The following is a 144,179-nucleotide window of genomic DNA, read 5'->3' as shown; positions in this document are numbered from 1 at the left end:
GTCAAAAAAGGGCCGACAGTAAATTCGGAGTGATTACACCGATTAGTGTCACAGCTTTTCGCCGCTTTGGGACGCGGGAGGGATGGCCCAGCGATATCGTGGCGCTCATTTGTTTGAGAAGCCTTGCACATGTTTGGCTTAGATGAATAGTGGCGCAGTTGATGATAATAATAATGACAATTTAAATATGTGCTTGTGAGTTTCGGAATCGTTAAATTGGTCGTGGGTCACATGTATGAAAATTGTTCATTATAACCAAAGTTCTTGGTGTGCAACGTATAGTGTACCATCACCCGACTCTTTTAAGTATTTTTTTTTATCTTAACATAATTTAAGTAATTAAATGTTGTGATAATTTACGAAAAAAAACATCTAGCTTCACTATCATACGAGTTTTAAAGCTTTGTAGTTTTCAAAGTGGCAACAAAATATGCAATTTCTTAAAAAAATACAACTATTTATAAACGATTAGTATTTAAGTGGGGTGCTGTGGTGGTGAGATGTTATCTCCCTCACTTGCTATGCAGGAGGTTGTGGGTTCACTGCCGATGCTGATGCCTAAATGTTTGGAGTTCGCATGTTCTCTCTCTGTGGTCCTGCGGAGATTTCTTCCGGTCCTCCAGTTTATGCCCTCATTTAGAAATCGCTGCTTAGATTATTTAAGCTAATAGCTGAGTGGGCTTTTGCCTGCTTAAGTAAAATAGATTCGTTGTTTCGTTTTAAGTGGGGAAATTCGTGTTTTCTGATGATTTTGAAAAGGGTTTCAAAGAACGTGGTGAATATTAAACACTGCAACAGATCGAAATGGTAGATGTTTGCGAATGTTAAATTTTTATTTTGAGGCAAGTGTGAGAACGAGAGTGGCCACGAAATGGAGATCCTGTGATATATTGTTTAATATCAGATCCACGATAATTGTGCAGTGTGTGTTGCAAATAATCGTCATGTGTTATCGTTGGCCCTTTAATTAAAACAAATCTATTCTAAAATAAAAAAAACAAAGTTCACAATAATATGTAAACTTCTAGAATATGATAATGAAACAAATCCATAAAATTGGTGTTCATTCAAACGTCAATGAGAGTAATTGACACTGCGTGTTGCTTTTATAAGCGCAATAGATTGTGACGTTACAATGGTTATACGACTTGCGGCAGGCTCATGCCGAGTAAACTGCAGTTAATTCCATTTTGAGCAACGTTTATTTTAACTTTAAGTACATCAAAGCTCAACAAATTTACATGAGGAATATAATTGCAAAGTTATGGGAAGCTGATATATTGATAATTGTCATTTTGTGAAATTTAAGGTGTTTTTGTGAAATTGTGTGAAATTTAAGGTATCATATTTAACGCTGCAACCTTACCGAGGACACATGAAACTAAGCTTCAGGTGACTTAATACATTCAAAGGGTGTGCAATAGCGTATACGCTACCGAGTGATGCGCTTTGGGAGTTTAGTACGGTCTGAATTAATGAATAAAATCAAGTCGATGCAGCACCCTTTTAACATTCATTTAAAATAATGGCTTATCTTTCAAAGTGTGCATTCAAACAGAGCACGGGCAAATTTATATTCCGTGCTGCCCTTGGGGGTTCTTTATTGGCCTATTGTCATGAGGTGCCACCACAACATCTGACGCCAAAGGTTGTTTGGGTTTGCTTCAAATCAGAGTTTCATTTTAAGGGATTCTGTGACGCTGTAATGAGACCAGGTGGCTCGGCGGTAGAGTGGGGGGGGGGGTGCTCGCGTTCGGAAAGTTGCGAGTTTAAATCCTGCTTGGGGGATTGTTGGTTCAACCCATCGTCCCTCTGGGGTCGATAAAATGGGTGCCACTTGTTGGGGATGTCAACAGGGGCGATCCTCTACGTGGGCCCGACTCGCACCTTCCATAGGGATGTGGCGTGTCCACCACTGGCTCGGCTGTAACCGGAGATGACCGCCAATGTTGCAGTGCTCATTTGAGCAGAAAATAACACTTTGATTAGTAGAATTGTTGTTGTTTTTTTTGCTAGAAGAGTAAAGGAAGTTTGTTGTTAAGTAAGGCAAATGATTGAACTTTAACAATGTTTCATTACTTTGCTGCAAACTATTTATCCATGTAACCTTAAAGGTATTTTTTTTATTATTTTATTGTTTCCCTTCTACGTGACCTTACCGAAAGAACCAAGAATATGAAACCTTAAAGGTCGTTATATATTTTTTAATACGTCGTCTTTCACGACTCATTATATTATGATTCACAAGCAGTTTTTGTTGGGTTCGATCGTGTCGTGTAAATGTCATTTTTGTTTTTTGCTAAAAACCCTCCACCACCCGACAGAGCCAATTAAATTAAGTCGTCACTTGAGCAAATATGCAAATTGATTTGTTTTTTCTGAACATTTAGTGCGACGAGATGACACGTGACGATGCTGAATGTAATCTCTGGCGACAAAAAAATGCTGAAATGCCTCTTGCTTTTCAGCCTTCCGGTTTTGCTGCCAAACCGTTTCCGCTTTTGCCCATGACGTGATTTGTTTGGCTCTGTCGGGTGGTGGAGGGTTACATAAAAAAAACATTTGGCATCATACCCACGACACGATCTAACCCCAAAAGAAAGTACGCGTCAAAGTATGTACATAAAATAGGTTTCTGGCAGAGTTTCAGTGCTCTCTAATTGTATGCCCTAGCTTTTAGCGAATATCTGAATATTAATGTTTCTCTACACCTGTAAGTCAAAATACACAACCAAGGATTTGGTCAAATATGATCCCAATGTAGGAACCCCCCCTGGAAATCTTGAAACTTAGAGAATCTTCCCTAAGTAAAATAAAATAATAAATACATATTATTGTAAGATTTTTATAAATGTCATGATTGAAAATTAGTGTTGTTGCCATTGACTGTCGGTGACCTAACCTATTTATTATACAAGAAGTTCAGTTCCATAATTATAAAATTATTGTCACCATTCCCTATATTCATTCATTACCCGTTGCCTCAGGCACACAATATGAAGGTTAATTAATGGGTAATGAGAATGCTTTGTAGTTAAAAAAAAATACAAAATGCAGACCTTGCACTGCATGAGGGACCTCTAGGCCCAATTAACAGAGTAAGAATACTTAATACACCCTCGAGCTGTTCATATACTATGCAATGTTATTGATGCACTGGCTGTGAAAGCAACTAGCGACCTTACAGACTCATAGTGTATTTATTAGGCTCTCGAAAGACGGTCGCCCCAAAGGAATTAAAAGTTAAACAGGGCCTTATAGTAAGGCCTTTCATCTTTGACCTGCAGAGTTTATTTATTTATTTACAATCAGAAAACACTTTAGGCACAATTTGGATATTTACTGCAGTGGAAAGATAAACCACCAACCCCACGGAAGATACAATTATTGAGCATGCTAAAGTCATTTAAAAATATCCTTTGGGTATTTTTTTCTTGCAATGTCATCTATAGTATAATTTCGTTGTGAATTGTTAACAATCTCGTGTCACGGTTATATTGGAATTGTTTCTCGAGTGCCTTATGGGCTCCAGGGTGGGTGGGTGGCCTTGCTGACAATCGGTGAAAGGGGAGGTTGGTCCTCTAGGAGGAGGGCTGCAATGTGGGGGGGGGGGGGGGGGGGGGGGCGGCGGGGGGGGGGGCGGCTGGAGGGGCGGGGGGGGCAGTCACCAGCGGAGGGGAGATTGAGAGGGTGAGAGGCGGGGAACCATTTTGGCTTCACGTCCCAGTTACCGTTTTAATTAGTTGAAAAAAATATGAAATGATAAAAAGCAAAAAATTCATACCAAAACTGACTTTTGTGTTTGCCAAGACGGAAATTTGTTCTCATGTGGAGACATTCAAAAATGTTGTAAAAGTTTTATTCAAAATCTGCAGATGTCCACCAGCCCCTTCTAACCCTTCTCACCCTTCCCCCCCTCCCTTCCCCCATCGCAAACAGATTTCAAAAGACCCAGGTCACAAATTGCCTCTACAAACCCCAACGACGATGGGGATAATCGTTCTGCCATTCAATAGCCGCAGTAGAACCCCCCGCCCCCCCCATGCTTCTCGCTTCCCATTCTCTTTAGGTCTCCCCTCGCTCACCCGCCCCCCCTCTTCATTCTCTCTATCCCCAGATAAAACACAGAGCCACTGAGCTGACATCAAAATCAGTGACCCACTTGATTGTTCTGTGTACAATGTTTAGGGGAGAGAAAAAAATAAACTGGAGCACTCCTTATTTGCAGCGTTCCACCGAGCATTGGAAGGAGGCTGCTGAGGTTATATGGTTAAGGTGTTAGTGGTGTCTTAGCGTGTGAACTGACATTTAGTGAATGTAAAGCTAGGCATTAAATCAATACGAAGGCTAGAATAACTTTTATATTTTATACATAATATATAAACAAATAATTAGCTTTATTATTTTCTATTGATTCTCGTATGCTTTATTTTATACAAAGTATTTGTCTCGTAAGAGAGTGCCAAGTGCATTCATTTTGTGCTCCTGAGTCGTGGACAATTAATAAGAGGTCACGGTGAGACTGTAGTCGCCAATCTTAAAACAGGGACCACATGGTCACCCACGCTGCCCGCTCTCATGGTTCAGATAGTCACCACGAAGCTGCTCCTGAAGCTGTCCACCACGGGGCTCACTCTCACCAATCCAGACGTGAACAGGAACACATTGCTGATCAACGATGCACCACAAGCAAGGAGATATTTCGGCATTCCAAATGATGCCCCATAGTCTCAAAAGACCTGCCCTTTGGAGAGTTTAAGAATTACAGAAAAAGGTGACAGCAGTTGTTTTGTATTTGAAATGATAATTCCTTTAGATCGGAATGTATACATTTGTCAAAACTAAAATTTCCAGAGCACTCACGATTATAGTATGTCACATATCTGACCATTGTATATGATTTCTAACTGATTAACTGCCCACACCCAGTGCAGTATTTGTGCAAATTGTAACTGTGATTTCATACAGACGTTCACATATCTGACATTTTCTTAATCTCACGCTTGCTTCTAAAGCACAGCAAAGTATTTCAGCATGTTTAAAACGGTTTTCACGTCATTATTGTATTTTTGCCCAGGAAACCACAGTTTTTGCCCGGTGTAACTGTAATTTTCTACATGAGTTCACATTATTTTACTTTTTCACAAATTTGCCTCGGATTCCAGCGAGTCTGATATATGAGACTAGGTGCAGTGAACGACCCTGCTGCTGATGCTGCAAACCCAGGCTCTCTGAGATTGCGGCCTACCACGTCCTAAACATTTAAAATAAACCCAGCAGATTTCAATTTGATTTTGTTTTCAGCAGGTGAGAGCTCAAGACCAGGGTAGTCTCATTTGCAAGAGTGACCTGAGGCATTAGTCTGCCATGAGGTGGTATGACGTTTACGATGAATAGTCCCAAATGAGTAGCAACCTGCGGGTAATATTTGAAGTTTGGCACCTTTGGACTTTGACGCTGGCACACAAATGGCCTACCTCTTACGAATGAGGTCGGGGGGAGATCTTTAACATCCACTGTGCAGCGGACGGCGTGTGGTTGTATTATTACGGTCGTTACGCCCGCAGTAATAGTCAGGGAGGCCACTGGATTCACACCATGAACCTCTTACAACAAGCAGGGGACGTGCTACCACCGAGTCACACCACGGTCATAAGAGCTTGGAACTGGAGTGATGCAAGGTAATTGTGGCTGGTTGACTAGCTTCTTCCCAAGGGGGCTTCATTTATTCATTACGCCGATGTGCCCAAAGGGGACTGTCCAGGGGATTCTTAGCTCCCACCTTCGCCCTGATACATATTTTTGCGACCCAGAAAACTCTCGTATCAACACCAGAGTTTTAGCATAAAAACCTAATTAAAGAGGCACCGAAACTGAAGTTTACCTGCTTGTAGGCAGGGTATGGATTGTTCAGTAATAAAATATTAATGCTGCCACGGTCTGTGTGCTGACTTACCGCCGAACACTCGTGCACATAATTAGAAGGCTCCCATGTAATGGGACGTGAAAATCACAAGGAATAAGTGTGAGCACCGGTAAGGCACACACTCACACAGTTTGGTGTCCCGCGCACACAAGCCCTCCTGTCCATTCTCATCGCAGCACACGCAACCCACTCGTACGTACATGCGCCACGCCACTCTCTCAACAAACCCACTCGTGTGCCATGCACTCTGAAAGCCGCCCCACTCTGCACCACCCCCCCCACCTCCCGCTTCCCATAGGGCACTTCAAGCCCCACGAATCCAGACATTGTCACCGCTTGTGCGTCTAAAAACAAACAGCGGTTAGCTTTAGGGAACAAAAATATAAGTTGCAGGGGTCAACTGAAGGCATGTCACCTGCCCGTATTGTTCAACTATTGCCTCTCAGGACCTGTGCGTTCTACTCCGAGTGCACGCAACTCTGAGAGTGATGCCGGTCGGCTTGAGCCCGCGAGGCTAATTGCAGGTTGTTCCGACCACCGTCAGGATCGGTCTGAGGTGATCGGCTTATGATCTGGCCTGCCCCGTTCCTGTTGTTTGGACGCAATCAATTGCCCTTCAGGGTCCACTTTACGGCACGGTAGCGTTGTACGCCGCAAAATTGGCAGAACACATCAAACGGTCTTCGAGCAGCGATTGCATTGCAGGCGGAAGAAAGCGTGGCGAACGGGCCGTATTGCGCACTGCTTTTGGAAAGACGCTGGGCATGGTCCAAAAGTAGATCAATAACACCTCAAACATTGTCTAGGATAATAACAAGCGCAACAATTTGGATGTGTATCGTGTCTGAATGCAATAATTGGCTCAAGATGCTGTTATTGTTAAGAATACAAACACAAACAGCACAATTAGACATATTGCATAGGAACAGCATAAAAAAACAAAATAGTGTTTGTAAATGCACGTCGGTTAATGTTTGTGAATTCTCGCGCTATGTTATCAATTCCGTTAAAAGGATTGTATTGGCGGGGGGAGTGGTGGAAATTGTGCATTCCTATGGCAGGGATGAGTCTCGCATTCGAAACAAACACTGTCAACTTCCCTACAAAATGTGTACTCGTTTTATCAACCCCACAGGGATGATGATGATGATGATAATGATGATGATGATGGTCCAAGTCAACCTTCAATCAGGAGGAGTTGAGCTTGCAACATTTCTGAGCGTGAGCTCGCTCACTCTACCGCCGAGCCATCTGGCCGGATGCCCCCTCGTACAGCATGGTGTGTGTGTATATATATAGATTGTGTGAGCACTTTATGGGGCGCACAATGTGTCCTCCTAATTGTCATCATTGTCATTGAAATTCAAATTATCCTTGGGTTGACTGCACGTAAAATGCTAACCGTGAACACACCTGCGCATCGCCAGCTTGCGTCAGCCCATCACAGTGGCCGGCCAACAGTGGGAAGGAAGCCAAATTCTCGGCTGCAGGATACCAAAGTAGCTTTGATAAACATAAGGGGGAAAAAAAACAACCCACGAACGCAGCTTATATAAGATCGGCCGCTCGCATGTATTCTGAACAATTTTCTAACGATGCAATTCCGGGGCATCGCGTGGCATGGGGCATGTGTTGGCACATGCTCTCGTTCGCAAATTGACCATCCCTTTAAACCTATTTGAGATATTTCTATTTTAAACTGCAGCTGCTGGATGTATTTGCAACCGTTGTTCCGATTGGGAAAACATAGAGCACATTTTATGCGAGTCTTTATACTGCCCTACATTTTCTTTGATTCTTTCGGTAAAGTCACGTGACTTTACCGAAAGAACCAAAGAGTATGGATTCCTGCAGTCACGAAAGCTTCAAATCAAGATTGCCCTACAATCATCTGGCAGGCATTCAACGGAGGGCTTTTGTTTGTTTTCGAGAGTAACCACGTTGAAATGGTTACCCAACGTCGGGCAAGCTATTGCCACCACAAAATGTCTGCACCATATCCGATCGACTGGTGACAAAAACGAAGGTGCCGTGTGTCCTTTGTGTGAGCGCACGCACAGCTGGCGATGATAACCCCCCCCCCCCGTACCCTCCCCCCGCAACCCCCGGACTCCTGCCAGGTAGGCGCACACCTTTTGTGAAGCGTATCGAGACGCGCTGTTGCAGCCGCCGCCGCTGCCGCTGCCGCTGCTGTGCCCCATTGTGTGACCGGTAAAGCCGCTGTTAATATCCAGACCGCTGTTTTATTTCTGTTGATTGTCTAATCCCCGCCGACTTTTGAACAAGCGTCCGCTGAAGCCTTTTCATCAGATCCTCGCAATGCCGTTTTGTTGCGCTGCCGTGGTCGAGATTGGAATTGGCGCTCCAGTGTGCTCCAGTGGTTTGTTATTCTTTCACCCCACAGTTCGCTCGGCTCAATTATCCCTTCCCAAAAGCTGTCAAATCGATGACGTGATTCTTATTGATTCCTTTCGCGTTTTCTGCATGCTCTCCTATCGATCATACGTCACTGCAAAAAGGTGATAAAAATTACACCTGCAATGACGAATAATTATAATTGCTAATGCTCTTTGTTTCAAGGTCTTGCTTAAGGATCTGCTATAATTGCCTGCTAATGGTGTTCATGTGCGGTTACGTGCCAATATGATCTCAAAGTTTAGGCGATAATTTGAATTAAAATAAAAGAGGAAAACCCGTAAATGTTATTCTGACATTGGACCTCGATGCATTTCATTACAATGGAGGTATACAAAAATATATATACTTATTCATATTCTTAGCTCTTTCGGTAAAGTCACGTTGAAGGGAAACAATAAAATAATAAAATATATAAAACAATAAAATTTATATAGACTTTATTATTTTATTGTTTCCCTTCAACGTGACTTATATATTTTATTATTTTATTGTTTCCCTTCAACGTGACTTTACCGAAAGAGCTAAGAATATGAATTGCTGCAGTCACGAAAGCTTTAAATCAAAATATATACTTATCCAGGATTTGCCGGAAATTTTCATATAATTTCCAAATAGTTTCACGAATATCAATCCGGAAGGCTCGCCGAATGAATGAAAGAATCCTCAATGTGCCCAAATGAAACATGGATGAGTGGAGTGAGCTCCCCTGCCTGGAGTCCCTCACCTCCGATTCGAGTCACAGCCGCTTGGCCATCGCCCCACGCCGAGTGGGATTTACAACGTCTGCCTCTCCATGGTAACCCAGTGGGATTCGCTTAATAGGGAAGATTAAAGACGCATTGTGCGGCTACGCCAAGTGCCGAGGTGATCATAGCCATCACAAAAGCTACTTCGGTTTTCAATTTAATTGCGACTGAATGCAGCGCACACGTTTGCCCGCAAAAGGAAAGGAACTGCTTTCCACGCGGCTCTCGGCTTTTAAAAAATTCATGGATTTTCTCCGCGCGCGCGCTAAGTCCTGGCGGCTCCATGGTTCGTGACATCGCGTTCTAAACTACAGCGGCCATGGACCTCTGTTTAGCTTGAGTGCGAGGGCAAAATTGCGATTTCTGTTGTATTTTTTTCATGTTGAATGCTTAAACGTTAAGACTGATATTTTGTTCCACATTCGCTGGGTCGTGACATGGCGGGTATAGATGTACGGGCTGCCAATTTGCTTTCATTGTGTGCGGTTTGAGTGTGCACGCTGCTTTCCAAGTGTCATGGTTATCCATCGCGGTATAAAAAACGCATTCATTTTTACACACAAGGAACCTTGAAAACAAAAACAAAAAATCTGTACTGTCGTGTTCCTAATTTGGCTTTGGTATTTACGCAGTGTTTAGAATGAGCTCCACTCTCGGCCACATTTCATAATGGTATAAAACGTCGTCTTTGGTAAATTCTCATATTAAAAAAAAAAATTGGAAGTGGGAATCTTGTTTTGGCCTTGCTTAAATTTCTTGGTTGATGAAGGATTTGATAGGAGACTGCACGTCCAGCGTTTAGCAATTACTTTTCAGTTTGAAGCCCTAATATAATGAGAGCCGCACTTGTAAACTTATCGGACATCACATGAAATCACTGTTGTTCACCCCGTGGAAAGGATCTGACGTGGCATACGAGGGTCCACTCCAAGCCATTGTCTCCCGTTTGATGAAATTCGACATTAATATCATTAGCCATGAAATAATCACTTCCCCGACGGCAGATTTATAAATTGATTTAATTAGAAGGGCCATGAGGCTCCCATGCCTCCCTTCAGTGCAAGTAGCCAGTTTCCAGATTAAGAAAAATCGCCCTGTCCTCCTTACTTAGTATGAAGGATGATTTCAGTTTGAACGTCGTTTCACGAGCGCGGTGCTGCGAGCCCAACAGTGGAAGTGCAGCGGTGTTGTGCCGCTTGCATCGGGTGCTCCAGAAGGCGTGCAGACAGACGTCGCTATTGTTCAGTTCACAGTTTGAAGAATACAATAAATACGCGACGATACAAAGAGAAAGCACAAGCTGGCAAGCCAGTCCATTGAGCAAGCTGCCGGTTTTGCTTGGATAATCGACTGCGTAAGAATGACTATGCATGGACTCGCGCAAAAACTCGCAAACGTTGGGTGTGGTGTCACGCCAGTGTGTTCGCATCCTATTGCACGCGTGTCAGTCTCACTGCTGTGCAACGTGTTACATACCGTGTAGACACACACTCACACACAATTGTTGTGCTTTGTTGAAATGTTTTTGTTGCTACAAAAGAAACTAGGCATGCGCATCACGTATTAGTCTGACTTTTTATTTTATTGTGAAGTGCCAGGACATGTGGCTGCATACAGATGCTATAGAAATTGAAATTGTAAAGATCTGGGCATTGGTGTTGGCGAGCCATGAGGCACGGTTTCTCAGAGATCCGTTTAGGGATTTGTTGTTTAAAAACGTGTGACGTGTCCTCAAACGGAGGGGCGGACGGGTGAATGTGGATGTTTCCCGTAGAAAAAGCATGACATATCCTATCGGTTCCCCAACAAACTGCTGTCACCAGCAGAATGAGTCCCGAAGTCACAGAAACTTGTCGAGGATGACGTGGACTGCTGTTGTTGACGAATTCCATGCAGAGAATTCCAGGTGCACTGGTTTACAATAAATGCGCATTTGTATAATCAAGAGACCTTGAGCAAGATTACAAAACGATCAAATATAAGCAAAAACGAGGTGTTAAAATTTGTAAAAAATAAATAAATGAATTTATATAGGTTACAGATACATATATTGAAACTGTGGATCATGAAAAAAAAACTGATCACCTGGCCTGGCCACGTTGTGCTGTAATGGCGGTAAGTAAGTTGGATCACTCGATTTGAATGCTGTGTTTCCACAACCACCGGGTGAACCGGCTTTGTGTCCTGGGACTATTCCTGGGCAGCTCCAGGATCAGCAGCACGCTTCTAATCCTTGTGCTCCCGCACCCTATTTTTAACGCTGCCTCGTGGGCTCGGCCAGTTATCTTCCATTTTCGAATATTTTATAACGAAATCAGAGTGTTTTTATTGTTCATACATCCCAGAAATTGTCCTCCCCCCCCCGCAATAAATCCGAGCAGCACGGTTGGCTACGTACGGTGCGAAAGAAGTTCAACGTACATGCATTCATGCAAGTTGACTTGAGCGAGGGACTTCCATTGACCCACGAATTCCATTATTTACGCGCTGACCCCACGACATTGCAGCTGTTTCCGATGATGCCCCAGGTAAAAGCGTGCAACGTGATGATGCGAATGAGCAAACCAGCTTGCGCCATCCTGGCCATGCCTCATGCCCGCTGGCCCACTTAAACGGCCATATTGGTGCCAGGTGACCTAGTAAAGACACTGCGGGAATTTGGGCCAAGTTCACAAACCAAGCTGGCTACAGGCAAGCACTTGCTCCCAGTCCTTCCCCCGCAACTCCGATTTAGCACTGTTGACTACGTACGGTGTGAAATAAGTTCAGAATATGGTATGTTTGCACGTTGAACTTCTTTCGCACCGTACGTAGCCAACGGTAATCTCCTCGGCTGCTCCCGTATTTTGAATCTTCCCTCTGCCAGCTCTCCGTGCCGTTGACCACCACCTGCCCTGTTTCAAGTCCAGGCTCAATACCTTAATTTCCCCCTCTCTTTCTGATAACTCGCTATCTCGCAGTATAAAGTAAATACGCCCCACTGTTCCTATACAGCATCTTGAGATGCGGTCGCTTTTTTCCACGATATAAAACCCAAATTGTGTTAGGTCATTCGCTGGACAGATCGAGTCATGTCCAGCTCATTATTGATTTTTAGCCATAGTGAATCCACTGCTGGATGAGATTGTGACGGCTCCCCATGCCGTCACAATCTCATATGCTCCACTTAGCACTTGCACATGAGCTGAGTCTGAAACTCAACACATTTGTAAACAACACTGCCCTAAAAGGAAAACATATTCAGAAGAACCATTTTCTGAAACTTCTACTATACGTACATATGTTTTCCTTTAAGGCAGTATTATTGACAAATGTGAGTTTTTTGTGTGTGAAAATGTCCGAGGTTGATTCGTGCAGCTGTGTACTTGCGATGTTGTTGCGTCGTGTATCATACGTTGTTGGATACATAATTTGATTTCACATCGAGCACTTAACTACCGGTGTTAATGTCCCTTTAATGAAAAGTCATATTTTAAATTTCTCAAGATTGAATGGGGGAGCTGTATACTTTTTCCCCCCCTGCTTCTGATGTCTGTGCACTGCTGTCTTTAAAATGTGCCCTGTTAACATGCCCTTACGTTGGCTGTCAGAGCCTCAGGCATTTTCATTAAGGTTGAGGGATGGGAAAGCCGTTCATGCTGTGTTCGCTGCAGGTCACCCATGAGCCGCTCTCTGCTGGGCTTTAAACCATTATGTACACTCACGATCAAACATGCACATTGAAGTAAATGAATAAGCTGCTATAATGTACAATTAAAACCGCACGATTGTTTCTTTGCAGGGCAGTTGTGAAGTCTCCTATAACCGTGCCTCTTGCTTGTGGCTGCCAAAATCTAAAACTAAAACATGCAGTAAATTCCGTTGTGTGTTGATGGTTATTAGACAACCGAGCCCGTTGTTTGGTCACCGTTAACCGGGGCTGGCCCTGCACGCTTTGACGCTTGCCGAGAAATGAGCGCACGGCAATAGAAATCACGGCACAAGTTTCTTAAAATCCACCCCACCCTCCCCCCAGCAGTACAAATGGGGTCACCATGGTTGGTCGCGCGACAGGTCCGCGTGTGGTGGGGTCAAGTGTGGCGACTCCCTTGGAAGAGGGGAGCTCTCTCGAGTCACTTTTAGTGGATGCTCTTCTGCCAGTCGCGGTATGAACGAGATATTTTTAGGGCTGTAACTTACCTTCTATAGTTAATTTAAAGTTAAGCAATACAGAAACTACAGAAAGAGAATGCATATCTATACACAATGAGGGGGAATATACAGCAAGCTGTCAAGGCAGTATGTCCAGGTAGCCACCTCCCGAGGTATAAAAAATCACGACCTATCATTGGCAGAAGATCTGTCAATACTGACAATATTCAGGACTTAAAATTTCCCAGGAAGACTTCCAGATGTTCCAGGACAGCTTCCTGAAAAGAGGACAACTCTGGGAAACCCATAACAGGTTGCGATCCTACATGTACGTCCTCCACTGTTTACTGCCTCTATTGTGGTGGTGTGGGGGGGGGGGCAATCCATGGAATTTCTGCTGCTGCTGATTCATTACAGCCGTGTGAGAGTCTCTTTCTCCGCCTTGCCGCGACTACGCCTCAGCTTCGCGACGGCTCTCCCGGGGTCTTCGCTGCTGCTTCATGGCTGTGTGGGGACCTTTGCCGGGCCTTGCCACTCTTTCACCGCGGTGCCGGGGACTCTCGAGGGGACCATGCTGCCTTCTACATCACGCCCTGGTGACTGGCCCCGAGGACTTGCCGCTACTTCATCACGGAGTGTGGCCTCTCGCCGAGACTTGCCACTATTATACCGCAACGTTGGGTTTCTTTCTGTCTCAGTGGTGGTTGGCTGGTGGTGTGGGCTGGCGGTTGTTGGTGGTGTGCGCGTTGTTGATTGGGGTGGTGTCGTGGGTTGGTTGTTGGTGGAAATCGGTGGTGGTTGGGTGGGATTGTGTCGGATTGCCACATTTCCTGGATTTCACAGAACTGTCCTCTCTTGGAGGTACCTGTAAGTTCTTTGACGTTAAGAGACCTGGGTTTTGTACATCAGAGGTGGCAACCCTAGTTGGGTCACATGCCAGGAAGGTGTTACTTTTAGTCCTGTCGTGTGCTAAACTTTTCTTTGCATTTTGCTGATGCTGGAATTCTCAGTGGCTGTGTGTTGGCATCGTGTGTATCTGTGGTTCATTATCTCTGGGTCTGTGGTGCCCTTCCAACATTGTTATTTTGAGTATCATTGTTTGTATCTCCCTCCGACTGTTTCCTCTCCTTTGCACCACATGAAGTTGTGTTTTTCCTCGTTCCTATTTCCCCAAGGCGTTTGGAGATGCCATGGCATTTTGAGCGCTAAGTAAAATGCAAATATGTGTCCTTCCCTTCAGCTGAAAAAAAAATCACCGCACATTATATTTTTACGACGTCACTTCCCACCGATTTACATGCATTAAGTTGACGAGCGCATGGTAAGCTAAGGATATGCTATTTGATGAAAGCCTTCGGGGCTGCTCGAGTCATGGGTTTTTTCTGTATGTGTGGCACTTTTAATTACTCCTATCATATGATAAGGAGTTGGCGAAGTCTCCGAGTCTCATGGGCATCTCGGGGAATTTGAGAAAAATTTGCACAGCCGCACAAACTGCGTTGGGAGCACAATGGTAAAGAAAAGTGCGACGTTGCATTTTGCGCTCATGGTTGTGTGCTTGCGGATTCAACACATTTGTTATTTTGTTTTTTTTTACATATGCGTTTTCATTTTAATCACGACGATCGCACTCGTAAGGAGGTTCGCCGTTTGTCAATGGAGGACTCGACGAAAGCCCTCCCCACGAGACCACGATAACGTGGGGCCTGTTTTCCCATACTTCACCACGCCCCTCAGTGAAAGGTTGATGAATGGTGGGGAGTGATGGTGTAGCAGTTAGCGCTACGCTGCGCTACGAACACGGTGACCCGAGCTCGATTCCCCGCTCACGGCCAACGTCAGTGACAATTGTCTGAACCGGTCCGGTGCCTCCCCTAGGTCGACTCAGCCTCAAATGAGTACCTGGTGCGGTGTGTAAACGTCGCCACTTGGGAGACAAAGTAGACCGGGCGTGGTGCTGGCCACTCACCCTCTCGCGTGCCGTGCCGGCCTTCATAGGTGCTCGCTAACAGCACTTGCCCCAACAGTCTGTTTAGGTTATATGGGGGATCTTTGTCTTGGGGGGGGGGGGGGGGAATTGCAGACCTGGTTCAGATATTACTCAAAAGGTCAGCGCGTAATCATTGCCCCCACCCCTCCACCATTCCTTTTCTGGGGTAACTTATTATTGAATGAGTTTCGTGTGGATTTGTTGTGATTATTATAAAAAAAAGGCAAAGGCGCCGCCCTACTTGCTCACAACTCTGCTGGCAGAAGGAAAGGCCTCCTCCCCTAACGGGAGCTCGAGAGAAACCCACACGGAAGGTCGTGGCCTACTCTCCACACTGGCCAGATGTCTTGGAAGGCTTGGCAGTACCCAATACTTCACCTCGCCACATGTCTTTACAAAGACGGTTACTGCATTGTGCTCCTTCAGATGCGATTCTGCGGCTGTCTGGAGCGCTCTTCCTTCCACTTTTAGGAAGCCACTAGGGATTTGCATCTTTAAATCTAGATTGAAAACGAATTTCTTAAGAACTGCTTTTTGTGTTTAGTTTGTCCTTCCTCCACACCTCCGATTAGCACGGTTGGCTACGTACGGCGTGAACGAAGTTCATCATACATACACGCATGTGGTGGTAACCATTCGTACTGCATGGTGGACAGAGGTGGGGGAGGGAGGATTAAAAAAACTTGCACCAATGTTTCAAGTGCTACACTGGGAGATATTTACAGGCTGCCCTCTGGATTGATAACATCGGTAAATGACAAGAAAACTCTTCATAACAACAAAAAATAATAGTCTTCCAGCCGACCTCCGGATTGCAAGCCCAACGTGCTAACCATCACACTACGTCAGCATTGTTATTGTTGATAATGCCGGCACATCTCACGTGGCATATAATGGATGCTTTAATCTCCCATTCCTCGAGAGATGGTTGAGATTAAACGGTGAATCTGAGGGAGTGATTGATGGGTGTTTGAGGAAAATCACATTTCGGTATTTTTATTGTTCTGTTTTAAGCAATAAAATTGACTAAGGAAGTTTGTCGCCAATAGATTTATAACTGATATTAACATTTTGATTTCAAGCTTTCGTGACTGCATGGATTCATCTTCTTGGTTCTTTCGGTAAAGTCACGTAGAAGAACCAAGAAGATGATATTAACATCTTTTTGCTCCGAAATTCAAAATCAATTCTAAAAAAATATCTAAACAAAAATTTTCCGTGAATAGTGTCATATACTAAAACCAGTTCAACACGTAGGGTTTCACAACAACGTTAATCATAACATGTTTGTTGGGATTAGATCGCTTATTCTGTTTTAAGCAATAACGTTGTTTTGTAATGGTAACGAATTGGCATGTTTTGTTTACTTGACAAACCTTTCTAATTGGCTGTGTCGGGTGGTGGCGGGTTTAAAGATCGGTTTATATTTACGCGATCTAACCCAAAACACCTGTTATGATACTAAAGCCAATAATCTGCTGTTTACTTGTATGAACCATTCTCCAAAGTGTGTCGTACAATCGTACAAAGACACCCCTCCCCACAGCTATAATTTTGTATCAAATATAAACAATTGTTATTACAGTCATTCATAAATCCACTACTGGATGAAGGCCTGTCGATGGCCTTAGAATCATGGGGGATGTTTGATCATACATCAAATTGGACAGTGTTTTGGTGAAAGGGCGGTTGGCTAGGAATTAAACTCAGATGCCGGGGTTGATAGCACAGTGATGTGACCAATGCACTGCCGTTACATCTCCACGTTTTTATTAAACCTATAAAAAACATCACCATCATTTCGTTTTCCCTTGTTTTTTTCTTGAGAACCAATTATAGTGATACATAAAAGTTTAATTATCACATACAATGTATATTTTAACAAATAAGTTACATTTTCGGGCACTTCTTCACTCTGTGTTTTGCACTGGTTGCAAGATATCGGCCTTCGGTCATGGGAAGACCTGTTTTTTCCACGTGTATAGGAACTATGCGCCCTATATATATGAAAAGTAGAATAAAGGGATATAAAAGTCGCATCATATTCCATCATTATCATCCATCATCATCCATCATCCTTCATAATTGCCCATCAGTCAGTGCCCATCAGTCATCACCTCACGCAAGGGTGACCTTCAACATTGGTGCCAACAATTTATTCCCATTTTCCTCCATCTCGCACCCATCTCTGACTCGGTTTGGTGATTTTTTTTTTGGTGCCACTCAGCGCTCCGTCACTGCGCACGGCTCTCGAGTGCCCCCTTGTAGCATCCCTCCCCCCGGTGGGGGTTGGTGGCGGGGGGGGGAGAGATTTCTGCTAAGCCATGTCTTGGCCATTGCCGTGTTCCCAAATAGCGCGGGCCAGTCGCGCAATTTTTTCGCCCAGTGGTGCGCACGCCAGTGCCGTTCTCTTTCGGAACACGCGGTGCCTCGCGCCATTCTTCATTTGTTCACGTGTTTTTTTTTTCATACCAACTTTGAAGGACATTATTTTTAAGCCGCGTCGATTCCAAGTGCCGCGCTTTTGTCATCCTAGACGTGGCACGTTGTCATGGAAGCAGTTTAAGGTGTGTCATGCGTTAAAAGACGAACCTGTTTGTGGTATTGCCAGTAAAAAAAGAAGGATTTTGTTTGTGGGCCCGAGCATAGAGAACCTGGCAAGAATAAATAAAGGCGCATACAGGATATTGATTGCAGCTCCACAGGTCTATAATTTAATCCTAAAATTGCAATGGCTCTTTTATCTGGTAAAGAAATGGTGATCATGAAGGAAGAATTGTGGACATTTTAAACATCAAAATCAGGCGCGCTTAACTCATTCTTGAATTTTGAAACCGTCACATTAAAAAAAAATACAATCATCGAGACAAGAAATCTGCTATAAAATGAAACGGTGCAATTTACAAAATCATTGAGGATCCACAACGATTGTAGATGCATAATGGGGCCACCAGACAATGTGGAAGAACTGACCGGGTCTTGTTCATGCATTGAATAAGTAACCTTCTCGATCTCGGGTCCCATCTGAAACAAAACTCACAATCCGTGACACATGCCAGTTTATCCCACAAGTTGGATGTGAGTCCACACATGAACATCGTTGTTCTTAAACCACTTCACGTGCAGATGACGTTTCCGCCCGCCCAATGTGACCAACCCACCTGGAATGCGCCGAATCTCATCAGATCTCAGAAGGCAAGCAGGCTTGAGCCCCAGACAGTGTTTGTAATGGGTGTCCACCACGCATAGAACAAGTGTCTAATGCTGCTGGGCTACGTAACTGGCCAAGAGCAGTGCGGCAAAATCCATTGCTCCGGCACCTATATTCTGTACCAACCAGGGCGGGTGAAGTGTGGTCAAATTAGCCCGCTGCCCCATGACGCGTACGACTTCGGGAGGCCTTCCTCTAACCTAGCCGTGGATTTGACACAAGCGGCTGTGCGCAATGTGCGTTTCGTGTGTGACCTGACTTGAGAAAAATGCATTTTCAGCAACATTAAATTATGGGGGTGGGTGTGGTAAAGGTCCCACGAGCCGTCCCCGCGAGGTGCGTGGAAACCTTGAGAGAGACAACCGTGGCCGCCTGCCGGGCGGTCGCAAGAACAATCTCTTCTCCTGTGATTGTTTTTTTCCCTGCAGCGTTTCGGTGGCTTGCCCCCACCCCCCCCCCCCCTTGCCGCCACCGCCCCCCGCGACATTTATAGATATGCAACGTGGGCCCGGCGATACAGGTGGGAACGCGCCGCACACATCGCCTCGTCACCCGTTGCGTGGGCGCCTTCCTACCGAGCGTCCAAAAACGATTCGATAGGACACGCGGCCCACGGAAATAAAATCCCATGCAGAGCGAGCGGGAAGTCTCTAAGTGCCTATTGCACCCTGTCCTCCACCCACCCACTGAACCCAAAGAGGGACTACATCGGAGTGGTTCTCAAACGTTTTTGTATGGCGGCCCCCAAATCTAGATCACTTTGTCCCCCCAATCTAGATCACTTTGTCCCCCCAATCTAGATCACTTTGTCCCAACCTCCTTCCGCCACCCCCCTTACTCCCCCTCCATAACACAACTAAGGTCACGAAGGCCACAACGGAGAGAGGGAGATCACATGTCCACGCCTCTAGTCAATGCAGTGTTAATAAGCCATTTGTTCCATGTGGTGTCGTTCTGTGTTTTGTGTTCGTAAGGCAATTGCTTAATTTTTATGGGTTAAAATGTTTTGTGCTGGGTAGGAATTTGTTTCACATTGTATATCCAGGTATTTTGTGTTCGTAAGGCACGTGTTTCACATTGTCAATTAGTCTGCTTTTTGTTATGAAGGCATATGTCTGATATTGTGTATTAGTGTATTCTGTGTTAATAAGGCATGTCCTTCGTGTTGTGTTGGCGTATTTTATCTTGACACGAAGTTGCTTCGTGTTATGCTACTAGTAAGTGCATTTTGTCGCTGCTGCTGCTGCTGCATCGTTGCTCTGACGCTTTCTGCGCATATTGCTTAAATACTCCTATATGGTTACCCATGCCGCAGTCTGGAACCGCTGTGTAAGACTTGTTTTCTCCATGGCTTGAGGTTGTACGGACTTATTTTGCTCTGTTTTGTTAGCTATGTGCAGAAAGCACCAAGTCTAATTTAAGTAAGGCATCATTTGTAAACGCAAGTGTGTTCTGTACATTTTAAACAATCACCTTTACAATTGCCACGTGCATTTAATTTGACTGGCATTTCACTCTTAACTTTCAGTTGTGACTGGAAATGCTGGCTCGTTCATCAGTGATTACTTTCAGATTTCCCAAACAGAATCTAGATGACAAGCCAATTCCAGTATTGCCTGCATTCAGTTGCTTCAATTTGTGTTGGTTAGAGGAAAACTGCCACTGCTGTTTGAATGTTCCAAAGGCGTTGTCGCGAACTGAGTAAACGATTTACAACATTTCTGCATCTGACTGATGGTATTTCCATTTTTGGACTCTTGGTTAAGGCGTTTGTATACATTTATTTTTGCCTGCCACATTTTGCATAACTGACATTTCATACAAGACTGTCATCTCGGTTAAATCCAAGGAATCCCGAAGAAACACATTTTAAGCTTCCTCCAAAACGTATCATTCCTTATTACTCGGCTGTCAGAATTGTAGTAAAAAAATCCTTAATGCTATTCAGTTCATAGACACAATTTATTGTTTTTAAATATATAAACATATACTTATCACATATATGTCTCAAATTATGGTTTCAATTCATATAGGTTTTTTTTTTAAACAAAAATTGCATATCTCCCCAAGCTGCCAAGAGCGGATAATCGCAAATTGGCACGGCTGTCCGCGGGTGTGATAGATGTGGCTTTTATGCAGATTACGTGTGCCACCAATCCCCAGAGAGACAGAGTCACTTAATCTTAAAATCTACAGGAAAAATATTGAATCTGCATGAATGCAGCTCATTCCGCCGCTTTCATTTCTTGGCACAATGCCTCGCTCGGCCGGCCGCGGTTGCACAAAGTCGGGCTATCTCGGGCCTTGAGGGTACCCCATGAGCAAGAATGCGAGAAACTACTTCGAGTAGAGATTTCACGACAGTCGAGATTTTCCTTGACAGATCGATGATGGCGAATTACCACGTTTTTTGTCATTAAAAAATAAAAAAATCTTTGCCGCATTTTTTTTGTTGTTACAAAGGGTGTTGAGCTCCCCGCTCACGACGATTTCATTGCTGAGTCGGCAACGTCGTCGTCCAACGAGGCCCCGACGCGCCGGGGAGAGGTGTCTTTGCGTTTGTTTCACAGCAGCAACAAGAACAACAGCAAACGTTGAGCTGCAAGGCCAAATTACCTAATTATCATTTTCAATAGTCTCACATTATCATTGCTTTGTCACTAATGCGAGAATATTATTGTTATTACGATTGCACATGCATCTGCATATGCCAACATCATTCTGTGAACTGCGTAGAAACATTATTTTGCCGAGCACTCAATGTGCGAAGGAGATGTTTAATATATTTTTTTCAAGAATGTTAACTGATGTAATTAACGGGCCAATACGCAAATTAGCTTGAAATGACACAGTTGAATCTTGACTTAAAGCTTTCGTGACTTCAGGAATTAATATTCTTTGTGTCTTTCGGTAAAGTCACTACATTCGGTAAAGTCCCTACTTTCGGTAAAGTCACTACGACGTTTCGATCGCAACACAAGCGGCCGTCATCTTCCTGATGACGAACGCTTGTGTTGCGATCGAAACGACGTAGGTTTTTTTGTTATTTTCTTTGAGCTACCGAAAGACCCAAAGAATATTACACAGTTGGTTAATAAAACATAAAATAATAACCTTTTGCCAGATTTACGCGAGAAAGAAGTGCAATAAATCAATGACTGAGAACTAACGCACAATCTCAGAGAACAAATGAACATGGCGGGGATGTGAGCACCAGGAGGTGTAGTCACACAACAGGGGAAGGGGTATGGGCCGGCACAAGGGTGGGAGGGATGGGGTTAGGGTAGGTGGTGGTATGAGTCAAGGGAGGAGGCATCTCTGTAATGGGAGCCGCAGGACCACTCTGGGGTGGAATGCATTTTTACAGCCAAAGACAAAATTACCAGTAATTGGAAAAGCCAGCAGTCGGCCAATTTTGGGCACAAATTTGTCGAGATGAGAGAGGCACCAGGCTCATCGAAGTGGGGGGGGGGGGGGGGCTCAATGGAGGGGGATGTGGCGACCCGGGGTCCTGGGGAGCATGGTGTGCGAAGGTCTGCTCGCAGAATTGCCTGGTGCTTACGACGTCCGCATCAAGGGGATGCTGTTGCTGCTACTGCCGCCGTGATGTAATGGTTAGCAGCATGCTGCACTTATCATCCCGAGGTCGCCGGTTCAATTTTGATCTCGTGGTGCAGCAGCTGAAACAATTGGGAAAGTTTCTTAAATCACTCCCCACCCCCACACAGCCACCACCTCTGTTTACTCAACGGTATTAATGGGTACTCCACACTTAGTCAATCGGCAGGTCGCGTGTTGTGCGGTACACGGTACGTACTCCCAACTCTTCTAAGACGCCTGGCCACCGTGGAAGAGCTTGGTAAACATACTCTCTACGGGGGCTCTATTGCTGTCCGAAAGTTAATCGTGGGCTTCTTAATTTTGAGCGAGATTTATCTGCTTTACTCAAAACGGTTAACTTTGTCGAGCTACAAATGTAATATGTGCAATTATACGTTGCTTTTGTATTGCAATATTTCTCATTAACGCCGTCCAAATGCATTATTTATAAATGCATTTGTTGCTTCACAATTACACTTCACAATTACACTTCACAATTACACTTCAGAATTACACTTCACAATTACACTTCACAATTACACTTCAAAGCGATTCGTTGCGCGTGTGCCCCTACTTCTCACTCACAAGATGTCTACCCATTGTGGAAGAGAAGGCCAAATATTATTTTTAAAGATGTTCTCTAAAGGGCCCTCTCGTGCAGGCCCTTATACAGCCAGTCGTGTGATCAAGAACTTGCAGGGCTGCACCTTGACATGTTTTATTTGTCAGGTGGGTGAGGCAGAGCTGTGGGTGTTTCGGCACCTTTTTTTGTCGTGAGCAGAACTGTGTCGTGGTTGTTTTGGGGTCACGCACCTCGCACTTGGACTGACTCACTCTGTAGTTGTGTCGTGGTTGGTTTTGGGGTCACGCACCACCCGCTTGGACTGACTCACTCTGTAGTTGTGTCGTGGTTGTTCTTGGGGTCACGCACCTCGCACTTGGACTGACTCACTCTGTAGTTGTGTCGTGGTTGGTTTTGGGGTCACGCACCACCCGCTTGGACTGACTCACTCTGTAGTTGTGTCGTGGTTGTTCTTGGGGTCACGCACCTCGCACTTGGACTGACTCACTCTGTAGTTGTGTCGTGGTTGGTTTTGGGGTCACGCACCACCCGCTTGGACTGACTCACTCTGTAGTTGTGTCGTGGTTGTTTTTGGGGTCACGCACCACCCGCTTGGACTGACTCAATCTGTAGTTGTGTTGTGGTTGTTTTGAGGTCACGCACCACGCGCTTGGACTGACTCACTCTGTTGTTGTGTCGTGGTTGTTTTTGGGGTCACGCACCACCCGCTTGGACTGACTCAATCTGTAGTTGTGTTGTGGTTGTTTTGAGGTCACGCACCACGCGCTTGGACTGACTCACTCTGTAGTTGTGTCGTGGTTGTTTTGGGGTCACGCACCACCCGCTTGGACTGACTCACTCTGTAGTTGTGTCGTGGTTGTTTTTAGGGTCACGCACCACGCGCTTGGACTGACTCACTCTGTAGTTGTGTCGTGGTTGTTTTGGGGTCACGCACCACCCGCTTGGACTGACTCACTCTGTAGTTGTGTCGTGGTTGTTTTTGGGGTCACGCACCACCCCCTTGGACTGACTCACTCTGTAGTTGTGTCGTGGTTGTTTTTGGGGTCACGCACCACGCGCTTGGACTGACTCACTCTGTAGTTGTGTCGTGGTTGTTTTGGGGTCACGCACCACCCGCTTGGACTGACTCACTCTGTAGTTGTGTCGTGGTTGTTTTTGGGGTCACGCACCACCCCCTTGGACTGACTCACTCTGTAGTTGTGTCGTGGTTGTTTTGGGGTCACGCACCACCCGCTTGGACTGACTCACTCTGTAGTTGTGTCGTGGTTGTTTTTGGGGTCACGCACCTCGCACTTGGACTGACTTACTCTGTAATTGTGTCGTGGTTGTTTTTAGGGTCACGCACCACCCGCTTGGACTGACTCACTCTGTTGTTGTGTCGTGGCTGTTTTGGGGTCACGCACCACCCGCTTGGACTCACTCACTCTGTAGTTGTGTCGTGGTTGTTTTGGGGTCACGCACCACCCGCTTGGACTGACTCACTCTGTAGTTGTGTCGTGGTTGTTTTTGGGGTCACGCACCTCGCACTTGGACTGACTCACTCTGTAGTTGTGTCGTGGTTGTTTTGGGGTCACGCACCACCCGCTTGGACTGACTCTCTCTGTAGTTGTGTCGTGGTTGTTTTGGGGTCACGCACCACCCGCTTGGACTGACTCACTCTGTAGTTGTGTCGTGGTTGTTTTGGGGTCACGCACCACCCGCTTGGACTGACTCACTCTGTAGTTGTGTCGTGGTTGTTTTGGGGTCACGCCCCACCCGCTTGGACTGACTCACTCTGTAGTTGTGTTGTGGTTGTTTTGAGGTCACGCACCACCTGCTTGGACGGACTCACTCTGTAGTTGTGTCGTGGTTGTTTTGGGGTCACGCACCACCCGCACCCTCGCGGGTGCTTACGAGCGTGCGCGCCCTTCGGACTGCGCGAGCGGACCGGCTGCGACTTGTCGAGGACTCCCCATCGCCCATGCGTCAACGCCTCCCCCCGGCCCACGCATCCCTCTCCCCTCTCTCTCGGTCCCCCCCCCCCTCTCGCGGCCGATCCGATCTGTGGACTGTGTGCAGGTGTTTTTCTATTTGACGTCGTTGCGTTGCGCAGCCAAATGAAATTAAGCCCCCCCCCACCTTCTCCTCCCCCCCGTGCAAGCTGGCACCGGGGGTTGGGCGGTGAGTGCTGAGTAACGTCTGAGCGGATCAGCACCGTCCGCCTAGCGGTTTCCCACGCTCGCACAATGGCCACGGACCCGTTGCAGGGTGAAATATGGTATTGTTGCTCCCAGGATATTAATCTGCGCGGGGAGAGCTTCTCATGTTTACACAGAAGTTCCCGGTATAAAATATGTAACGGCTATCAGATTTGACTGAATGCGATTTCCTCCTTCTCTCTCTCTCTTCTCCAAGCGAACAAAGAGCTTTTATTAGAGCCTGTTGAATAATGATGATTGTTTAGCATCTCGGCGGTGATTTACCTGTGCTGTTTTATATTCTACAGCTGCGTCGTCTAACATCTTTCTATTTTGTGGTTAGACTCTTACAACATACGGCGATGCTTCACCTCCAGAATTTCTGGACCCCCTAGCAAGCCCGAGAATTGGAATGTAACTTACAGTATTTACAATAAAAAAGCACACATTTTTAGATATTCTATATGAAAATGTTACCCGTTTACAGTTAGAACACATTATTTGGTCATGCTGTTATTGGCAGTGGTACACAAGCACAATGCCATTCTTCAGAGGGTTTGTGTGCTATGAATGAGAACCATTTTCCCCAAAACGTTACTAGTTTTATATATTTACACATATATTTTTGAGGCCGTGCGGTTGATGAGCATGAGTTTTTTGTATTTCCGATTTGTTAGTGTAGAAGCATTGTTCGTATAAATGACTATGAATTGTGGGAGCATACTCTGCATTGTGAGGCGTGCTGGATCACAAGCTGCACCATGGGATCCGGTGGTGCAAGCTCGATTTGACAAATAACATCGCTGGTAAGTGATATCGATGGCCAGGTCTGGGTCAGGACCCCTTTACCATTCCGACCGTAGTTTGTTTGCTGGCAAAGGCTTACATCGGTGGCGAGTCTCATCTGGACCGTTTATGAGTGCCCACTGAACTTTTTTTCTTGTTGAAAGTATATATATACTTTTAAACGCGCCAACTGTACGTGGATTTCATCGACAAAATGAGACCATCCACTCACAGGAGATATATATCGGAGAACTACGTTAGTTCTCTATATATAGAGAAGACAACATTTTCATCGTAAGGCCTCCACACTTCTCCGCCAATTTAAACACGACGTATTAAATCGTTTTAACGCTCCTCTCGGTGCCCTTTGTCCCGACATAGGCGGTGCGATTTGCTTACAGCATTCACTTAATGCATAAAGCTGAGGTCATCGATACCCTCGCCATTTCGTCACATACAAAGATCCCTTGTATAGCCTGAACAGACCGATGGGGTGGGGTGGTCAACACCGCCTTTGTCTCCCCAGTAGCGATGTTTTTACACACCGCATAGGGGTACTCATTTGAGGCTGAGTCGACCTAGAGGAGGCCCAGGAACGGTTCAGACAATCGTCATACTGGTGTTGGCCATGACCGGGAATCGAACTCGGGTCGCCGGGTTCGTAGCGCAGCGCGTTAACCACTGCACCACCGCTCCCCGCGTACACCGACGCGCGCACACGCGCGGTCTCTGATGCAACCCCCAAAGGAAAAAGAATCCGGCCGGGGTCATGTCAGGTGAGCGCTGGGGCCATGCAACGGTCCCACCGTGGCCCAATCCAACACAGCCGCTTGCCTGTGACCAATCACGTGCCGAGTGAGACCGGGATCACTGTACGCCAATGGGGGGGGGGGGGTATCGTACTGTGTTATAACAATAAGTTTCGTTTCGTCATTTCTTATTACGCTCGTTTACACAGGCAAGCCTCGCCGAGTGTTGAGTGAGACTTGTGTCGCAGTGAGGGCGCGGAGTTGCGACGCACAATCCCAATTGAGTAATTTGCAGGTAAAGTTTCAGCGATAGGATATTTGGCCAATGCCGGTTCAATTGCGAGGTTTTTGTTGTTGTTGTTGTGGAAGGAAACTGGAGAACTCAGGGGAAACCCGATGCAAAACAGGGGGGAGAGCACACACCGAAAAGTTACCCGAGTTGACGAATACAACCTAGGCACTTCTGGCTGTGAGGCACAAGTGTTCCAAATGCGCCATCCCTACCTTTCTGAAGGTGAACTCGTGTTAAGCCGACACTTGGCTGGAGTAGCCAAGAGCTCCTACAGGCGTCCACGTCTCACGCGCCGCTTTTAACAAGGGGAGGGCGCTCACTTGATGCCCATGCTGAGAGACTGGTCGATTTCATTTTGTTCATCGGAAACCGACTTCTAACGATTTGTTACAGCTTCAAGCTGCAGTGGGAAATTCGCAATATAACCGACTGCTCTTGCAGTCTTGAACGCGCACGCGTAGCCCCCGCTTGCCAATAATTCAAGTAAATTATTTGTTCCGTTATAATTGTTATGACTGAATATGGTGGCCGCCAGTGACTGCAGAGGTCACGTGATTGACTGAACGATAGACTTTATTTTACCAGCTCAGAAACCACTGACACTTAAAGTGTCTCACTCAGGGTGACCTGGGTCGGCAAGTGGTAGCTGACACAGCTCGATACGGACCTTGCGTACTGCGCTGAAGCAAAATAAAAGAGAGAACAGTCAATTGTACAACAACAAAAGTTAAATATATTTGTGAAAAGAAACTCGCAATAACTTGAACAAATCAGACATTTTTATAACACACTTAAAAATTATTAGATTTAGCACAAAATGATAAATGGAATGAAAGACCAACAGACCAATATTAATCCATTCCATACAATGTATGTTTTTACATGTCAATCCACTGCTGGATGATGGACCTCCTTATGCTGTGTGGGTCATGGCAGTTTCTTTGACCATGTGTGGGTTGGTGAAGGTGGGAATTATAGATGTGATAGCATAGCAGTATAGTATAACAATGCATATTGTTGCACGATCCTCTACTGCTCTATGCATGTTGGTCACCTATCCAAGCACTATCCAGCGTCAAAACCTGCTGAGCTTCTGAGAACCGGTCTAAATCAGTTGCATTAGGGGTGATTTAGTCAAAGGTAAGGGTCTAGCCCTTCAATTTCTTTCTCACACTATTGCTGGCAGGTGTGTCTCCACTCACCCCTCTATAAAATCCCTTTAGCGGGTGGTATTGGCTTACTATTCCACCCCGTCACGACATGTTAGAGTGAAATGAGAGTATCCACACATTTACCCCACCACACACGATCTGTCAATCCCTCTTGTCATAGGCAGCTTTTAATAAACCAAGGCCAATTGAACCTCATGGCGGTACCCCGGGGTACCATAGTATCCCGGCTCTCGCACAATGTCCGTGATGCAGTCATTTTTAGTCTCCGTTGATGGTCGGCGATGCGGCAGTCGACTCATCTCGACGAGCTGTACTCACGATGATGCACCGCTACGGTGCGTGCGAGCGTTCAGGGTTTCGGCGCAATCGTCCCCGCTGGGTTTCGACATCGCGGAGTGGCACCCATGTCGGATTGATTGGTTACCCCAGTCACGGAGTTAAGTAACACCACTGTAAAAAATAGTGTCCCATAAATAACATATTTAATTGCCTCGGCCATTTTGTATTATTTGGTAACCCCTTGGTACCGCCATGAGGATCAATGAACTGCGTCTTGACCTAGATCGGGAGTGCAGCAGCATGCAACGTCGTTGCCGAACAGGACAAGAATACACAAACTCCACACACACACACAGAGGTGGCCCAGTTGGGAATTGAACCGAGGTCCTTCTTGCTCTGAGGCACTAATGTTTCTGTACACTGTGCCACCCTTTGCAGTACGCTTGTGGTGACATTGGAAGATGTAACATTTTAATGCAGCAATGCTATAGAAATGTAATAATTGAAAATAGCAAAGCATTATTCTGGGTTGAGGAGTGTGTAAGTGTATTTCAGGCCGAGAAACTGATTGCAGTGTTTTCATCAAGCTTGGCATTAATTATGCCACCAAAGTGTTCCTGTGTTTTAAAGCTTGAGAGTTTAGTTATTTTAATAATCCAACTGAAAACATTTAATGAGTTATTCCCATGACTCGTTTTTTCTATGCACGTAGAGATGCGTTTCTGAAGGAAATGCTAACGGATAGTGGCAGTGGTGACGACTGACCAAACATCCAGTCAACATTTCCTATTGCTTTATAACTTTTTGTTAGAATAATTGATCAATTAATTAAACGTGCGATTATAAAGTTGAAAAAAATGTAATTTGATTTTTGTGGAATTAATCCATTTTACCATTGTACTTGATTTTCACAGATACAAGTTGTAGGCAAATTTATCAAAGCGGCAACTGACACAGAATTCCTTTCATTACTTCTTCTTAACCAAAGCACAAAGCCGAGAGTGTGTATGATTTTTTAGGGCCCTTTCCGTTGTGGGCAAGACTTTCAATCTTAATGAAAATTATTTTTTAGGTCTTTTGTTTTCTTTCCCAGAGGAACTTGAGAAAGGACTTTCTGCCAACCAACTGTAAAAGTCGTCTTTTTATTTTAATTAGTGTTCGCTAAATGAGAATATAAACAGCTGCAGGTAGTGGCAGCTTTTTGGAACCGGAAAGAACAACGCGCAGCTTATTTCCCCGGAGATTTTAGGCAACCTGCCTCCAAGTTAATACCCACCTTAGAGGAAATAAGCTTCCGTAAGAAGGCAGGGCTGGTAATTAAGGCTCTTGAGTGCACTAAGTTGATGCAACTCCCCTAAGTCATTACGGAGACAAAGGACATGGCAAATCTTTCCATTTCATTAAACTGCAGTCTACCAACGTTTACACACTCCATTTCTAAATTTGAGCAATAACACCTCTGTATTGGAGGGGGCTGGGTGGGGGAACAAGAAAAACGGTTGCAGAACTACACTGTAAATGGCCAAAGAAGGAAAATATTTACGTGTAAAAGATAATAGTTTCTGCGATGGTTGCTGATATCGCAATGCAGATTTCACGAGTTAGCAATGCATTGAATAGCAATGCGTCCTGCTGAATGTTTAACATTACAGAGGACAAGAGGCGATGGTCAAAGCACCCCGACGGCCGACGCAGTATGGGGAGGCTTTTATCAAGCAGAGGATTGAGAAAGGGCCGCGCATTCTCGAACAAGGGTCTAGCCACTAACATGTACACTCGGTACAGAACAATGTATTCATTTATCTATTCATATCAATTCTTAGCTAATGCTTCGGATCGCATGTGCAAGAACTGATGTTTTTCAATGGGTATATTTTTCATATAATGGGTTCCCATCAGGCTTTGCAGCCATGAGAGGCATTACCATTCACGGGAAGGTAAAAATACAAAAAAACCACGGACCCTGAGACACAACAATTCATCCCTTATTACACACTTCACATTTAATGTGTAAGTTCATGGACTATGCCCAACAGCTCGGCCACCGATGAGATGGAGTAGGAAGGAGGTGGGAGTGGCTTCATTCAGCAGTGGATAAATCATGGCTGATGATGGCATGTGCCTACGCATTGATGCATTTTGTCAACTCTGCTTCCTTTTGCATAGGCCATTATTATAGGACGCGAGACTAATCGCATTTCAGGTCAAAATTCTGTTCATGTACTTAGTTATCAGTTAACTTGTCCTCACGCATCATTATAGAGCACAAATGCCTAAACATTCTACTTAGGCAATGTAGATTTAGATTATTTTAAGCTGAAAATTACGATCAATAAAGGATTTGACAGCCCGAGCTAAACATCTTAAATAACACATCCACTTATTTTTGAAAAATATAGGCCCCACGCAAATTAACGAGCAGTTTTGTATACACATCTGTGTGCATTATCTGCACTTTTAGAGTCCCACTGCGATAAGAATATTAATAAATGTGTCCCTCAGTATCGCATTATTGTGGTATATCATCTCTCACGTTGTATATCAATAACACTACCACACTGCTGTATATCACCATAGGATCCAGAGGCAATAACTACTCTAGTATAGCCAACAAAAACCTAAATAATTTAGCCTGGCCCCCTTTGGGATATGTATTAGTTTCTCGTATCATACTATAGATATATATTGTATTATTCGGGTGCCCCGGAGGGTAATGTCACGTCGTATGAGGAAACAGGGCACCTCCATTCCTCGGATGTCTGGGTCAAAAGCGTATTTGGGGAAGGTCATTTTTTTTCGCCGCTGGTGTGTGCAGAGGTGGATAGGGGGTTGGGGGGGGGCAAGAGCACGCAGCCCCAAGGCATTGGGCTCCGAGACGGTGATTTGAGCACCCGAAGCAGCCCGCCGCTCTTGACGAGCCCTCCCCTGACAGTGAGTGATGCATTGTGCAATAACCAGCGATCGGGCCTTGCAGGGGGCGCAGCAAACTTCCTCCTGCAAGCGCGCGAATGTTAACAGGGGTGCGAGCATCTCTCAAGAGAGAGAGAGAGTGCCGTGTGAACTAAAAAAGAAAGAAGGACACTTGAAAAAAAACACGTCGGTGCTACGTGATGACGATTTTTCAGTTATTGAGCTACTCTGGAAACCACAGCCGCAGATGTTTTTGTTCGCGGTTGCGCGGTGCAGCTGTCCGATGTGGTTTGTTGTTGTTGTGTTTGTACCGCGTTGCTGTTTGCCGGGATGTTTGACGTTTTTTGCTCCGCGTGCAGAGGCCTTCTTCAGGAGCTGAGAAAGTGATTGATCCAGTGAAGGATTAAGCTAGTGCGGGGCCTGTAGTATATGTTATAAAGGGGCCCTAGATTAAAAAAAAAAGTTAAATATTTAAACACATTTGTAACTTGCATAGTAAAGTAATTGTATTTTTTCATTTGATAGACAGCCAGATAATACCTTAAACACCCAGTCGTTCATAAACGTTGGAAGCAGTATAGTACTATAGTAATAGAGCAAGTGCAGAATCGCTGAACCGGAATTGAGAGCTTGAAAGCATTTAGCGTAGGGCCCTTGAAAGTGCGGGTCCCGTAGCATATGAAACTTTTGCTACTAGTTCTAGATTTGAAGCTTTCGTGACTGCAAGGATCCATACTCTTTGGTTCTATTCGGTAAAATCACGTAGGTAAAAATAAAATAACAAAAATCACGACGTTTCGGCCACAACACAAGTGGCCTTCATCAGGTGAAGGGACCGGACTGTCCAGAGGACAGCGTTGGAGTGAAGACAGCCAAGCCCAGGTCGCGTTTTTTGTTTCCTCCCACACAGCTTAAAGGACGCGACCTGGGCTTGGCTGTCTTCACTCCAACGCTGTCCTCTGGACAGTCCGGTCCCTTCACCTGATGAAGGCCACTTGTGTTGTGGCCGAAACGTCGTGATTTTGTTATTTTATTTTTGCTACTAGGTTAATCCGCCATTGGATGAATCTCTCCCTCGGGTGCGTGAAGCGAAACGTCAGATATCGTCCCAAGCAGCACATGGCACGACCTGGAGAGATATGCAGCCAAATACCCAGCTCATCTCTCACTAAATAGCATCTTCTACGAAGCCTATTAGTCCTTGCTATTGCGGCACAGCTGCTGTTTGACAAGGCCAATGCAAATAAGTTAGCCACGTACACTGGCCATAAAACTGTCACCCTTAATTAAAGAATTATGTTCGTGCTGCAGTTTGAATTTTGAAAAAAATTGAGAGCATGTCCCCAAAGTAATGACGTTAAAGAGTTCGTGAGAACTGAAAAGCTCGAGAGATTATTTAAACAGCGCACAACATTTGAAACGATTGTAAGCGGTGAACACCTGGTGGCCCATGACGCCAACGCTTTGGTGATTGAGTGTTTAGTTTTGCCGTTGCAATGGAAATGGCATTAAGAGCTTTTGAATTGAGTTATTCCTCGCATGCACTTAGTAGACTAAATTTATATTGAACCGAGCGCAGATATTCTCTTCATCCCAATTTCACGATCCACGGGTTACTTGGTTTACCCATAATAAAGGTGTTTGGGTTTAAATCGCGTGAATATATAAATGTGTCGTTAAAACTCGCCACCACCCGACACAGCCAACTAGTAAGGGTTGTCACGTAAACAGAACGATGCCAATTCGTCACTAGTACAGCACCACCGGTTGTGTGTCGGAGAGCCAAGCCACAACATTTACACTCTGAGTACGACGTTTCGCCAGTGATTACAACCAGCATCGTCAGTCGACAGCCAGATTTGTGGAGAAGTCCTCCACCCGTTTCGTTCCTTATATAGAGGCGTAGATGTGGTGACCACGCTTCTGCGCTCTTGCATAATGTGGGGGGTGGGGGGGGGCGGGATTGCTGAGGCAACGTACATTATGCATGTGCATGATGCGTGTGCATTATGTGAGCCTTTTGAACTTGTCCTTCCTGTCTATTGTGTTTATTAAAATAGCCCTACCAACGGTAATCCATATTGAAGTACGCTGCCCTTTGTAGGCATGCATTTAAATAATGTATTATTTGATGATGCGCTTCGTAGCAGCACTAAGGCTATCCGAACGGTTAAAGTTATTTTGATTTCTTTCAATTTCGATAGATTCTCTAATTCGTCTTGGCCAGTAGTAGCTAGTTTTGCACAAAACTTCAACATTATCAAAATCAATTGAGTGTCCTTGGTGGCACGCGTGTTCTGCTACTGCTGACAGTTGTGTTTGGGATAATTTAATATTTCTCTGATGTGCTTTTAGTCTCGTGCTGATCATTCGTCCTGTTTGCCCAACGTAACATTTTGGCTGCGTCAGGTGGTGGCGGGTTTAAACGACACATTTATATATTCACGTGATCTAAACTCCAAAACCTCTATTATGGATGATATTGGTCGCGAAAGCCTCCGTGTTATACTTGGTTTACATTGGATTACTTTTGAGAACCTTGAAGATTCCATCTTCTTTTTTCGTTAAGTCTATGGGAGCCTTTCCCAAAAGTATCTTTATGAGCAAAAGGATATGAAAGGGGGTTGACACCAACACAAACACATTACTCTGCGATGGAAACCTGCCTGTCTAAGCTGCATGTTTCAACAAGCTGTTTGAATAAACTCTACATCCTCCTGGTGTCTTCCTATACTCTGATACCCCTGTAGGAGAAGGGGGGGGGGGAAAGGGTGGGGAAGGGGGAAGGAGTGTTCAAGATTGCATCTTAACTTTGACCTTTGCCGAAATGATTCAAATTATTATTATCGGGCACCCACCCAATATCCGGTGAGAAGTTAACTTGATGTCATGTGAAGACACACTGACCCCAGCATCGCTTAGATCGTAGTTTCGATCCAGGTTTCAGACGAGCCGTGATTAAACTCAGTTCTCATGTGTGGTGAGTGAGTGGATGAGCTCAGCCTGCTTAAAAAAATACATTCAAATTATGTTTCCTCTTTTAACACTATAATCACTGATCTGTAGTTTTTTTTTACATATGTAAAACAAACAATCTTTGCATTGCATATAACGTCCTCCTGGTGTGGATGAAGAGACGTGTCCAAGTGACTTGAAAAAATCTCTGTGACGACGTATTCCAGGGCAATTCTATCACACAAGCTTATTACTGCGAGCGTTCCACGTGGGCATTTCCTTTATCTCGTAACATTGCAGCCCATGGTTATATGCTGTACCCCCGCACAAACCTTGCTGTGATACGGCCATTGCACTTTCAGTTTTTCTCCGGCCTGAAGACACAGAACCAGTTGCCCGCAGATGTTCGGGATCCGTTCAAAAGTCTGAGCCCGTTTTTACAACAGACTTTAAAACAGCGTTATTCTGGAGCGCTTACTACGTGTTGATCAGCCACACATTTGTGATAGGCTGCGATAACAAGTGTTCAGGCTTAACTGACTTACGCTGGTAGCACAATTGAATTATAATATGGAAAAAGCTAAACATTTAACAAATTTTGTCAGATACCAATTCGACAAGATTGATGTGAATAGACATTTATGCATTTGAGTACAGTATAGCCGTTGTGAGTGTTTTTAAGGGATTAACATTGGCAAATGTTCGCCCAAAAGAGAGAATATACCAAAGTGCCATACCAAACATTTCAAAACTAATTAGAGAATTGGTACATAAATGAACATATTTTTTCATTACTCATATCATTTGTCTGTGTGGATGTACCTTACTCTGTTTTATCACTATGCTGCATTGTGGGTAATTGGTTGCGTTTGCTGTTGGTGTATAACGTGTCTCAGTATTTTCCATGTTGAACACTCAATTTTGATTTATACTGAGTAACAGGACACGTCCGACATGCCAAGCACAAGTATTTTGGTTGAGTAGCGTTACACAAATAGAAACAATATATTTTTTTCCTGTCGTAGAAAAAAAATCACGTCTAAAGCGAGTGAGTGTAATGCATCCCATTAGCATTGATTATCTAGTCAGAGAAAAGTCATAGCGGTTATTTGTAAAAAAAAAAATGCAATGAGAAAAAAACTTCACATAGCTTAATGAACAATTCCGTAAACAAATATTAAATATTTACTCTCCTGACAAGTGAGAGTCAAACACACGGGATGCGAGTCTTTTATTTTCATAAAACGCAAATTCTGCTCTTGTGTTGACATATACTTACTCCGCAATGTAGCGTGCTGCCAGCGGCATGTTGCGTAATTAAACTTGACATTCGCTCGCTCGCATATTTCTACTCCGTCCCATTTGAAGATGCCGTTTTTTTTTCTCCCTCTCTCCCCATTTTCAATGTCAAACACTCTCCTGCATCGACGTTCATTTAACACGTTTCACAAGTGATGGACGCTCACTCAATGCGCCGTGGCCTGCACGTGGGTTAAGCTTCACCGTTGAGGTTTAACGAGCGGATCCGAAGGTGGAGCCTCGTGCTTGGCTGAGAGTGTGACTGAAAGGGTGCAAGGAACACAACTTCCTAATATCCCACCAGCCAGATTAGGTGCAATGCTACTAGGAGGTCTTTCATTGCAACTGTCATGATGTGTGGCGCTTACAAACAAAACTACAATAAAAGTATTCGCGGGTCAAACTTCTTGAGCACAAAGCGTCAAAGAACCGACAATCAGTTGTGCGAAATGTAACACGTTACTTTTTATTTTATTTTTATAACAAACCTCTAACCTCCAGGACTCCGTCCTTTGTCCGCGGTGACCCCATTACGTTCTGGTGTCCAATTAGGGCGACAATGTTTTGAGGTCTCTTGTAGATCAGTGGCTGGCCTCACTTTGTGCTTCAAGGTGCTGTAAACCACGAGGCTCCTTTAATTCCGGTGTCCGTTTTGGTATTTGGCCAAATATACTCCAGTGCTGTGCGCCAACTAAATCAATTGGTCTCGTGTAGAAGGTGGATTCGTTTTGATATAAAGCGGCTGTTGTCATCTGCACACGGTTAAATTCAAAAGCCTCGTTGCCACAAGTCAATAATTTATTTAGAAGGCCGCGTTTTTTGCGTGATATCTAATACGTTTGCCAACGCTTTTTTCAACAGAAGCCTAAGCGGCATGTTAAATAAGTGGCTTCGAAGGTAGCAAGGCAACTGACAATAAATGCAATGTAAAATGTGTATTGTATGCATGTGTGCACCTAATAGGCGAGGGGAGTGGTGGCGTAGTAGTTGGCACACTTCACTACGAAGCCGATGACCGGAGTTCGATCGCTCCTCACAACTAACATCTTCTTCTTCCACGCGTGTGTCCCACTCATGTGGGGGTGTCCGCTGCCCTTGCCAACCTTCTCCACGTTGCCCTGTCCTGCTCACAACTAACATATGGACGAATATCTAAACCCATAAAATGAGTACTTGGCGTTGTGTGTAAATATCAGCACTGGCGAGACAGAGACGGTCAGGCATGATTCTGGCCTTGCCTACCCCTTCATGTACCGTGCCAGCCTTTATAGGTGCTCGCAAAATAACAAAGCTTACCCCACGCAATAGACTGTGCAGGCTATATCTGTAAATGTCAGATATAACGGTCTTAAAGCTCATCCTTGGCAAATTCAGGATGGTGTGATTTAAAATAATATGTTTGAAGCACTTACGTTAGGTGTGTTGGGATGTGATTCACGGTTCGATGACAGTGTGAAGTTGGTTTGACTTGTACAGGCAATTTTTTGTCAGCACAGTGTGATGCACACTTTAATCTGCTGTGTGCTGTGCGGATTGAGGTCACTTTAAAATCTTTCAATCTCAAACGTAAGTGCCAATTGTAGATCGCAGATTTCTTACAAATTCTACTCCGAAACTCGTCATGGGCCATTGGACTGCTGGAGAGAAGGTGTTTGACCATTTTTCACCAGCGAAAGTTATGCATTTCAGATGGAAACTATGGTGCAGTTTCACCTTGGAAAATATAAATTTACTGTGTAGAGCAGTGGTTCTTAACCTTTACTGCAGCCTTGTACCCCTTTGGTTTTCAATCGTAAAAAAAAGTATAATGTTAATAAATACATAGGTTTGATGAAACAAAAGTAGTTGTACTTATTTTCCCGTGCTTAATTTGCGCTTTAGATTATTTACTTTCAAACACAAAATCTGGGCATGTCTCGACCCCAAGAAAGGCCAACTCGCACTCCCAAGGTGTGCGTGCATCCCTGAATTAGCTACAAATAATAATGGACTTCTCTTTTGTGATTGATCACTTGGTGATGTCATATATTGTTATTCGCTGGATTTTGTGTGTAACGCTTTTGTAAGTACTGCATGTGTATTTTATAATTATTTGAACATTTTCATTCCGTCAGCATGAATCAGTTCTAGATGTGAAGCTTTCGTGACTGCAAGGATTCATACTCTTTGTTTTTTTTGGTAAAGTCACGTAGGTAAAATAAAATAAATGAAAACAACTAAATTAAATCAGCTATTCTGCCGTGACTGTTCCACCTGAAGACGGAAGCTTGTGTTGCCTCCGAAACGTCGTGATTTAATTTAGTTGTTTTCATTTATTTTATTTTTATTTTACCTACGTGACTTTACCGAAAAAACCAAAGAGCATGAATCAGGTTGACGAGAGACATTTCAGGAGCGGTGATATCACTGCCAAATTCTCATGCGTCATCATCACCGTATTATAATGGCGATGTCAAATATCACATTATGTTTCAGGGGGTGTGAGGGACTTTAAAAGAACATGTTTTACAAGTGCGGGTCAGTGTGTTTGTACTGTCCATGGCCAATTTAACCAACCACGGTAAAAAAAACACTTGACGGGGCACAACAATGCAGGTCTAACCAATGAAATGGGCTTGAAGTTAATGTATTATATTAAGAGAAGATCAGGGTCTTATTGACATCTGTCAGTGTTGGACAATCAAACGCGTTGGGTTTTTTTCTTTTTAAATATACTGGCTGCACCAATTTGTCCACCTAAACACCGACGGACCCTTGTTAAGCAGCTGACACGCGGCAAAACAGGCAACACTTTAAATCCCGGAGGCAGCGGCGGGGCGGACGGAGGCACCAACCTCAGGCGGGTGGTGCTGAAACAAATGTTCGGCGTGCCAGGGCGGTCCCTGGTATCTGACGTGGGTGGCCCCTCTGGGGCGTCTCAGACACCTCACTAATCAGTGCGGCTGCGGACCGCATGGCTGTCATACAGCTTAAGCATTTTGTCACAGGCAACTTTATCCCCAAAACTCCCCCCCCCCCCCACCTTTTCCCCCCACAACAGAGACACCACCCGGTTCATAAATCAAAAGCGAGCAGCTCTGGTCCTCGGAATCTAGAACATCTGCCAAGAGGACACAGCGCCCCATTACTCGACGCTACAGGCCGGGCTCCAGCCGTGTTTGTTGTGCACCGTAACAAGTCTCCCTGGTACCTCCAGGATCCATCGGCAAAAAATAAAACCGGTCGCTCCATCAGGATTTTTTTTACATCTTTCATTTCTGTTGAGCAGCGAAATATTACGCCTCCTTTAATACGAAAACAACAATCGGCGTGCTTTTTTTTTAAAAGTGTGCGTTGAATTTGGCTACTCGCGCTATAAAGTTTTGTTTAAACTTTGCCGCTGTTTCACGCGCACACACGTTGACTGAAATAGATTTGACGTAGGTATTAATAATGTCGCTAATTTATTACATCTCAATGCTGTGGCTTTCAATAAGTGCAGCACAATGTTTATATATCCGACACGCCGGTGACGGACATATGGGCGGATATGTGAAAAGGTTGGGTAAGTGAACACCTACTCAAAAATAGGGATGGTTCTAAATGAAGTATTTGCACACAGAACTGTGAATGTGTATCAAGGTTACGTAGCAGTTTTAGGCATAGAATACGTGCTGGTAAAGCCAAGGGAATTAAACTTTCCACATATTTTTCTATGTGTGTTTACTTGTCCTTTCCGTGTTATAGCACCATAATGCCAAAAGTATATGATTATTTAGTACGTGAAAGAAGATGTCCCTATCAGTACCTATCAAGACATCCCTAGCAGGACATCTGTTTTAAAATATTAATAATTCTTTACCAACTCAAGGCTGTTTTTAAACCTTTTGCACCACTCAAACACACGGGGGAGAGACACCTAATCATCAAACTATACAGGTAACCTGTCAACAGACACTTAATTATGGAAAGATGTGCCCACAACACACCACACACACACTGCTCATCACCATCTTCAAATTACCCAGACTGCTTTGCACAGCTGTGTCACATCACCACACACGGGAGTTGCCCAAATGTTTTCTCGGACCCTCCGCAAACACTCGGCAATCTCTAATTCTCCTTCAACTACCTATATGGAATAGTTGTGTTGCTTCACTGCACCCGGTCCCTGTTCCCGCGAACTCCACTCGTTCATTCCTGTGCCCGTGTCGAGGACTCGTCCTACGAGAGTCTTTACTCGCCGCGCTGCAGCTCGAAACACTTTTCCATTCCTTTCCTCGCGCCGCCGCTGCCTTTTCAGATTCCCTGCCATCACCTCTTTTCCAAAGTTCTTATAACCTTGCTAAAATTCAAGTGTGCATATATCACGTATTATCTCTTACAAAATACCTTCAACAGTGCCCGTACGGTGCCGACCTCTGGTCATTTGTGTCCCTTTTGGGCCTGCACTCGGCAAAACAAAGAGGAAAATGGGCAACTGTCATGTATATTTAAGAACACAGGATGCCAAAAAAAAGGAAAACCCTCGTCTTGTGTATTGGGCTGCACACATACCTCGAGGCAATATCGTTGCCAAGTCTTCATGTGCATTGCTCGGTGATTTGATGCGGAACCAGAGGAGTGGACATTTCCACGGCGAAGGAAAGCAAATGTGTTTTAGCTGCCTGTCGGCTTCGGCAAGATCCTTGTTTGGTTGACCCTCTGGCCTTATAGATAGATATTCATTCATCTTCTTCCTGCAGTTCGATGTAGGTGACTTTCAGATCCCATGTGTAATGGCACCGAGTTTACCATTGCCTATTAGACATCACGCCTGCTCTAGCATTATGCATACAGTGCAAATACTAATTAAACCGCGATTATGCAAACAGTGCTAATTTGTTGTATAGTGTGATCAAAACAAATAATTTTTCCCCATTTCCCACAAGAATAGTATATTTGTGTTAATGGACATTAAGGATATGTTGACGCCATTAATGCAGATCGAAGCTATTTCTAAGAATTAAGCGTTACAGTGATAAATATCCACTGGGGGATGAGTACGCCAGGCAACATGAACACACTTGGGCCTAAAGCAGGGCTTGCTTTGGTTTACAAACACACACATAGCCAGCTGCTTTAACTCATGCCTCATTTTTATACCAACCTTCACGTAAACTATATTGTGCACATTTGATGTTGACATGTAGTAATGTTTGTACAAGGTAATTACGCATGTATTTACCATTACGATATTTTAGTATGCTGCGGATGATAAGAAGCACTTCTGTCCACGGTATTTTAAAGCAAAAGTTGGGGGTGTGTGTCTTAAAATCCAGTAGCTGTGAATGTGTGAAATCAGTTTGTTTTAACTTTATTGACGCCAGTTCCACGTTTGGATTGGATCTGATGTTCTTGAGTATCTTATAAGGCTACGCTGTTTGTTTTATGACGATAGACATTTGATTTATGTTGTCAAGAAACTCGATTGACCTACCACAGTAAAATTGAGTCCTTGTACTACACACATTATAATTAGGCCGTGTGCTACGGCCTAATTATAATGAAAACATATTCGTGTTCCAAGCAAAGTATGTCTGCTTCTGAATGATCAAATTGTCTCGTCCCAATATAATTATTCCATTCGGTTCGAGTAAAACTTCCAAATTGCGTTTGTTTTCTGTAGAGCTCTTGACCAGATCCACTTTTCGTGGTTCCTTCCATCAGTCCACGGTTTGGCCTTTAGGACAGTGTCATCACATTCACATCATCAGTCGTGCATCTCTCCTGTTCAGTATTTTGAGTCTTTACCCAAATCCACTGAGAGAGAGAGAGGGAGAGGCAGCCGTTCCTAACTAACGACTGTGCCAGGGCCCAGCTATTTCAAGTGGCCACTACGGCAGCACTTGTCTAAGGCGGTCCATGCGATCGCTCACGGTACGGCTTTCCTTGATTACCAACCGTCAGGTGCAGTGTGTTCACATTTTTTTCAGTTTGATTTATTCGGTATAGCCCTGTCAGCCATGCGGCTCTTGAATCGGGTGCAACCGCAACAAACAAAAACACGAACAAGAAATATCTTAAAGTGACTACGCGCAACAGAAAAATCCAGGGAAAAAACAGCAAAGTCTTCCAGAAAAAGCACCGTATATCAACGCTGTGTGCAAAAATCCCAGTGGGATGCAAGTCAAACAATAACAACCATAAGACAATTTAGATTAAAGTTATCAATCTAACTCTGTACTACAACAAACAAATATGGCTAAACCAAAACGTTTTCGAAATCGCCAAAATAAAGCTATAAAAACAATGTAACAGTGATCATAGGAACCTTATGGCGGTACCCCGGGTGACAATAGTACACCGGCTCTCACACAATGTCCGTGATGCAGTCGTTTTAAGTCTGTTGATGGCCGGCGATGCGGCAGTCGACTCATCTCGACGAGCTGTACTCACGATGATGCACCGCTACGGTGCGTACGAGCGTTCAGGGTTTCGGCACAATCGTCCTCGCTGTGTTTCAACATCGCGGAGTGTGGCACTGGTTTCGGATTGATTGGTTACCCCAGTCACGGAGTTAAGTAACACCCCTGGACAAAATAGTGTCCCAGAAATATAATTATTAAAAATGCCTCTGCCATTGCGTATTATTTGGTACCCCGGGGTACCGCCATATAAGGATCATTTGCAAAGGAAGAAAAAATTGGTAATCTCTAAAAGGTGGACCGTAGGGGTGGGGTCGCGAAGAGACTGGAGTTGAGAAGCACTATGGGGATAGCAATGGACCCAAGCAAGTGAAATTAATGAATCAATATCGACATCCTGTAATTTAAACCAGGTGAGAGCCTATTGAGAATAAAAGTAAACATCTATTTTTCAAGGGAGACCTGAGTCATAAAAGCAATATGGTGACGATGCGATCTAAAGTCAAAACAATAAGATACTGGGTCAACAAATTCAGCAATAAAGAGGGAAAAAAAATGTCAAGCCTTTCTCAATCCAACCAATGGATGAAAGCCTTCCCATAATCGTGTGGCTCGTTATGGAATTTTGACCATGCTTACCGTTGCTTGTATGTGCAGATTGGTGAAGGGCTAAGGGCAGTGGTGATTTTGACATGACTCGCCACTGTTGATCGCCGTCGCTGGGAATTGAACTCGGGTCACCAGGTTTAAAACCTGAGCGTGCTCACCGCCGTACTCCCGTTAGACAATGCATGAATACAAGCTGTCGATTAAAGCAATGGAAACGCATTAAGTTGTATAATGTTTAACCTGGAATTTGTAAAAATTAAAGCGAGATATGTTTTAAACGAGGCTTAGGGTGTTCTGCAAACAGCTATTTACGTGGTGTCGACAAACCCCCTCGTTTTTTTCCCCTCCCGACTTAGCGCGCTGTATAATTGGACTTTAAAATTAATATTGCAAGGGCACTTACATTATCAATAAGTAGTAGCTCTGATGTCCACCACTGTGAAATTAATGTGCGATAGGTAATTATAAATCAATAACCCAAGTGGACAAGTGGGGTGAAATGCTTCGTGCTGTCTCTCAAAATAACCCCGGCGCCGGTTCTAGGGAGCCTTGTGACTCGGCCCCTTCATCTTTTGACCAGAAAAAGCAATTTAAATTCGGCTGTCGTGGTCGTTGGCAATCCCTGAACATTTCGTCAACATTGGTTAAATGGACACGGAAAGAGATTGTGGGTATGCACGGACAAAAATGCGGTCAGACAGAGACGGGGATTATTACCTACGCCCTCTGAACCTTTGGCAGCGGAGCACTGGCGACGGGCTCAAATTTCCCACCGTCATCCGCCTTCGATTGTCCATGCTGTAAGATATTAAAAGGCTCATTTCCCCATTTTGGTTGAGCCCCGGTTTGAAATTGAAAGGCTTTTTTTTTCTCCTCATGCATGCGTTCATTCATTGCACACACCTCTCTGATGACCGCTTGGGCGCTGCAATTTTCGGTTGTGGGTTGTGGCCTTGGGTTTTTGCTCTTCCACGCTTTGTTTCTCACCCCCCCCCCCCTCCAATTTATTCCTCCTATTCTAGCGGTGTCATGAGATGAGATGAAGAATCCATTCGGAATTCTGACTGTGTCTCAGAGAAATGCGATTTGTTTTTTTACACGTAACTTTTGCAAAGAGCATTTGGGTGGCATTTTTTTACACAGCAGGGCACCCTAAACTGAACTATTTGAAACTATTTTTTTATTTGACCAGGTAAGGCCCACGCAGCTATATATCTTTTCCAGAAGCGACCTGACCATAAATGATAGCCCAACGAAGTGGCTTATTACGTGGAAATTTATAGCAGCCAAATACCCTGAAGGCATGTTGATTCTAAATGTGGAGTGAAAAACCGGAGGACCCAGAAAAAAATCCACACGACCACGGGGAGAGACACATGTAAACTTCAAAGATACAGGCGTCGGGGTCGGGATCGAACCCACGACCTCCTGTATACCAGGCGAGGTAGTTAACATCTCCTAGCCACCGTGGCGCCTTTTCCCACACACTCTGTAATGAGGCTGTCACAGGAAAGTCAACCTGATATTTTGATTCTCACAGTTGGAATCTAGCCACATCAATTTTAAAAGCAAACCTAAGATGATACTTGTTTTAGCACTTTCATCGCTGAGACCATCAACTCGTCATCTTTTGAGTATCTGGTTAAATCACAGGTAGCTGCCCAAATTTAGTCCCAGGATCTCAGCGGTGCAAGCTCAGCACTCTAACCTTCGATCAATCTGGCCACCTCCACTCTCACTTGCTGGGATATGACATGTTCTTACATGCATGGACATCCCATGCATGCAAGAGCATGTAATGTACAGCAGCAAGGTGGCTTCAGTGCAGCACCCCAAAGCACCAATCCTGATCTGACAATAGGTGAAATTGCACAAGTGCCAAGGCTACCGAGGCCATTGCATTGCATTGCTGAATACCCTCAGCGCCAATTAAATAAGAGCACATTGCCATGTCATATAAAAGTAAAAAATGAATACCTAGAAAATAACCATGCCACGTCAATCAACATTGCGAGCCCAACTTCATGATTTCACGCACATTTACTCTTAGAATGCTAAAATGTTATGCCTACATTACGTTTGTGGTGGACTGCTTGCAACCCTCTCTATATAAAAAAAACATTTAAATAAATGACGTGGAAAAAAACCCCACTTCCAATCGTGACAGCAACTGTGCCGTGCATTTCATTTCGGCCCCTAATTTACATGTTATGGCTTGAATGATGTCTTGATTGGCTGGTCTGACGGACGGTGATGAATGCACGGGGAAGCTGACGTGGAATTCGTTTGAGTTTGACGCTGGCCTCTGCAATCGGTAAATATGCCCAGATTGACACGGCAGTAATGGCGTGTGGACGTACGCGGGAGAGGTCACCTTCCAGCAGCCCGCTTGACCACCGCTCGTGGGAATGCGGAGCCTAAACTTTAACCCGTGGCAACGCTGGTACACAGTGCACACGTCATCGTCTGGACGTGCGAAGCAATTTTGGTGACTGTAATGAATGGCATTAACAAAAGCCACGCGGATGCATAGAGCCTGTCACTTAATACCCTTTCACTGCTGATGATGTTATGAGAAAATGTATTATTTTAGGCAAAGGTAACAATAATAATTTATATTTATAAGGCACCCTTAAGCATTGAATCTCAAAACCTCATGCATGTAAAGGAGGACAATAAGCGAGAAGTAACCGGGGAGGGAAGGGTGAAAGAGACGAGATAGAGAACGAGAGAGAGGAAGCCGTTTCAAACAGGTGGTGGGGTCTTTAGCCGGGACAAAAAAATGTCTCCATTGAACATTGACCGAGAGTTCCTGACGTACAAGGGCATGGAATTCCAAAGCCCCGGGGCTAGCACCATGCAGACAAAAGCCCGGTGGTGGTCAGCCCAGGTTCAAAACCTGGAGCGTGGGTACGTCGGGTAGGGAAGGATCGGCAGATCTCTGAGATCTTAATGGAGTGTGTGGCTGAAACAACTCTTGGATACAAGGTGACACAAAACCCATTTAAAGCCTTAAAGTACAAATATAAGAATCTTAATGGTACAGCCTTGAAATTGCGTATACATTCCACTGTTGGCTCACGAGTGCCCGTCTAGAGGGTTACCTGGCCTGCTTTTCCAAGGCTTGGAAGAGGTGAGATTACCCAAACCTTGCCCCATCACATGTGACCTACTGGTTAACTTTTTGTAGCGTTATCAAATCATGCTGCTGGATGGACAGAGGCCGAGGGATTTCAGAAATTTGCACCATTGTTTTAACTGCTGCATCGGGAAATATGATTGGGTTACCTCCGGATTGCGAGCCCGTTGCTACTTACCCTTATATCAGGAACCCTTTATTATTTGAATCATACCGAAAATGGAATTTATAAAAACAAAAATTACCGAGATAAGTCAGAAGTGAGATCCATCATTGCACAGTCGTGGTAGCCTTCCCTTTGCATTTTACACGACTTTTACCAACTGTTTAATGTTGTAGTTTCACACGCTGACTGTTGCAAATGTAAATGTTGCTACACCTGTTACATGAATGCTTGCTAAGAACTTCACACCTGCCCATCCATCTTTAGCATTTAATATCCAGCATCAATCAACCAATAAATTACACAGTTGGTTGGCTCTGTTGAGCAGCAGACTAAACCCGCATGTGTACTCGCCCACACATTTTCTTTTGCAGCCTTCTTATGACCACTGGGAACCGGAGGCTCTCCCCTGTCCGTTTTTGCTTCAGTTCTGGCCCAGAACGTGGCACACTGCTATTGCAATCTAGAGGTCATCGATTTAATTTCCCTACGTGACAGTTGAAAACTATCGTGCAAGTTTCTTAAATCCCCCCCCCCTCCTCCACCTCCACCTCTGCCCACTCAGCAGTCTGTGTACATGGGTACGCCACAAGTCAGTCGATTGGCAAGTCACTTGGGGGTGGGGTAAAGTTTTGGGGCGCTCTCCCAAGACGGTTAGGCCCGCGTGGATGGAAGAGGAAGCCAGATTACTCTCTCGAGAGGCGTTCTCTCGAGTTCCCTCGTGCGGAGCAGTGGCATGAGCAAGAAATTGCAAGAACTTTCAGGGCTGCGCCTTGACCTCGTGTGCCAGTTTCGACCGCGAGCCCGAGTGCCGCATGGTGTGTGATTGAAAGGAAAGTGCGCGATGGTGCCATCCTTCACAGAATCAGCTCAGATGACTGCAGGTGCATAGCATTTTTTAAAGGCTGCGCTATACTCCCCAACTAAATCGGCATTATACGTTGGATTATTTCAAGTTCCTGCCTCTGTGGTTTCTATTCATTGTTTGGGGGGGAGGGAAGTATAGTGAATTAAATTCCAGATGGGGAAAGAAAAGCAAGAATTTGTTGAAATCTTGGCTGATGGGTTCTTTGCCTTTCCCGTTCTGACTCCTGCGACGAACAAAACGAAACTTCAGAGCGAATGAGTGCGGCGGAATGGAATCTGTCACCACGTGGGGTCTGCGTACCCCCCTTGATCGATGATAAGAATCGCTGGTGGGTATCTATCGCCTGTCTGACGGAGCGTCAGGCAGCTGGCCGGATACGCGCTAACAAACTGCCCGAAAATACGGGATCTCTTCCCTTACCTTTATTGGAAGGGGAAGCATTTAATGACTAACATCCTGATGCTCCACGCATATTTTTAAAACACACAACTGAAGCATTTGATGCTGAGCTCACTGCTAAGTCGTTCAGTAGAGGACACTTAGTTTCACTCAGAATTAAGTGGGTTTTTTTATTCACGTGTAAATTATGCATAGTCAAGCCTTAGACCATGAAGATAATTCAATGAGAACGCGGAATGGTAAAGTGCGGCCCTGAAATGTCTTGCTTACGCCACTGCTGACATGAGGCGCCTTCCACTAGAGTGATATCTAGTGGGCCCCACCAGAGAGTATGTGGCCTCCTCTTCCACACTGGCCAGCCGTCTTGTGAAAGGTGCGAGTGTCCGCACTTTACCCCATCACACGCGGCCGGCCAATTAACTGTGGTGTGCCCATTCACATCGCTCGGTGAATAGAGGTGGGGGGAGGTGGGGGTTCAAGAATGTGCCAATTTGTTTAGTTGCCATGCCTGGAGATTGAATCCAAACCGGTGACCTCTGGATTGTAAGTCTCGTGTCTTAACCATTACTCCACCGCAGCGAACATACAAAATTCAATAAATCAATTATCGTTTAACACGTAGGATTTCGCGACCAACATTATTCATAATAAAGGTTTTTGGGTTAGATCGCGAAAGTATAAACGAATCGAAACCCTCTACCACCCGACACAGCGAGTAAGGGTTGTCACGTGAATAACGCGACAATTTGTTTACGTCACAAACCTTACCGGCTGTGTCAGGTGGTGGAGGGTTACGACACATTTATACTTATGCAATCTAACCCAAAAAAACATTATTACGAAAAAAAAAAAATACCGTTATATTTTTGAAATGTTTCAAATCTGCTTCAAAGATGTTTATATATATATACCCACACCTAGTTTTTTTCTATTAATCAAGAGCCCACCGAATACAGAACACGAACGTCGGGGAGGGGAAAATATATCGCAGCAAGGTATAAAGAACTGCATCTGGAGAGTTTAAGTCCTCTGAGAGGGAATTAATATTTGTCATGATTTTCCACCCACCAGAATTCAACATCACAGTTTGATTCGAGGGACTTCTATTTTGTGTTATTATAATTCATGTATAATGAATATAGCAGCCACTAGTGGCTGCAGCGGTTAGGTAATTGGCTGATTGCACAATAGACTTTATTTGAACGAGACCCCACTGTGAGACGAATTGTCCCTCTTTCAGCAGTGACCTGTCGGACAATGACAAGCCGATACAGCTCAATAGAGACCTCGCGTACTCCGCGAAAGCAAAGCAACAGAGGGAGAAGTCAATTGCCCAACAACAAAAGTTAAATATATTTGTCAAAGCCAACTTGTAAGATTTTGTCAACAATCGAAAAATCTTTAACGCGGATACTTTTTTTCTTTTTTTAAACAAAGCGACGTTCAATAAACGCTCCGAGAGTAAAATGTACTGATGTGACCCCATCAGCATACAACGTATGCTCGTACAGGCGCAGTCCTTTTGTCAATCCACTGCTGGATGAAGGCCTCCGCACAACGTGTGGGTCAGGGGGATCATTTTCCACCAGCTCTGGTCAACGTGGGTCGGTGAAAATGGTGAGGATCGATGTGGGAGCACGTGCGCACTGTGTCACGAGTACAGTACAACCGTGGATTTTGCTGCATTGCCCTCTGCTTGACAACGTTGCCCCACAGCAGTCTATTACACAGCTGTTTGTCTAATGTGTGCTAGGGGTGATAGGCACATACGTGCAACACATAGGAATTAAAATACATGGATCCTTTGGACATGTGATCAAATGATTTGTTGGGAGCTTAGGAATCGAAATTAATTATTTGATCGATGCATCGTTACACTTGACCGCTAAACAGAAGCATCCACACAGCTCAGAGTGTAAAGGACTTTGTGCATGCAGTGTGAGTTTGAATGCATCATCATGGGTAGTTGATGCTTGTTTCATCAGGATAGCCTCGTTGAGTCCCATCACTTATTTTTCAGGAGGGTCCTGCCAAGTTTACACAGGTAGGAGTTGACGTGGCAATGTGTAATCCTAATTGAGTAATTTGCAGGTGGGTTTCGAGCCTTGCAACATTTGGCCAATACCAGTCACGTTGTTTTATTTCAACTATGGGAAGAAAACTTGAGAAACTGGAGGAGGCTCTTGCAGAAGAAAAAAAAACGCTCCACACAAAGAGGCACACGGGTTGCGATTCGTATCCTGACACTGCTTGCTGCAAAGGGCAGAGACATTACCACTGCGCCACCCTTGCCCCACGTACGTTGGCAAAGAGCTACTGGTATCGGTGGTGCCGGTGTCGACGAGGCTGCCAGGCCACTGAAGGAGTTTGTCGCCGGCAATTCCCCCCCCCCCAACTGTGCTGGCCCACCGTCATAAATCAAACGTGAGCAGCGCGGGTTCCCACATGCAAATCAAAATGTGGAACATCTGCCAAGAGGCAGAGTTATTAACTCTTTCCCCAAACAACATCAGTTCAATATTCCAATTTGTTATCGCACCCCCCCCGCCCCCCCCATCTTATGCTATATTAGAAAGGACATAAAATATGTAAAAAGTTTAACGTAGCGTGCGCAAGGTAGCATGGTCATATGCAGCGTTTGTTTTTTGACTATCGCACAAACAATCTCGGTCATCTGTAGAAGCACACGATTGCGGAGTGGCAACGTCGCGTTTTTAAATCCAAGCAGGACACGTCCCACGACAGGGTTAATCCTGCGCCCAGGCGAGTGAGGGGTGACAACTTATCATTTGTTGCTCGTTACCGGAACAGAACTCCCCTGAGTCGTACTGAACTGGATCATTTCCAAGCTAAATTTAAACTACAATGGCTACATATTCTTGGTTATTTCGGTAAAGTCACGTAGAAGGGAAACAATTTTCTTGCTGTGGTTTTCACACCTGATGATGATTGCTTGTGTTGCAGTCGAAACGTCGTGAGAATTTTATTGTTATATATTTTTATTTTATTGTTTCCCTTCTACTTGGCTTTACCGAAAGAACCAAGAATATGAATCCCTGCAGTCACGAAAGCTTTAAATCAAAATTTACAACGGCTACACTTAACCGGATGCTGGACTTTGCAATCCAGATGTTGCTGCGTCGATCTCCCAGCGTGGCAGTCGAACCAATGCTTGCAGGTTCCTTAAATCTCCTCCCCGCGTCCACCCTCTCTCTATCCGGAAGTAGAAATGGGTCCACCACAGTTAGTTGATCGGCAGGTGGTGGAGTAAAGTGTGGGTACTCCCACCTCTTGCAATGCATCTGGCCAAATGTGGAAGAGCAAGCCGAGTACCTACCCTCGAGAGGAGATCTGAAGCTCCTTGCATAGTGGCTGCCCTTCGACCAGCAGTGGCACGAGCAAGTCATTGCAGGGTTGCACCTTTAGCCATGTAAAATAGTATTTTATGTATCAGGGAGGGGGAGAGGGGAGAGTGTGTGTGTGGGGTGCACGTACGAATACTCACAAACCAAATTGAGACAAAATTGCTCCCCTAAAATTCCTAAATTGAACGTCATTTGCACATAAGTTGGCTGCGAGCGACCCAAAGTTTTGTAAAAAGGTCTGGCTCAGTGAGGTCTGACACAATAATTACGTGCAGTTATCTACAGGGCCATCACTCGTCATCTCACGAGCATGAAGCCCGGACAACAAAGCCGTACACGTGTGCATGGGCTTAGAGCTGCATACGTCGATGCAATAACTCAGTCCCTTGCACTGTTTATATGGCGGCAAAATGTCAATAAAACCAGAGCCTGCATAAATCAGGCATGCGACGCAGGAAAAGGTCACAAATCCGAACACGTTGATGCCCAACGCTTTTCGTTGCCATTTATGCTCAACGTGACTGTTAGCATTGCGTTCCATGACCAACGTGAACACTCCTGCCACCATTACATCTGTTTTCCTACATTTATGTCTCCTGAGCAAACTCTAAAATCAAATAGCAAATCTATCCGTAGAAGCTGCCATGATGCTTCCCATTTCTTGTTCTTTACAGCTCCTCGACAATGGACCCTGCTGGTCCAGTAGTGAAACTAAAAACGAAACTATGTTTTATTTTACCGGGTACGGTAAGGCCCACTCAGCTACATAGCTCTTTTTCAGAAGCCATCTAGCCGCAAATAATAGCTCAACGGAGTGGCGTATCACGTGGACATTTATAGCAGCCAAATACTTTAAATGCACGTTGATTCTAAAAGTTGAGGCAAAAAGCGAAGGACCCGGAGTGAAATCCACGCGACCATAGGAATAACATGCAAACTTCAAATATACAGCAGACGTCAAGCTCGGGATTGAACCCGCGACCTCCTGCATACCAGGTGAGGTAGTTAACATCTCACCACCGTAGTGGCCCAGCACTGGCCTCGTAGTCACCCAGGAGCTGCCCAAGTGAAAACCCAGGTTGAGGCCCCCAAGTGGCCCAATAGTAGCAGTAGCCTGGGCCATTGGTTCTCATGCTCATAAAGAAAAAATGTGGCCCCTTTGGCCTCAACGCCATGTAATTTTCCTGACTTAAGATCACAGTGATCATAAATCAATAAAAATACTATATATATTTGACATGTTAACAGATCTGTGTTAGGCTAATCTATTTAAAGTTAAATAGATTTGCTTTAAATAGATTGTTTTAGCTCCGTGATGCGATTTCAGGTTATATTGCGTGTTGTTCGGCTTGATATACCCGAATGCGTCGCTTCACGGAGTGGAAATGTTGGACATCGTGCCGAACAACACACGGTACATGACGGAAACACGTGAGAGAACTCAACATTTGATGGCATTTTCAAAGGTGTGCCGCTCTCAATACGGTCTCCAAATTAGCCTTGCTAATGAAATTGTATTATTGCAACGTGTTGGTGTTGAGCGCCAATAAACACCACGGTGGCATAAATGGCAATAGCAGTACTATGTGCTGTGATGATAATAGGATTACAGTATATGCTTTAGTGGTACATCACTATTGTGGTTAATCCATTGCTGCGTAAAACCGGCCAATAAATGCGTGCCAGGTAATTTGCATAAATCAATACAACACAATAATTCACCTAAATGAATAGACTGCTCTGCACCGAAAGCGTTGGGGTAATTCACAAACTAAGTTTTCCGTGCAACCGGTCTGATAATTCTGCTGGTGAAAGGTAATAACACATGTAAGGTGTAGCACGGTGCTCGCAGTCCGATAACACGTTTTTAATCATCATTATTTTAAACACAAACAATCCATTGTCGGATAAAGGGCTCCACATGCCATGTCCGTTATAGGGTTTGTTTGACCATGCTGGGTTAGTTCAGGGGAGACCAGTACTAGTTCACACCTCACTTGCCGCTGATATTAGCCATGATCGGGAATCAAACTCAGATTTCTGAGTTCATGGCACAGTGCGCTATTCAATTTAAATGTGACCGAGTGTCTTATAAACATGGATTAAAACTTCTCACTATATTCATGAAATCACCAAAATAAATTGGTACTACAGATGTATAAACTCGAGGCGAAAAATGGAAAGACGGAATAGTTTGTAATGTAACACATTTTAAGAAGTTTACGAAACCCATCCATAATTGTGTTACAATTGATGTGCCACTGTTTGAATTTAAGAGAGAATATAACAAGGGTAAGACATAAAGCGTCCCATTATTTCATCTGCATCAATTATTTGACCACTTGGGTCTCATTTAATTTGTTTAAAATTATATCTTAATCGCATTCATTACTTAGTTCTACCACTCTTCTTGTGGATTCCAATTAACGACATCAATTTTCGCCTGGATGATGGCATTAGTTGTGATTAAGGTGACATGAATACACGTCACGGGCGGGGTCAAATGGAGAAGGCGACGGTCTCCCACCCATGCACATCTCCTCCACGAATGGAGCCGGAGTGGTGCGATCACGGCCATGCAACCCAAACTGTGGACCATACGGTAAATCACCGTAGTCTGCGTGCCTTCAATGGAGAAACAGCAGAACTACGCAGATGTTCTCCGTTGAAGTCCTCTCGCGGCTAGCAGACCTCGACATTGGCATCTCACTCCAGAGCTTTACGCCATTACGCAGGAATAGCAAAGAATTACGTTGTGGAAGAATACTGATTTGTTTCCATTTTTACATCCATGGAGTAAGGGACTTCCAGTTTCTATCCAGAGATGTTTACAAACCTCATTCATTTGTTATGCCAATGTCCCGGGGCGCTCCCGGGGTGCGCTCACAGCAGCGGCTGGCGGGGGCCGTTTGTGAGGGGGCCGAGGGAGCCGATGGAGCCGAGGGGGCCGACAGAGCCGGGGGAGCCGACGGGGCCGGGGGAGCCAGGGGGGGGGGGCCGACAGGGCCGGGGGGGGGGGGCGACGGAGCCGGGCCGACGGAGCCGAGGGAGGGCGACGGAGCCAGAAGGGGGGCCGACGGAGCCAGGGGGGGGGCTGACGGAGCTGGGGGGGGGGGGCGATGGAGCTGGGGGGGGGCGACGGAGCCAGGGGGGGGCCGACGGAGCTGGGGGGGGGGGCGACGGGGCCGGGGCGGGGGGGGCGATGGCGCGAGCAGAGGGAGCCGACACTGACTCACTCACACATCATACACTGACTCACTCACACATCATACACTGACTCACTCACACATCATACACTGACTCACTCACACATCATACACTGACTCACTCACACATAATACACTGACTCACTCACACCATGCACTGACTCACTCACACATCATACACTGACTCACTCATACCATGCACTGACTCATTCACACATCATACACTGACTCACTCACACCATGCACTGGCTCATTCGCACATCATGCACTGACTCACTCACACCATGCACTGACTCACTCACACATCATGCACTGACTCGCTCATCATGCGCTTACTCACTCACACATCATACACTCGCACAACCACTGACCCATTCACTCATCATACACAGGTTCACTCATCGTGTGCTGGCTCACTCGCACATCATGCACTCGCACTGCCGCTGACTCGCTCACACATCATACACTGACTCACTCATCATGCGCTGACTAACACATCATACGCTGACTCACACATCATACACTCACTCACACATCATACACTCACTCACTCTGCTGCTGACTCACTCACACATCATACAATGACTCACTCATCATACACTGACTCACTCTGCTGCTGACTCACTCACACATCATACACTGGGAGTGTCGTGCTGCCAGCTATGGCTGCAGGTTTTGTCGTACGTGTTATGTATATCGTTTACTGTTAAATTTAAAATCACAGTTCCTATGATTACTGTTGTTACATTGTTTTTATAGCTTTATTTTGGTGATTCGAAAACATGGTTAATCTAAATTGTCTTATGGTTGTTGTTGTTGTTGGCTTGCACCACATTGTGATTTTTGCACACAGCGTATTAATACGTTTTTTGTGTGGAATATTTGCTGGTTTATTCCAGGATGTTTCTGTTATGCGTCGTCGCTTTAAGATGTTCTGTGTTCAAAATTTGTTTGTTGCGGTTGCACCCGACTTAAGAGCTGCATGGCTCACAGGGCTATACCTATATCCTTAGCTCTTTCGGTAAAGTCACGTTGAAGGGAAACAATAAAATAATAAAAAATATATAAAACAATAAAAATTCTCACGACGTTTCGACCATAACACAAACGGTCGAAACGTCGTGAGAATTTTTATTGTTTTATATATATTTTATTATTTTATTGTTTCCCTTCAACGTGACTTTACCGAAAGAGCTAAGAATATGAATTAGGGCTATACCTAATAAATGAAACTTGAAACTTTAATATCAGCAGTGCATTGGATATGACCTCCCTAAGTTGTTGCCAAATATATATTTTACAAATGGTGTCAGTCCATTGCAGAGTATATAATTTGTTGATTTTTCTTTACTTTGTCGATGCCGGAATCACTCTCATGTGCCCAATCTGGTCAGATATTGAAACAGAAACAGGACTGATCCTGGCGCGTGATCACCGGGGCTTTTCAGGTGTTATGGTCACGGGGCCCTGTGGTCAGGAGGTGGCAGTGTTGAGTGTCACCTCCGCATATTTATTGGGTTAGTTTTCGAAATTTAGTTTTCTCCCACACAAATAAGCCAAATGCTCATTAATGGCATTGCTCAAGTGTCCAAATTCAGCAGGACCCTCTTGACACGTGAAAATAGAGTGCTCTGCTGTGAGGCTTTCCTGGGTAAGTAATTGATTATATAATCGCGTGATCATACACAACTCGTGATCATACACAACTCGGACAAAATCAACCTACAGAGTGCAAGCATCGCAATGCAGCAGCACGCATGCAGAACCAAACAAAGTACTGTATATAATGCGGTGATAATTCAAGCACATTTTCGAAAATGTTATCCAGCATAGCAAAACCTTACATTGGACACACATTCAGACTTCCGTAAGACTAAGAAATATATAATTGTGTTATCTTTGCAGAAAATTTGAATAATTTTGTTGTTAAGAATCTGGATAAAATCAGATAACGCTGCTTAAATAGATATGTTTTTGGCCATTCTACAGACTTCATTTACATGATAATTATGTTCCAACAGAAACATTGTTTTGTGCATAATCAAGTGTCATTGGCCATATGTATGCAATGCCATGCTCACGACAGTTTGACCCCATCCATCATTCCATACACCTGCCCAACACCGTCTGTGACATTAACTCCGCACTGCACACTCAGACTCATGAATCATTCACGCTGGCAGTTGATCATTATATTTTATGCGACAAAACAGATTCTTATTTCATGATCATTTTTCCCACAGCCTAATATTCAGCACCGGGGACATTCCCGTGGGCTCACGCATTGCGACCGTCGGCTGTACAAGCAATGCCACACGCAATATTGACAAAAACAGAAATGCCTATTTATTTTTATCTTAAAAAGAAAATAAAAACCGAATCTGCCCTACTGTCACTTTAGTATGACATATATGGACCAAAATATATTATATCCTTCAGAGCCTCAGAAATGTTTCGCCATTTTAACAAATATAAAGTTTTGTTTTCCAAACAAATTATGTGGTAGGGGAGTTGCTTGTATTATGTTCTTGCGTATGGTAATACGTTCAGGAGCGAAATGCCAATGTCGAGGTCTGCCAGCCAGCAGAAGGCTTCGGGAAATAATTTGTGTCGTTTTGCTATTCCTCCTCCTTTGAAGGAGTGCAGACCACAGTGGGTTCACTGTGCGGTCCACAGTTTGGGTTGCATTGCCACAGTCGCGCCACTGTACCTGTCTTTAATTTTCCATTTTACGGAGGACATGTTCACAGTGGCCTGTTGATATTCTGATGCGCAGTTGATGGTTACACCGGTGGCTTCGAAGCGGAACGCAAATGCTGGGAGGTGCGATCCTTTGGTCTCCAACGAGGCGTTTATTCTGGACGTCTGTGTCATTCCACTCTTCTTTGGTTCTTTCGGTAAAGTCACGTAGAATGAGAATAAAATAATAAATTGATCAAATAAAATAACACAATAAAATTCTCACGACGTTTCGGCCACAACACAAGCGGCCTTCATCAGGTGAAGGGACGAGACTGTCTGGAGGACAGCGCTGGAGTGAACAAAGCCACGCTCAGATTGCGACCTTTAAGCTGTGTGAGAAGAAACAAAGCGCCTTGACAAAGGAATTAGCATAGAATTTAGCATTGAAATAGCTGAGTGATTAGCTTGTGACTGGTCACAGAAATGGCTATGTTAAAGTTAAAGCATACACATCCACAGAGGCACCCCTTGACAAAGGAATTAGCATAGAATTTAGCATTGAAATAGCTGAGTGATTAGCTTGTGACTGGTCACAGAAATAGCTATGTTAAAGTCAGAGCATACACATGCGCAGAGGCACCTAGTACAAATCAAATAGGAGAATTTAGCATTGAAATAACTAGGAGAATTTAGCATTGAAATAACTGAGTGATTAGCTTGTGACTGGTCACAGAAATGGCTATGTTGAAGTCAAAGCCTACACATCTGAGCGATTCACAGTAACTGGGTATACACTACACTATATAATGAATACTATATAGTGAACCAATAAAAAAACTAAAATATAAATTACCTCAATGTTATCAATAAACTCTATATATTCACCAATCAGCTAAGCTACCAACAATAAGTCGTTATATATCACAATGCTATATCGCGAAAGAATGGGTGGATTCTTACCCTCAACTTTAGCACCACGGATAGCTAAGGGCCCCGTTCAGACGGACGAGTTCATTCATGGTCGGAACGGAGGAGGGGGAGAGAGACAGCTGCGATGCGCTGTTATACTCCATGTTGTAAACCATACTCGTCCGTCTGAACGGGACCCGTAGCTATCCGTGGTGCTAAAGTTGAGGGTAAGAATCCACCCATTTTTTCGCCATATAGCATTGTGATATATAACGACTTATTGTTGGTAGCTTAGCTGATTGGAGAATATATAGAGTTTATTGATAACATTGAGGTAATTTATATTTTAGTTTTTTTTATTGGTTCACTATATAGTATTCATTATATAGTGTAGTGTATACCCAGTTACTGTGAATCGCTCAGATGTGTAGGCTTTGACTTCAACATAGCCATTTCTGTGACCAGTCACAAGCTAATCACTCAGTTATTTCAATGCTAAATTCTCCTAGTTATTTCAATGCTAAATTCTCCTGTTTGATTTGTACTAGGTGCCTCTGTGAATGTGTATGCTCTTACTTTAACATAGCTTTTTCTGTGACCAGTCACAAGCTAATCACTCAGCTATTTCAATGCTAAATTCTATGTTAATTCCTTTGTCAAGGGGTGCCTCTGTGGATGTGTATGCTTTAACTTTAACATAGCCATTTCTGTGACCAGTCACAAGCTAATCACTCAGCTATTTCAATGCTAAATTCTATGCTTATTCCTTTGTCAAGGCGCTTTGTTTCTTCTCACACAGCTTAAAGGTCGCGATCTTAGCGTGGCTTTGTTCGCTCCAGCGCTGTCCTCCAGACAGTCTCGTCCCTTCACCTAATGAAGGCCGCTTGTGTTGTGGCCGCAACGTCGTGAGCATTTTATTGTGTTATTTTATTTTATCAATTTATTATCTTATTCTCATTCTACGTGACTTTACCGAAAGAACCAAAGAAGATGAATCCTTGCATTCACGACAGCTTTAAATCGAAATTCATTCCACTCTGTTCACTGGCACTCTTCCAGATCTGGGTGAGATTCTGAGGTGGTAACAGCTCGATCCCAGAAGGGGGGATGGGGGCTTAAGTCAGCGGCGAGGTACATTGTTGAGGCCTCCCTAGGTGGGTAGGTGGTTGTTATTGTTGGAAAGAAAACGTGTAAACTCCCTTAGAGTTTGCATGTTTCTGCGGATATTTGGTGGCATAATGTTTGCCAGCACAGGGAGCCAGGGATTTGGTGTCGGTTTCAATGTTACGGTTATGATGCACATTGCATTATTTACTTGTGCATCGAGCAGTTGTGTGTATGAGCTCCCGGACTAGGCTGGAGCACAATACCCCTGCCACCGAGTAAATCAGTGAGAGGGTGGAAGTTTGCAGCACATTAGCTGAGCTGTCCCAGGTCATTCCTGCAAGTTTCTGTAGCAGGGGCAGTTCTTGATTTAGTATTTTCACAGATCTGTTTGTTGTCAGCCTTGAAGGTTAGGCTTCTGTCCATGATAACCCCTATATGACTTTGAGTTGGGTCATAGCACACTGGGCTAACGCAGCTGGACTCATCAAGAGTAGTAGCATCTGCTGCATGATTGTTCCAGTAGAAATAACTTCTGGTGGTTTTGGAAAGATTTAGTCAATGTCAGGTGGTGAAAATTTACCTTCAATAAAGTTAAATAATCTGTTAGTGTATTGGAAACGTGCAGCGGAGAATGTGTACTCCGCATATATGAACCTGAGAGACAATGTACATTGCGGGTGATGTATATATGTTAGTGACGGTGCTTTTGCCAAGCCTTGAGGGAGGCGATGGTTCATAATTCTCTTGAGGCTGTGTTTACCAGCGAAGTGTACCCTGAAAGTTCGGAAAAATGGTCAAACCATTTAACACGTCGGCTTTCACGACCAATATTATCTATAATATAAGCTTTTTTATATAATATAAGCTTTTTTTTAGATTGCATAAATATGAATGTGTCGTTAAACCCACCACCACCCAAAATACGCCAATTCGTGACTCATACAGCACACAGGTGTGTTGGAGAGTAAACCCAATTGTAAATGGTGTGGGTTTACTCTCCAACCCACCGGTGTTTAACGAATTTGCACGTTTTGTTTACATGACAAATCTTATTAATTGGCTGCGTCGGGTGGTGGTGGATTTAACGACACATTTAAATGTATGCGATGCAACCCAAACAAACCTATATTATGGATTGTTTGACCATAGTTCACCACTGATCAGTGTGGGTTAGTGATGCAGGAAACTGTAACTTTTGGCTGGAATTTCAACTCGTATATATGGATTCATAGCACGGTGTATTCGGCATGAGAGGAGGCCTTTATCTAACAGTGGGTTGACAAAAGGCATTCGATTTCATCCGTAGGGTTTCACTACCGATATTAAAATGTATCATCTTTGGTTTCTTTTGGGTTCTGAGCTCTCGCTCTCGCCTGACAATGCCGGTTGTAATCTCCAGCGAAACGTCGTACAACAGCTCCACTCGCTTTTCAAACATAACCACGTGACAACTTGATATTGTTTTTGCCGATTTTGGGTGGTGGAGGAGTTATAGCGCAAATTAACCAGATAAGTATCCAATCTTACCCAAAGGAAACACATTTATGAATCAAAAGGGTGTCATTAAAATAATCTATCCTTTAAACTAAAGTTATATGATCAACATTAAATACATTTACGATTATTATACAACTGACAATATATGCGTAACCTTTAAGCACACTGATTATATTTTGCGTGCGTGACGATTAAAGCATCCTTGACACCACATTGAACCGTGATTTCTTTAAGCCAATTCTGCTGGTACAGCCTGCAATAACCAAAACCTTTTTGTTAGAATTATAGTTATTAAAGATATTCCATTTCCATAATAACATAGCGTCAAATAAAAATTCCCAGCCTGGAAATATTCCCTTCAAACAACCAATCAAATAAACAATAGCGTTTTATTCTTGCATATCACTGCAAAATAATTAACAGTAGAGGAGAAAATACAATACACGTATTAATTACACTTAAAATGAGTTGGTAATTACTCTCATTTGGAGCGCACCTCCCGTTAGAATGCATTTTGATCAATGCGTTGTAATTCACCCTCACTGATGCAAGTCCAAAAACAACACAGCATTGCATTGCAGTGTAAAGGATACCTCTCTAATGATCTGTCACATTAACTCGCAACCGAAGCATATTTGCTCGTCACTAATGGACGTTTTAACATCCCCCCTTTCTACTCGCAGTTTCCGTTAATAATGAGTGACAGTCGATTGTGAGAACTCCCCTTGCGTGCCAATAGGCTGCTCACTACTAAGCATAATTTAGCACACAGGATTCGCATTTCAGAGGTCGCCTGTTCAATATCCTGGCACAGCGGATGAACCAATGGTTAGTCAATAACTAGATCGCATGTGGTGGGATAAACCGTGGGCACACCTACATCTACCAAGATGTGACCAACGTGAATGAGTAGGTGAAATGCCCTCTCGAGTCGAGTGGAACTCTATAGAAGTTTATTCTAGTGGAGGATCTTCTGTTTGGGGTGGCGTGAGCAAGTGATTGCAGGGCTGAACTTTTACCTTAATACCTTTACCGAGTGTAATACTCAGCTTGGCGCTAGGCGACTGATTTAGCGCAGGAGAATTTCCAGCTGACCTTACATCAATGCCACCCAGAGCACAACCAACACGTGACCGTTTCTCCGGTGTAGCGCTTTGTCGCTGGCTCTGTTAGCACATCAGGTCAGGATTTCGAGTCTCGTGTTGGCACCGAGTGATGGCGTAAATGGGATAGGCTAACCAGCTCTTTCCACTCTGGCTCAAACTCAGAATCCAGCAGGTGCCACAGAACTGCTCCCTTAATGGACTCGGCCAATTTACATTCCTCAGGCATTCTCTATTACAAGACCACTAATATGTGGTGGCAAGGTTCAAACCAAAGCAGTCATCTTCATCATAGGATTGCTATATATACTGTCTATTAAAAAACACCACATTTATTATTAAAAGCTTTCTTGGGGAATAAACTGAGAATACATTTTCTTATCAGAAGGAAACGAGTTTTAAGCATTAATTTCAAATTATAATTAGAAGCTTCCAGTTCTCGGTGGGAGAGAGATCAGGTCAGGTTTGCATATAGAGGCATTTTTTTACCTGCAATTAGTCTTGGTTTTACCACAAGGTTTAAACAAATTGATTCGGTGGAGGTTAAGTGCTAATCAAGGTATTGAGTAGCTCTGCAGCTGCAGTGAGAAAATCACTTAGAACATATCAACGAGACATTTTAAAGACAATAACACATTCATGGTATTATTGTACACTGTCCAATGGCATACAATTTTGCTCAGCTATTTAAAATGACAGTAGGTGTTCCGTATAACATTGTTAAATGTCTGGGTGATGCATGTTTCGTGACAATGACTGGGGGCTAATATGCATTGAAGTGATATTATTTGGCTTCCATGGTGTGTTGTATCTATAGTTAAATATTTAGCGGAATCTAATGCTGGGTTTCCAAGTCGCGTTTTGTTTGAAATATAAGAAATGTGCCTTTTCATTGAAACAGTTAGTTGATCACGTGGTGGGGTTAAGTGTGGGTACTTCAACCTCTTCCCAGATGTCTGTCCAGCTTGGAAGAGTAGGCCAAATACCCTATAGAAAGCTTCATCTAGAGCTCCTCCTTGTGGAGGCCTTTCAGCCAGTAGTGGCATAAGAAAGCTATTGTAGGGCTGCACTTTTAGCTTGAATTTTTTTTATGTTGAATAAATCAAAAGGATGGATACAATTGTATACGTCCTTACAATATAAAATATTCAACTTGCGAACAGGATAAACATGTAGGGGCCCTTTATGTTGTCTAATAAATGCATTGTGGACTCCGTGAATGCATTTAAATTTATAATAAGCTACATGTGATTGATGCAATGCAGTTAAAGTTAGTCACGAATAAATGATGAAACAACACAAATCACAGAAACGGTATAAGAATAGGTTTTACCCTTTTAACTGGCACAAAAACTGACACCTTTATTCAAGGCATCATGTTTGCAATAACCACAACACAAGCAGTCAAAATGCAAACAAAAAAGACAACTCTGATAATAATATGCACTGTCCTTGAATTTGCTTGGTCCACACCCGAGACAGCTTTTCTTAGAGCCTAGTCTCCATTGGTGTTGGACCAGAAGACGCCAAAAGGCGTACAACTCAAAAACAGCGCACTATCAGAGTATTGAGGGCTCGGGGTGAGCATTAACATTATGAGACCTCCTTTGCCAGAAACAAGATATAAGAATAGGTTTTACCCTTTTAACACAGAAACGGTGTCAGCTGTTAAAGAGAAACAATGCCATATTGCACAATGGTACTCAACTTGCACATTTTTATTGTTAATCTGAGCTGTTCCTTCTGATTCTTATTGGGAAAAAAAACTCGCCGAATACCACACTGATTTTTTTGCACCTGCCGATAGGTTGTAAGGTAATATCCCGCTTTTAAACACTTTGCAATTCATGTTGACAGCATGAAACACAGTGCGTCTTTTCTTCTGTCCGGAATATGGGGCCATGATAACTCTCGTGAAGGTACTCCAAAGTAAATAACATTTAGTGTGAGGTTTCCTTGATATTAAGAACGTAATCGAGAGAAAACTGAGAACATTGATCAAAGGGTTGCTCAAAACTTGACTCCCCATGACATCATGACACGTGATGTCATCTCACGGCACCGCACATCATGCACCGTGTGACGTCATCTCATATTTGTTTATTGTTGTTATCGCTAAATAATTCGGAGGACAAATGGACTTTCTAAAGCTGTGATTTTTCTTCCTTGTTCTTCCTAAGCTCTGATCCCAGTGAAAGTGATCAGAAGATGACCCAAATGATTATTTCTAACACAAAGTAGTTAGTCATATAACAATAGGTTTTACTCTTTCTGGCAATTAAACGGGTGTTAAGATTTTAAAACACCAAACAGAATAATTTTTCAAGAAATCCTGTCTGCATTAACCACACGTACTTGTGGCGAACATGCACAAAAACAAACATGCTCTGAGAATATATGCATTGTCTTTGAAACTGATTGGTCCACACCAGAGACAACTTTCTTTATATGTGCATATATTATGAGAGCATGTTTTTTAGTTTGCATGTTCACCACAAGTACGTGTGGTTAATGCATATACAATTCCTTGAAAAACGATTCTGTTTGGTGTTTATAACATCTTAACACCCGTTTTTTTGCCAGAAAGGGTACAACTTATTGTTATATTTTCATATTGGCATGAAAGGTCCCATATAGTAGTCAGTCAGTGAGCCCCTCCATAGGGGATGCACCATCACAGTTCGATGGCTTGCAAAATATCTCCGAGTGTTCCCTGCATGCAATAGATGCAGTCTATCGACTGGAACAGCTGTCTTCATTACACGGATCATGAGCCACATGTAGCTTACTTAGGGCTAATTTGTGGCGTGTGGTGCACTTGCCGTTTTGTTGATGCTTGGAAATATTGTTGTGATGGCCCAGCGTGAAAATTTAGAGGCATTAACGCTGGGAGAAAAACGTGTGGCGTTTTACACAAACCTCGGGCTAGTCGTGCACAGAAATATTGTGAGTTACTCACATAGTCGCTCGCATGGCGAGGGAAATGCATAAAGCCTAAACCTTGAGAATAGGTTTTTCCTTTTTTTCTGGCAACAAAACAGGTGTTAAGATGTTAAAACACCAAACTAAAACATTTTACAAGGAATCATGTCTGCATTAACCACAATACTTGTGGTCAGAATGCAAACAAAAAAACATACTCTGATAATATATGCATTGTCTTTGAAACTGATTGGTCCACACCAGGGCGGCTTTCTTTCGAGCCTAGTCTCAACGGTGTTAGACCAGAGCCTAAACCTTGGATTATGAAATTCCGTTTTAATTTTAGGTTCAAGGAAATTGGAGGTAGCATTGGCAAATTGCTCAAATCCGTGGTATCTAAACCAGTCCTGTACACCCCTAGCTGCCACTGCTATTCATTGGGGTAAAATAAAATAAAATGTTTCGCTCCGGATGACGCTGCAAAGTATTATCTGTGTTTTGATTTAGCGTGCTGATCTTAAAGGTGCATTGAAAAATTTGATACTCCGACTGATGGTTCTGTTGTTGTGGAGTAACTCATGCAGCCAGCTATGGCTCTAGGATTTGGTGTTACATGTTATTTATGTAGTTTATTGTAAAAAAAATTCGGTCACAGTCCCTATGATCACTGTTACGTTGCAATTATGGCTTTATTTTTTGGTGATTTCGAAAAGTTTTTTGGTTTGGACATGTTTGTTTTGTTGTAGTACGGAGTTAGACTGATGGCCTTAATCTAAGTTTTCTTGTGGTTGTTGTTGTTGTTTGACTTGCATCCCACTGGGATTTTTTTGCACTCAGCGTTGGTGTACGGTGCTTTTTTCAGGAATATTTTGATGTTTTTTTCCTGGATTTTCTGTTTGGCACAGTCAAATAGTCACTTTAAGATGTTTTCTTGTTCGTGTTTTTGTTTTTTTGTTTGTTGTGGTTGCACCCGATTCAAGAGCCGAATGGCTCACAGGGCAATACCAAAATAAATAAATAAACTTAAAACATCTTTATCAACCTGCATGGGCCAGTGCAGTGGAGAATGGTCTAACAACCTCCATGGCCAAAACGCATGGGAAGGTCTTCATTAAGCTGTAAATTGACAAAGATACATGCTTAATTGTTATTGAATGAAACTATTTGGCAAACAAATCGTGAAGAAATTAATGCTGACTGAAAAATACATGATTTTTTTTGTAATGGTACAATTTTACTGTATTCAGCTAATTTGTGACAAATATTAATATTTTACATCAATCTTACTCCGAAGTGCAGTTCTTCTCTACGTCTCTCATGCATGAGTTATCAAAATTCGAACTAAAAAGTTGTTTTATTTAATCATAAGTTCAACTCGCAACGTACGGCACAATATTCGCTCTTGAAAAGACAGAGCGCCTGGGAGGTGGCTAGGAGGAACCACAGACAGGCAGGAAAGGCAGCAGTCACGTGGTGAGCTGCTGCCAAATGTATCCTCGAGCTCTGTGATTCCCTATTTATGATGCTGTTCTTGGCCACTTACTGAGTGTTTGCATTTGGGAGGAAACCAGAGCACCCACAGAAACCCCATGTGTGATATCACCAGTCGAAGGACCCTCCATGTGATGATGTTCCAATGATGTTCCGATGACGTTCCAATGACGTACGTACACAAAAGAAAAAGAAAAACTTTATCAGGACGTCTTTAGGTCGGAAGACGTACCGAGGCTCCCCCAAGGCCATGAGGGAGGCCATGTGGCACAGTTTGGTGCCGGCTATCATAGAGTGTAGTTGTATTAGTCGTGTCGCTACAGTTCTTTGCGGTGAGTACATTGTTTAAACAAAAAAAAACAATGGCGCTACCCCTCTGAATAAAATTTATCCTGAGCCGCTTGCGCATTTCGAGATTCAGAGGTGAGAGAGAGACACGGAGAGAGACAGAGACACGGAGAGAGAGAGAGACACGCGGAGAGAGAGATACGGAGAGAGAGAGACACACGGAGAGAGAGAGAGGGACACAGAGAGAGAGACACGTAGAGAGAGACACGGAGAGAGACAGAGACACGGAGAGAGAGAGAGAGACACGGAGAGAGAGAGACACGGTGCACGGCACCCACCCTGCAACTTGCAGACGTCTCTGCACGAGAAAGGGTTACATATAATTTCATAGCAGTCGTATAAATAATATCAGTCCACCAAATTGGATATGATGCGTGAAAGAGTTTTGCAACTTTAAGCTACACTCGGAATTGTTGAAATGTAAGTGGATGCTCTTGTGCCTTCTAGTGGCACGTTCATGTTGGTGCCTTTGGGCTGAAGTTACCAGCGGGCGGTTGGTCACACATTTATTGGTGGAGCGGTGCTGGCACCACCACAAAATTGTAAAAGTGGCTCGGCATGAAATTATTTAAACTGAATCGGCCAAAGAGGGTCAGTGAAATATCGATCTAATTCTCTATTTAACTCAATTTCACCTGAATTGATTCAAATATAAGTAATACACAATGGTGAAATTAATTAAATTAGCCACTTGTTTTCTTAAAATTTTAAACAATATCTTAAAAATTTCTACGTAAAAAAAATGCATTAGTTCTTTTGTTAAGCCACCCGAATGCCCCTCCCACTCCCATCCATACTTCACGATTCTAGTCAATGTGGGTTGGTATTGGTGGTGGCATAAGTCTGGCTTTGATATCGCTCACAATTGATGTCGTCTTTTGTTGGGAATCGAACTGGTATTGGCTGGTTCATAGTGTAGTGCACGAGCCACAGAACCATTCTAAAATCTAAGTGCACTTTCAGCATGTTCTATCTTCACAATGATAAACAAAGAAATACCGATGTTATAAATAAAACGTCTGACTGAAAAAAGAAAATCTGTAAGACCCTTTGAAAAGTTGATGCAAGTCTTGCAAAAAAAGAAACCCTGAATACGTGAAAAACAAGTCTACACTCAAAGTTCACCTGTGAAGTGGTGCAAGGCTTGATGAGAAGAGCAGGATGATGTTGGCGAGATTGCTCTCTGAAGCCGCGTCGATGTCGGAGTAGTTTTGTTTGCGCAGAGAAAGTAAACCGCACGCCCGCCCGACTTAATTTCCTACCAGCCCAGCGCTTGGTGGTGGCCACGAACAACAGGCCCGCTATTAATGAGCAGCAAAAAAGAAGATACTTTTTTTTTGTTTAAACGACGTGACATCGGCTGTCAGTGTCGCTGCTAATTGTGCGGCAAGACCCGGGTTAAGGGAGAAAAAAAAATAACCTGACGCTCAAATTTTGATTTAAAGCTTTCGTGACTGCAGTAATTCATATTCTTAGTTTTTTCGGTAAAGTCACGTTGAAGAGAAACAACAAAATAACAAAATATATATAAAACAATAAAAAATTCTCACGAAATTTTTTTTTATGCAAACCAACACACCTGATGATGACCGTTTGAGTTATGGTCGAAACGTCGTGAGAATTTTTTTATTGTTTTATATATATTTTGTTATTTTGTTGTTTCTCTCCAACGTAACCTGACGCTCGTTTGTGAGCTGCTCCACGGGCAGTGACAGCTGTTGCAGCCACGGAGTGTCCACTTCTGCTGCGGCTGCGGCGGCGGTAGCGCGGAGGCCACAAAGTGCATCGGCACCCTGATGCGAGCAGCAAGTGACTGGGGGGGAGGGGCTCACACTCCCTCCACACCCCCACCCACCCACCGACTTAATTAATTGTCCCCGTCCGACATCGACAAAATAACTTTGACTGCGAAGTCTGGGGGATTCATGATTGCACATTTGGGGCTTGACTGCTGTCGATGGCAATCGAGTCAGCTGTGGGGACGGCGGGAGGGAGCAAGATTTTGGGTTGCATGGTAGGAGGTGTCTGTGGTGTTCTGTTGGCCACCCACTCATCGATTTAATGCATATCATCATTAGCGAGCGGCTTGTCATTGGCACTAATTTGAAAATCGTGCTGTAATTAAGTGCCGCTCCAACTTTCTGCTGCTGATGGCCAATTGTTCTTCTCGTCTTGTCGCACTTCACGATGCCAGGCGAAGCAGTAATCTTTGAATGATTGCTCTATAAGTGAACATTTGAACATTTTTACTTTAAACTTTGTTATTTCTTGTAAGTCGTAATAATCAACACGAGTCATAGCAAGCATACATTTCACAAATTTAACTCAGTGTTTGATCGGGAACTAAGGGGCGCTGTCAGCTCAAGGACCACTTGACTGCCACTTGAAGGTGAATGGTATTTGGATGCTGCATATGTGCATGGTTGGCGGCGTACGGTGCGAAAGAAGTTCTACATCCACATATTAGGAGATAGGTCCTGATGGCTGCTTGTGCAACTATGGAGAAACGCCATTCATCCAGGACGGTTCTGTTTCTGGATACGATGAGCTGATTAGTTAGACGTGCTCTGTAGAACGTGCCGGTTTTGCTGTGATCAGTGGCGTAAGAAGGGTGGAGAGGTATGGCCGGGAGACCTTGAGAGGGAGCTCGGTGAGACAGGATACCGGCGTTGTCCTGTACCCTTGATTTGATGGGGAGCCAGTGAAAAGTTTTTAGCAAAACCACATGGCCATGCCACATGCCCGGGACGGCACGAGACGGGTTGTTTTGGAGCAGCTCGAGTACGTTGATGTGTTTTATTATGATGCCCGAGTAAATATGTCAATGCGACAATCAAGGCAAGTGCTGACTACGCCACAAGGCAGAGTCATTGCTGTGGCTGTCGTCAACATTGAGCGGATGTGCCACAAGGCGCTGAGATGGCCATTGCCGTGTCTTTATTGTGTTGAGGCTGTGGTTGTCGAGTGAGGGAGGGGATGCCGAGGATTTTCAAACGATTTGGGAGATGTATGGTGGGAGCCAGCAATGGGTAGATTATGAGGGGGAGCGATTCCACGGTGCTGCCTGGAGCCTAGGAAAAGGAATATAGATTTTTAGAGGTGGAATAGGAAGAGATTTGATCAAATCGAGTGCTGTAAAGTTGAGGTACAATTTGCAAGGTTTTAGTGGGCACTGATTGGAGGGAAGACTGGTGTATAATTAAATGCCATCGGCATTAGTGTAATATCCATAATAGAGGTTTTTTTGGGTTAGATCGTGTAAACATTTTTTGGGTTAGATCGGGTTAGATGGCGATTTACGTGATCTAACCCTAAAAAAAAACGTCTATTACGGATGATATTGGCCGCGAAAGCCTACGTCTTAAACATCAGTGTGATAGTTGACAAAGCTGCAGTTTATGCATTCGTCTGTGTACGAAGTACACGTTGGTAGTTTTACAAGCAATACCATATGTGACGTTCTCAGTTTTAGGTCCGGAGCATCAGTAGTTTGTTTCCTTTCGACGTCTGTTATGCTTTGATGCAACAGCTTCTGCTGCCGAGAACCACAAATTTTCATGAGAGGGGAATCGGCTGGCTAAGCATTAGACGGGTCCTAGTGTGTCGCTGGCATGTCTAGGTTGAGGTTAAGTTTATTGGCGCAGATTGTGGGGTCGGATGATGGTGAAGCGAAGGAGAAAGCAGAGGTTAGTAACTTCTTCAAATTGGTGGAGTTTAAGTGGCACAAGTTACGAGAGTGATAGGTGATTTTTCTGGGGTGGCTGATTAACAGAGGATGCCTGGACAACTGTTAAGTATCATCATCAGCCATAGTTAATCCGCAAGTCACCGCCACACCTCATGATTCCACCCAGGACCTACACATTAACTGATTTTATCGCTCCCAACCCATCAGCAGACATGCTATTCTCAGGCGCGTTCCACAATACAGCATGGCAATTGATTAAACATGTTTCTAAAGCGCACCAAACGTAATAATGTATTTTCATCCAGTGATAATGCCAACAAATGTTTAAACAGTAATGGTATTTGTTCGCATATAATAGGAATGTCAATATTTCGTTTATCGAAATGGAAACGTGGACACTAAACGTCCGTGCGTCATGCTCTGGGGTAAGTGTTATGCATTGGGTAACTTCATATCTACCTTTCTCATGTATACATTTCACTTTTTGCGATATGAGGCGAGTCATGACGTTTGATGGTAATGTGCTTGATGGGCTAGATGAAATTTGCTCATTGGTATAGGTTTATAGTTTAATGTTCCTGAAAATCACTTTTATTGTTAAATCTGCCATGTTTACATTTTCTCAATGCTACATCTTCAATGCCAATACTTTGATGCAATATCAATACTGGGGGAATGTTTTTTCTTGCTAATCTATGGATATTACATTTTGCAGAGGGATTGCCTTATGTTATATATATTTTAATATGCTAGAGTAGATAATATATCTACAAAATATTTAATGTAATTAAAAGTGCATATTACCTACGTCTTTCAAGATGTCTGCCCTGTGTGGAAGAGTAGGCCAAAAATATCATCATAGAGGGGCTCCGAAGAGCTCTCCTCCCTTAGAGGAGATCCTTCTGCCAGCAGTGTTGTGGGTAAAATATTGGAGAGCTGCAACTTTTAGTTTAACCTTCAAATTGCCTGCCTGGCTAGCCTTAAACACAATTTAACATGAATTCATTTCAGAGAAACAGACTATAATACCAATTGAACATTCATGGCATCATCCATTTATTTTTCTACTGACTTTTAAAAAAGCACGTTGGCAAAGTGTCCAGTACAATTTTTTTTTATTAATCCAATAACTTTTCTGAAAGGCATCACACAGGGGCTTTTTGCCACCGATGCCGTTGTATGTGCTTGTACGCGGTTATCGATAACTACATAAACGTAACACTGGTTAACTCGACCACAACGGGGTAACTACATAACCAGGCCAGTCAGTAACACACTGCCTGACCCACGATGCAGAGCGTAACGACCGAAGACTGAAGAGACGTAGCACCGAGGGTTGATTTCAGAAGACAGCCGCGATTGCTCTCGGGGCCATCCCTCTTATGCTGCCGAGCGTGGCCTTGCTCCGCCTCCGGCCACGCCCCCTTCTGGATCTTTCCAGAAGGATCTGGAGCCAGCATCACGTGTCCCTCAAGCCCCCTTTTGGGCCCCCTTGCTACCTCGTGCCGGTCACGTGCCCTTTCGGGGTCACCAAGACGTCACGTCCTCACCTTACCTCTCTCTCATTGTCACCAGGACTATGCCCCATAAGGCCCGCTTCCATGGCATACCCACTCTGGTGTCAGAGAGAGGCCCAACACACAAAGCTCCACTCTTGTGACGGTAGCTGGCGCTAAACTCCATAGTCACTCCATTTACCTCACTACAAATGTATACACTCCTATTGATATGACAGAATATATAGACAATAGATAGAGATGTAGTCGGATAAGAGAGATGCAGACAAGATAGATATTCAATAAATGCAGTTCTTTACATCATTGAACTTGTTATGTTTGCCATAATTTTAATGCGAGCTGATAATTAATGCACCTCTATTTCCCTTATTCCGTAGGCCCTTGAGCTACGTGAGATGCTAAGCTTTAGCTTGGTTTACTTGAGCCAATGATTTGGGGGGAACAGTGAGTCAGGAGTTAACCTACTGGACTGTAAACCCATTTATCTTAGTTTGATCCTAGGCCATGGCTAACCTCAGTCACGAGTGAAATCGAAACCTGATTACCATCTTCACCAACCTGCATGGACCAGCGTGGTGAAGTATGATAATAAAAAAGAAGCACCCCATGTAACTGAAGACGGGTAGGGAGGCCATCATGCAGCAGTGAATGGCCGATGGTGGAGAATAACTATGGATTTGCAGCCAAGGAATGGACTGAGCCCAAGCGTATCCCCACGAAGGAGATTAGTTCACGTGCAGATGTAAGAGGGATTTTTTTTTATATCGCAGGATTGTGAGAGATGCCAACAGCTTGGGGAGGCCTTCATGTAGCAGTGGATTGATCATGAGTGCTCCTGACGATGCTGATTATCAAACGGTGTTTGCGTACATGTCATTGCATGCATCATTCTACCTTCCAAGTCGACTCTGAAGAGCATGTATATCCAATGGCCATTTAAATTTCAGAGGTCGGCAAGTTAAATTTATCATACATCTATGCGAAATTAAACTTACAAATTAGATATATTCAAGTAGACAGGTGGGACTGAGAGGTGCAAGTCATATGGCACGGTGTGTGACCATGTGAGACACAATTTACTGTTCCCACCTGGGAGTTGAACAGAAAGACACCGTCACTGATTTAAATTCATGTTGTTCGCAAGCGGTGTTAGTGTCGTGAATTTATATAAATGTATTTATGAGTCTCAGTGAATTGGAGATGACTGCCCGCCTGGCACAAGTAGTGCTGATTCAGGTCACTGGCTCCCCTGCACTGGCACATTTCTGCTTCATGGGTTTTATCGGTGCTGCGAATCGGCAAAGGTCACAAAGTGTATGTTAGTTCCATGCATTTCTCGAAGAAACAGAAATATTAAGAATATATACAGCATTGGGTAGTGGTGGTAGTACCGTGAGGTGGCAGTTATCATAGTTTAGATATAAATATAATGAAGGAATGTTTTTTTAGTAGCTTTACATAAAAAAAAATATTGCCGCAGGCATTCACAGAAAAGAGGTAATTCAAAAGAGCTTGCCAATCTATTTGAAAATATACTTGCATTATTTCGTAGCCATTCAACAAAATGATAGCCACAGAGTGTCAGTGAACACCAAACCAATGTGGTTTAACGTGTTTTCTAACCATCATAACCAGCCATGATCAATTCACTGCCGGCTGAAGGCTGTCGCAATTTCTCAGATGCTAGGTGGCTCATTGCCTGGCAGTTCTTTTTGTCTATTTCATTGCTCCATCTCCTCGATGCATGCCATGTCGGGCACGTAATTTACATGTTTAACAAAGATAAACATCACTCCTAGCTGTGTGGTCAAGTTCCACAGCACTCCGATTGCATTGCGAAGTGCGCGAGTTCAAATTTTCGGTCAAGGCTTGACTTGGTGTTGATAAAATAATACCCCATTGTCATTGCATCTTTGAAAGACTGGACCGCTACCATCGGAATGTGGAATTTCCACCACTGCCTCAGTGATGTGAACAGGAGGCGAATGTTGCCCCATGCTCAATTAAGGAAACCACTTTGGCCAAAAGCTGAGGTAAAAGCTTCTACGATTCGCAATAATATTGTGAAGAGCACCTGCAACATTTGCAGAAATTTGACAACTCCGTCGGTTTTTGTCGTTGTGCTGTGTAGCTCTTCACTGTGATTTCGGGTTGTACTGCGTGTTGTTTGGCATGCTGCCCCACGTTTTGCGCCACATGCTGTGAACTTCTTGAGGAGCTGAATATTCCTGAGTAATCTCCCAGCCCATGCAGCGAAACTTCAGACAACATGCCTAACAAGATACGGTTAAACCTGAAAACATATCGGAGAGATAATGGGCCCCGTTGTGTGGATGTGGGGCCTCCACATATATGGTTCCCATAGTCAGACTATGTAGCAGTGACCATTGGTGCTGATGAGTCCCAATGAGGATGAAACCAGACCACAGTTGTCTATCACTGCACCACTGCTGCTGTCGGTCAACCACATTTGCTAAAATTTATTTTGATGGTGGTCAAAGATGACAGGACCACAATGCACTTCTTCAGGAAATGCTGATGGGTTTTTTTTTGGCTTATGTACAATGGCTATGTTTGAAACATTAAAGAGTTCTTGCAGATTGTTCATGAAACGGAAATGAGTGAGGCGAGTAAAGAAAAAACATACCACTTTGAAGGCAGATTCATTTCCATGTGTTATTAAAATAATCTCAGTTTATTGCTCATTTCCATGTAACTAAGCTCTAGGATTACAATATTTGCGTCACACGTGCAGCTTGAAACATACATGTGGACATGATTACTTTCCATATTGGCTCTTTTCTCTCCCCTCAAATATTACTCTGATGATATAAAAAGCCATAATACTATTTATACTGAAATAATTACACAGCAGGCTTGAGGTGGAGTTTTAATAATGCCGAAATGGTGTGGAAATTAATTATTTAAAATGTCATTACCAAAGGTAATTTTATTATCCTTTATAATCACAGTTGTGTTCGTGACGGGCAGTGCTTGTGGCCCTAGCTGACGTGAATGGGTAATTGAGGCGTGTGTACCCCGGCACCTGACCTACTGAGTTCCCTCAGAGTTGGAATATTTCATGACTGATTCCACAAATCTACTGTCTAATTCTCATTCAGGTCCGCCTCTCCCATTAGGACAAACACAATTTAGGGAAAAGGTCAGCCAATTTTAATGTGATTGCAAACTATGATGGTGGGGGGGGGGGGTGCAACCAGGAATGCAACTATTGACTGTCTTGGTGAAGGTCAAACCTTTAACAGAAGTTCAAAACTAGATGTCTGTTTTGATACGTATTTTTTTCTTTGTACGTAAAAAACTTCAATTGAAAGCCTGCCTTTTTATTTGATAATTACTTGAATGTCCATCCTGTTTTATATTCCAGCTTGCTCGCATAACCTGCCAAATATTTTTTTTTATTGGCAGCAGCATTTAAAAGAACATAAAATAAAATTTACATCAAAATCCCCTCGTGATTCTCATGCCCACCACTTTTGCTTTCAAAATATGTTAATTACACACTCCATTCAAGAAGAAAAATATGCAAAAAAACTATTACCTTTCCACTCAAAAGCATAATTTTTCCTGAGCAATTTCAGTCACATTAAGAATTCATCAACGACGTCCTGATCGGGCTTGCATAGATAAAACTGACTCAGTGCTGTACTTGAATCAGCATTTTAGTTTATGAGCACTGGGAAACGTTATTTTGCTGCATGGTTAATCAGAGCTGGCTCTAATAGGTAGAATAGCTCGCTTGTGTGTGTCCTATCAGATCTAGTGAATAGAGGTATTGTCGCGGTTAGCGTGCTCCGTTAAATATTCCGTGACCCGAGTTTGATTCCCACCAAAGGCCAACACCAAGGATGATTGCACTGCAGAGTTCCTGGGTCATTGTACTACAGAGTGCCTGGGTCATTGTACTACAGAGTGCCTGGGTCATTGTACTACAGAGTGCCTGGGTCATTGTACTACAGAGTTCCTGGGTCATTGTACTGCAAAGTGACTGGGTCATTGTACTACAGTGTGCCTGGGTCATTGTACTACAGAGTGCCTGAGTCATTGTACTGCAGAGTATCTGGGTCATTGTACTACAGAGTGACTGGGTCATTGTACTACAGAGTGCCTGAGTCATTGTACTACAGAGTGCCTGAGTCATTGTACTGCAGAGTGCCTGGGTCATTGTACTACAGAGTGCCTGGGTCATTGTACTACAGAGTTCCTGGGTCATTGAACTGCAGAGTGCCTGGGTCATTGTACTACAGAGTGACTGGGTCATTGTACTACAGAGTGACTGGGTTATTGCACTGCAGAGTGTGTGGGTCATTGTACTACAGAGTGTCTGGGTCATTGTACTACAGAGTGCCTGGGTAATGGCACTACAAAGTGCCTGGGTCATTGTACTACAGAATGACTGGGTCATCTAACTACAGAGTGCCTGGGTCATTGTACTACAGAGTGCCTGGGTCATTGTACTGCAGAGTGCCTGGGTCATCTAACTACAGAGTGCCTGGGTCATTGTACTACAGAGTGCCTGGGTCATTGTACTACAGAGTGCCTGGGTCATTGTACTACAGAGTGCCTGAGTCATATAACTACAGAGTGCCTGGGTCATTGTACTGCAGAGTGCCTGGGTCATTGTACTGCAGAGTGCCTGGGTCATCTAACTACAGAGTGCCTGGGTCATTGTACTACAGAGTGCCTGGGTCATTGTACTGCAGAGTGCCTAGGTCATTGTACTACAGAGTGCCTGAGTCATATAACTACAGAGTGCCTGGGTCATTGTACTGCAGAGTGCCTGGGTCATTGTACTACAGAGTGCCCGAGTCATTGTACTGCAGAGTGCCTGAGTCATTGTACTACAGAGTGCCTGAGTCATCTAACTCCAGAATGTCTGGGTCATTGTACTGCAGAGTGCCTGGGTCATTGTACTAAATAGTGCCTGGGTCATTGTACTAGAGTGCCTGGGTCATCTTACTACAGAGTGCCTGGGTCATTGTACTACAGAGTTCCTGGGTCATTGTACTGCAGAGTGCCTGGGTCATTGTACTACAGAGTGCCTGGGTCATTGTACTACAGAGTGCCTGGGTAATTGTATTACAGAGTGCCTGAGTCATCTAACTACAGAGTGCCTGGGTTATCTTACTACAGAGTGACTGGGTCATTGTACTAGAGTGCCTGGGTCGTTGTACTAGAGTGCCTGAATCATCTAACTACAGAGTGCCTGGGTCATTGTACTAAATAGTGCCTGGGTCATTGTACTAGAGTGCCTGGGTCATCTTACTGCAGAGTGCCTGGGTCATTGTACTACAGAGTTCCTGGGTCATTGTACTGCAGAGTGCCTGGGTCATTGTACTACAGAGTGCCTGGGTCATTGTACTACAGAGTGCCTGGGTCATTGTACTACAGAGTGACTGGGTCATTGTACTGCAGAGTGCCTGGGTCATTGTACTACAGAGTGCCTGGGTCATTGTACTACAGAGTGACTGGGTCATTGTACTACAGAGTGCCTGGGTCATTGTACTACAGAGTGACTGGGTCATTGTACTACAGAGTGCCTGGGTCATTGTACTACAGAGTGCCTAGGTCATTGTACTACAGAGTGCCTGGGTCATTGTACTACAGAGTGCCTAGGTCATTGTACTACAGAGTGCCTGGGTAATTGTATTACAGAGTGCCTGAGTCATCTAACTACAGAGTGCCTGGGTTATCTTACTACAGAGTTATTGGGTCATTGTACTAGAGTGCCTGGGTCATTGTACTAGAGTGCCTGAGTCATCTAACTACAGAGTGCTTGGGTCATTTTACTACAGAGTGCCTGGGTCATTGTACTGCAGAGTGCCTGGGTCATACTACTGAGTGCCTGGGTTATTGTACTACAGAGTGCCTGGGCCATTATACTACAGTGTATCTGGGTCATTCTACTATACTTTGTCTGGGTCATTTTACTACGGGGTGCCTTAGGCACCTAGTAAAATGTTTAAAATTTGTCAAATCGGTTACTCTAAACATGTAACAGAATTGACCAGTGATGGGGTATAACATAACTTTGCCCTTTATTCCCCACGTGGTACAGAGCATGGACGCACGGGGTGTACTTCTGGTGAGAGACTTTACAGAGTTGATGATTTTTTCTTCTACTTAACTTCGTGCAACATAGTTGGCATTTGTAACGTGCCCAATGAATAAATCCCGAGACAAGGTAGCCTTGAAGATGGTTAACAACTACTTAGATACTGTACACAGAGTGCCTGATGTTGTTTCTCATTGACGATAAAGTCGCATGCTGAGCATCTTGCGACCTGTGGAATAATTCATTCTTCTGCAGGGGGATTTCACCTCCAGGGAAAAGGGTTGACAAGTGGATTAAGGGATAGTGTTAAATATTAATTTATTTATATGCATCGATCCTACAAATGCATAGTTGAAAAACATTGGACTAAGTTGTGTTTTACGATAATGGTGAGATTTTAAAAATATATTAGGATTTAGTGCGTTTATATTCTTAAAGGTCTTGATAAAAAATATGAATGAGAACACTGCAGAATGCTGATTTTCCCTTTAAGAAATAAGGTGCGTTTTCACGTTAAATGCAATCCTAGTGTGTTTTCACTCGTGACCGTTTATAGGAATACCAAATGTTTATTGTTGTTGCATGAATTACTTTAAGTAAAGACAGTTATTGTATCCAAAATTGCGGCACTCGATGGTTAGCATGACCCGCCAATTGTTTTTACTGCCGCGCCGGGAGATTGAAGCAGGCCCGTGACATCTGGATGTCATGTCTAGCCTCCCCATTACAGCAGGGCAGCATCCAAAACTGGTGTTTGTGAGCTGATGAATACTTTTAACGTTGCCACTTTGTGGAAGGTCACACTAGCACATGCATGAGAAGGAGCCGTCATTTGTATTGAATCTCCAATCTTTGTCCGGGCCAATTTCTGAGCAGCCCTGGATAAAACAATGTGCGGTTGTTACGCAACATTGCCTACATTTAAAAAAAAATAGTGGATATCTTTACGCGAACAAAAATAAACTTTTTAGTTGTTTGCCTGGTAAGTCCCACAGCTTGATGTAACAATCCACACACAATTTGTATTGCACACTTCATGTTTACATTCAACCTCGTCAACGTCCAGGAACAATCCACAGCTGGACGAACGCCTCCCCAAAGCCGTCACCATCCCTCACGATCTTACGCTGTAACAATCCGTCCGGCGCCTGCACAGCAGCTGATTTCACCACTCCATCTCCACAGTGGTAACGCTGTCAGGTTCAAAGTACACTTTTTTGGAAAACTCATCTTTACATAAATGCGCAAATAATATGTTGCTTTCATAGAAAACCACGTTTGATAGGTGTCGTATAGTCAGGGCTCAAACAGCATTCAATTGCATTTGCATTACATTTTAAATGTCTATCTTCCGTGAATCCTGAGTATTTGGGGTGTAACAATCGATTGAGAAAACTCGAACAATGTCGATTTCCCAACCTCACGATGCACGTGCAATGACGACCGACACACGTTCTTCACTTTACTAAGAGCCTTTATTTGTGGACACGAACGCTCTCTTCCAGCCCGAGCTTCGTCTCATATCCCACCGTCCCCTCCTCCCCCTTGTACTGCCACCCTTTTAGTATCACCCGAGCCCTCTTTCCCGACGGTTCCCTCCACCTATCACCTCAGACAATCCTCGCCCCCCCCCCTTGTCCGACGGTTCTCACCCGTTGCCCCGCGAGTCAACCCTCGTTTTCCCGCCTTTTACGTTTGTATTTCTCCTCCAATCACATGAAGTCTCTGCATCCAGCCAATCCTCTTTCAAGGCCTTCCCGCACCAATCAGAGGCCTCGATTCGCTTCTCGACTGGCCGTGCTTGCACGCGCACCGTGCGAGGTTATTTTCTTGCTGTAGTTTGCACACCTGATGATGATTGCTTGTGTTGCAATCGAAACGTCGTGACAATTGTATTGGTTTATTTTTATTATTTTATTATTTCCCTTCTACGTGACTTTACCGAAAGAACCAAGAATATCAATCCTTGCAGTCACGAAAGCTTTAAATCGAAATTTAAAGTGCTCTTGTTGTTTCGGTCTTTACACACGTATTGAAAATCGCATGTGTAGGAATTTAATTGTTTTTGTTCGTACATGTTGTATGTTATGGGCTCACGTGACCCCCTCCAGTCATTTGAGTCCACTAAATTCACTGGAATGAAAAACAAATGATATGGAGGTGGGCCATGGTGTCTCAGAGGTCAAAGGTCAGAACTGCACCACTGAGATTTTCGTCTCTGAAGCAGGCAGCTGCCCGTGACTACATCTGGTCCTGAAGTGTAGAGAGTTGATGGTCTCAGAGATGATCACCTAAGGATACACAACAACAAAATCATCACATTAGCTCTAGTTCCTCTCAATTGAGATACGTTCCAGCTCTGAGACTTAAATATCGGTTTGCCTATCCCGCTACAAAGTTAATCTCACATGCAGAGTGGGTGAGGAAGTATTGCCCCCCTACTTTGTGGATCGGAGATCACTTGAACAAGTGATCTCAGAGGTAGCTCTGTGATATCTGCTTCCATTGGACGTATGTATATATGCGTAAAGATGCGCCGACACCAGGTTGCAGGGGGTTAATCTTTTATTGCTTCCCTTAGTCCACAGGGGCCGTCCATAAATGACGTCACGTCAGACCTCCCCTCAAATATGACGTCACAAAGCTCTGCCCCCCCCCAAACCATATTTCCATTTTGAAAATAAAACATGCTTCAAATCGCTTTAAATTATTATCATTGTAGTGCGTATTCAATGTGGCGCTGCACTCTGATGTTTCAGGAGAAAACATTTATTAAAAAGTCTATTTAATTAAGTAGAACGTGTTGTCTATATTTATTTAAAGTTGCGCATTTTGATGTGACGTCACATTTCTCAAACCCCCCCCCCCCCCTCGTCACACATCGTCACAAATGTCTGACCCCTGCACCCCGGATGCGTGACGTCATTTATGGACGGCCCCACACTCATCCCCAGCCTTCTCCTTTTGGCGAGAAGCCTTCCCCTGACATCCCTTACATATGTATGTCGAACTTATTTCGCGCCATGCATAGCCAACCCTGCTAATCGGTTGCACCGCTCTGCGAGATGTGGAAATTGGAATTTCATCTCGTGACGTGACGCTAATAACACACACTTGACCGGGGGCAAATAACAGACAATTATGTTATCAAAGAAAGTAAATGAAGCTTAGATTCTTGCATCAGATTATAACCCTGAATGGTAAGAAGTTATCGAATCATGACCGGTGTGAATCGCTGCATCTCTAATGAGTATCGAGGCGTCTAAGGTCAGGTCAGGTTCATGTCCCTTTGGTGCACATTTGACGACCTTTTGGTTTGTTATTTTACGCGAATTTATGCAGTATGCAACATTTCCCAGAAAGTGAACATTGTCCGATGAGGTTTGAGAAACGAGGTCCTCTGGGAGTTGAAACGTCCGCCGATTGGTACAAGGGAACGTAATGGTGTGGTTAATTAACGAGGATGCGTAATGCACTGGGGGGTCCACTTCTCGTAACGGGTGAATTCGTCCATGTAGCCCCCCCCCCACCAACCCCTTTGGACAAGCCTTCAGCACACATCGAGTCCTGTAGAATTATAATAATTCATGGCCTGAGAATTGAAGCAAGGTTCAAAGTCTCCGATATGTTTTTAGGAGCTTCTCGAGGTTATTTTCCTTCGGCTCCCAGCACGTTGAATGAAACGTCGGACATCGTGCCAAGAAATATGCGATACAATCTTGATTTGAAGCTCGCCAGCACGTCGGAGAGCTTTACAGCACAACCGGGAAAAACCTACATGGCAATTCTCAATTAAATAAAAATGTATCAAATAAATATAACGTAAGAATCGTCGAATGATCACAATGGGACATTTCGGCATTGTGTGGTGTTGTGAGGGTTTTAAAAATGGCAAGTTGGTGTGGGGAGGGTGGGGGGAGTGTGGGGAGCACATTGGTAGTAGAGAAGGAAACAGGGCTGGATTTGTGGGCCACCAGTCTGCAGGGGTGATCTCACAAACGCTTGGGACGTGTTTTATTGGCACTTATTTCACTCCGGGAAGTTGCCGGCAAAACTGCTTTATTGATTTGCTAAAAATCCTGGATGTTTTTTTTTCTTTCCTTAAGGCTTCCTGCCCGCGGGTAGAGGCTTTTGGGAGAATTCCGAGCTTGTGGCAAGCATTAGAGTCATGCTTGTACACAGCCAGAATTGTTTATACACTACAGAGTCGTGCAAACACCCTTCATGGAGATAAATGTAAAAAAAGAATAACAATTTACAGTCCTTTTTCAATCTACTCACAGATGAAGGCTCTCCCATGCCGTGTCGGCAAATTGACCAGACTTCACAATGATGCTCAGTGCAGGTTGGTGGAGTTGTAGAGAGTCGCAGTACCGGTCGATTTTACTCGCCACTTATCTTAAGGCGTGGCCGGACATTGACCTCGGATAATCGGATTCAGGGCACAGTTCACTCACCGCTGAACCACTGGCACCGCTAGAAATACGGCTTCATAAAATAGATGACTGAATGAATGTTGTACCAAATATAACTGAGCGTGAGCTCCCTGTTTCCAACAATTGCTCACCCATGCATTCAGAGAGGAAGGAATGGATGGTAGTCATCCAGTGTTCTCTCGACAGTCCATTTGTAGTGACATAAATGGTGTCACTACTGTGGAGCGACAGTACCGAATGAAGAGTGGTACTGTATGCGTGGTGCCGCTCTATGGCACTAGTGTGAGCATGGCACGGAATGGCTCATGAGAGGGCAGAGTCCGAGTGTCACTGAGGTCGGGTCAGGACATTATGTCCTGGGTGATCCCGAGAGGGCACGTGACCGGACGAGGGGTGTGAAGGTCACGTGATGTGGACCCAGGGTCCCCCCCCCGAAGGATCTGGAAGGGGGCGTTAGCAAGGCAGAGCCGGCTACGCTGGAGCGGTTATAAGCCAAGTACCGGGAGGGAGCTGGGCTGTTCTGGTGGGCCAACTCTGGGAATGAAGTTGTGGGGGACGCGGGCCCCCGGCTCCCCCTCCGGGGGAGGGCTGATCTCGGGAGGGCTGCGGACTCCGGACTCCTCGCTCGCGTGAGAGCCGCCGCTATTCAACTCCTCGCTCGCGGGGAGAGGGGGCTGCCGCTCCCCGGCTCCCCTCCTCGCGGCGCAGCCCCTCGGGTCCGCGGGTCCTGTTTGGGGGGCATAGCTCGGGGCTGGCGCACGGCTGCCTGGAACCAATCCGTCGCTTCTCAGCCACTCAAACGCGACGTCTCCGCTCACCCAACCCCGCGCACCAATCACACGCGCTGAAGGGGGGGTCAGGGGTAAGAGGGCAATGACGTCCTTCGCACAAGCATTGCCGATTGGAAGGGGTTGTCTCGGAGATGATTTAAAGGGCTGTATGAATAACCGCGCGTGTACGCCGCCCATTTGCCTCACGCACACATTAAACAAAATGGCGTATGAGTAATCTCACGTGCCCCTGTACGAGTCCACCGCCGCTCACCGCACGCACATGCTAACCACGAGCTACACGCATGGGCGAGCGCAAACACGTGGGTCCATACACACTCGCGCTCAAACACAGGGTACAATGACGCAGGAACCTCGGGCGGGCGCACACACAATGGCCGCCTCAACAGTTACCCGCGTGCAAATCCCCGTACCACGACGAGCGGACTCACACCACCATGCGCCCTTTCCACACTCGCAGAAACCACACGACAAGCTTTATTGATCACCAACAGTTTATTCCCAGCGAGTCCGAGGCTAAAAAGTACAGAGCCCGGAGTCAATATTTAGTAGAATAACTAATCTATTCCCGACGGTCTAAGACCCAATCTGTCCCGCCTATTTTGAACTAACCTCCCTAGGCTTTAACGCTTAAATCCCAACTCTCTCTTTCATACTCACGGTTTGCCTCAGAGGGGCGGGCTGTCGCTGAGAGACGAGGCAGCACGAGGTTCTTGCTGGGAGCGGGGCCTGGCTTCATTGAGACTCGTCACACGGACGACCCAGTGGCCGGCAAGCTGACTGCTCCGATGGCTGACTTGAGGAGAACTCGAACTCCCCATCATCGCTCTCCTCTCCCATTTTATCTTTCCTTAAATCAAAGGTCTGCCCGGCTAACCCGCGATACCCCACCACCATTGGTGCGCCCGCCTCGGTGCCTTCACAGACATCCGCTTCCCTCTCTATCCATCAACAAGGGCCGCCGCTGGGCCATTGCCATTGGCTATGGCGTGCAAGCATACTTTTCCTGCCAATTAGATGCTTCCCCTGGTGATCGTGTGTGTCCTAACCGTGGCGACTGAGTAGCCTCGTCATGACCATGCAATTGCATGTCAATTCACGGCTCCGCGGTGTAATTCAACCTGGGGGACGTCGGCCAATTCCCTGGCCCCAGGAAACCGTGGGGGATGTCCCTACGAAGTGGGCCCCTGGTTGAAAGCCTGGAGGCCAGGTGACTTCCCCACGAGGTCCTACGTTGTGGGGGGGGGGGGGGGGTGTGTGTGTTGTGTGTGCTCATTTGGGGGGTGGTGAGGGAGAAGTAGCGTCTGCCCGGACGCTCTCCCGTGGTGGCGTTGCAGGCACGGCTCCGACGGAGCGGCTTCGCTGCTGTGGCACCACAAAGTCGCCATGTACGATCCTCGGTCTCCGGTCTTCGCTCGTGGACCAGGCTGCCTGTTAGCTGTCCTGGTCTGACTATATAGCTATCCCCTCGAGTGTTAGTAAGTTAGGAGCGGTGGTCACCAGCCTATGTTGTTATCCTGTTAGCGTTAAGAGTTAGCCGTTGTGTTAGCTAATAAAACGTGTTGTTTTTAAGTTCGAGTGTGCGCCTCAATAGAGCCCACTACACGTTCATCAAAACTTAGTCATAGCAATTGGAGACGTTCGACTGCAAGTTACTTTTAGTGCAATTGCTTTGCTTTGTCACAAAGTCAATATAAGAGATTGTTAGCACTGCGGTGAATTCACACCTACCACACACACTGAAGTGAATTGTTTTTAAACACAATACCTACAAATAGCAAAACGTATCCGGTTAACTATGAAAGTTTAAAATTATTTTCAGCCCTCTATCAATCTACTGCTAGATTAAGTCCTTCCCATGCTGCGTCATTTGTGGTGGGTTGTTTGACCATACTTCACTAAACTCGTCAGAGGTTGGTGAAGAGGCAGTCCAGGACCGGTTTGGATATGATACGCCACTGATGTCAGCCATCATCTAGTTCAGTAGTTCTTAACCTGGGGTGCAAGCACCCCCTGTGGGTACCGAGATGCCCTTTCTGGGGGTGTGAGACATGGCCAGATTTTTTTTGAAGGTAAATAATCGAAACTAAAAATTAAGCATGGGCACGTAAGTACAACTATTTTGTTTCATGAAACCTATGTTTGATGTTTTACGATTGAGAAGCAAAGGGGTGCAAGGCTACAGTAAAGGTTAAGAACCACTCGTATAGTTCATTGCACAATGTGATAGCTCCTCTGCCACCGCTCGCCACGCCCCCGCATCCCACTATAACGCGCATGTGCCTTGCATATGATAATAATGTCTCGTTACGATACCGAGGTGTGTTCTCTTAAAAAAAATGTTGAGTGAAAACGGCATCGTAGAATGCAGAAGCTTTAGCCAAACTCGTAACACTCATCTGAAGGCCAGCCAAAGATTCTGCTCTGTGTAAATCGACTTTGTACTTCTGCAACATCCACTTTAAAAAAAATGTAAAGACTCAAATCCATTTCTATTTTCTGTCTGAAGTGTGTGTACTGTCCATATCAATACTAGGTCCTTCTGCTCATCCCTCCCAAATTCTTCGAAAGCCAGAATAATACGCAGAAGTCGAGTAGCTTGGGTTTGTTTGGGTTTAAGCAAAAAAAAACCAGCCAATATGGTTACACAACTTAAACAAGCAATGACTATAAAACCACAGAAAAAAAAACGTTGAAATTTATCGCAAATGTTCACCCTGCATAATCTATAAATATTTAACAGTCAAGGTGCAGCCAAGCAATGCCTTGCTCATGCCGTTGCTGGGGAATGAGCCACCTTTAGAGGGGACTCTAGAGAGCATCTTTCGAGAGCGTTTAGCCTTCCACGCCAGGCAGACGTCTTGGAAGAGGTTGGAGTACCCACGTTTTACACCACCACACGTCACCTGCTAATCGACTCACTGTGGCATACCCATTTATACTGCTGGGTGGACAGAGGCGGGAGTGAGGGATTTAAAAAAAAAACGTACCCCATTTTTCAAATGCCGTCCCGGGAGATCAAATCAAACTCGTGACCTCTGGATTGCAAGTGCAGTGTGCTGCTAGCCATTACCCCATGGCAGCATCCCGGGTTACATTTATCCTGGGTTACATTTGAACTCTGGCTGTGGCCACTCGGAGCCTATTGATCTACCAGATGAGCGATACAGATGAGGATTATACAGATCGGAGAAAACTCCGTTTATGATGTTCAAGGGCCATTTCAGTACCGTGAGTACACGGTTTAATAATGGCCTAGCCCGAGGCTTCCCCTGGAAACAATGTTCATCAATTGCTTGATGATGTCGATCAGAGTGTTGCTTTGAGGGTTTCAGCAGGCGTTAGTAATGCTGCCTACTTCAAAAAACATATTTCTTTGGAGAAATATACAGATGCGGTCGTTTCCCGCATAAAACAATACCGATCCCACCGACAGTGATGGCTCTATCAGCATGTGTAACCGTCGCTCGGGGGCGTTCGAGGTTGGAAACAGCCTCAATGGCCAATCTTCCCACCCACACATTGTGCCCAGAGAATTGGCCAACTGTGACATATATTTACGCTGTTCCTTATCAGAGTGATTTTTTTTTCTCCTCTCCTGATATTGTATGAGCACAAGTGAATCAGACACATCTCTCAGGCTGGGGGGACTTGTCATTTTGGCAACGCCGCATGTCTGCTTGTCATGTTCTCAGGGGTGCGAGTGCCACATTTTGGAAAGAAAAAAAACATGCTCGTTGGGTCCGCTCGAATTAAACGTGCGAAACTGGCACCTCGTGAAATGTAACATTGCAGGCATTGCTGTTTATATAAAATGCGCAATCGCATAATTTCTCAGTTATGTATGTTTATTGTTATTTGCTGTTTAGTTTACCCCCTGCGTCGATTTTTTTTCGTGTATAACTCTCCGACGTATTTTCGGGCTGTACAGAGTATTGCTCGCCAATGGTGTCCGACGTTTAATTCCTGAAGCTCAATTCAGTTTCTGAAAAATGGTCCCAGCACGTGGATCGAAATGTCAGACATCGTGCCTAACAAAATGCAATTCATCTCAAAAACACGCAGGACAGCGATTTTAATTTTCTTTTATTCACTTTCTAAAAATAATTTCTCATTCACATGTATTTTAAGAATTGTATAAACTGCACATTAATTTAATTTGAGTCAATTGCAGGCAGCACCAATCGGTGATATATTCCAAAACATACTGTGTTTAAGCTGTGCTCCACACAAAGTATATTTTAAAAAGTACAGATTGACTTTATTTTGGTCACACATGCCCCGATATCACATTTTGTCCTGTTACATTTATTCCTAGTATAGAAGGGGGGTGACCTAAATAGGACATCCAGAAGCCAGCGTTCAACTTTTGTCAGAAAGTTTCAAAGAGGACCCTAAGGAGAGCTTCAAATGTTTTGATTCTATGAAGATATAAAAACTACAAAAAAACTGTAAGGAAATTAACCTTCTGGTTCGTCGGCTCTTGCCGATGCACTATAGCAACGGCGGCAGCGTAAGTTGCGTCCGTGCAACCACGTCGCACCAAGCCGTGTCGGCCGACCCCACTCTTCCCCCACCTCTATCGCTGCCGCTTTCGTTTGCTCTTAAGTAGCGAGGCATGCTCAATCAAATACAAACACTCATTAGGAAATGCAATAAAAGTACGACAATCCCGCCTTCGGATGAGATGGACCTTGAGCGTCAGCCCTGGATACATCCGGCATCAGTAGCTTTTTAATGCCGAACATGGCTCTCTCTTTCGCGTGCTTTTTTCCCCTTTGCGCTTACTCACCACGCAGGATTGAATCCAGGATATTGGGTGTTATCCCACAAAGCCATCTCTCCTGGTGGAGATGGAAAATGCCATGTTTCGTGGGCCAGATGCAGTCCACATTTCCACATCAAACAAATGAACAGTTGCACTTAATGCTGGCTGTGAGTTCTCCCAGGTGGAGTGTCGGAGATTGGTCGACAGGGAGATTTGGATTCTTCTCTGTCCCCCCCCCCCTCTCCCCCCCAGGCCTGAACTTGCCTGTTCCTGGAATGTACAACCTGGATGTTGGATGGGATTAGCCGGATTAAAAAATATATCATTTTTAAAATTCTCATTTCCGCCAAATTTTATCCCGATTGTGCTATCGGCATCACGCCATGAGACAAATAATCCATTCAGATCTTTCCCAGAGCTGTGCAACTTTTCATGTTCGAGAATGGCCCAAAGAAGCAGATATCACCTCTCATCTGTATAGTAGTGGGCAGAATTTTCCGATCGACTCTGCATATGATAGTAATGTCCATGGTTTGATAGTCAAACCTTTGTATGACAGCTGGAATTTCGCCAAATTAAGTACAGAAGGGACATTTAGCGTAGTGTGTATCCATTGATGAACGGACCGAGGCCATCAACTTACTACACTTGAGAACCCAGTTTAATCACTGGCAGCTGCTTGATTTCAAACCCTGGACCTCAGCAGTGCCGCCAGCTCAATGCTAGAATCTCTGATTAACCCAGACACATCCAGGCACAGTATTACTTTTTTCTTAAGGTGACAGAATTGAACCCGAAAATGTGCCATGCCAGTTCATGTTGAAGTCAAGAAATGTGAAAAGCAGCCCTGAGAATACACTTGCTCTCTACCCATGCTGAAGACTCGGTCTACTGGTCTGACTGTTTAATTGCATCGCTACAGTGTTCAACCACCATACTCTCCAGGCCCAAGGGCTCAGAGATGGCTGGACACTTTTCTTTTTACACCAATGTGCCCAAGACCGACCAAATTCCCTAATTCGGGAGGGAGGCCACCGTCGTCTTTCTCAAAGCCGAAAAACCTGGACATGATCGAGCGAGTCATCGGACGGTATCGCTTCTACCTTGGTATGCTAGAGGCCACTCTTCAACTCCGACCCCAACGTTATGGCAAAGTACTTATGAAACGCGGCAAATGAGATCAAACCCAGGGTACCGTTTATCTTAGTCATTTCATGTCAACAACAATAGTGCTGACGCCAGACTCGATGTGACCTTCTGTGGTGAAAAGGTGAGACGTGACCTCAGGCTGACCTATCTAGGCATAACACGTGAACACACACTGACTCTTAATGAACATCAGAAAAAGGTCACCAATAAACCAAGACAAAGGGTGACCCTCATTAAAAAAATAGTCGGTATAAGTTGGGGAGGCAAAAAAACTGCCACCGATTCATCAATAACCAATCGAACATCGTGATGCGGAACTACAGCAGTGCCTTGGATTTCTGTGCTGTTAAACATCGCGTCACTGGATACTTGCCGTAATGCTGCAGAGCCCACACTACTCTGCTCAGCTTCCATCTTCCAAGGAAATTATGGGCAGCACTTCGCTTAACCAGATCTGCACAAACCATGGAATATGCGGACACCAAATGCACGAGTGGAAAATCAAAGACTTTTTTGTGTGCGTCTGTGGCTTTGGACACCACCAAGCCATGGAGCGTGTCACTTTGCACTGTTCCATATTTTTTCAAGCGAGGGCTGCGGGTGGCTGAGTGAGTGGGTGTATCTACAATTCTACAACACTCAGAAAAAAGCAATTGAATGGCTAAATCTAATATAATGTTACGTATAGAGCACCTTTACTCAAAGCACTTGACAAAGTCAAATAAAAACGATGACAGAATCAATTAGAATGTCAGGGGAGTGCAAGTATTGAGGAATGAGTGACAGGGACAGAAGGCACTAAGGGACCACGAAAGGGGAGGGGAGGGACAGGAAGAAGTGGAGGAGTGAGATGATGGAAGAGGAAGAGAATGGCCACGAGATAAGAGGTAGGATTTAAGAGATGAATGGAAGGAGGTAAAGGAGGGGACTACTTAATATGCAAGGTAAGTTGGAGTGCGACTTTACTTTGGCTTCGAAGCGAACGTGTCTGCCAGAGATAGAATGTCGTTACTGTCTGCAGTAGAGTGCCAGACCTCACGATCGTGACCGCACATATCGTGATCCGCACACCATGGTGTGAAGTCGTCGGAAGGCACAATGTCCCTGTGATCCCGTGGCAAACCACGCATCCCCTAGAAATGCAATATAACACCTGGAACAACGTCCAATTTCTTGCCATCATCTGGTGCTGCAACACAATACGGGCAGCCTGGGAGGTGAAAGTTAGTTTTCCCGCTTGTGTGCCAGTGCATAATAGCAATACGGATAACCCGTCGAAGTGTTCCCAAATCACAAGCACTTGTTATATGTATACACATATATATACAATTCATCAGTGTGCCTAAAGTTATTTAGCAAACCCCCTATCTATATCGTTGCGTATTCCAGGGGACAACTTTTTGTAGCGTTGTCCTGTGGCTTTGTTCGTATTTTGTGCAGCATATGTAGTTCAAGTGTTCATAAGAGATCAGAATATGCAATGGGAAGGGCCATGTGTGCAGGCAAAGAGGGAGGCTGAAAGGGGAGATGGGAGGATGCGGTGGAATAACATGAGGACGGTGGATGGATGTGACTTGAGAAGATGCACAGGATAGAAGCACGTGGATGAATACATTCTGAGCAGTCAACCCTGTGCAGCAAGGTGACTTCTGGATAAATGAAGAACATCTCATGTGTAGCTCAAGTACCAAACTGTCACTTGCTTCAATAACATAGCCACTGTTGCTGTAAAGCACTGCTGTGTATTGTCAGTCATCTGTAAATGCCGCAATTATGTAAAACCTGCTCCTGCATGCATAATGCCTGTCTGCTATAACCTGCAACATACTGCGCGTGTATTAAGTAATTAAAGCTAACATATTGTTTACTAATTATGCAATTTAAAAACCAACGTGTCTTGCCTGTGTGCACTTACAAGTCTGCCTCATTTTATATAATTGCCCATAAACCCATGGCATCGGAGGACCTCATTTTAAAATTAGATGTCACAAACAATGCATTCAGGCAAAATACTCATGGCAGCACGGAGACATGCAGCACAAATGCCGCCGACCATTACCGGGTGCTAGCCGGGGGGTGCTGGTGCTGGGCCCGGCACCACCACCAACCACCACCACCACAACCCCAACCAAAACCCACAACCACCACCCCCACCAACCATCACCCAAACCAAAACCATCAACCACCACCCCCAACAACCACCACAACCACCAACCACCACCCCCACCAGCACCACGTCCCTTGCCCCCCCCCCCTACCCAGGTTCACTTTCCTTAGCCGGTGTTCCCCCCAACAACTCTTTAAGTTGGCTCCCGAGAGGGCGCTGTAGCCGGAACCTGCTGCAAACACAGGGAACTGGCAGATTGCTGTCATTTACGGTCTCGTTAAAAGGGACTGGCACTCGCTCAAAATGTTGGGTTCGGCATGAGGCATTCACCAATTTGGGGGGGGGGGGGGGGGGGAAGAGTGCAGTCAGGATTGTACAGAAATCTTGGGTAAGAGAGTAACCCTGGTGGTTTTGTATGGAGTATTAAGCAGGGCTTATGCTCCTACATAGCTTTGGCACTCCGTCCTGATAGCTATGAGCTATGCATTTATGCACATTAAATTAATTCCATGCTAAACCAATATCTGAGAGCAAATCGCAACGAACGTGCCAAATATTGGTGGGGCCTGAAAGCTAAGAATGTCACGAGCCTCACCCCCGATTAGCACGGTTGGCTACGTACGGTGCGAAATAAGTTCTACATACACACACGAACATTGCTCGTACATGTGAAGAGCCGTAGACAAGGAATTCCAGCACGCAAGGGAGTCTTTAATTGGATGTAATTAGCATGGACCACTTGTAGGGAGACGAAGCAAAAAGGCTGCCAACAAGGGCGATGCATCCATTACGCAGCCTATCTATTGTCTCCCTCTCCAGCGTGCTTCACTTGCCAATTCGACGGATTTCAAAACTCCCGCCTGTCGCCCTTCAAACCTGTTGTCCAATCAGGGTGCCGCCAGCCCCTCCGGCGATTTGAATTCGTTTGGCTGCTTTGCTCGGCCAATTGGAGGTTAAGCCCGGCTTGTCGCTTGGCCAATGGGAGGCTCTGCATGCCGCATTCGAATGGCAGAGCCAGTGAGCTATGCAGCGAGCGTTGGAGTCGATTATAATCAACAATGATCGCCTTTTGACGTCCTTTGGGGCCACCCATTGAGTACGTACGCATGGAGGGGGGTTAACCCAAATGCGTACGCTTGTGTATGGGGGCCTACTGATAATGTACTGCGCATAGGAAACGGGGTGGGGGTGAAGCCTCGATGATAATTTGTCTTCATTGGCCTTCAAATTAGTTAGATAGTCCAGCGGTGTTTGCTTAAACGCGCTCATATTATTAGTTCTTGATCGTTTCTGCGTGGATTAAATATCGGCCGTTCTATAGGCTTAGAGGGGGGTGGGGGGGGGGGTGGCGGTGCGTCAATCGTACGTACACAGGTGAGGATGTAAAAAGTCCGCGTGCGTACAGGGAGGGGGGGAGGGGTCAAGTTTTGACAGATGTTTTGCGTTCGGTCTAAATGGATGTCCCCTTACTAACAGAGGGGGGGCTTCACTGGGACTTTCAGTCAGGCTGCGAGATGCCCAGTAGATGGCAGCACAAGTGTAGTAAAAATAATAAAATAACACAATAAAATTCTCACGACGTTTCGGCCACAACGAAAGCGGCCGAAACGTCGTGAGAATTTTATTGTGTTATTTTATTATTTTATTCTCATTCTACGTGACTTTACCGAAAGAACCAAAGAAGATGAATCCCTTGCAGTCACGAAAGCTTCAATCGAAATTTAAGTGTATTAAAACTAAGCTTTTTTTTTTTACCAGGTACGGCCCACTGAGCTATAAACCGTAGCGATTTTTCAGAAGCGACCTGGCCACAAATGATACCTCAACGAAGTCGCTTACCATGTGGAATTTTATAGCAACCAAATACTCTAAACGCATGCTTCTAAATATGGAGGGGAAAAACCGGACGACCCGGAGAAAAATCCACGCGACCGCGTCATGGTTGTGATCGAACTCACGACCTCCTGTAAACCAGGCGAGGTAGTTAACATCTCGCCACCGTTAAACGATTTAATCCATCTGTGCTATAGGTGTTATCCTTTGACATTTGCAGGTTTCCCACGGTTACGTACTCTTATTTTACTCCCATAAGCAAGGTATAGGATTGGCCAAACATCCCAATGCAGAAAGGAGCCTTCTGAAACGGTCTTGAGACTCGGAAAATAATGACATTATTATTACATTTGATTCGTGTATTGTTGTAACCATTTTGACAGTGAGCAGTGGCGATACACACTGATGGCCAAATCACCTGGAATGGACCTGATCACGTCGCACATCATGGATAGTGCTTCGATGATCGGCCATCCTGCACAACAAATAGTGTAATGTTCAGTGTGTGCAGAAAAATCAGTTGCTCTTCACAACCCCTACCAACCCCCACTACTGACCAGCGTGATGAGATATGGTCAAATATCCCTCACAGCACACAAGGCATGGGGAGGCTCTCATCCAGCAGTGGATTGGGAAATGTGGCTGTGCATCTTGCACGGACGGCATCAAAGCTCAATATTGAGTGCTTCCTGCTTCCTCAATGTCCCAACCCTGTCGCTGGCATGCGATCTGCCACGCTGCTCAGCTGGGAATGGGGTAGCTGGAGAGAATCCCCGCTGAATAAGGAATGTGCTTCAGCGTCTGCTGTGTGTGTTGCACGCCAGAGCTCCCTTTGGATATGTCACGCACTGCCGTTCAGGAAATCTCAGATGTGTAATGTGTCACTGTGAGGAATACCCACTAAATATTATATAAGGCCATCCACCCCGTCCTAACTTTTCTGATGGTTGAGTCCATCTCACAAAGGTCACAGGCATGCATCACCATCCTTTTGTGAAACCTATTTCACTACAAGCAGCGTAAAGGGCACACATTTCTAGATTCAAACCTTATTAGGGCTTCAAACAAGAGCCTCCTCACATACCAATTTCCACTTTTATCGTGCCAATCACCATCCACAGAATTCCAGAAACTCCTGACTTTAAGTGCCTGGGGGTAAAACTCTCAGGAGATATAATGCTGAGACGCTGAGAGGAATACTCCAACACCTTTTCAAATTCAAGTGGACTAAATGTGTAATTTGGTGCAAGTGGCTTTGATTCTGTGTAATATCTAAATGTGGCATCAATATCCTTTTTTTTATTCTAATTGAATGTATAACCCGAGTGATGAAAAAAAATCTGTGTCAGACACAGTTTAAAAGATGCTGTGATTCAAGCCAAATTGTAGTTTTTGTGGCACCACGTACAAAATGGTTAGCTGTGAATTTCACATTTCTGTCACGCAGAATCAGTATTATGGAAATAACTCGTATCAATATTATAACAGTCGTACAAACGCAAGCAGGTGTTTCGGAGTACGAGGCAAAAAATTGGAAACAACGTCACGTAAATCACATGTTTCGGTGTAAAAAAAAAATACGCTGGCATCGTGCGATGCTGCGTGCGTGAAGAGTATGTCGAGAGAAGGCAGTGTTCTGTACCCGTCCACGCAATAAGAAGGAGCTTTGGTGATTACGGTTTTCCTTTTATTCTGGTTTGCTGTCAATGTACAGGTTGATACATTTTTGACACCCCACTGAGTTCATACACATTCCAGAAAAGCACTACGTATGAAACCTTGCATGGGTGTATGCCAGCCTACCTATGTTGTTTTCTGAAAGTCTCATAATTATAATGTTCACGTGGAATAAATATCCGCCAGTGGTATAGGTTTCAGTGCCCTCATCTCTGTGATGATCTCTCTTGCTCCCTGAGTGGAGCCAGAACAACCCTTTTCCACTGATACAACTGAACCGAGCCAACGCGGGGATCCTCGGGCGCGGGCGATTTTCCACTGGCCATTTACCATGCCGAGCCAGGACAAACCATGATACGCTGACTTGGGGCCAAGTAGGGCCCATGGGTGGGGATAATGACCCAATTGTTTGCGTGTGATGTCACACACCAATGAATGGCCTCGGCTTCTGCAGTAGAATAATAACTTGGGCCGTCCTGAGTCGTGCTGGGCTGATTGGGCTCCGGTTGTGCAGTGGAAAAGAGGTAAGTTTCCACATTAAGCAAGCACCCTCCCTGTCTAGTTTCCGCTTCTTTGCTCAAGACCCACATCTTCTCCCTGGCCCATCATTCCCTCCATCCCTAGGCACCCCTGTAATTCTAGCACCCACTAACCGCCCTCCCTATACCCCATCCCTATTCATTATATCACTTTTAGTTACCATAATTGCATCACTCATAATCCTTGTAAAGCGCCTTGGATAAAGGCGCTATATAAATATAAGATAAGGAAGCGAATGCAATTTTGGTTAACAGTAATAATACATTCAAATTTATATCGCACACAAAATTCGTGCGGCTAGTTGCTAACGTATGTCAGAGGTGTGGTTCCTCATTTAACCCTACTGGAGATGTCCTCCTGCACATCCGTCAAAGCGCATCGGATTCCTCAAGCCTAAATGAAGATTATGATTCTGAATCCCTACATTACAGCTTATTTGGCAAATTGTTGCCAAAGGAGTTTAGTATCATAATTTGTGTGAATTTTTATTTATTTATTTTGCTCCCTCAGCGATATTACTCTGGAGAAAATAACACGGTTTGCAACTCAGAGCTGTGCATATTTGTTATCCGGTTGGTCTTGTGTGCTTCTGTAATACAAGGTGCACACGCTGAAAGGTCCGTTTTAGAAAAAACTCATTGCTGAGTGCTCCCTAAGGTAGCACATTTCGCGTTTCTGCGCTTTTGATTCATTATATATTATTCAAAATATGTCTCAGCGAACGTGACAAATCGCACACATTTATAGTGCAAACACATTTGTCCACAAGCAGATAGGGCAATGATATATGCAGGGCGGCCTGGATGTTTCATGCAAATGCGGGAGAGAGTTGTTTGATAATGCCATGAAATCGCACGACTGCATGCCAACGGTGCAATTGTTTTGTTGGATTAATACACAGGCAATGTTGTGCTGCACGGCGCACGTTTTCTCTTCGCAGAGAGACGGGGCTCAATATATCCCCCTCGCCATTGTTAAGATAAAATAGGAGACATCGTGGCTTGCCCCCCCAGTGTTAGATTGACCCCACTTACCGTGAACTTGCCCTGATATCACGAACTGCACTGACTCCCAACATGACAATGCCATGTTAGGATTGGCTCAATAGTAATCGTCAATAGCGATGATTGGCAATGGTCGATCCACTGCTCGATGAAGACCTTCCCGAGCCACCGCCATATTCTGAGATGCCACGGTGCACAATTCCCCCGGTACCTGCACAAGAACTGATTTTAATTGCTCCATCTCCTCAGTGGGCGTCTTCTCAGATGCTCTCTCCATTCTCTCGCTGCCACTCCAACATTATCCTTGACCATCGGCCGTCGTCCCTTCGAGAGATGTGTCCTGCGCCGCCGAGTGCACTTTTCTCTACAGTTTGAATGATTTTGATTTAAAGCTTTCGTGACTGCAGTAATTCATATTCTTAGTTTTTTCGGTAAAGTCACGTTGAAGAGAAACAACAAAATAATAAAATATATATGGTCGAAACGTCGTGAGAATTTTTATTGTTTTATATATATTTTATTATTTTGTTGTTTCTCTTCAACGTGACTTTACCGAAAAAACTAAGAATAGTTTGAATGATGTCTGCATTATGTCTGCATACGTTCTCGAAATCCACGTGTTCCTCTCCGTCTCTCAATCTAATTCCAAAGCGTGCATCTCTCTGCCTTTTCCAGTGCACTTTTCAATATTCGTACAATTTTCGCACAATATATAAGTAAATAGCAATAATAGCACAATGTAAGCATGTAAAAAAAAACGTTGTCCAGTGATGGGCATTAAAGGCTGGGCATTTCACTTGGACAAAGCGGAAGTGAATACACTTGTGCATTATCTGAGCACTGGGCGCTGCACCGCAGCGCTGCAGATGACAGCTCTTAATCCTGTTAGTCTGCTTCAAAAGAAAGGTGCAAGACCAATTTAAAAAAGTGGCAATTGTGCCCATGAGTGTGAGCCCCACCATGGTGACTGACTGCCTCCTACGCGCTACTCAGAGGTTACGTAACCCAACCCAAGTGGTGTGCACACGAGCAGAAGAAGACTGCTGAAACGTATTTGCCTATTAACGTCACAGAAGCCCCACCAGAGAGTGGTGGCGGCGCGAGAGAAAATAAAACCAAGTCGCAACATATCGGGGGCACGCGCATCTCAAGGGGAACTGGATTCATGTCAAAAAATTTGGGGTGAATAAAACAAATATCAGCTCAATTCAAATCCTTATAAACGTCACCCCTCAAATTGACACGGACAGTCAATGATTACCTATCATCTCTATCTTGTCTGCAAAAAACGTTAACATACAAATGTCCAAGCAGTAAAATAATTTAGTATTATAATCTAACCATCACAAATGTGATAACCGTTAGCTTGGCTTACTTTAAATAGTTGCGATCACCTGAAAGTGAGTGTTGCATTCTCCATACCTATGAATTACAGATACCATTCAGACCTTATAGGAAACATAATAGTATTCAGTGCAGATAGATGCTGCTGTTTTTATTGTCCGTAAGAGTGTTATGATTGTATTAGTTACAGATAAAATTTAGAGCTTCTCGGAAATATAATTGAATAGTATTTAGTGCAGAGAGATGCTGCTGTTTATATTGTCTGCACGAGTGTTATGATTTTGTCCTAAACATTGACCCCCATCTGGAATGGGTTGACCTCATCATGACAAGGAGTAGTGTGGGGTGAGGCCTGTGAAGAGGGTGCAGGTGATGGCCTCATCATTATGAGTAATCCCTAGCCCAGATGGGGTCAAACTCCAGGCTCGCAGCAACACTGCATTTGCAACGCTCTGAGGGAATGCTAAATAATGCTAAAAAGATGCTGAATAAAAGAATGTCCAAGGCGTTTATTGAGCATTAATCACAAATATACAGAATTGACGTGATTGATATTTAATCAGAAGTCATACATGTAAAAAAGATCCTGCTCAAATGAGAATTCATATGGTGCTCACTTCCTGTTAACCGCCTTGAGCCTGTGGCAGAAAATTCCACATTCCTATGGTGGGAGCGAGTTTGTGTATGGGTCCACACAGCTGTTTACTTGCCCACAAGGTGGCTCTCGTTTTATCGGTAACACGTGTACACACGCTATCTATCGATGCATTGGTTAATCGGTTAAAATCGATTATCACTCGCGAGGCATGCATCACATTGTGCACGTGCTGTAACAATACGCTAGTTCACGCAAATGCTATGCTTAACAATAGATATAGGCCAATGGTGTAGATAAAACTGAACACACTAGGCGTGCACATTCGAAGCATTACAGATAACATGGAAAGTATTGAACAACAATGATTGATCATTGAATGGAATCGCATCCATGAATCGTGACAATTCCTGACATTTCTGGAAGAGCAGGCGAATCTTTACATACCTAAAAATGATAAGTGAAAAGTGTGAAAAGAAGCGTTGACATGTGCACGTTAGGAATTACGTTGAGAGAGGCCAAGAGGAGCTTTACGAATTAGACAACATATGCAGAAAAGTGTGAGTTTGCTTGGATTGGACACGTTGCTCGAAGGTTATGATGGCCAATAATCAAGAATAATGACACACACTCATGGCACAATTGCCACTTTTTAAAATTGGTCTTGCACCTTTCTTTTGAAGCAGAATAACAGGATTAAGAGCTGTCGTCTACAGCGCTGCAGTGCAGCGCCAGTGCTCAGATAATGCACAAGTGCATTAACTTCCGCTTTGTCCAAGTGAAATGCCCAGCCTTTAATGCCCATCACTGGAAAACGTTTTTTTTTTACGTGCTTACATTGTGCTATTATTGCTATTTACTTATATATTTTACGAAAATGGTACAAATATTGAATTGGAGGGTGTTCTGGAACAACATCCACCGAGAGAATGGAGCAATTAAATACTTTTATGTTCTGGTGCTCGGTGTGGTGAATTGCTACATCGCTGAATTGTATAAGGTGACAGCAGCTTTGGGAGGCTTGCATCCAAAAGATGATTGACCGTGGCTGAAGATGCTAATGATGACATCATTAGCAGCTTAAATCATGCCTGCAATGGTAATAATTCACTCTCTGAATACAACTAAACTGTATGACTGACACGTGTTTAAAAATGTGCCGTAAATATTTTGAAATATTTAAGAAGAGATCAAATCGAGGAGGTGTTCAGATTGTAAGAAAACATCTTACTGATAAAACATGCAATCTGGCCTACACTTTCCCTTCATTTTGTGAATGTGTCGTGACATTGAATGAGTCACTGTAGCGCATGCCGCTGGGAGATTGGTAGACAATGGAATTATGGGTAGCAGCCCGTTCTACCACTTGGACCTGTGGGCAAGGGACGGAGCCCTCTGGGGGGATCCAGAAAAGGGCGTGGCCGAGGGCGGAGCCTGGCCACGCTGAGGAGGATAAAAGGCGAGCTCCAACTCCCAGTCGGGGCTGCTGCCATCGGGAATGGAACTCGTCGTGCTGCTGTCGTCGTGGTCTTTGCCTCTCCAGCTGTGGGTCTGGAAGCATGTTGGCTGTCCCGACCCGCTATGGAGTTATCCCCTGTGGCTGTGAGAGCCGGAATAAACAAGAGGGATAACGCCCCCTACTAGTGTCTCTGAATTAGTACACTACAAATGGAACATTCATTGTACTTTCACACATTATTAAGCGAAGCAATTGATAAAACACATTTTGTTTATACTTGTGTGAACATGCTGCATAAGATGACACCGTCAGAGGGGATACGGCCTATAAACGCTTGTCTTTGATGGTTAAACTTTTCTGGGAGGTGTGAATGCCTGGTAATTAACTTCAAAATATGATTCATTTTTTCGTGATGGTTGTGCGGGTAAACTTTAAGCTTTTCGACGCTTGAATAATTTTGGCTCCTTAGCTGTTTTGTGTGCACAGGTTGTTTTAGTGCGCACGTCACAGCATGTTGAACTTGGTGGGCTTACACAGCTGACTAAAGAAAAACAATTGCATACTCATGCACATGTGAGGCAAAGATATTTATTATAATCTTTTTCGTATTTTACCTCGTGAGACTTTGTAGAGGAGTCTGAAGGCTGGTTGAATCTTGTCCGTCTAATTGGTAGCATTCTTATTGGGGACGTGACTGGTAGCATTCTATTGATCACGAGGACACCTTTTTGGCTTCTCCGTGGTATAGCAAAATAAAACGGTCTCCCACTGCGTAATTTGTTATTTGAGGTAAGGCTTTTAAATGTAATATTCATTTACAGGAGAGAACACAAATAACTTCAGTTGAATGTCACCCTCCCCCTAAAAAAAACAATTGGATAGTGTGCATTGAACAAAGGATTATGGGTGTAATTTAAGTCCCCAACGGAATGGCCATGTTCTTCGTGCCCGTTGGCCTGGTAACTGGTGCCCACTTTATATTTATAAATATATGGTGCCAGATGAACCGTGCTGTTGCTAGGGTTGAGCTCCATGGCAACGGATTTACACCTCTGACACTGACTTTCTAGATAAATATATATTTTGGCAAGTTCTCATGGCAAAGCACATTTTTCCAGCATCACAGATGTCTGAGCGGGATCTGCCCCCATAGCACCTGCGCTGTCCTTTTCATTCACTCATTGAAAACACTCCTGTGCAAGATTGGTCTGTGATTCTGTTCCACGTAACGTCCAGTTTTTAAACGGGAGGTCAGCGGGCGTTCGCTGTTTTTTTTATATTGATGCTGAGGTCGGTGGGCTTCTGTATTTTTAATCGCTGAGCGCTCTCTGCTTTTCTCACCTGCCACTCTCTCTTGTGCCTGTCGCATATTCATTATTAATGCCTTTCCTTCCTTTAACTCTCTTTCCCATTCGGATACTCGATGCATATTTTAGGCATGTGATTTCAGCTCATTCATCACGATCAGCATCGGCCAAGATCAATCCACTGCTGGATTAAAGGCTCGCCCCAAGAAGCCAGCGCCGTTCCACGCGATCCCGCGATGTAACAATTCACCCAGCACCGGCACAGGGCAAATTTCATTGCTCCATATTCGTGGTGGACGTCCTCTTGAATGTCCATTCCTTGGGTTCCACTCTGCATTCTAATTCTTGTTGACCATCAGTCTCCATCCGTTCCAACAACGTGCCCTGCCCAAGTCCAATTACTTTTCTTAACGGTTTAAATAGTTTTTGACCCGTGGATGTGCTCTCATCTCTGTGTTCCTCTCTATTTCTCAACGTTGGCTCCCCCACAGTGGTGAGATGTTATCTCCCTCGTCTGGCATGCAGGAAGTTGTGGATTCAATCCCAAAACTAAAGCATGTATATTTTGAGTTTCCATGGTCTCTCCGGTGTGGCGTGGATTTTCTACAGGTTATCTTTATCCCTCCACATTAAACACATGTATTCCGATAATTTGGCTGCTATTAAAAATTACCAAATGTGATGAGCCACTGCTCTGAGCTATAAGGTGTGGCCAGGTCACGTCTGAAAAAAAACGAATAGCTCAGTGGGCATTACCTGGTAAATATAAGCCTTGATTTTACGGTAAATAAACGTGAAACAAAACCGTAACATCTCTATGGTGTGCAGAATATGACCTTGAACTCAATGCCAAAAGAGCAGTGTATTACCGGCTCATAGCAGGATTATATTTGGACGGTCGCACTTATAATATTTCTTATTTTTGTCTCATTTACAAATTAGCCTAATGCATCTCCATAGAACAGATTTGTTCATAATTATACACGAATGACCATAAATAAAAATTCTGTATATGAAGATTAATGCCAGGGCACCCAGCTCAATTGATGACGAAGGTCGAAGCCCAAAGGCATGGCTTGGCCCTCTGTGTAAATGACAATGAGGCCAGCTTCTCGAACAATTTGTTCCGTCTCTATTTTAAATAACCTTTTTTTTAGATAATCTGAACAAAACGCACTGCACAAAATGTTGTATCAAAAGATAGCAGACGTGCATTTTTAAGTCTAGGAGTCGTCTTCAGTCTTCATGAGTGCCGCAGTTCTCTCTCCATCACATGGCGATATATCCCTCGCTGATGCGTATTCAGGTTGTGCCAGGCGTTTTTCCGCCGTGATGTCCGGCAAAGTTCTGGGACTCGGTGCAAGCCTTCATGGGTAAACAAAACAAGCGTACCATGTCAAAAGAATAGATCATTTATCTCCACTTGTTGGGAGCTTCTTTTAAAAAAAACTGAATGAAGATGAGAGCTGGGCAGAAACTGGATTCAGTTCCTCAAGAAGCTCCCAGAAACGTGGAGCACTGTTGGACAAACATGCCGAACAGCAGCAGCAGACAAACCTGGTAACACATCAGAACGGTAGTATAGCATGACAATGTGTTTTTTTCTAGTTCAGTTAAATTATGATTTTAAAAAGAAAAGTTTGATGAATAACAAATAATAGCAATACGAATGCATTTTTTTGCCTGGTTGGGCCCTGAACCTGCACATTAGGATGAGTAAAAGCAAACGTAAGCAGAACTTCATTCTGTGTTAACACACATGACTAAAGACATTGTTTGAGTATTATTGGGGACGTGACTGAGCTACCACACCCAGTCAATGAAAGCTTTACACGAGCGGCATGGATACGGACTAATTAACGTGTGTGTAGTTGCTAATGCCAGCCCATTTGTTTTTTTGTTGATTGTTGAGCAGTTGCAGCCCACAGTGAGACGCTGTGTTTTTACTGAGGATTCTCCCAGTTTCTTGGGTGCCAAAACGTTGACGTTCAGCTGCTTTCATGCACACGAGCTTTCTGAATGTAGCGTGAGGGTTGAGTGTTTTTTTTTGCCAAATTGGATGGCATTGTGAAGGCGACTACAGCGTGGATCACCGCAACAACCCAGTCCCTGCGAGCACATCGTCCACGTGTTGTTCACGTGCCAGTGAATTATTCCACACTGAGCATTATAAACTGATCCCTGAGCACGATGACAGGCAAAGAGCCGACTTAATTACGCAACACGCATATCATTGTTTGCCAAGACAATTCTGCTCTTAAATTTCCATTAATTTGCCCAGGAAATTAGAATTTGTGCAAGGCCTTAGAAAGTTCGCCAAATGTTAAATGCTCTAAAATCCATTACCATGGCTGGCTTTCGCAACTGTAACTCAGGTAAATGCTTAGGCGGACTCGACACTCGACACTGGCAGAATGTAACGATGTAAAAAGCGTGTTAGCGTATGTGGTTTCTGTAAATAATCCAATGTTGTCCTCTTTCATGTTTAATTAGGCAGATTTGTATTTTTTTTAATAACAAGTCACAAAGAATGCTTTACAATCATGTACACATGTCATGTAGTGTTGCCACATTGAGAAACACGTTTTCTTAACGTGTGTCGTGAATGTTTTTAATGCTGCAGACATTCACAGTAGTATTTTTATACATATTATATATATAAAAATATCTATAATTCCGTAGCTTCAAATGAATTCGTACTTGGCCAAATCAGGCCTTTCCATCCTGTCACATAAAGTATTTGTTTGCCAGGAGCTTTATTGATTTGAATGTTTAAATTCATAAGCTGCCCAGGGATTTGTGCCACTGTTATTAATGGATTGAAAACTCATTATATTTGGGAGGGGGGAAGCAACATGTGCATACACTGATTGGAAGGCCCAATTAGTAATAGCCCTGCCGGTAAATTGAATCAGCTTTGAACCAGCAGTGTATGTTAACTGTTATTGCAAATGGATCAGGAACACGGGCACCGACAAAAGATGAAAAACGTGTGATGAAGCACGGCTGGTTGCGTGCTTGGAAGCCGAGAGATAGAAAGAGGAAACATGGACCGGTGACATTAGAGACATCACGTGGTATGTTAGTGAAAAGTAAGTGGGCTTGGACAGGACACGTTACCCCAAGGCATGATGACAAATAACAGACTAACAGTCAAAGGAGGGAACACTCCTCGGAGGATGTCCATGACGGTGATGACGATGATGGTATTAGTGCACGTGAAGGCTCTAGATGGTTGCAACGTGAGAACACAACGGATGGTAATGGCTTGGATGACATTCATCCAGAAATGGATTGATCGTGGCGGATCATGATATTGATGACGATCGTAAAATGCAATGTTATACACACACAAACCAATGTTCCCCCTGTAGGCATACAGACTGTTGAGGCTGTTAGTGAGTACCTATTATGTCCACCAAGGTGCAGAAGGCCATAGTGGTAGAAACATTATGCTCTGCTGCCTTTGTATTCCCAGTGTTTATGTTGACTCACAAAAGCAGGTAAATTATTTAAGGCTGAATCGACGCAGGAATGAGGCCCCAAATGGGTTCAGATCCCACTTGCCGCTGCTGTTATCTGAACTCAGGTCTCCAGTTTCGAAGTACGGTGCGCTAACTACCGCTCCAGCACTCCTCAAACATGTGTGAGCGCTGCCAAACTAGAACTTGAATGACATATAATGAGGGTAGCATGCATTAACATTTCACTAGAGTGATTATTTTTCCACCCTATGATAAAGCAACGCTGAAAAGCTTTCAAATGTCTTTGTTTTCTATCTACGTTTTTGAATGAGCAATTTGTGATAACTCATTCGATTGTAACGGGTGCAGCACGTCACTAGAAATCATTATCAACTGCTATAAAGCATGCTCGCTACTATCTGCACAACAGAGATTGCTGCATAAGTAGGGGAGGTTGGGTAGCTCGGAGGTCAGAGACACCAAGCTGGTGCCACTGAGAGCCTGGATTTGAATATGGGTTTCGGCCGCCTGTGATTAAACCGGGTTCTTTCGTGACGTATAGTTCTAAGCCCGTCCGAACAACTACTGCACAAATAGGTATTATATTAAGACATCGATGTGGCTAAATTCCAGCTCTGAGAGTTAAAACAAAAAGTGTGTGGGAAAGTGGGCCCCCTACTGTGTAATGGATAAAAGGACCACTTTAAAAGATAATTGGGATAAATCCTAAACATTTCATCTATGGGCCAATCTCTGACACAAAATGTACCCTGTTATGTAAGATTTCCAAAAGGATTCTTCACCTCAGGACGTCACGTTGATTGCAGATTTTTTAATCGATCCTCAAAAAGGTAAACTAATAAAGGGCGATGACGTGGCCGATCGGTAGCGCATTTGTCTCATCTTGTAGGGGTTGGTGGTTCAAACACCCTGGTTGCCCTGGCTAATACTGCATATGTATTAGGCATACATACATGCCATCTGCTTCACAGAAGACGTTGAAGATCCCATAATGTTCTTCGAAAAACAGAAGGCCATGTGCGTCGGCATGATGGTTCAAAATGACCAAATGCGAAAACGTAACAGGATTTTTCCAAGACAAAGATCCGTAAGATTTATTGAGGTCTGTAATAATACAGCAAATTTACCAGTTCTTTTTTTTTTTAAAGGGAACCTTCGTTTGAGCAGTTATAACTGCTTTTAGTGTGCACAGCAAAACAAAAAAAGAGAATGCTACTCAGTTGATTTTGTAACAAACTCAATTCAGAGCACAGAAAATTGCATATTTACCAAATCACGGGGAGGCGAGACAATTTTCTAGAGGTGTTGGCAGAAAATTGTCTGGCTTCGTTGATTTACAATTTGCACCAGAATTGTTGGAATTCAAAAAAAATATTAGAAGGCTTATTTTTTTTCTCACTTCAGTGTCGATGTGAAGACCTCTGCCGGCGAGGTTTTTTGAGGGAATGGCAGCCGCTTGTTTTTTGCGTGTGACTTAAAAATGCGGACAGACTTCAATGCGAATCGCGGAGTGACATTAACTGCTCCGAAAAGAAATGCATTTCTGACACTTCAATCAAAACATCAGCATTACGGGGCCAGCCGTTTTCAGCGATTTTACATTCTGGTTGTTGTCTTTTTATGCTTTCACCTTTAAAAAAATATAATCACATATGCCACTTGCATTTTGATGAAAATGCATGTGTATTAATGTCAAAGACAGACTAAGTACAAGAGCCTTTGCAGTTATTTTCAGGTGTCAGGTCTGACCATTAATACAATGGGCATACAATGATACTGCAGTTGTCACTCACAGGCTTCTGAGAGCCTAACTATTCACCTCTCGTGACTCGATATGTTTTTAAGATGTAGCGGTCTCTAGTGGCTGAAGGGATCACGTGAATTCATTCTATACAACAGAAATGAGCTTAGGTATGCAATAGGTAGATGCATCTTTACCTTCCTACCATCTGTACTGTGAAACAATCACAACTGCCAGGTATCAGGCTTCGTCGACCAAGGTCGAGTGTTGATTTACTTTTACAGAGCCTTAACATAAGAATGCATTATCATAACAAATTCAAGTTGATTTTCTTAACCATGCGAGAACTATGAATGGATATCGCTATGTCAATCCACTGCTAGATGAAAGCTTCCCCAGGCTGTATTGGTCATGGGGATTGTTTGGCCTTAATTCATAAGTGCTGATTCTTGACTGTTAATCAAACTCAGGGTGCTGTATTAATCGTGCAATATGCTTGCCAATGCTCCACACACACACACACTGAACTTGAGCGCTGCAATGCATGCATTATTGCTGGCTTGTTCTGTGCCAGAGAATTAAGAATTGCACTCTGTAGAAATGATCATCAAAGAGGAGGTTGCTTAGTTCTAATGTCAGAGCACTGTGCAGGCACTACTGACAAATGTGTTTCAATGAAGATTTCAGCCACATGTGATTAAACCAGGTGCTCAGCGGTAGTGAGTTGATGGCATTGGCCTGGGCACCAATGATTGTAGAGAAAACAAACCATTTTGATAAAGTAGGTTTTTCACTTAGTTTGGATAGATTCTAGCTCTGAGAATTAAACATAAGTTTGCCTGTCATGCAACAACCTATTTCATAGCAGAGTGTGTCCATTATTGTGTACGAAGATGAATACTCCTGTGAAAAAAAGCAGCCATTCTGACACGCGAGGTGGACTGCTTTACGAGATTCGCGAAGGGATTATTTATTCCAAGAAACTATGGCAATAATCAGCCCGTGGTGCCTACGCACTGTGGAGGCCTGCAAACTAGCATTGTGGAGGCAACGGTCGGCGAATTGCACAAATGTTGTGGATTTCTCTTCCTGTAAGTATTGAGGTGTCATAACCCTGGCTTTCCAGAAGGCAGTATCTCTATTATGTATAAAAACCCCCCAGCGTTACGTTTGTCCGTCAACTGAATAATAAGAGCCTTTCACAAGGCCTGAATTATAGAAAGTGGACCCCCCCCCCCCCCAAGATGTAGCGGTAAAAAGTTGATCTGACAGGTTTCCAAATAAGTGTCGACCCCCTCTCCCGCCCCAATTTTGTTTCAATCCCCGTCGCAAAAAAACAATTGTAGGCATATATACCTACACACCCTACATACAATAGTCAGTAGTAGCTGCACACATTCGGGGCGGGGAGGGGAGAAGAGGACATCAGTGGGGCCGACGGGCGAGCCGCAAAGCGCTGAGAAGTCCCCGGCTAGAGTCAGAATTTCTCGTAACAAAAATGTGGACTCCACCCGTTCCGTCATCTGTATGGAATAGAGTGCACACGTGGATTTCCTCCCACGTGTGAACACTCATTAATCGGCTGATAGCACCTTGACATATAGAGGACCGCAGAACTTTGATAATTGGGCGTATTGGCGGCGCATCAGTGCAGCATAACGCACCGGTCCTCATAAAACAATCTCACGATGTTTTATTAGTGAGCTGCAGACTGTGCATTCGAAGTTTGCCTTGGATCCAGCAGCTGATTTCCCATTCGGATGCCAAGAAATGATTCCGGAAATGAAACGAGGAACCGTCCAACGAATTCTAGGGCACAAGGAGTCAAATCTGCTTTTGGGACACGGAGCCAATCGTCATCGGGCCGGGTGCTGCTATACGGCAACAGACTGTGAAGCTTCGTGTTCATCTGCTCGTATTACCGTTCGTCTTCCGACGGCTTTGACATCACGAGAACTGATTTTGACGCACCCCGCAATATATATTTTTAACCGTGGTTGCGAATCGCGGGAAAAAAAATATTATTGCGGAAAATGATATATATTTTTTTATACTCCGCACCGGTGTACCGCCAACACGTTCAGTTTCCGTCTCTGGCTCACTGCACGCTTTGTTCCCGCTTGTCTGTAGTTCCTCTTCACGCCCGAGCCATCCTGTCATCAAGAGTGAACGGATATTATGTGGCGGCGTGTTACAAGTCACAAAACTTATTATAATGACGTGATTAAGATGTTACCAGTGATCCTGCTTCTGGTGATGATTTTAATATTCAAATATAGCTTAATTTTGACGATGAAGATGATTATGCTGATGGTGATTGCATGGTAATGTACTTCTACTGCTGTTGCTGACGCTGAAGATGAAATGCAACGATAATATGTAGCGAATGATGATGATAATGAAACAACTTACACCAATAATGCACCCTTTGTATTTTTTTATTATAATTCAGTGATCTTGCACATTCTTTGACAGTCGATGCTGATTTTAAGGAAGTTTAATTCTTCCCATTTCTAAAACACTAAGGTAAGCCTTTTCAAGTTTCAGTGATATTCACTGCAATTTTGCTGTACATTCTCACGTAAATGCACTTGAAATTAGATGTTTGTTAAAGAATATATTAAAAATGTCACACACTTATGTTCCACACATCTACATAATACTTCATTTATTAAAAAAAACTAAGCTGCTTAAAATAAAACTGTTGGTTTATTTAGGATAATTCCAACGTAATATTTTTTTAAAATTCTTATTTTAGATGGTCAGAGATTGCTTATTGTCCTCAGATTTATGTGGATTATATTTTATCATCCAGTAGATTATCACTAAAAAGGGGTTAATGTCACCTGTTTTAACACATTTTTCATTTTCATAAATATACATAACAAAATGTGAATTCGAGGCCATTTAATATTTGTCATAGAATTTGTAGGATAAGATAAACAAAAACGCTGCAGATATTTTCTGTGAATAAAATTTGCTTTTTTTTAAATTAATTGTTTTAACACCCCATCCCTGTCCACCCAGCAGGAACATCACAGTTAGTTGATCGGCCGGTCCCACGTGGTGGCATGAAGTAATGGGTACACCCACATCATGCAAAACATTTGGTCAGCGTGGAAGGGGATGCTAAATACCCTATAGAGGCGTTCTTTCGAGTCGAGAGCTCATCCCAGTGAGGACCTCTCTGGCAACGCTGGGGTTTTGGGAGACATTACAGGCCTTTAGCCACAGATGTCATGCGCAGTTGAACATAGGATATGGCAGCTGTGTAATTCTGCTGCTCAACAGCTGTGGCTTAGTAATTCACAATATGCCCATGTCTCTGCTCATGTTCATTTAGCCGTGCATCATGACTTATTGCTCATAATCTTTAGTGTTAATTTGTATTGTTTTGAGACCAGGCTAAATGGTCTGTAGAGTTGGGTGGCACGGTTCTTTGCGCACTGTGCTATGAAGCTGGTCGCATGAGTTTGATTCCCAGCCGTTACTCGCATCTCTGGTGAGTGATACTCTGAACTGATTCTGGGACCTCACTTCTTTGTGAAGTATGGCCAAACATGACTGCCACACTGTGTCAAAGACCTTCATCCAGCAGTAGATTTGCAAAAAGGCTTTTCAAACATTAAATATTGGAAAATATAACAATTCATGCTAAACCTACACAGTGCTAGACTAATTTAGCAAATCGATTTCTACTTAAAAAGGAAAACGATGCAGCCCTACAATTGCTTGCTCACGCGACTGCTGGTTTAAGGGCCTCCACTAATAGGAGCTTTAGTGAGCCGCCACGCTTCCACGATGGCGAGACATCATAAACGCGGTGAGGGTACTCACATTTTACCCCACTACACACGACCTGTCGATCGACTAATTGTGGCTGCAGCCATTCTACTGCTGGGTGGGGCTTTAAGAATCCTGCTCAATTGTTTCGACTTCTTTCGCACCGTACGTACTCAACCATGCTAATCGGGGGGTGCTGGGAGATTTGCGAACCGCCGGCCTCTGGTTCGCAAATCCAGTGTGCGCTAACCATTGCACTATGGCAGCCTCCTCTCTTTGTCTATTTATGCACTTGAAACATCAACCCCGAGCACTGTTCAAGTAATTTAAACGGTAAATTTTCTTGTCGCGAGCCGAGTGAACTGCATGTAAATGGATGCAAGTTGCGCGCCGCGGTCGCTGTGCAGCTGATTAGGCATTGAATGAATTTAATTTGATATTTGCGTGCATGTTGTGAAGAGATGTTAGCCGCACTTACTCGTAACAAAACTGCATTTTGGAGGAGCCCAAGCGCTCAGCGCAAGCTGAAAAAAAATATATTATTATAAGAAATAGGCAATAACATTTACCGAGCGCAATCGGAGTCGCAAAATGATTTCCCGTTAACTATATTCGTGACGCGCATCTTCTCCACCCCTGGAAGCTACTTTGTTATTATTATTATCGGGCAGTCATCCCCCCCCACACACATACGCATAAACTGCGTGTGTGTGCCACACGGCCAAGCCAAAGCCCCTCCTGCTGATGGAGCGCTAAGAGACGAATTGTGATATTTACAGCTCTCTTTGCCTCGCTGCACGGGTAATCAGGATCATAACTCACCGGAGTCAAGAGTTTTCACGCCGCAATCTGCCGTTTTACCATTGCCGGGAACGACATTCATTAATTTTTTTTTGGTTAATGCCGAAACCTGCTAAAAATATAATTTGCAACCCTTGGAAACCGTTGCGATGCCAGACATACTCTTGAATCAAACAGTGAAAGTGTCTGCTGTGCAGTGCATCCCTCGCGCAAGTAGAGCCAGCTTCAGCAGTGATCGGTTTCTCTGGCTGGCGGGAGCGCAGCAAACTCTAGGTATCGTTAGGGCTTAGTTTCAGCTGAATCTGTCCGGGCGCTAAACTCGGGAATATCCCCCCCCCCATCCCCTCCCCGCCCCTTCCTACAGTATATCCTGTATTGGAGGGGTTCTGAAAAATTGAGTCAAGGGTGTCGCGGGCGTCCACACAACCAATAGATTTTATAAATGCATAAATATGCCTTTTTTCGAAAAAAATAACCCCTTTAAACAAGATGATATAAAAAACTGATGGTGCTGACGATGGAACCTTCAAGACATAGCAGCATACGTATGGCAGGCTCGGTACGTAGCCGGTAGTGGAATGGATATAGCATACTCATATATCAGTAGTTTACTATAGTTAAATGTGCTCATTACAATTTGGCAGTTCTACATATAGCGTGATGACAGTAATTAATGATAACATTTGCAAATAACTTGTGACCATTCATCTGTAGTCTGACCAATAACCACCGGGAATACTTCTCTAGTAGGACAGCCTCAACTTCTGCAAGGTGGTAACACCCCTGCTGGCTAATGATGCTGTATGTGTCCATGTTGGTTGCTGATATGAATATCTGTAGGAGTTGAAATAATGGTTCTGTGCCTATACAATCATGCACAGTCAGGAAAATTGTTGTTTGGCAAGGGGTTAATATACAGGGCCAATGAATTGATTTTGTTTGTGCCAAATCGATGGGTTACTGTATGTTTGGGAAAAATATAACAGTTATAAGATGCAGATGCATTTAGATACCATGTCCATTGTTCATTTTCCCAGTTTCTTATACGCTTGCTCAATTGAACAATCGTATTAACCCTTATTTATTATACCTTTATTGTACTATTTGTTGCTGACTGCGTGGTATTTTTGGGCCTTTGGATCTGTATTTGAATGTTATTTTTAAAAAGGTGTGGCATTTTAACCTAGGCCAAAAAAACTGGATCACGATAAACCATGAACAATCCACGGCTGAATGAAGGCCTCCCTATACCATCGCCATCACAATGCTACGATGTAGCAATCCTCACCCAGTAGCTGCGCATGCGATTATTGTATCGCTCCATCTCTTCTGTGAATGTCCTGTCAGGCACGCTCCCTCCCTTAGTTGCTACTCTGTCATTATCTTCAACCATTGCCCCTTCCCATCCATTTGTTAGTGGCTTTACCGGCAGAATGCCAATGGCCGTGAAGGTTACACTGTAACTAAAAATTGTAACCATTATTAATGTTTTCCTGCCGTCCCTCCCAGGAGTGGCAATCTCAGAGGGAACGGCTAATTTTAGAATGAAGGTGAAGTATGGGCCACGAGAGCTAGGGCACTGCGTGTAGATAATGTTGTGACATACATTAGGAATGCCATCACACATAGGCCTGCCTACAGAACAAAAAAAGAATGTTCATTTACTTAAAGTGGACACGCATGACGCACATTATAGTGGGGTATAAGTGGAGAGTAGTAAATGAATAATACAGAGGAAGCAAGAAGAGTACATAATCTCTTGAGCTCTTGATAATACACATTTATTCGGTTATTGTAGGTGGGGGACAATGGCAGGCCGTGGTTAGTGTATTGCGCTATTGTAGCCTGAAACATAAGTTCAACTCCTGGCCATGGCAAACATCCGTCGTGACTGGCTTATGATGAACCAGTCATGGGCCCTCCCTTCGCCAACCCGTACTGACCAGCGTGGTGAAGTATGGCCAAGCATGCCACATGACTTGAGGATGCCTTCATCCGGCAGTGGATTGACAAACACTTTTTTTCGAACTCAAGTCAAAGAGAGTTGCTGCTCAAGTTATAAATGAGGCAGTTATCATCTCCTGTTTGCAGCCGTGGACCAGTGGTGAAATGTCCACGTTCCTATGGCGGGAGCGAGTCTATCCATATGACAACCACTGTTAACTTCCCATCAGTATTACTAATTTTATCGACCCTGGAGAGGTGATGGTCTGTCAACCCCCAACCAGGATTTGAACTAGCTGCAATTGCAAGCCGCTCACTACCGCTGAACCATCTGCCTATTTTTTTTAATCAGCTATAAGCAGTGACTCGTGTGCACTTTATGAGTAAACAGAATGATGATGAATGTTTAATTTGTTATATTATATTAATGTGTACTTCTTTGAACATTAATTGATTATTGTTATTGTATTTATAGACCTGTGGGCATTTGGGTTTATATGTAAAAAGTGTAACATTCACTTCTAGATGTAAATGACATGTGATGCACGTTGTTTGGATTAATGGAGACACGCACACACGGACTGGTGTCTGGATACATCCTCAACGACAAAAAGCACGACTTGCCTTTGAAGTCGTTGAGCATGGGAGCTTCATTCTCTGGTACCAGCCAGTCCTGTTTGCACCCTACAAAAAAAAGTACAATATTTGAAATGTGAACCATTTTGAGTGCAATATGTTTCATGCACTTCAGTTTGTATTGGTTGTTATTAAGGGGGGCAGTTTAATCCCTGAGCGCGGATGTTGAACCAGTCGGTGATGTTATTGAGTTGCTGTTGTCGAGCGGTGCAGTGGGATGGACTTCAGGGGCTCGATGCTCCCCATCGAGTCGGAGGCTCTGCTGCTCCCCCTGCTCCACCCCGTTTCCCGGGGACACATGGCAATAGCGACGTCGATTCTAGATTTGAAGCTTTCGTGACTGCAAGGATCCATACTCTTTGGTTCTATTCGGTAAAGTCACGTAGGTAAAAAATAAAATAATAAAAATCACTACGTTTCGGCCACAACACAAGTGGCCTTCATCAGGTGAAGGGACCGTGCTGTCATGAGGACAGCGTTGGAGTGAAAACAGCCAAGCCCAGGTCGCGTCCTTTAAGCTGTGTGGGAGGAAGCAAAACGCTTGACAAAGGAATTAGTATAAAAATGAGCACGATGTACGTAGGAGGTGCATGGGCCATGATGGACCAGGAGCGGGTGGGGACCATGACGGACCAGCAGCGGGGGGGGGGGGGGAGTGAGTGGAGTGAGTGAGTGGAGTGAGTGAGTCGCTTATTGTCAGTGTAGCTCCATAGCTCCAGCGTGACGTTCTTTGCAATGTTTTGCCGTGGTTTGCCGACATTATATTACGTCCGCGGCAACGTAAGTCCATTTGCGTGCGACGTCACGGCCAAATTAACCACGCATAAATCACCTTTTAATGTAGTCCTCTCAGAGCGAGAGCTGGGCTTATGCTCAATGGCATTGTCGCGCAGCGATGTGCGGGGAAAATGAATAAATACATAAACATGAGAGACAGGTAGAATGACTCGAGAATGATACACTCAGAAGTGCCACATTGACTTAATTTAAATTCGTACTTTAAAACGCCTCCGTGTATTAAATGCACCTCATAGGGCATGTGCATTTACGTTCGATGTTACTGACTTACAGAAGAGTGTGAGTATATTCTGTGCCAGTCTCAATTGTTTTTGAGAAGCCCTTATTTGGATAGAAGAAATACAAACTAGCCACAAGACAAATTCACTATAAATGCATCCAGTTTAACATGACGGCTTTTGCGACCATTATTATTCAGGAAGAAGTGTTTTTGGGTAAACCGAATCAAAATTGAGCCTGGTTAGTGCTCGCATGCGTGAACCACCAGGGCTTGCAAGGGTGTTTGTCGGTGGCTTTTCTCCCACCTTCTCTGGAAGTCCCTTACAAAAAGCCACACATCTATTCATGGAATTGGGCAAAAATGCACTGTAGCAAGACCCTTCAATGGGTAAAAGGCCATTACAAAGAGACCTCGCTTAGTGCGACCCCCCCAAGAACATTTATTTGTTATATATAGCGATCTTGGTACAGGAGAAAGCGCAAGCAGCGCTGGCCGAGAAAACACACACACCTGCCGCCATCTTTGTTTCCAACCGCTCAGCCAATGAGAGCGACGAACGCCAATCAGCACCCCACCACCGCCATTTTTGGTGATCACGATTACATTGAAAATAAAACATGTTTCCAAATGGTTTACAGTATTTGTTATTTAATCTTCTTCCGGAATGGATTAATAGCGGCAGATTAAAGATGCAATTTTAGATTTTTGTTATCCGCTCAATTGTTTGTTCAGAAGCAGAGTGGATATCGTCCATTCCTCCTTTAAAGGAGTGAATTGGAGCAGCAGCGGCGGGGTTGTTTACGATGTGGGTCGATGGTTTGGGATTCGTGGCCGCACACTCGCACGCCGTCGAATCTTTGATTCGCCATTTGGTGCGTCAGGTGGCCGCATCAACCACCTGCCCTGTCCTGAGCCACAGAGCGTGCTCCAGTTTTGGAGAATTAAAAAAAACACAAATGGCTGCCAACGTTTGTTTTACTCCGCCTTGGTCTCCCTGTCTGCTTTATTGTTCGTGAGCATTTTAGACCCATAATGTATGCGGAAAAGGGCTGCAAATGTTAAGTGCTGGAAATGTGACCAGGTGTCAAGGGAAAGTATCACTTTGGATGTTTAAAATGCAAGCGATGCGGCGGGTCGAGACGGGTGAGCGTCAGGTGGGATGTGTTTTGAGCGTTAGGTGGATGCACTGGTCAGTACAGTACATCATACTGATGTGATAATAAAACAATATATATTGAAATAATGTTTACGAGCTGTATTATTATTAGTGCTGTTACTGATAACCCAATGAAGCCCTCATATTTTGTTCGTACGTAAGAAATAACGGTGTCTGGAACGCATCCCCATATATACAATGGTACAATGACCCCTTTTAGCACCAATTCGATTAGCGTTAACTTCTCCATGAACGCATATTGAGGTGCTAAAGCGAGGTCTGCCTGTTTAAATATAGTTTAATAATTATTCTTCATTATGAATAAAAGCTGAAAGTCACACAAAGATGCATGGGAGTGATGCATGTTAGGAATTTTACCGAGATGGAAAGTAATATGAACATACAGAGAACAATTGCAAATTCGACAGATCACATTTTACTGTGAAGAAAAAACAAGGTGGGTTTCGGTAGGACACATTGCAAAAGAGGTCGATTACCGATGGAAATGACTGGTGGTGGATTGGCAGCAAACGAATGGATCGTGGCTAAGAGTACAAACTCCCGTGGAGCAATGATATGAGCGAGTTGGATTGTGGCTTCGGAGGCCAACAGTACATGTAGGCATTACGTACAGCGGGGGATAAAACACGGCTGATGATGGTGATGATGAGAAACGTATTTCCATCCTGACCTGATGAATGCAGTGTCATTAATTGTGGCAGGTTTCTAATTCGCTAAAGCACTGTGAAGAAATGTCTTTGTGTGGCAGTGGGCTTTACTAACACACATAATGAGGCCGTAAAGATTAATCAATACGGATGTGTTCGCTCATTAACTTTGCACCATTTCAATACTGAAGTTGCCTGTGCATGTCGGCTAATCAGGACTTGCAGTTAATCCTGTATTGAAACCACACTGGGAAGTGCATGTAATCTTTGAATACGTAATATATATTTTTTTCTCACTGGAACACGAGCTACTTAAATTCCATGTTTGATGTTAAGGAGCCCCTGGTTAAAAAAAAAAGACATCCATGGTTTACATGGAACTTCATTGTGGCTGCCTCGTGTTTTATCTGCCATTAGTGTGCCGAGCAAAGCTATTTAAACGTGTCATTTAACATCGAAGTGCTTGGCCGGCACATCTGTAAGGACACTCGATGAAATGTACCTGGAATAATGGTCGATGGATTCCAGCTCACAAAGAAGCTCGTGCACGTCCTCGATAGTGTTGTTATTGTGTTTTGTCGTCGCGTGCGCTGCGGTGTGTGGCTATCGCTGCGTGTTTCATCACGCAGTGCTGCAAAGGCGAGCGGGCGGGCGTGCGGGGGAGACGCGCACGATCGTGACGGATGTACTTAGACCTGGCTTTCTCAGGGGCCATGTGGAGTTTGACGAGGTCGGTAGCTGTTGTGTAAACAAAGATGAAGAGGGGGCGGGGGTGGCTACTGGGAGCCTTCGTAGAAATCATGCCTTTCGTGAAATTTACATTTTCGCTCCGCGGAGCGCGTATGGTTTATGCGGTTGCATGAGTTCGAGTGACGACAACGTATTTGGGTGGAGAATGGGTGAGGTGTCTCGCTTCGACTCCGCGCGGTGCCCGCGGTCGTGCATGCTGGAAGATTGAGAGAAGAAATGTCAACGCGCAGACCAACAACCCACGACGGCCACACTGTGGTACCCATTCTGAGTGTGAGACATTAGCGCCACACGTGACATTATCATTAGTCGGGAGGTGGTGGCTGTGCACGTCTGAAATGCAGCAATGTGGAGGCAGTGAGGGTTTGGTGGATCGCACAAATGTTGTAAAACTCACTTCACGTGGGCATTGGGGTGCTATACCCTGCCTCGCCAGGAGAATGCAGTACAGCAAACATGTGGATTCCACCTGTATGGGATACAGTGTTTCCCCCTCGCACGCATGGGTTGTCTCCGCATGCTCCAAGTTTCTCATGAATTGGCCAATAGCACCATAATATATAGGGGACCAATGAGCTTGGGCATTTGTTAGTGTCGGCTCACCGCTGGTCTCTCGTTCCTCTGAGTCGTCCTCTATCTCCCAGAGCGAGTGAATACAGCGTGGCGCAGTGCAAGTTAAATTATAACATTCATTGTGATCGTCATTCAGCATTATGTATTTGTACCCAATAACCAAAGTGAGTATGATAAATACATATGTTAACATGCATGTGTGCGTGTGTTGCACACAACTGCTGTTAGCGAGCACTTATGAACGCCGGCGCGGCACACGGGGGGGTGGGTGGCCAACACCGCCCCCGACCGCCTTTGTCTCCTGAGTGGCGATGCTTACACATCGCACCAGGCACTAAGTTGAGGCTGAGTCGACCTAACGGAGGCCGAGGACCGATTCAGATAATCGTCATTGGCACTGGCCGTGAGCGGGAATTGAACTCGGGTCACCAGGTTTTGTAGTGCAGTGTGCTAACCACTGCACTACCGCTCAACACACACGCGCACAGTGCGCTAACCACTGCACTACCGCTGCACGCACACGCGCACAGTGCGCTAACCACTGCACTACCGCTCCCCACACACGCGCACAGTGCGCTAACCACTGCACTACCGCTCCCCACACACGCGCACAGTGCGCTAACCACTGCACTACCGCTCCCCACACACGCGCACAGTGCGCTAACCACTGCACTACCGCTCCCCACACACGCGCACAGTGCGCTAACCACTGCACTACCGCTCCCCACACACGCGCACAGTGCGCTAACCACTGCACTACCGCTCCCCACACACGCGCACAGTGCGCTAACCACTGCACTACCGCTCCCCACACACGCGCACAGTGCGCTAACCACTGCACTACCGCTCCCCACACACGCGCACAGTGCGCTAACCACTGCACTACCGCTTCCCACACACGCGCACAGTGCGCTAACCACTGCACCACCGCTCCCCACTCACAAACACAGCGTGCTAACCGCTGTACCACCGCTCCCCACTCACACACACACAGAGCGCTAACTGCTGCACCACCGCTCCCCCTACCCACACACACACACGCACACAAGCAGGTGCACGCTCAAAGCTAAAGATACCAAAACATTAAAAACATCAGTCCCTTTCCCACGAAGCTGGGACAGCAAGGCTTTGTCTCTGTTCTGGACGCCTCGACTGCGGCACGGTTAACCTCGTTACCCGCAGCTCCCCGGACGCTCGAATGGAACTCATTTATGACGGCATGTCACGACCGAACTTGTTTCGCTCGCAGGAATGGAAAGTGTGTGCTAGCACCTGGATGTCACTGCTCGCATTTGTATCGAGAGACAGACTGTCTTGCATAGCACGCATTTCCAACAGTTGTCTCCATGTTCAGAATTATTCTAGTGGCGCGTAGCAGTGAGGGGACATGCTTTGCAGGGGTTAACACTCGGCTTATGGCCCCGTTTAGTAACAATATGATTTTGTGTGTTTATTGTTTTGATTTCCATAGCATAGCTTTGCGCGGTGCTACTCGAAGTTCCATTATCTTTCAACTGAGATGGGGTTTGAGTGAGCATCTTACGACCCAGAGAAAATAATCGGCTGAATTGGGCTTTTGAGGTGTAATTTTGAAATATTGAAATACACTTAAATACATCTGGGAACCATTAACCGACACCCTCCAGATTTGAAGAACAAAATGTAATTTTGCACTTAAAAAACTGTAAATCCATTCCGTTAACACTGGAATCCACATTTGCTTTAGATATATATATATATTTTAAATGTATGGTTTCCTATAGTGTGTATATGAATGTTATTGCAAAGGGAGTTCAGAGGAGAGAGGTGATATTATTGGTGGAGTTAATTGTGCAAGGGGACACATTATTGTCCCTGTTTGTCTGACTGTCAGCCCCACGTGCAGCAAACCGCCGCACTGCGACGTGAAAAATGAAAGCCGGCTCGGTCGACCTCACTGCTGGTGCACACGGCACGACGCCCGGCCACACTGGGGCCAGACAGCACCCAAACGCCAAGTAGGCTACCTGCTGATGAGACTGACAACACGACTCGAAATATAAAGGCGCAGCCCTGCAACTGTTTAATTGCGCCACTGCTGGGGGAAAGGGCCTCCGCTAGTGAAGCCCTCCAGAGGCTATTTGACCTCCTTGTCCACGCTCGTCGGATGTCTTGGCAGAAGTGAGAGTAACCCACACTTTATCCCACCAAACATGAAATGCCGATGGGCTAACTGTGGCGCATCCATCTATACCGCTCGGTGGACGGAGGCTGCGGGGAGATTTAAGGAACGTGCCGATCGATCGAATCGAACCCGAAACCGGCGACATCTGGATCACAAATCCAGAGTGCCAACCGTTGCACCGTGGCAGGATCGCACAGCTAGAATGGTATGGATTTAACAACTGATTTGGTACACGTAGTATTTTTTTAAAGATGCGTTTTCAAGCCCTTCATATCTAAAACTGGGGCACGCCAACAAAAATTACACTTTTCGGCAAATTTGTTCATGCTAATTTCTGAAGACAAAAAAAACACATTTCCCTTAATGTAATGTAAACATTGTCGCTTGCAAAGTAACGTTGTTGAGCAGAGTTTGCTGGCGTGATAACGGCCAGACCACTGTGCTTATAATCCTCGTCATGGATTGAAACAGACATTCAGTGCCCACTTGTTACTTTTGAAGTTTCTGAATTATAAGAGCGACATAACGCAGTTAAAACAAGTCAATTCGGCGGGTGGACTTCCAGTTTATTGACTAAATTTTATGAAGTGTGCGCATGATGTTTTTCTCGAACCACAAGCCTCATCTTGTGCTTCTGATTGCCTGCTTTCAGCAAGATTGCGCAGAATTTAATGCGAAGGCTCTCTCACTGTGCTGGCTTGCCCAGTTTATCGTAATGTAATGGACGGAAGCTATCCAAGGCACCGTAGAATGTCTAATGTGCCAGTGACATGCTGGCCTTTATACTGCTCAGATTGTGAGCATGCAGCCAAAGTTAATTAGCGTGATAACCACCAAGAAATATAATGCGGCATGTCTACATAAGCGTGCAAGGTAAAAATAAAACAAAGACTTCGAGAGAAAACATTAAATCATTGCAATGCAATATTCATGTTGTTAATATTATCAATTAATTAAAAGCTCAGCAAATTCACCAATAATAATAACAGTGCAGACAAACACAAGTTTTTTTCCTATCAAGGCCGTGTAATTGACCAATGTTCCATTGCCTGAAATGTCGCCTATTTATATTTTTAAGGCATTTTTTTCGACGCTGGTGATGATTTTGTGTTATTTGTGGTCGAGTACAGGCTGCCAAAACAGTATCGCTTTTTTTGGTTTTAATTTAAAAAAGTTAAGCTTTTTGAAACTTGCATCTCATGTGTTTAACAAAATATATTACATAACGCCTTTTGTTGGCCACTGGCAATACAATTTGAACTCAAGTTATATTTCAGCCCACGTCAAAGTTCGTGAGCACCTACCGCTTAAACAACTGCCTCTTTCAGCCTCTTCTTATTTTTGCAGCAGCAGTGTTTTGTGCCAAAAGCCAAACTGATTGTCAAGGATTGACCATATCAATGGGAAATAGAAATATTTATTTTGACATTTCAGATTTATCGCCCAAGTTTTGGAACAAAACGCATCATTCTTGCTGACCTCGAAGAGCAGATACTGATCGTGACTGACGGGTTTGCTCAACATGAAAGCCCTTCAATACGAGAAGCTGAGATTTTTCTGTAACAAGCTGGGCAAGTCAGGCCAGATAATGCTCTTATTCCAGGTGCTTATATCCAATAGATGTCTCTTCTAAATATGGAAACCACATTTTTATCTCTGTGGGTGGCCCTCATTACTCATTATAAAAGACCAAAAAAGTGTAATGTTAAAGTAGAGCGGTATCTTTGTCGCTTGTGAATTGCATTTCTTGATTGCTTTATTCGCCATGAATTGTGTTCGTGCACAGGCCTGCATGTGCCTAATCATAAATGATTTGATTTGGAACTGTGTGAAGAAAAAAACAAGAGACTTGACTTGCATTTCACATTGCGAATTTCAAAACAATAGTTTTTAGGGAGTAAGAATGCCTTAAAAAATCACATTTATATTATTTTTGCAAATGGATGTTGCTAAACAGGGAAGCATAGTGATGTGAGAGAAGTAGATTTCATAAGATGTCTCAGCGATTAATCCCTTTCCATGGAGCGCTTGCATCAGTAGGTGTCCTTACACTGCTTTTCACTTGAAAGGCAGACAAATACTTTGCTCATATTGGAATCTACCATATAGCCTGTTAGGCCATTAGGTTTACTCACACAGCCTGGGAAATCAGCGAGCATTTGACAACAACGATGACTTCTCACAGAAGCCTTAAGTAATGCATGCAGCGCTGTGCACACTTGAAGTAGACACGCATACACCCAGCCAAAGCTCGCTCCACAACCAGCAGCCTCTGTAGCTTTGGGTTGCTTGAGGGCGCTGCCCTCCTCCCTGCCAAAGGCTCCGCCACCCCATCTAAATGATTACAGTCAAGTCCAAGATGTTGTTGGATTATTTAACACCAGAGGCAGTTTTTTTAAAAAAAAATCATCTATTCCCCATATGAACAACGGTGGTGGTGAGGGCTAGAACACAATGCACGAGAGACAGACGTGATTCATATCGTTACTCTTGTTTAGCATTTAATACTTGGCGAAAGTTTGTTTAAAAATGTCTATGTCGTACTTCTACCCCCCCCCCCCCCCCTTGAGGTTTTGCATGCCCTCCCCACCTCTTTAAATAATGTCATACCACACGGCTGTCCACAGCAATGGTAGAAATTATGGAACATCATCGGCACAAGCCCAACATTATCACTCCGCAACAGCAGTGCATTGTGGGACAGCGAGTAATTTCCGCTCGCTGGTTTATTGATTACTTGAAGAAACCACTCAGGGTTCAGTGGAAACGCCGAGACTCTTTAGTTAAGTGGGTGGAACTAAGCCAGTGGGGCTGTTGGGATGGATAACGCTGGCCTCAGAATAACATGAGATGGCCAAAATACAGTGCAGAAGCGCCTTTTAGGAAAAGAACACTTTCAAAAAACATTCGCTCGATCATTCGATCATTCGCACTTCTGACGTCAGTCACCAATCGCCAGCACCACCCAACTGGGTTTCTGTCATGCCATGTGCTCACTCTATCCTTCCATCTCACGAGGATTGCCTCATCTGCTCGAGCAGTCGAGCGCTGGAGAATTCGCAGTGTTCTATAAAATCTCATGAGTAAGGAATAGGTTACCGTTTAATCGCCGGACCTCTGTGTTTAACATTCCCCTTTAATCCGTTCCGTTCGGCAGAAATCTGCAATTGTCACTCCATGTGACAGGTGCAAGGCTGCGCGGACGTGCACGTGTTCTCTGCTGGTGGTTCAAGAAGAAAGTGCTCGCCCCTCGAATGGATCTCCGCGCACGGTTGATCGCCGTCGCGTTCTGCTGCCAACGTCCGCAGTGAGCCTGTATGCAGTGCCGGATTAAGCTAGTGCGGGGGCCTGTAGCCAATGTTTTAAAGGGGCCCTAAAAATATATATATTAAAACACGTAAATTTTTACTTGCATAGTAGAGTGATTACATTTTTTCATTTGCTATACAGCCAGATAAGGCGACAAATCGCTAAACTTAAACACCCAGTCGTTCATAAAAGTTTAAGGCAGTATAGTACTATAGTAATAGAGCAAGTGCAGAATCACTGGACCAGAATTGAGAGCTTGAAAGCATTTAGCACGGGGACCTTGAAAGCACGGGGCCCGTAGCTACTACACATGTAGCTACTTTTGCTACTTGGATAATCCGGCACCGTCCGTATGTATGCACGGGTCTTTTTTGTTGTTTGCACAGATGAACCGTGGAGATGCGCTCTCCACGGCGGCGACCCCGTTCGCTGCGTAAGGCGCTCTCGCCGCCTGGGTGATGTCCAGCGCCTCGTCGCCACGGCTCCCTCGGTAGTCGGCACGGAGCGGCCACCGCACACGCCGCTGCGAAGAGCCCAGCCGACGGCGGCCTTTAATCAAGCCCCTAGCAGCTGGGTTATGAGCTGGCGTCGTTTTTACTGGTGGTGAATTAAAAACAAAATGTGGCGGTTTGCGGCCATTTATTGTTTGCGTGTGTTTGCATTGTCAGCAACAAATAGTAGAGGGCAGAGCTGGGCCTGGGTAACCTAACATCCAGACGCCGAGTTAAACACGTGGGACAGTGAGTGACCCCCAGCTGTGATCGAGGAAACGAGCAATGTGTGGTGTTTCACATTATGCACATGTGTATGAGCAAATTAATTCATTTTTTTAGACACATTGCGTTAGTAAGTGGTGACCTTTTAGCTACCCTTGTCTGTCAAACATTCGTACAGCGATGGTGTCATTCAGACGTCACCAGAACGGTTCGATCTCCCAGCTCTTCAGGTGAACAATGTGTGTGTGGGGGGCAGCTTTCTCTAATGCCCCCCACCTCTGCCACCCAACGTTATAAATGAGTGCATCACAGTTGTCATTTGGGGGATCCTCCTGTGGTGGGGTAGAGTATGGGTAGGCCCATCTCTCTCAAGACGTATTGCCAGCGTGGAAGAGTAGGCCAAATACCTCTTTAAGAGGGTTTCTGCTGTGGAGGCCCTTCCCACCAGCAGTGGCTTGAACAAGCAGTTGCAGGGCTACACCTTTACCTTTTTACCTCTTCAATTACAAAGCATTGGACGAGTCATGATGCACACATCCAATATTTCCACACACGACAAAGATCCCCTGTATAGCCTTAGCAGACTGTTGGGGTATGTGCTGTTAGCCACCACCGATGAAAGCCGGCACGGCACGTGGAGGGGATAGGTGGCCAGTCTTTATCTCCCGAGTGCTAATACTTACACATTGCACCAGGTACTCGTTTGAGGACTGGTCCAGCTATTCGTCACGTGTGTTAGCCAGGAACAGGAATGGAACTCGAGTGGCTGGGTTGGTGGCACAGCGCGCTAACCACAGCGCCACCACTCCCCATACATGGCATGTGAACACAAACAATAATAATCTTGCGTGTGGGAATACGTTCCGGAGGTAAATGCCAATGTCGAGGTCGGCTAGCCATGAGGGCACTTCAGGAGAGAGAGGGTTCGTGTAAATTTCGATTTAAAGCTTTAGTGACTGCAGGGATTCATATTCTTGGTTCTTTCAGTAAAGTCACGTAGAAGAGAAATAATAAAAATGATAAAAATTTAACAATAAAATAAAATTCTCACAACGTTTCGGCCACAACGCAAGCAACCGTCCTCAGGTGAAGAACAGAGCTGTCGGAAAGACAGCGTCCTGATGAACACTTGCTAAGCTTGGCCGCGTATTTGAAGCGACTGCTCTGTTCTTCACCTGAGGACGGCTGCTTGCGTTGTGGCCGAAACGTCGTGAGAATTTTATTTCATTGTGTTATTTTTTTATTATTTCCCTTGTACGTGACTTTACCGAAAGAACTAAGAATAAGAGTTGGTGTAGTTTTGATCTTCCTCCTATATTGTGAAGGAGCGCAGTCCACGGTGCGTTTACTGTGCGGCCCATAGTTTGGGTTGTATGGCCAGTCTCTCCTGCTATGACTGTGTTTTTTTATTTTTACATTCGTGAAGGAGGTGTGCGCATCGGCCGGTTGAGCTGAAGCAATGCCAAGGCAATAGAGACGTATGCGTCTGAATTATATCTTGGCATTATTTTGCTACCGTCAGTGAATGCATCACAGTTGCATTATTTTTTTTGAAGCAATTAGTGGATCGGAATTAATTTTGCCTGCATCCGCCGGTCGGAGAAGGCGATTTATTTATTTTATTATTGTTACTCTGTGTGTTGTGAGCATCTGACCCCTGTCTAATAATGGCGTTGTCAGAATCGGTTACCCACAATTGGCCGTGAGTAGCTAAATAAATTGAATGCATACAGGTCATTTTCTGCACACCGATGCAGTCAGGATGAATTTTGCATGATGCTGAATTGCTCTGTCTGCCCGTAAAAGTGAGCGTAAAGGGGATGCGATCGCTCTTGACTGTCCGGTACCATCATTAATGGTAGTAATGGGCACGGAGGACTCAGACCGTCGTGAGCAAACTTGAAGAGACAACCTAATGCTTTTTCATTGACCGAGGTGTACGGCACTGTGATGTTTATTACAAGCCATTACATCATCAGAATCAGCACGGCTAATGTGCATGTACTGAGAAAATGTATTTTAACTAGAGCACATGTGTTTTTAAAAGCCACGTTTATTTTGTCCATGTTATTTGACAGTTGTTTTTGCAGAATAGAAAATTGTTCACCTAAAAACTGAAAACGCACCCAGGTGATTTTGACGTCTCGTCTAATATATAAGGTCAGGGTGCAGCCCTGCAATGTCTCGCTCATGTCACTGCTGGTGGAAGGGGCCTCCACTCGAGAGAGATCTAGAGAGCCTCTCTCGAGGGTGTTTTAGCCTCTGCATCCACACTGGGCCAGTCATCTTAGAAGAATGTTACTGACCAGATGCAGAAAAAAGAAATTGAGGCAAATACAAATTCTGTTTTAAAATAAACCACTTAGAATACATTCCTTCGTAGGTGTCCCATTATTCACCATGAAAGACTCAACGTTTCTCATTTGCTGATATTTGTTAAACACCCGTATTAGACTTGATTGGTGGTTGTTCGCAGTTGGTCAGATTTCTTTGAGAAACACATATGCCAGATGTTAGGAAATGTTTTTTTTCAAAGTCGACTCAAGAAAATATAACGGCAAGGCATCAGGTGCACACATAATATATCGCATGTATTTATATGTTTTGAATATTAATTTATTTTTGTTGAAATACAATAATAGTTTACAGAAATGTTTCAATCCAATACACGTAGAAGGCCTCTTCCCCACGCTGTGTGATCTTGGGGGTTATTCCTCCACCACCATCACCACCACGCCGATCGTTGTGGTTGGTGAAGGGGGCAGTCAAGACCACAACCACTTCAGGTGCCATGACCCCACTCTTGTCGGGAGTGACGTGGAACTGACCGCAGGATTATGGGTTCATAGTGCATCACACTAATCACTGTGCCACCTCTCCACTCCTAAGATGATTGTATGTATTAAAACAACTCCATTTAAAAGAATGTTAACTTATATAACTTAGCTGTTATCATTATACCACGGCATGGTGGGCAGTGGTAATGTTTGTGTCTTAGCCTTACTGTGTAGGGTTTGTATATTCTCCCCCTGCCCTGCGTGGGATTCCTTCAGCATCTCCGATTTCCACACGCAATGCCATTGGTCAAACATCCCAAAGGACGACCCTCGTGAAAAATAGTCATTGGTATCTCCTGGGTAAATAAGTAATTTTCCTGATTAAACTGCCTAGAATAAACAGCAATGCTGTTTATGTGGAAACAGATTGATGCAGACACGATTATAACCATCCATCCGATTATCTTTATTTAATGGTGAATCATTTGATGCTGTACTTAATATCTAAAGTATAACATGCAGTCATAAATGATTTAAAATACGAAAATAGCTCTATCCAAATACAAACGGAAATGTTTAAAGGGCTCCCAGCGAGACTGATGTGGTTCATCATCCGTCCGTTGGTCTGAAACAAACATTCCATAGGAAGTGGTTTGTGTAAAGAGAAAGTCTCACATAAAAGAAGCAAAAAATCAAACGCCCGAGTAAAACACCCGAGCAAGAGGTCGAGAATGTTGAATTTTTTTCATCTTTTTTTGTTTACTGGGCTGTAACAAGAACAATAAGATGGATGACCAACACATCTGTTGACTTTCCAATTATTTTGTCCAGGGAGAGAGAGAGAGAGAGGGGACAAAAATAAAGGTGATACAGAGAGAGCGACACTCGGGGCTGGCGACAACAGACGGAGCCTCTGCCCTGCAAGGGGTCAGCCCTCTGAGGATTTCCCATTAATGAGGAGACAAACATCAGCCATCAGGAGCCACACTTTGCCAGTACTCGGAGTTAAACTCAGGCTTCGGAGAAGGTCTTGGGAAACAGACCGAGTCGAACTGTTTGGTTAACTGGCAGTGTATATGATGTGGCTTAGCTCTCCGATGTGAGTTTGGGTTGTAGCGCATGTTGTTCAGCGCAATGTTCAATATCTTGCTACACGGGCGGGGAGCTTCTTCAGGAACTGAATTGAGGTGATTTTAACATGGCCTGACTCTGCTGATGACACCCAGAAGGTCTAAAGCCAGTCCACAGAATTGTTTCTTAAACAAATGCTGCTTGGCGATATTAATATTTGAAACCCAATAGACTGATGAACTTAACACACATTATTTGTGTGGCGAGAAGAATAACAACAGAGTTCTGCTTAAAAACACTGTGTCTCTCGATCGGTGAGCTGCTTAGTTTAGTTCCTGAAGAATCTCCCAGCGTTGTGGAGCAGAGCGTCGACTGTCGTGCGGAACATCGCGCCCTGAAACCCAACAACGCGTCCAGAGTGCAGAGCAGCGCAGCCGTGAAAACCTGTGCAGTGACATGCGGTTTAAAACAAAAACAATTAAACTATTTCATGACTCTCAGCCGTGACACACCTCTCCCGCCCCCAATGCAGCCTTCCGAGCGAAGGGAGATTGATCAGCAATGCTCCGACCCACTGCGCCACATTGGAACTCCCTTGTCCGAGTTGTGGCCCATTAATAACCGGCGTGCTTGGGTTCCCTGTCAAGCTGTGCCGTCGTTGCGTGTTCCCCACCAGCGGGAGACAACGGAGCTCGCTTTGCCGGCACAATAACCTCCGCCTGGCAGCGTGTCCACGTGCGGTGTCACGATACGAGGAGCGGTGGCGCAGCGGTTGGCGCCCTCTGTGACGGATCGAGCAATGGGAGTTTGATTTCTGCTCGCGGCCAACATCACCGACGAATGTGTGAGCTGGTCCCAGGCCTCCACAAGACTGACTTGGCCTTAAATGAATACCTATCAGTAAACATAAGCACTGGCGAGCTAATGGCGGCTGGGTATGGTGCCGGTGGACGTATCACTCCCTTGTGCGACGTGTCAGGCTTACATCGGTACTCACGAACAACACTTGATCGAAAAGTATGTAATCCTGTGGTATACCATTTTTAATTGGACAAACAATACCACATGTTGTGGAAGAAAATATAAATATGTATAAGTTTAAACCAGGGATGCATTTGACCAAATTGACTGCCAAAGATTTTGGGTACCATGGTAGATGATAACAGACTCTTGGTTGGAGTTGCATTTGAAAACAGAGCCGAGCTACCGATGTATCGACTGTTAAGAGAATCAAGCAGGCTCGGGCAGGACGTGTCTCTACGAGGGATGATGGCCGGGGGTCGAGACCGATGATTAAGTGGCAGCTGAGGAAGGGACCGCGCACCACGAGTAAGTGCGCCATGGAGACGGAGCGATTAAATCGGCTCATGTGCTGGCGCTGGGTGGATTGCTGCATTTGCAGGACTGAGGAATGGCAACGGTTGGCAGAAGCCTTAATCCAGCAGTGGACCGATCATGGCTGATGACGAGAAGTAAATTCTACCTTTTTTTGAAATAATAATACAGCACATTTATTGCTTTGAGTGGGAGCTTCAATTTAAACCTTCATCGCCTCTCAGTAAGAAGTGGTCTCATATCCATTCTCTGCCCTTGCCGTGAAACATCGCTTCACCTCTTCTGCCATGCGGACCTGATGGCACAGACTGACTGATCCCACTGCAAGTTCAACTTGCACCGCTCTAGGTGTCGCTTACCGCGCGAGTGATTGGTGCTGTCTATTAGGAAAAAAACAGATGGTCTAATTAACGAGGCCTCTTTCAGAGAATGGTATAAAACACTTTGCTCGCAGCCTCAGGACCTGGGCATATGTAAAGTGATTACGGAAGTGACATGACAGATGCCTGATAAACTGCATTGCCCTGACCGACAATAATGAATCCATAATGGACTCCATGTGTAACCTCTTCTGTGTAAAGTTCACTGGTTTTGAGGCCTCGTTCTCAATTTGATGGCGCGTTGTCAGTGTTTTTAAAAATCCTGTGTGGTTTTTTCGCTTATGGATGTCGAAAATGACTCTGCAAACATGACAAGGACAGGTAATAGTGCAACGTGTTAGAGGGCAAAGTGACTATCATTAGAGCAAAGTGAGTCCTTTTATTTATAGCCGAGTCAGAGCCTGACGAACACCAACAGTCTCTCTTTCAATAGAGACCTGGCCTGGAAACAAGTAACAGTAAAAAAAAAGATAACAAACATTTCAGAGCTGTACGAATGTGAAATACTAATTCTCATCCTAACTTCTCGTGAACACTTGCTGCTACAAATGTAATTGTTGTTGTTGACGTTTAACATCCCAAAGCCTCACCTATTTGTTTTATTTTCATTGCTTCTGTCCAGCAGTGGTCTCGGGATACTTTGATTTCGTCTCGCCGTGCCATCCCTCCGTATCCACTCTGCCGTTAATTTTGCCCATCTAAGGTGGGCCGAACTCATGATGCGGCCTTACCCATTTCTACGAATGTGGTTGCTACGTTAAATTACGAGCAATTTTCGAGCAGCACTAAACAGAATAGTTAAATTATAGATTTGAAGCTTTCGTGACTGCAAGGATCCATACTCTTTGGTTCTATTCGGTAAAGTCACGTAGGTAAAAATAAAATAACAAAAATCACGACGTTTCGGCCACAACACAAGTGGCCTTCATCAGGTGAAGGGACTGGACTGTCCAGAGGACAGCGTTGGAGTGAAGACAGCCAAGCCCAGGTCGCGTCCTTTAAGCTGTGTGGGAGGAAACACGGGAAACTTTCACAGCAGCTTATTTCCCTTCACACCAACATTATGTAAATTCCCCCCCCCCCCCCCACCGTGCCGGTCCAGTACATCATTTTATGCTAATTCCTTTGTCAAGGCGTTTTTTGTTTCCTCCCACACAGCTTAAAGGACGCGACCTGAGCTTGGCTGTCTTCACTCCAACGCTGTCCTCTGGACAGTCCGGTCCCTTCACCCGATGAAGGCCACTTGTGTTGTGGCCGAAACGTCGTGATTTTTGTTATTTTATTTTTACCTACGTGACTTTACTGAATAGAACCAAAGAATAGTTAAACATCAAAATGCACAGATAAAGTACATCGGTAAAGAATTATGGGCATTCGTAACACATTTCTACAGCAATTACATTCAGTGCCGGTAAGGATGGAACACCTGCCAAATATGTACAGTGAGGGAAAAAAAGTATTTGATCCCCTGCTGATTTTGTACGTTTGCCCACTGACAAAGAAATGATCAGTCTATAATTTGAATGGTAGGTTTATTTGAACAGTGAGAGACAGAATAACAACAACACAAATCCAGAAAAACGCATGTCATAAATGTTATAAATTGATTTGCATTTTAATGAGGGAAATACGTATTTGACCCCCTCTCAATCAGAAACATTTCTGGCTCCCAGGTGTCTTTTATACAGGTAACGAGCTGAGATTAGGAGCACACTCTTAAAGGGAGTGCTCCTAATCTCAGCTTGTTACCTGTATAAAAGACACCTGTCCACAGAAGCAATCAATCAGATTCCAAACTCTCCACCATGGCCAAGACCAAAGAGCTCTCCAAGGATGTCAGGGACAAGATTGTAGACCTACACAAGGCTGGAATGGGCTACAAGACCATTGCCAAGCAGCTTGGTGAGAAGGTGACAACAGTTGGTGCGATTATTCGCAAATGCAAGAAACACAAAAGAACTGTCAATCTCCCTCGGCCTGGGGCTCCATGCAAGATCTCACCTCGTGGAGTTGCAATGATTATGAGAATGGTGAGGAATCAGCCCAGAACTACACGGGAGAATCTTGTCAATGATCTCAAGGCAGCTGGGACCATAGTCACCAAGAAAACCATTGGTAACATACTACGCCGTGAAGGACTGAAATCCTGCAGCGCCCGCAAGGTCCCCCTGCTCAAGAAAGCACATATACATGAATTCTAGATTTAAAGCTTTCGTGACTGCAAGGATCCATACTCTTTGGTTCTATTCGGTAAAGTCACGTAGGTAAAAAATAAAACAACAAAAATCACGACGTTTTGGCCACAACACAAGCGGCCTTCATCAGGTGAAGGGATCAGGCTGTCTCGAGGACAGCGCTGGAGTGAAACACAGCCACGCTCAGACCGCGGACCTTTAAGCTGTGTGCGAGCAAACAAGGTGTCCTGACAAAGGAATTAGCATAAAAATTAGCATTTGATTGGCCGATTTTAGAAAAGAGGTGCTGTACGTGCCGGTGGACTTGCCGTTTGGCGCGGGGGGGAAGGGGAGTTTACCTATTGATGGTGTGAAAAGGGAATTTATAAGAGCTGCGAAAGTTTGGGGTACCACTACTTGAAAAATATACTGTACCATTGAAATTAATTTAATGTTTAGTTCGATTTAGAACATCTTTCCAATGGTTGCTTAATTTGAAACCATCTTCTCGGTTGAAATTGTGTCTGTGTTTGTAGATCTGAATTGCCTCGTGAACAAATCTCTGATAAAAACCCGTGGGTTTGCAAAGAACCTTGGTATCGGAGAAAATTATATCGTGATCACCCACAGCGTTGTAACAGTGATCAGCCACGGCAGAAGAATTCGTTTTGCCGTGTTTCAAATCTGATTTGTGCTCGTGAATTCGGTCAGAGACATGTCGCTTTGTCTCCCCGATATAGCAATCACCGCAGGTACAACTCAATTTGTAAACCCCGGGGTACTGTAAGTCAGGAATGACATCCTTCACGGATGGGATCAGATCACGAATTTGTGTACTGTATTGAACCGGACCTGGATCTTGTGTTTGTTTAGAATTTTAGAAATCTTTTTAGTAACGCCTGCTATATATGGTAGTGTGATGGTTTTGACTGGAGTATCAAGTGGTTGTTTCTGTATGGAGGTAGAAACAGCTTGGCGGATGGTACGGTCAGAGTAACCATTCCTTTTGAGGGCCAGGTGTACATGTTTTAATTCACTGGTCAGGTGGTGTTGGTCCGAAATGCAATGAGCCCTATGGTATAAAGTTTTGATGAGATAATTATTTTGGGCTGGGTGGTGGTGGGAATCAGGTTTCAAGTAGGAATCTGTTTGGGTGGGTTTCCTGTAGACAGAATGCCCCAATGAGCCATCAGGTCTCCTCTCAAACAGAACATCTAAGAATGGTAGCTTGCCATCTTTCTCCACTTCCATGGTGAATTTGATGGCGGGATGTCTGGAATTGATGTGGTGGAGGAAAAGGTTCAGAGCTGGGAGGCCATGTGGCCAAATGACGAAAGTGTCATCCACATATCTCTTCCACAGAGAAGGCCTGAAGGTGGAAGTCTGGATGGCGTCTGATTCAAATTTCTCCATGAAAATATTGGCTATCACTGGTGACAAGGGGGATGCCATGGGGGTACCCTCATTTTGTTTGTAGAAGGAGCCATTCCAAGTAAAGTAGGTATTGTTGAGGCAGTGCCTAACCAGTGCAGGTGTGTCGGGGTCTAGTCCATGTTGGACCAATTTTCAATTATTTCAATGGTATCAGGTACTGGGACCTTGGTGAACAAAGAGACCACATCGAAGCTGACAAGGATATCGTCAGGGGACAGTACAACGTCTTTGACCATAGAGACCAATTGGGCTGAGTTAAGTACTGCTGAGGCGGTCTTGCCAGTGAAAGGCAGCAAGGTATCTGACAGAAAACGGGCCAGTCTATAGGTAGGGGAGTTGATCGTGGATAGGATGGGTCGTAGTGGGGGTCTTGCAGCAGAAGGTTTTAGGGAGGGACGTTTAGTTGGGTCGATTAGGGAGGTCGAACTTGTGATGATCTTGTTGGTTTTTATCGCTAGGCTATTGGTAGGGTCATTTTTTATTTTTGAGTAACTTCCATCGTTGAGCAGATTCTGGATTTTGTTGTTGTATGAATCTTTAGCCATAATAACAGTAGCGTTGCCTTTATTGGCTGAGAGGATGACTATATCACTTCTGTTGTCCACGTGATTCCAATCAGAAGGTGACATTTTTTGTGTTAACATTAAATGAGCTTGTAGGAGAGTCCTGTCTAAAGTATCGAGTTCAAATCGGAGTAGCCTTGTCCTCTCTGAGATTAAAGATAGGCTGGCCTTAAACAGAATCTGTTTAGAATTCGGACAAGATACAGCAGCAGAAGTGAGTGTGAAAGCGATGGGTATTACCTTGTGATCGCGGCATCCTTTGAGGAAGGTCAGTGTCTCGATGAGCTGTGACTTCTTGTCCTGTTGTCTGTTAAAAGCTCTAACAGATAGGTGAAAGCCCTCCCCGTAGAGGTTATCAATTCTAGATTTAAAGCTTTCGTGACTGCAAGGATCCATACTCTTTGGTTCTATTCGGTAAAGTCACGTAGGTAAAAAATAAAACAACAAAAATCACGACGTTTCGGCCACAACACAAGCGGCCTTCATCAGGTGAAGGGATCAGGCTGTCTCGAGGACAGCGCTGGAGTGAAACACAGCCACGCTCAGACCGCGGACCTTTAAGCTGTGTGCGAGCAAACAAGGTATCCTGATAAATGAATTAGCATAAAAATTAGCATTTGATTGGCCGATTTTAGAAAAGAGGTGGTGTACGTGCCGGTGGACTTGCCGTTTGGCACGGGGGGGGGGGGGGGGGGGGAGTTTACCTATTAATGGTGTGAAAAGGGAATTTATAAGAGCTGCGAAAGTTTGGGGTACCATACTTGAAAAATATACTGTACCATTGAAATTAGTTTAACGTTTAGTTCGATTTAGAACATCTTTCCAATGGTTGCTTAATTTGAAACCATCTTCTCGGTTGAAATTGTGTCTGAAGTTTGCCAATAAACATCTGAATGGATTCAGAGGACAACTGTGTGAAAGTGTTGTGGTCAGATGCAGATGAGCCCAAAATGGAGCTCTTTGGCATCAACTCAACTCGCCGTGTTTGGAGGAGGAGGAATGCTGCCTATGACCCCAAGAACACCATCCCCACCGTCAAACATGGAGGTGGAAACATTATGCTTTGGGCGTGTTTTTCTGCTAAGGGGACAGGACAACTTCACCGCATCAAAGGGACGATGGACGGAGCCATGTACCGTCAAAGCTTGGGTGAGAACATCCTTCCCTCAGCCAGGGCATTGAAAATGGGTCGTGGATGGGTATTCCAGCATGACAATGACCCAAAACACACGGCCAAGGCAACAAAGGAGTGGCTCAAGAAGAAGCACATTAAGGTCCTGGAGTGGCCTAGCCAGTTTCCAGACCTTAATCCCATAGAAAATCTGTCGAGGAAGCTGAAGGTTCGAGTTGCCAAACGTCAGCCTCGAAACCTTAATGACTTGGAGAAGATCTGCAAAGAGGAGTGGGACAAAATTCCTCCTGAGATGTGTACAAACCTGGTGGCCAACTACAAGAAACGTCTGACCTCTGTGATTGCCAACAAGGGTTTTGTCACCAAGTACTAAGTCATGTTTTGCAGAGAGGTCAAATACTTATTTCCCTCATTAAAATGCAAATCAATTTATAACATTTTTGACATGCGTTTTTCTGGATTTTGTTGTTGTTATCCTGTCTCTCACTGTTCAAATAAACCTACCATTAAAATTATAGACTGATCATTTCTTTTTCAGTGGGCAAACGTACAAAATCAGCAGGGGATCAAATACTTTTTTCCCTCACTGTAGTATCATTCCATGTGCAAGGATCATAATATGGGTCGCAGCACAATAATACGAATAGATCAAAATCTGAATGAGCCGCATGGAACGTAAAACACTTTTAACACTTAAAAGAGTTATTTTTTTTTAAACAACGTGAAATGAACAAGACGAGATCTGTTTATTTTGTTTTATCCGGACAGCAACCACAATTGCGTGAGCAAGCAATGGTGCAGGGCCCCCCCTTTATCATCACCTTCAACCTATGTCTGTTTCCAGCCTTAGTAAACACAGCAGCTCGGGGGACATATTTGATGGGCTCAGCGGCTTGCCCAAGCATTGAGAAGCGAGGGGGCGAGCTGGAGGACGTAGCCTCATTACAGCACTGCGGTGGTCGCCACCCGACACACGCGGGAACACCTGGTGTCGTGTGACAGCAGGCCGACTGAGCAGAACATCTGTCCCAGTGGGGAGCACATTAGACCAGACAAAGAGTGTCCGTCTCAAGACCTCGGTGTTGCCGTGCCACCAGACACTCTCTTACGCTCCGTTTCCATGACCACTGGACCAGCAGTGGGCCTGGGCCGTTACAGCAAAGCTTTTTAATTTTGTTCCTGTTTTTGTGGCTCTGTGGGATAAGGCTAACCCGATCCGTCCTCTCGCTCCCTACCTACCATTCCACGGGCATGGGGATAGATGATCACACTATTAAATACCTTAATGCATTTTAATGCCGACTTTGGTTACTCTCCACTGCGTGAGTGTACACGTACAACCATCCGTGAAATTCACTGCTTGATGAGGGCCTCCCCATGCCACGTGGATCGTGGGAGTCACTTTTCCATACCTCACTACGCTGGTCGGTGTTGGCGGTTGGTGACGTTGATGAGTATAGATGCATAGAGCATGGAAGTACAGTGCAGCAATTAACTCAGTTTAACACGTAGGCTTTCGCGACCAATATTATTCAGCAATTAACTGTTGCTGTACTCTCCTCTGCCACCCCACAGCATGCTACAAAAAACAGTTTTGCATGGTGAGCATCCATTAAAATACTCTCCGGGCTAAAGCCTGCTTTCATTCTCAGATCTGACGAGATCGGACCCTTCCCAAGTGATTTGATCACAGGCTCATAAGCAAGGCGACTCAAACAAATACCCGTTGTTGGTATCATTTTTTCTGCCGTTAATCGTTTTTCTCCCTCGATGTGGACTAAGTGAGGCAAGTCAACCAGCCACTCTTCTCACGTCTGCTATCGCACCCCGCGACGTCACCGCCCAATCCCCGAGGCATGGACGTGGTACAAAGTGCGAGAGGAGTTCTCTTGTGAAGGGGGAAGGAGGCATGGGAGATCGACCGGCTTTGTCAGGGAACTCGTGTGCATCCCCGGGCCGGTCTCGCGAGTCAGGTTCACAAACCGAGCTGGCTCCGTGTAGCAGTGGTCTGTGGAAACAGAAACTTTAACAAGCGCAGCCCCAAGACACGCCAAAAGTAGCTCCACGTCAGTGTTTCCCAGACGTAATTAATCTTTGGTAGAAAAAATAATGTTTTTACATATACGGGGCGCTTCAAATAATTGTTAACACTTCGAGAATGTGCAACAATAGCAAAAGAGATGTGCTGCTGTCTCTGGACTCTGGGGACCACTTGGAGAAGATTCCAGGCACGTGCGTTGACAATGATGGCGAACAAGTGGAGACTCTTTGACTTTTTGGAGCTATTAACATACATTTGTTTTATTTTATTTTCTATCTACGTGACTTCACCGAAAGAACCAAGAATATACATTTGTTGTCATGTTAAAAACGATAGTCCCATATAAGTGTGAACATTTTTTGAAGCACCCTGTATATTAAACTGATGCATATTGCAAGGATGACAACATTCCTAAATAACCGCTTGCAATATTATTTTTTTCGGCTCAAGGGTTTGCTGCCACGGTATAATATTTAGACTTGCAATTCAGAGGTCGCTTGTTTGATCGCCCAGCGTGGCAGTTGAAACAAAAGTGCAAGTTTCTGAGATCTCCTCCCACGTGTCCACACAGCAGCAATACGAATGAGTTCCCGCACCTCCGATTAGCACGGGTGGCTACGTGCGGTGCGAGAAAAGTTCAACGTACGTGCACAGTCGATTTTCAGGTCGAGCGCTGTGGGATTAAACGTGGGTAACTCCCACCTCTTTCAAGACGTCTGGTCAGTGTGGAAGAGTAGGCAAAATACCCTCGAAAGGGGCTCCCTCTGGCGAAGGCCCTTCCACCAGCAGTGGCCTGAGCCAGCAATTACAGGGCTGCACCTCTACCTCTTACTTTTAACGTTTAGCTCTCAGTTGCTTTGCTCTTTGGGCTCAATCTCAGACACTACCGCGTGAATTGTTATCGCGCCCCAAGTTTTGTTAACAAAGCCGCTGAGCATTCACAGGAACATCAGTAAACTGAATAATTGAATAACTTTACTCCGTAATCAAATTGATTACAATCGGTCCTCTCACGCAATTCGCAAAAAAATTGCAAATATCACATCGCCGGGCAACTTACTCAATCCCTCCAAAGTTTTAGTGAAACATTGCGAGTGGTTGCCATCGTCTCTCGTTCCCTCTCGAGCCACTTCCTCCGCAATCTCTCTCTCTCTCTCGCCTCCGAGCCCGGCTGTCCCCTACGTACGCGAGATCCTCGACGTTGGCAAGTGACTAACAGTGCTGGATCCTGACAAGTAGTGGCAATTAGGGTTCGCGCTGGGGAGAAATAAAAACGAATGTTGTCAGCATGCCAGGTGTGCATTAAAGCAATAATGCACTGGGGCTTTCGTCTAAGTGCACATTTCTGCGCACTTAATCCTCATCAGCCGTAACAGCAGGGCAGGCAAGCATTGCTTTGGAGGTGCTCATTTTGCACAGTTAGTTTCAAAGCTAGGCGGGCAAATCTTATTTATATATATTTCCCATTACTGGTAAGTTTTCTGCTTTTGGCCGGCCAATATCTAGGGCTTGCTATAGTGGGCGAGGAAAGCTTTGGTGTCTCCTCAAGTGGACCGGATTGCAAATGGGGTTTATTTTGTATTTTTTGCCTGAAAAGGAAACCCCGTCTGTAATTTCTCACGTGAAAATTAAAACCGATGGAGAGCAGAATGGTGGTGGTAATGCAACAAAAAACATTCCGATACCCATCACCGCTCTCTCCGCCACTTTCATGGGTACACCTGCTATTTTTTTAACATATGCTGTTGTTCATAAACATGGTTGATAAAACGAATGGATCAAAAAAAGAAATGCGCGAAAAACTAGCACGGACAGATGCAGGCTTAGGATATATAGAGAGACAGAAATAGAGGAGAACACGTGGTGTAGAGAACATGTGCAATGGTAATGCCATCCAAACTGTTAAGAGAAGCAACTGGGGCAGGACACGTGGCTCGAAGTGATCAAGGCCCATGGTCAAACATAATGATGGAGCGGCAGGCGAGGAATGAAACACGTCGGAGAATTCACCGACAGTGGAGATGGAGCGATGAAATAGCCTCTTGCGCAGGGTGCCGGGCGGATTCATTATCACGTCGCAGAATCGTGACAGATGACAACTTTGGGAGGCCTTCATCCAGCAGTGGATTGATCATGGCTGGTGACGGTGATACACGAGTTTAGGAGAGGGGGCGTGCTTGTGTGTGTGTGTGAACTGTGAGAGTGGCTCATCCTTCTTGTGCTGTTGTTATGCGCCGTGCGCGTGTAGGCCATTCGTCTGCGGAGCATAAGAGGCCGACACGGGAGTCGCGTACATCCCATGGCAGCTCCCTCTCTACTCTTTCTCCCTCTCTACTCTTTCTCTCTCTCTCTCCTCTCTCTCCCTCCCTCTCGCTCTCCCTCCGGCGCCGTGCTGCTCACGTTGGGGACGCCACGGTGGAAGTCTGCCGAACCTTCCATTCCCGGTGGGAACCTCCCGAGGGAGAGAGTCCGTGTACGACACGTTCATATCTCCGCAACTTGAATAATTTAAGTTCAGCTACGTTTGGTTTGCTCGCTGTAAGGATAGATTTAACGCAAGCGAAAATGCACTCGCAAACAGCAGGAAGGCACGGCTCCCATAATGCCTTGCATGCAAGTCATGTTACATCAAAAGGTGCATGTACAACACTCTCAGCCTCTGCATGCGTGTTTCTGTTGTGATCGCTTTTTCTCATCATTTACAGAGTGTTGGATTCAAATCAGTGGAATGATATTGCCGACACATTTAAACATGCATCGCTTACCGTTTTTTTTTCATCTGCTGCAATGCCGTGCATAAAATATACATTTTTTTTTACATGGGTGGAGCGAAGGTGCAGAGGTGAGCTCATTGCACTTTGAACCCAGCCGCCTGCGTTCAATTCCCGGCCTCAGTAGTGAGTCATATCGGAACTGCTTCTGGATGCCTCCTTCACCAACCCACAATGACCATCGTGATGAAGTATGGTCAAACGGCTCCCATGACTGAAATGGCATGGAGATTTCCATCCTGTAGTTGAGTGACAGAGCTCTAAATTAGTTTCATCATCATCATACACACACTCGGTGATTTGTATCCGAACGTGACTTTCAATTCCATTGGCCAAAATGAGCAGAGAGAATTTGCTATTACTCCGCATGTCTGGTGATGAGATTTATGGCATCGTCGTGTTAAGAGGTCGTGCAATAACCTGAGCAGCACCTATGAAAGATGCCATTAGCTCATTGTGCTGGTATCACCCCTCGCTGTATGTATCAGTTTTGCACAGCAGCAATGTACTTATGGCAGTGGTGAACAACTTATTTGTATATCTTTCCCATGAGTGACAGGGTGTTGCAGTGGTAACAATTATATCTCACGGCAACAGAAGGGCCTGGATTAACATGTTCGACTCGGGCGCCTTCATGAGTGGAGTTTTGTATGTTCTCCACCTGTTCTGCATGAATTGTTTACAGCATAATTGTTGACAGTATAATCACAGAAGTAAGTGCAGTATTAATAACCAATGAATAAACACAAATATAAGAGATGCTCACTGAACGACTTCTATTCAAAGACTGAACGAAACAGACGGCGCGTGGTGGCGTGAACGTCGTGGAAGGTTTGGGGATGAAATCGGACGAAAAGAGGAAAGCCACCTGGACGAAATTTGAAATCTGGTGATAATTTGAAACGGCCAAAAGAGCGAAGCGACGAAAATCAAGTGGACGAAAGTCACGGTGTCGCTGGGCTCAGATGACCCGTGGGAAGAGCACTTCAGAGAAAGATGACGAACGCCGATTACACTTTCTTGAAGGCGTATGCAAGTCTTAAATACAATAATCTTCGGCCATGTTCAATCTGCTGCTGGATGAGGGCCCTCCCAAGCATGCTGCCATCTCCCATGATTCTGCAGTATAATACGTGAATACATAATAATCCGCCCGGTAAACAGAACGCAAGCTAATTGCATCGCTCCATCTTCTCGGTGGACATGTTATCACATGCGTTTCCTTCCTTGGCTTCCAGTCCCATCTTTATTCTTGACCGTCCCTTCCAGTGGTGTGTCCTGCCCCAAGGCCCGCTTACTTGTCTTAACAGTTTGAATTCTGTAACTAGCCTCGGTAACTTGCCTATATTCTCAAATCCACGCGTTCCCATTGCCATGAGCACGAGTGATGGCGCAACGGCTTGGGAAGGCTTTCATCCAGCAGTGGATTAATTCGGGCCAATGAAAGAAGATTAGTTCTTCTACGTGAAATGTAGTTTTAGAATGTATTTTCTCTCCGGCTTGATCTTGACTGGTTATTCCGGAGGAGATGATGCCTTCGGCCGTCTTATCGGGGGGCTTCTTATTCTTGGTTCTTTTGGTAAAGTCACGTAGATAAAAAATAATAATAAAATACAATTAATACATTTAAAATAATACATTGCAAAAAAACCCACAATAAAAAATAGTAACAAAAAAATGGAAAATAATAAAAGCAACAAACCCACAACGTTTCGATCGCAACACAAGCGGTCTTCATCAGGCGGAGAGAAAAAGGGGGCATCTTCGTCACCACCCGGTATGGAGGAGGGCCTTTGCCTAGACACGAGGCAGGCGTCAAGCTCGACACTTGGGCTCGGGTCGCGGGGGACGAGACGAATGGTCTCCCTTTCTTTGGTGCCAGTTGGTTCTTGCCGTCTGGAGGTCTATCCCGTGGATACTGTGGAAGGTCAGGAGCATAAGAAGGCGACAAAATAAGTTGTCTGTTCAGAAGGTTTACGGGTTGGAGCGGTCCGTAGCACGCTGCTTACCCGGTCATTACGTCACCGAAAGTCTAAAACTTGTTTTCTAAATAATGGCCTTTTTCCCTCGCTCGGTCACATGCAATAATATTGCCAAGATAGTATATTTTTAATAAGATCAATTTTTTTGGCAATATGCCTTCCCCTGGCAGGTTTTAATTAAAAGCGTGGAGCGCATTAACACTCGGCATGCTTATTTTTTGTTCCCAAGTAGAAGGTCATAAAATATATATATATCTAACAGCAACAGCAGCCCGCGATAGTCAAATACGTCAATTGCGCACACCTAGAGCATAGCGATCGTCCGTCTACAGGGGTCCTATATCCCTTCACAGTCACGGCGTAAAAGCGCTCGAGGCAGCGAAAGGTCACCGACGCACACGTTTTGATGTTTGGACCATAGAGTGACTTGCATACGTGAAAGGCTCACGTATGCTAAGCAAACCATGCTTGCGAATCATTAACCATCAGTCGTTGAACTTTTAACATCAAATAATACTTTGATTATTAAAGAAGACTGCTGCGATCAGTGACTTGACGCTAATTGATTGAGTACATGGGCTTTTTTGTTGTTGTTGTTGGTAATTTAGTTTGCGTTTAGTTTGGGGTGACCGTTGCCTCTGACCCGACGCATTCTTCACGTCAGAGCCTCACCTTGACGCCACTGGCGGCAGTTGGCAAAAGGTAAAGAGAAGCAGCCTGGAAATGACTCGCTTATGTCACTGCTGGTGAGAGTAGGCCAAAATACCATTCAGAGGGTGTTTTGGCCTACTCTTCCACAATGATCGGACGTCTCGGAATAGATGGGAGTACCAACGCTTCACCCCGTCACACGTGACCTGTTGATCCACTAACCGTGGTGTTACCCTTTCACGCTGCTGGGTGGACAAAGGTCAGGGGATTTAGTAAACCTCAAAAATGTAAGCATTTAATGGGATTCATCAGAGCGTTATGTGACAAATTGCTCAAGCGTCCGTGAAATACTAAAATATTCACAAACGCATCCAGAACTTTTTAAAAAAATTAATAATTTACGTGCAGTGCAATAGTACTGATTCTACCAGGGATACTCAATGTAATAGACACTGTTCCACTCTAATTGTGTGTAACACCCACCTTTATCTTCGCCGCTGGTCCACAAGGTCACGGGGAAGTGGTCGGTGGAACTGTTGCAGATACGATTTAGTTTTTTATTACCAAAATTTCGTGCGTAATTTCACTGCATAGCGGTCCGCGTTTTTTTTATTTTAAGGTTGACAGAAGTCTGCAGGTACAGAGAGTTCGAGAACCACCAATTTAGGTGATTGTGCAGGCTGCACTGCCAGGGGCGTTGCCCAATTGAATTACCACCACAGGTGTGCCACTCCCTCGTCCGCCTAAACGTACGACCTTCTGGCTTCAGTCCATGGAACAGAGCAGAAATCGGTACCAACCCAAGGTAGCAAAACTCTTATAGGCTTAAAATTATTGATATGGCTAATAAGAGTGAATTTACTTGAACTCGTTCATTTCAAGTGGCCATCACGCGTGATTCACCGTTATTGGCCGCATACAGAAATTGAAACTGGATGAGTTACGTCACCTCAGGTGGCGCAGACGGAGTGATGTATCTGGCCTGGCCTCGTGGATCTACTTGGGGAATGAGCCATGTTAGATTATTCTCGTCGATGAAAAAGAGGAGCCACATCTGTCAGGTGCAGCTCACCGTTGCTGCGTCGGCTTTTGACGCTTGTGTCACGGTCACGTCGCTGTCCAGCACGTTTCCGGTTCATGTCGCGTGACGTGTTGGACACGATGTCCAACGTTTCGCTGCACGTTTCCGGGAGATTCTGCAGGGACGGGAATGTTCGCTGTCCTTCTAGAGTTTCCAAACGTGGTGTGCAATGTCGGACATCGTCGTCGGACAACGCGCGACAGCAACGCCGAAAGCACACGGGGAGAGCTGTGGCTCATTGCTGATTGACTGCCTCTTGCTCCGTGCTGTGAGCATTGTGCGCGTTGCATATTTGCCTCGGCTGGGAATGCGTGCTCAAGCTGCGCTCTCAGCTTCTCCTCATTGCTGGGGCTCACCAGAAACTAGATTTGGAGCATCGGGCTAAAGCATGATGTATATAGACCGGGTTTGCTGTATAAAGCTGGCATCAGCAATGTCCCAAATTCGTTTGGGAGAGAGACTCGATACCACTCGGAGTGAGCCACTTTTTATTTTGTCGAATGGAAACAGAGTTGCCAATTTGTCACCAGTGTCATAAATTCACATTGTATCTTATGTAGGTTCGAACACTTGTTATTGCGCACTTTTATGAGTCCAGTCCATCACAAATGTGCACTGATCGCATGTAACAAGCTCTCTGTAATAACACTGTTTTCAGTCTTTTGTGAAACGGGTTCACAACAGACTTGAACATCTGCCGGTAATCGGTTCCAGGTTCGTCGGGCCGGAGACAACAGTGAGACTGTGCTGGTCTAACCACTGCAACAAGGTTTACACGCGGGTATAGCAGCAGATCCCCATCGGCTGTGGATCATAGGCGGTATCGATTTGGGTCCATTGGGGCTGGCACACACTGCTCGGCGGGATAAGATGGAGCAGATTTGTGCAGACTCTTGTAGACTAAACTATAAACTATTTTTCAATTGTAAACTATTTTTTTTCCCAGGTAAGGCCCACTGAGCTAAATGGCTCTTTTTCAGAAGCGACTTGGTCACAAGTGATAACCCAACAATGTGGCTCATCACGTGGACATTTATAGCAGCCAAATATTCTAAACGCATGTTTCTAAATGGAGAGGGAAAACCCGAAGAACCCGGAGAAGAATACACGTGACCACTTGGATCGAACTCATGACCTCCTTCATGCCAGGTGAGCCAGTTAGCATCTCACCACAGCGGTAGACGAGTAGGCGTAGTTTCTAAGTGATCCAATGTTTGCTAGCTAGCCAATATAGCTCATCTTGTATCAAGGCCATGATTGCCTCATATTTCCGCTGCAGGCGAGCCGCAGCGTTTAAACACTGACTGGAGCGGATGCAGATGTACAGCGTTGCCACGGCCAGAGGTGCTGTTGCAAAAGTTGCACGCGACCGATGACAAGCGCTTGAACGAGCATCCTAGCTGTGCACAACGGACGGCGTGCAGTCGTCGACGCCGTCCAGCCAAACATCCGACTCGAGTGGTGGTAAAGTCCATTTATAACCCCACGTTGAGAACAAAGCGCAAAATGCGTTATCCCTCCCTGAAATCACCCAGGTGATCTCGCGCGGTGACATAGCCGTAGAGAGGTGTCTGATCATGCAGGAGAGGCGGTATCGCTCGCGTGCCCCAGCCATTCCCCAATGGCTGAGGCGTGGCGAGTGCTCAGAAGAGCAAGGCCGACTGTGGCTGGACGTTTGTCAGCATTTCTGTGATATTATTGATAATTCACGGGCATTTGTCGGTCTACTGCTAGATGAAGGCCACCCCAGGACGCACGTCACGGTTATTGTTTGATGCCACGCTGTTTAGTGTGGATTGGTGAATGGGGCTAGGGGGAGGGGTGGATGATGGCTGGCAGGTAGGACCAGTTTCAATATTACTCGCCACTGATATCCGTTCATTGTGGCCGGGAGTCAAACTTTTGGTGGCCGCCTCCACGGTGCGGTGTGTGCCCACCACTGCGTCACCGCTCCGAATAGGCATTTTGTTATATGATAAAAAATATCTCTAATTTGACAACAGATGGAGGCTGATAAAATAACTGCTTCCTAAGCTTGTACCGAAAAAGCATCCCCTGCCACGCTCAGCTCACGGGCAAGCTGTGCAGCCACCATGCTTAGTCTTGCACTCGGTGCATTGCGCAGATTTTCTAAATTTAACCTAATGAGCGCATTGGCCTGTACAGTGCTATGTCTGGATATGCTGGCTTTCCGCATTTTTTGTTGTGCCGTTGAGATGATTTGGGACCCTGTCCAATCATTTCATAGCCAGCTTTGCAATTCCTCGTGGTGCGTCAGTCGCACATCTGTTGGACATGCTGTTAAAACACCATAAAGCCAACTGAGACACCAAC

Source organism: Petromyzon marinus, chromosome 45, assembly GCF_048934315.1.
Source record: "Petromyzon marinus isolate PM22_M1 ecotype Great Lakes invasive population chromosome 45, UKy_Petmar_22M1.pri1.0, whole genome shotgun sequence".
NCBI classification, from domain to species: Eukaryota; Metazoa; Chordata; class Hyperoartia; order Petromyzontiformes; family Petromyzontidae; genus Petromyzon; species Petromyzon marinus.
This window is presented reverse-complemented; position numbering follows the sequence as displayed.